General features: G+C 43.2%; 1 protein-coding gene across 10 annotated transcripts; it reads right to left on the bottom strand.

Annotated features, from left to right (window-relative positions):
* Window positions 1-27,125: 27,125 nt before the first annotated feature.
* On the bottom strand, window positions 27,126-108,337 carry CHFR (checkpoint with forkhead and ring finger domains). Of its 10 annotated transcripts, none has more exons than XM_089653655.1 (18): window positions 108,226-108,337; window positions 104,223-104,355; window positions 88,690-88,815; window positions 80,891-81,000; window positions 74,323-74,382; window positions 66,847-67,014; window positions 60,902-61,087; window positions 57,591-57,741; window positions 55,317-55,471; window positions 49,971-50,133; window positions 46,071-46,231; window positions 44,913-45,032; window positions 44,616-44,699; window positions 42,182-42,252; window positions 40,189-40,276; window positions 30,826-30,933; window positions 29,861-29,933; window positions 27,126-27,531 (listed from the first exon to the last, which is right to left on the bottom strand). In XM_089653655.1, the coding sequence occupies exons 2-18, from the start codon at window positions 104,243-104,245 to the stop codon at window positions 27,489-27,491; spliced, it is 1,890 nt and encodes a 629-aa protein (XP_089509781.1). In that variant the 5' UTR covers window positions 104,246-104,355; window positions 108,226-108,337; the 3' UTR covers window positions 27,126-27,488. The 10 variants fall into 10 exon arrangements, with proteins under 10 accessions (XP_089509781.1, XP_089509776.1, XP_089509779.1 ...); XM_089653650.1 differs by having other exon boundaries at window positions 88,690-88,789; XM_089653653.1 differs by having other exon boundaries at window positions 60,902-61,069; window positions 88,690-88,789.
* Window positions 108,338-144,179: the final 35,842 nt, after the last annotated feature.

Genomic DNA, 144,179 nt, shown 5'->3' with positions numbered 1-144,179 from the left:
GGGCCTCTAACCCTCCTCTTGGTTTGTGTGTACTCAATAAAATGATTAAGTGAATCTTTTTTCAGACGACGCTCTCTTAACATTAACCAACCCCATCACTAGTCTTCTGAAACTACAATCTATTCTATCCCGTTTTTCCATATTGTCAGGTCTCCACATTAACCCTAAAAAAACTACAGCCTTAAATGTCTCACTTTCTCTTCTATGGTGCAACACATTCAGGCGAGCTACCCCTATCGTTGGGTAGTCTCTTCGCTAGATTATCTGGGTGTCAAGCTGACTCCTTCCTATGCCACTCTGTTTGCGACCAATTACTACCCATTACTGAGACACGTCACCTCTCTTTTGCATTGTTGGCAATTTCCTTCCCTATCCTGGATCGGGTGCATCCACGCAGTTAAGATGACCCTGCTGCCTAAATTATTATATTATTTAAGAACCCTACCAATTAGAGTACCCTCCTTCTTTTTACGCATACTTCAAAATAGACTTTTATACTTTATTTGGGCCTATAGACACCCCAGGGTGTCACACCACACCTTGTTCACCAATAGACTCAGTGGAGCTTTCGGAGTTCCTTATATTTCCAAATATTACATGGCAGCACAAATTTCCCAACTCTCTCTCCTTCACGCTTCAACGAACGTCCCCTTTTGGGTACTTCTAGAGCTCCCCAGTCCCTATGGCAGCACTCCTTTGGCTCCCCCATAAGCTTTGCCCCTCCTAACCCTCTAATGATTCACAGCCTGTGCATCTGGGACTCGTTACTCAGGTAATCTCATGTCTCCTTGTTTGCCTCTCCTCCCTCTCCTTAACAATCCCCTCTTTCCTCCAGGCCTAGAACAGCCCACAGCGTTAACGTGGTGGTCTGCCCACAGTTTCTCTCAGGTCTGCAATTTCCTTACCCCCCGATTATTCCCCTCATGGTCCTCTATCCAAGAGACTTACTTATTGCCCCTCCTGCAGTATTTTTTCACTATGTACAGCTTCAACACTGGGTGACCTCCCTGAGACGTAATGCTACCTTTCCGTATCACCCTACAGTCTTTGAATGCATCTGTCAGCACTCCCCTAGGGCTTCGGGGATTATTTCTTCGATCTATTCCTCCTTAAATGTGGTCACTAGCTCCCCCTCCACCTCTTATAAATTCAGTTGGGAGCGAGACTTGGGGTACTCCATTGATCCTGAGGACTGGAGTAGGGCCTGGTCGTCTATAGCCACTCCCTTCCAAACCGCAATCTCAATGTGACGGGTGCATGGTCGGATATACAGTCAGGTCCATAAATATTGGGACATCGACACAATTCTAACATTTTTGGCTCTATACACCACCACAATGGATTTGAAATGAAACGAACAAGATGTGCTTTAACTGCAGACTGTCAGCTTTAATTTTAGGGTGTTTACATCCAAATCAGGTGAACGGTGTAGGATATGTGCCTCCCATAGTTTGCATATGTGCCTCCCACTTGTTAAGGGACCAAAAGTAATGGGGCAATTGGCTTTTCAGCTGTTCCATGGCCAGGTGTGTGTTATTCCCTCATTATCCCAAGTACAATGAGCAGATAAAAGGTCCAGAGTTCATTTCAAGTGTGCTATTTGCATTTGGAATCTGTTGCTGTCAACTCTCAAGATGAGATCCAAAGAGCTGTCACTATCAGTGAAGCAAGCCATCATTAGGCTGAAAAAACAAAACAAACCCATCAGAGAGATAGCAAAAACATTAGGCGTGGCCAAAACAACTGTTTGGAACATTCTTAAAAGAAGGAACGCACCGGTGAGCTCAGCAACACAAAAAGACCCGGAAGACCACGGAAAACAACTGTGGTGGATGACTGAAGAATTCTTTCCCTGGTGAAGAAAACACCCTTCACAAAAGTTGGCCAGATCAAGAACACTCTCCAGGAGGTAGGTGTATGTGTGTCAAAGTCAACAATCAAGAGAAGACTTCACCATAGTGAATACAGAGGGTTCACCACAAGATGTAAACCATTGGTGAGCCTCAAAAACAGGAAGGCCAGATTAGAGTTTGCCAAACGACATCTAAAAAAGCCTTCCCAGTTCTGGAACAACATCCTATGGACAGATGAGACCAAGATCAACTTGTACCAGAGTGATGGGAAGAGAAGAGTATGGAGAAGGAAAGGAACTGCTCATGATCCTAAGCATACCACCTCATCAGTGAAGCATGGTGGTGGTAGTGTCATGGCGTGGGCATGTATGGCTGCCAATGGAACTGGTTCTCTTCTATTTATTGATGATGTGACTGCTGACAAAAGCAGCAGGATGAATTCTGAAGTGTTTCGGGCAATATTATCTGCTCATATTGAGCCAAATGCTTCAGAACTCATTGGACGCCGCTTCACAGTGCAAATGGACAATGACCCAAAGCATACTGCAAAAGCACCCAAAGAGTTTTTTAAGGGAAAGAAGTGGAATGTTATGCAATGGCCAAGTAAATCACCTGACCTGAATCCGATTGAGCATGCATTTCACTTGCTGAACACAAAACTGAAGGAAAAATGCCTCAAGAACAAGCAGGAACTGAAGACAGTTGCAGTAGAGGCCTGGCAGAGCATCACCAGGGATGAAACCCAGCATCTAGTGATGTCTATGCGTTCCAGACTTCAGGCTGTAATTGACTGGAAAGGATTTGCAACCAAGTATTAAAAAGTGAAAGTTTGATTTATGATTATTATTCTGTCCCATTACTTTTGGTCCCTTAACAAGTGGGAGGCACATATGCAAACTGTTGTAATTCCTACACCGTTCACCTGATTTGGATGTAAATACCCTCAAATTAAAGCTCACAGTCTGCAGTTAAAGCACATTTTGTTTGTTTCATTTCAAATCCATTGTGGTGGTGTATAGAGCCAAAAATGTTAGAATTGTGTCAATGTCCCAATATTTATGGACCTGACTATAGATATTACATCTGTGGCAATTGTGCACACAGATATGGATGCGGTCATCCATCTTGCTCAAGATTCCCCATCTTGTATCATTCTCTCTCCCTCCAATCCCCCTCCCTCAGGAATGTGGTCTGTGTGTATGCTGAGTTCATAAGCCATCAGGCACAGCTGGATAGCTTCATGGTTATAAACCCCAATTAGCTTGGGCCCAGTATGTCTGTGAGACTCTTGCTTGGAGATGATCGTAAAGCTATCCTTCACTGGACATGAAAGACATTCCAGAATAGCCGTAAAATATACATCCCATTTAAAAAACACTTTTCATAACTTAAATTAGGGAATACATACAATCGGACAAAGCATATATTCGGATATATTCGGATAGCTCAGTTTAATGTGAGTCGCCTGATATCTTACACCCCTAGATTACGTCTACCTGAGAGCAGAAAGCGATATCTTTTTAACCGTCACAGGTAGCTATGTCATATCTGATATCTAGACGTTCAGCAGATGATTCTGCATATTATCCTACCAGTGGATAGGATGCTCCATGAACCTATGGAAGATTATTGACCATAGTATAAATGTGGGAGGGATTTGGTCACAGCAGAGTTCCCCGCCTAAACACCCTCCCCAAATGAGGCGATTGGTTCTCTGCTTTAAGGAGACACCCTGCAAGTGGACTAGAAAATATTCTGTCAGGCCTGAGAAAGATAAGATGAAGAGATCTCCCTTTTAACATCAGGAACCAACTATGGGAGAAAAGGCACTCTTTTGCTCAGGACCCTTGAAGCTGCTTAAACCAGGATTTCTGCAAGTATTCTACCTTCTTAAACTTCTTTCTTTATCTCTCTGCTGTGCTATTGCTCTCTGTATTTATATATATATATGCTACATCTTTTTCTGTAAATATTTTTATTGCACCATTTTGACCTTTTTAGTAATAAATCCTATTATCTGAAAAGTGTTGAACTGTTTCTAAAGCTCTTTAATGCAAACTAAGAATCCCTGTCTCTGAAGAGCGCTACTGTGTGTTTTAAACTTCTGCATACATCTGCCTGCGGTGACAGTGTGTATGCAGACGCTTATTCAAACATCATAGTGTTACTGCTAAGATTGGCGAGTTTCCTCCTTCTCTGTACAAAAAGGCGGTGGTCGCAGTGTGAAGGGTTAATTGCGTAAATAACCTGACCCAGTAACAATCGATCTCAGGCTGCGGTACATAGATTGTGGTCTATTAGCTGGAAAATCTTTGTGCAGGGTGCAGCTGAGCGTGGCATTATTACGCATGTGACAGCACAGTTTTAGATTGGCTAGTCCTTCGGTCACAAGTTGGTGAGAAGGGCTGTGGGTCTGACACCGCGTCCGCCACATATTGGCTGGCAGCGTATGTGGGATAGTTTGCAGTAGAGCTTGAGTGCATTGTTAGGAATTAGCTCTGCACTGAAGGATTGTAACCTTGGTGGAAACAGTCCTTAGAGACAAGCGGTGCATATTTTTTATATATATATAGAGAGACATATAGCAACAGCTCTTTCCTTTTTCTGCTTTCTATTCTACCTTTGCTTGCAATTATGCCTGGTTTAGTAGAATACAGGAAAATGAGCAAAAGTGATTTAAGTACTGAATGTACCTCACGAGGAATTGACATCGGTGGCAAAACTCGTGAAAATCTGATTTATGATTTACATGAGTATGATAGCTGGGCAGACCAGAACCCGGGGGAACCTGTTACTGAAGGGGTTCCCGCCACCTACGATCCCAGTGGCTCAGATACGGCCTCGCAGGATGGGCATACAGAGACTGACACTGGAGTATCACCGAATGTTACCGGAGTGCTTGCAACCAGCTGTCAGGAATGGACTTGCCAATAGTGGTGGGACTCACCTGCCTTGTAGGCTGAAGTACCAGGGCTGGCCAGCGGGTGCTCTCAACAACCAGAGGTTCGCGTCGGCAATTAGCCATCACCTGGGGCTTATTGCAGGTGGTGTATTTAAGGGATGGCCAGACCTGCAGTCTGGGACTTGGTGTGTGTTTTTCCATGGGCCCCTGTACCTTGTAACCTGCATTCCTGTTCCTGTTCCTGCCTGACTTGTTGCCAACCCTGCCTGATCCTGACCTCTGCTGACTTCTCCTGTTTGATCCCTGGCTTGTGACCCTGACCATTCTCTCCGCCGGCTCCTCCTGTACCTACCTGCCCGATAGTTATCGACCCGGCCTGCCTGACTACGTTGTGCTCTATATGTGTATGTACCTGTGTATCTTTATCAGTTTAGGTTTGGGTTTGTTTCACCTTGTTGTATGTATTTGTGTTAGCTTGGGGTTTGGTGCACTGCGTTTATGTTTGTATTGTTAGTCTTAATAAATTGTCTTGTTTATACCATATCTGGAGCTTGCGTTTCCCTGTGTCAGTACACACATCTCTGGTCACACCCGCATCCCTGACACTAGCAGAGACTCTCCTCAGATGCAGGAAGCCCTGAAACGCATCATGGAGGCAGATCCTCTGGCAAACCTGCAGTTCATGGAACGCCAGGCAGCGGCTGCCAAAGAGGAATGCCAGGCTGAGAGAGAGGCTGTGCAGAGGGAAGCTGATCATCGGCATGAACTGGAGATGGCTAGGCTCCCGCAGCAGCGACAGGCTCAGAACCTCGGGTCCCTAGAGCACAGGGACGCCTCTCCGGCCGTGGGCACAGCAGCCAAGTTTCCAGTGATGGAAAAAGACGTTGACATTGACATGTATTTACTGTCATTTGAAAAAACTTGCCGTCAGTACCATCTGCCCCAAGCACAATGGAATCGGTACCTGACACCAGGGCTACGAGGCAAGGCCCTGGATGTGTTTGTCGAATTGCCAGATGAGCAGGACAACAATTACGAAGCTCTAACAGAAGCCATGGGCTGAAAATACCAGCTGACCCCGGAAGTGTACTGGAAGCGCTTTAGGTCCTTGCAAAAGGGACCTGGGGACTCTTACATGGATGTGGTAAGTCGCTTACGCACGACATTCCAGCAGTGGACCAGAGGACTGAAAGCTGACTCCTACGAGTCCCTGGAGGATCTCATGATACGAGATCAGCTACTGCATCTCTGCCCGGCAGACGTCAGACAGTTTGTATTGGAGAGAGAACCAGCATCTGCCAAAGCTGCAGCAGATCTGGCAGACACCTATGTCCACACGTGGGTGTCTGACCATTGCAAGGCTCCTCCGAATGGCTGGAAAGGAGGGAAATCACCCATAGCAACCCCTCCTACGCCGTGAGTCAAGCTTCCCCTCACCCAACACCTGCAGTACTTGGGGCCAAGCCATTCCTGCCTGACAACCGCAGGTGTTACACCTGTCGGAAACCCAGACATCTCAGGACGCAGTGTCCTGAGCAGGAGCAGATGACATCACCTGGCCAGCAACTCTTCTTCAGTGCTGTTTGTCCGCAGGAAGACTCGGGTAACCCCCGCCAACTTGCAGCTAGTCACTGTGGGCAACCGGTCTGTAACTGGTTTCCGTGATAGCGGGGCAGAAGTCACCTTGATCCGACCAGAGGTGATTGAGCAAAGGAACATCATCCCAGGAAAGTTCTTTACCCTCACTGGAGTTGGGGGAACCTGTTCACACATACCCTGTGCAAAGGTATTCATCGATTGGGGTGCGGGAAGAGTGATGAGGGAGGTGGGGGTCTCAGATGAAATTCCCACACCTGTTCTGTTGGGTGCTGATCTAGGCACTCTTGTTTCCTATTATGCCCCTGCCAAGAACACCCTGGAGGCCCCCCTGGAACTCTCTGGACATGCCAAGGTACTGTGTGCAGATGATGGCGTAGTGTCTAGGCAACCTGTGGATGGATAGAGGGAGGGGGCTGGGAATAGAGTGGGGTTACAGGATTCTCCATTACCTGGAGAAGGAAAAGAAATCCCCTTGCATGGGGGGGGGGGGGGGTAATGAACTCCTGTGTCATTGATGTTACAAACGTAACTGTTGATAATGATGATGATGATGATGATACTGATAATTTTGATGATAATGATGATGACAATGATGATACTGATAATGATGATACTAATGATGATGATGATGATCATGATGATAATGATGCACGGAAGGGAGGATTGCCCAGGCTGACCAGACCTCTGATGAGGGATTTTTATACAATGCTCATACCCTATTTATTTCTGGTGAGTGCGCATTTCTATCATTTCCCAAGGAGCACCACCAGTACCTACTAGTTTCTACAGTCACAATTCATAGACTTCATGGACGTTGTTTTGAATTTATTGATTTTTTTATATGATTTTTATATGATTTTAGCGCTGCACTAATTTATATTATTAATCCTTTCACATTGTATGTCATAAAATTGATCATATTCATTTCTTCTACTGTATCTGTTCTCTTCTATATTTCCCTTTGAAGGGAAATATAGAAGTAATTTGTAACTAGAAGACCTCCCCCATATACTCTTCCCCTCCCTCCCCCCTTTCTCCTTCCCCGTTTCCTCCCCCACAATCTCCCATGTCCTCCTATTTCCTCTTCCTTAAAAACCCATTGGCCTAATTCTTGCCCTAGAATCATTTATGACTTATTATCACTTTTGATTCCTCTTCCAGGGTAAGGCTCTAAACACACACACCCATACAGACTCCTGTCTCTCCTCAATTAGGTTTGAATTTGGTACCATGTTTGGTCTTCCAACAACCCTCCATAATTTAATAGAATTTTCTTTCTCTCTTCGTCAAAATTCTTCTCTATTCCTACCTAGCCCTCTTACTGTATCAACCAGTCTTCTTGTCCAGTATACCTTGAGATCTCACAGTAATCTATGCTCAAGGAAGAAAACCCTCCACACAATGAGGGAGATGAGGGGGTTGCTGGAGAAGAGAAGGAAAGAAAAAAAGGGGGGATGGCGGGTGAAAGTTCCCTCTTTACTGGTAAAAAGGCAAAATCTGGATAGCAGTAACAGCTCCATTTAGTCTACCTAGGCTATACATTTTGGAGAAATCAGAGGTGCGTTTGAAATAGCTGATGGGGGAAATTAAAAAGGTTTACATTCCTACGTTGTAAAAAAAAACTGCTTGGGAAATGTAAGTCCCTCTTCAGCTTCAGTTTTGGAGGGCCGAATGCAGATCTTAACTCTATATATTGGAATTTGTTCAAAAAATTTTCGTTAACAGAATAAAAATAAAGGAAACCATTCCTTTTACTGTGGAGACCAATTGTCAGTTGAACGTGGACAGGAATCAGAAAATCACCATGGAAATAAAAATTTTGCATTTCCGTGTACAAACGTCAACAAGGTGTTTGAAATTGGTAAACTTTTCAAATAAAGACGTGACTAATGATACATACATTGTACGTCAATATAGATGTTCTGCAGCATGTCTTAGATTGTGTATAGGAAGCCTGTATCTGCGTATTACAACAAGGTAATAATGATAAACCAATTCCCTACTTATGAGATAGGAGGGAAAAAAGGAAGTGAAGAGGAGAAAGCAACGTGTAGAAGAAAGTGCAGAGAAAGAGAGGGTGACTTCAAGGTCTCAATGATCCCTTTATAGATATTGTACCCAAGGGTTCCATGTTTTGTCAACTTTACTTTGGGTATTATTAAAAACGTGTGAAACTTTATCATTAATTATGATCCAGTTTCATTTTTGTTAAACATAATCAAAGACCACTACCAACTGGTTTTAGCTTAGTTGTGATTCTGGCTGCCAGAATTATGTATGACTCCAATCTTCTTGAGTGTTTAGGAAGTTTAATACCCTCTAAGCCTAGTTTTTGGAAAAAGGGCAACTTCTGGAGCTCTAGGTATGTTCACCTGTTACCAAGTAGATTAGATTAAAAAGTCTAATCCAAGATCAAGTCATTTTAGGGTATTGCCACCAAACATGAAACATACTGATTCTGACAATGTGGCCAAGCAACATTCAACCAGGGTTGTTTTAATATATTTTAGATAAATGATTAGCTTGATCCTGCCATTCAGGTAAATCCAATTATATATAGTTGTGTTCAAAATAATAGCAGTGTGTTGAAAAAAGTGAATAAAGCTCAAAATCCTTCTAATAGCTTTTATTTCCATACACACAAATGCATTGGGAACACTACTCATTCTATTTCAAATCAAATCATGAAGAAAAATATATCAAATTTGTGTTGTTCCTCTAAAAAAATTGAAGAAAAGTGAATATTAGACTGTTCAAAAAAATAGCAGTGTTTGTATTCTTCTTTACAAACTCAAACATTCACTATATAAACTGAAAAATGTTTGAAGATTTTGCTTTCCTTTGAATCACTTAATTAATATTTAGTTGTATAACCACTGTTTCTGAGAACTGCTGTACATCTGTGTTACATGGAGTCAACCAAATTCTGGCACCTGTGAACAGGTATTCCAGCCCAGGATGATTGGACTACATTCCACAGTTCTTCTCTATTTGTTGGTTTTGCCTCAGAAACTGCATTTTTGATGTCACCCCACAAGTTTTCTATTGGATTAAGGTCACTCCATAACGTCAATCTTGTTGGTCTGGAACCAAGATGTTGCACATTTACTGGTGTGTTTGGGGTTGTTGTCTTGTTGGAACACCCATTTCAAGGGCATTTCCTCTTCAGCATAAGGCAGCATGACCTCTTCAAGTATTCTGATGTATTCAAACTGATCCATGATCCCTGGTATGCGATAAATAGGCCCAACACCGTAGTATGAGAAACATCACCATATCATGATGCTTGCGCAACCATGCTTCACTGTCTTCACAGTGTACTGTGGCTTGAATTCAGTGTTTGAGGGTCGTCTGACAAACTGTCTCTGGCCACTAGACCCAATAAGAACAATCTTACTTTCATCAGTCCACAAAATGTTGCGCCATTTCTCTTTAGGCCAGTCAATGTGCTCTTTGGCAAATTGTAACCTCTTCAGCACATGTCTTTTTTTCAACAGTGGGACTTTGCGGGGGCTTCTTGCAGATAGCTTGGCTTCACATAGGTGTCTTCTAATTGTAACAGTACTCACAGATAACTTTAGACCTTCTTTGATCTTCCTGGAGCTTATTGTTGGCTGAGTCCTTGCCATTTTGGCTATTCTTCTATCCATTCGAATGGTAGTTTTTTGCTTTCTTCCACGTCTTTCAGGTTTTGGTTGCCATTTTAAAGCATTTGTGATCATTTTAGCTGAGCAGCCTATCATTTTCTGCACTTCTTTATATGTTTTCCCCTCTCCAATCAACCTTTTAATCAAGGTACGCTGTTCTTCTGAACAATGTCTGGAACGACCCATTTTCCTCAGAATTTCAGAGAGAAATGCACTGTAACCAGCATTTACAACATTTGCTGCCTTCCTTCCTTAAATAAGGGCAATAATTGCCACCTGTTTTTCAAAGAATGAATGACCTCACTAATAGAACTCCACAGTGCTATTATTTTGAACATGCCCCTTTCAATTAGTGATTAAATTACACAGAATCAGCAGCATGCATGTCATGACTTTTGGGTCTGTTGGATTTCTATTACTCTACTACACCTGCTAGTAAATTATTTGCCATGTAGAAATATCATTTCTACCAAAAACAGTGATTGATCAGGTTAGTGATGTCTGACTGCTATTATTTTGGACACAACTGTATTTAGATCACATTCCCATTGTTCCATATAAGAGTTGTATCCATTGAAAGATTATAAAATATAGAAATAGGTGAAATCTCTGGTTTTACAAGAAAGCTCAAATAATGTGAACAACAATGGGCAAGTGGTTTGTTTCAGCTTAGTTTTTAGATGAGATATGATTTGGTGGTATCAAAACACTTCAAAAGATGCAATTGTAGGTTGTTTTTATAGTAGTCTAGAGTTTGGATGTCATTTCCAGCTCTTGTTTTCCCATCTAAATAGGTGTGGGTGTAGCCCTGGAGAAAATTCAGGATTGTTTAAATAAGGGAGCAAGACAAACATGGAGGAGTGAGTGGAGTTGTTTCTTAGCTCTCTTACTATCCCAAACAACTAATTGTGTAAGATATAGTGGGACACATAATAGGAGGGTGCAGTTTACTAGGGATCAACATCATGGCTGCAACAGCACCTATCAAGCAAGAGAATGCCCTAACCCCTGCCCTGTAATTTAGGTGTATATCCACTTACCGACCATGCACTGTAGCTTTACTGCTACAGTGTGGGTCGGCTGTGCAAAATCACAAGTATAAGTGATTTTGCTTTTCCGGGTAGGGGGGAGCGTGCTTGCCTACCCACTCTGTCATTGGCTCCCTAACATGCCGATTGTTGGAGCTAGTGACAGGAGAGAGATCTGTGTTGTTAAACAACACAGATCTCCCTGCAAAGCAGGGAGGCAAAAACTGTAATATCCCCTAGTAAAACAGCCCACACATTACATATAGTTAGGCACACAGTTAACCTTTTGATAGCCCCGGATGTTAACCCCCTACTGCCCAGTGTCATTACGACGGTGTCAGTGTATTTTATTAGCACTAATCACTGTATTGGGGTCCCTGGTCATGTCAGTGTCAGTTCGGTGGGCATTGTGACACTGGCTAACTATCATAGACCTGTTATAAGTTGCTGATCGCCACCATTACTAGTGAATAAAAAAGGAAAAATCCTGTATATGTACCATCATTTGTAGACGCTTGTCAGGGATCCCCTCGATCCCCGCCGCGATGGTCCCGGCGCAGGCGCAGTATGCCGCCCTGTGCAGGGACTCGAGAACTGGGTCCGGGCCGGCCGCGGCGTTCGAGTTCGCGCATGCGCAGTAGAAGCCGCGGCCGCCTGATGGGCACCAATGGCAGCGCAGGGCGGGATATTTAAACGGCCCTGAGCTGTCATTCAGTGCCTTCTGGTCTTACCTGTATCCTGTATCCGTGAACCTGTGTATTGTAAGTTGCTGACCCGGATTGTACCTGACCTTGCTGTATTTCTCCTGCCCAGACCCTTGCTTTGCCTGACCTCTCTCCTGAATGCCCCCTATTGGATTTGACCTGCTGTTGCTGACCTGGCGTGTGACCCGACTATTCTATGCCCGCTGCCTTGTACCTTGCCGTCCTCTCTGTTACTGACCTGGCCCGTCTGACCTTGCTCATCCATCCATCCCGTGCAGTGGGGTCTGCTGACCTCCTCATATCAGACTCTTCCCCGTGGGAGCCCTTGGCGCATACCACTACCACTGACGGACGCACCCAGTAGCCACGACCTGGTCTCAGGGGGCTCCAAGTCCATCCCCACCATCAGGGGCCCTGGTGAACAAGCACCCTGGGACTTAGACTCCGTGCGCTGGGGTCGCCTACTCAGTGGAGTGCTAGTGGTACCGCCAGGCGGTCCCTTACAGTACCAGAAGGCCATGACTGAGTCTAGAGGAGGGCCCTCGCCGCTTGAGGAGATCTGCAGGCACCTGTCTAACTTGACGCAGGCCGTATCGGCCCTGCAGGACAGATGTAAGCAAATTGAGAATCACTTCCAGACCTGCACTATATCCGTTTCTGCCCCACAGGCCGCGGTCCCTGCACCCCCGGCCGTAGCAGCCCCTGTACCGGTTTCTGGGGCATCGGCCCCACTCCCGGCGGCCGAACCCCGAGTACCCCTACCGGAACGGTTTCACGGGGACCGCACACGCTTCAGGTCATTCCGTGAGTCCTGTCTCCTCTATTTTGAGTTGCAACCACGAACCCGTGAAGGTGGGGTTCGTCATCTCCCTCCTGCAGGGTGAACCCCAAGACTGGGCCCACCGACTGCGGGGAAAAAATGACCCTCACCTTAGCTCGGTTGATTTTTTTTTTGACGCAATGGCCATCCTATACGATGACCCACAGCGGGCAGCTTCTGCTGAAGCTACTTTGTACACGCTCCGGCAAGGCCGCCGAGCGGCGGAGGAGTACGCGTCTGAATTTAGGCGCTGGATGGGGGACACACGTTGGAACGAGTTTGCTCTCCTGCATCAGTTCCGTATAGGCCTATCAGAAGGCCTGAAAGATGAGCTCGCCCGGGTGGAGGTGCCTGAGACTTTAGAGGACTTAATTGCACTGACTATTAAGATTGACCGTAGACTGCGGGAACGCAGGTTTGAGAGGTCCGGCCAGGGTCATGGAAATCCCTGGGGGCCATTTCAAGGGCCCAGTCAAGCACCTAGGCCAAACAGCCAGAACCGGCCACCTGGAGATATCCCTGAACCTATGCAACTCGGCCTGGCGCGGCCTAAACTATCTCCAGAGGAACATCAGCGCAGACGATCCCAGAACCTGTGCCTCTACTGTGGCGAAGCTGGTCATATGGTACGATCCTGCCCGCAGAAACTGAGTAAGTGCACCTCTTCTTCCTTGTCCATTGGCAATGTTAGTCCATCCCAATACTTAGTGGTGCCCCTTTCCTTTCAGCTTCCGGAAAGGACCGTGGAAGTGTCGGCCATAGTTGATTCGGGGGCATGCAGCTGCTTCCTGGACATTAAGTTTGCTCACCAGCAGGGTATTCCTCTCCAATTGAAACAGAAGGGGTTCAATATTTATTTGGCTGACGGTTCCCGGATAAAATCAGGAGTGGTGAACCAGGAAACCCCCTCCATCGCCACTGTCATTGCCGGCCAGCACCAGGAACTGCTCCGCCTGGATGCTATAGCTTCACCCCTCTTCCCAGTCATTTTGGGGCTCCCATGGTTACGGGCCCATAACCCCCAAATTGACTGGGAGACCGGAGTAATTTCGTTCCCTTCTCCATACTGTCGGGTATACTGCCGCACTTCGGGCCCGGGGGTCCCCCAAATCCTCCTGTGCTCTGAGGGGGAAGCTGAGTTAAAACAGGTAATCCCGGCAGCCTACCATGAGTTTCTAGATGTGTTCAGCAAGCGGGGAGCTGATACTCTACCCCCCCACCGCCCTTATGACTGTCCCGTTGACCTGTTACCCGGTTCAGAAATTCCTTTTGGGCGAATCTTCCCCCTTTCAGAGCTCGAATTGGGAGCCCTGAAGGAATATATCGAGGACAGCCTCCAGAAGGGGTTCATCCGCCCCTCCACTTCACCGGCGGGGGCGGGAATTTTCTTTGTTGAAAAAAAGGACAAAACCTTGAGGCCGTGTATCGATTACAGGGAGTTGAACAGGGTCACAATAAAGAACCGTTACCCACTGCCGTTAGTACCAGAATTGTTCCAAAGTTTAAAAACAGCAGTGGTTTTTACAAAGCTGGATTTGAGGGGAGCATACAACTTGGTTCGCATAAGGGAGGGGGACGAGTGGAAGACGGCCTTCCGCAACCGCTTCGGCCATTTTGAATATTTGGTCATGCCGTTCGGGTTGTGTAATGCTCCGGCCACGTTTCAACACTTTGTGAATGACATTTTTAGGGACTTCCTGGATGTCTTTGTTATCGTCTATCTAGACGACATTTTGATTTTCTCCCCTTCCTTGGGGGAACACAGAATACATGTAGCGAGGGTATTGGGGCGATTGCGGCAGCATGGGTTGTACGCCAAGGCAGAGAAATGTTGTTTTGAACAATCCAGCATTACTTTCTTGGGCCTGATCATCTCCACCGCGGGGGTCGCGATGGATCCCCAGAAAGTCGCTGCAATACTGGATTGGCCTGAACCCATGGACAGGAAAGGCGTCCAACGGTTTATTGGTTTTGCAAATTTTTACCGAAAGTTCATCAAGAACTTCTCGGGTCTGGTCTCCCCCATTACTCAGCTAACCAAGCTAGGAACCCGGTTCAGATGGACACCTGAAGCTCAGAAAGCTTTTGAAGCCTTGAAGAAGTTGTTCACCTCGGCACCCATTTTGGGTCACCCAGACGCCGCCCTGCCCTACATCCTGGAAGTGGATGCATCGGAGAATGCGGTAGGTTCCATTCTCTCCCAGCGGAAGGGCACCAAGGAATTGCTTCATCCTGTAGCTTTCTTCTCACGGAAGCTTACCCCAGCAGAGAAGAATTATGATATCGGTGATCGAGAGCTATTGGCGATCAAAACGGCATTAGAGGAATGGAGGTACCTGCTGGAAGGTGCTGTGCACCCCATCTTAATTTTTACTGATCACAAAAACCTAGAATATCTGAGAACCGCCAAGCGTTTACGCCCGCGACAGGCAAGATGGGCACTATTCTTTTCTAGATTCAACTTCCACATTACATACCGGCCTGGATCAAAGAACACTAAGCCAGATGCGTTATCACGTATGTACGAGGACGCCAAGGAGACCCCAGTACCCGACACCATCTTGTCCTCGGGAAACTTCTTGGCCCTTCAGTCGGACCTTCGTTCCAAGATAATGGAGGCATCCACAACCGTCTCTACCTCAGCCGGAGGGCTCCTCCAGAACAAGGGGGGACTCCTATGGAGGGAAGATCGGATTGTGGTGCCGGAGGAAGCCCGAACCCTGGTCTTGGGCCATTGCCATGACCACCCGATGGCGGGACACTTTGGCCCGGAAAAGACCCTGGAACTTCTCCGACGCTCCTTCTGGTGGCCGGACATGGCTAAAGATTGTAAGGGCTATGTAAGGTCCTGTATCACCTGCCAAAGGAATAAGCCTTCCAGAAACAAAGTTTGGGGTCTGCTGCGACCCTTACCGATTCCTGAACGGCCTTGGCAAAAGATATCGTTAGACTTTATAGTCGAGCTTCCGCCATCCCTAGACCACACAGCAATCCTGGTGGTCGTAGACCGCTTGTCCAAGATGGCCCACTTCATCCCGTTGAAGAAAACCCCCTCGGCAGCCGAGACTGCGCGAGTTTTCATTCGTGAGGTAGTAAGGCTGCATGGGGTCCCCGAAGACATTGTCTCAGACCGAGGGGTCCAGTTCACGTCGAGATTTTGGAGGGCACTGTGCAAAGCCCTGGACATCAAATTGTCCCTTTCCTCTGCATTCCACCCTCAAACTAACGGTCAAACCGAAAGGACCAATCAGACCCTGGAGCAATACTTGAGATGCTACACTTCATTTACTCAAGATGACTGGATGCCACTTCTCCCCCTAGCGGAATTCGCATACAACAATGCCCGTCACTCAGCGACGGGCCAGTCCCCGTTCTTTGCCAACTATGGGTTTCACCCTGTCTTCCTCCCGGATTTGGTCCCGGATTGCCCAGTACCAGCATCGCAAGACGTAGTAACGTTTTTCTCCACGAACAATAAGAAGCTTCAAGAGGCCATCAGTCGGGCCCAGGAAGACTACAGGAAGGCAATCAACAGGAAACGGAGGGGAGATCTTGTGTTGCGGCCTGGGGAGAAGGTTTGGCTAGCGACGTCCAATTTAAAGATGCTTTGTCCGTCGAAGAAATTGGGACCCAAGTTTATAGTCCCCTTCTGCATTAAACGGATGGTCAACGAAGCGGCCTACGAACTCGTTCTTCATGACACACTCAAAATCCACCCAGTCTTCCATGTGTCTCTGCTGAAGCCAATAATCCCAGATGCCTTCCCTGACCGGGAATCTAGACCCCCGGAAGCCATAACGGTCGAGGGTGAGGAGGAATTTGAGGTGGAGTCAATCCTGAAGTGCCGAAGGAGGGGGGGCCAGGCCCAATTCCTAATCAAATGGAAGGGCTATGGCCCTGAGGACAATTCCTGGGAACCAGCCCGGAATGTCCATGCACCTAGACTTGTCCGGAGGTTTTTTCGCGATCACCCGTGGTGGAGAGATCGGGTGGGCATCCGGAGGTTGCCCGTAGGGGGGGGGCAATGTCAGGGATCCCCTCGATCCCCGCCGCGATGGTCCCGGCGCAGGCGCAGTATGCCGCCCTGTGCAGGGACTCGAGCACTGGGTCCGGGCCGGCCGTGGCATTCGAGTTCGCGCATGCGCAGTAGAAGCCTCGGCCGCCCGCTGCGCACCAATGGCAGCGCAGGGCGGGATATTTAAACGACCCTGAGCTGTCATTCAGTGCCTTCTGGTCTTACCTGTATCCTGTATCCGTGAACCTGTGTATTGTAAGTTGCTGACCCGGATTGTACCTGACCTTGCTGTATTTCTCCTGCCCAGACCCTTGCTTTGCCTGACCCCTCTCCTGAATGCCCCCTATTGGATTTGACCTGCTGTTGCTGACCTGGCGTGTGACCCGACTATTCTATGCCCGCTGCCTTGTACCTTGCCGTCCTCTCTGTTACCGACCCGGCCCGTCTGACCTTGCTCATCCATCCATCCATCCCGTGCAGTGGGGTCTGCTGACCTCCTCATATCAGACTCTTCCCCGTGGGAGCCCTTGGCGCATACCACTACCACTGACGGACGCACCCAGTAGCCACGACCTGGTCTCAGGGGGCTCCAAGTCCATCCCCACCATCAGGGGCCCTGGTGAACAAGCACCCTGGGACTTAGACTCCGTGCGCTGGGGACGCCTACTCAGTGGAGTGCTAGTGGTACCGCCAGGCGGTCCCTTACAACGCTATACTTTTTACACAAGCTAATTAATAAACACATATTGGGATTTTTTTGTTTACCAAAGACATGGAGCAGAATACATTTTGGCTTACATTTATGAAGATATTTTTTTTTATGGGATAGGTTTTATGGCAAAAAAAACACTTTTTTTTCCATAATTGTCAGGTTTTTTTCGTTTAAAACGCAAAAAATAAAAAACCCAGTGGTGATCAAATACCACCAAAAGAAGGCTCTATTTGTGTGGGAAAAAAAATTATACAAATGTAATTTGTATACAGTGTTGCATGACTGCTCAATTGTCAGTTAAAGTAACGCAGCACCATATAGCAAAAATTGGCCTGGTCATGCATGGGGGTAAATCTTATGGAGGGCAAGTGTATATAGTGTTATGCAGGCCATAGATGGGTCAAAAATCGGCCGATTTTTCGACCGAAAATAAAATTGTCCAATTTTCGGATCGTTAGTGGGCTAATTGTTCGGCTGTTTTTCGGTATTTTGGCAGATTTTTTTTATCGGTAAAGTTGAAAAAAAATCAGCCGATTTTGCCGATCGGTCGATTTTCGCGGCAATGATGGGCAAATCGGCCGATCTTTTTACCGATAAAAAAATCTGCGCATGAGCAGTGACCTGCAAGAGGAATACAAAAAGAAGAAGACGATGAAGAAGAAGAACAAGAAGAGAAGAGGAAGAAGAAGAGGAAGAAGAGGAGGATGAAGAAGAGGATGAAGAAGAAGAGGATGAAGTAGAAGAGGATGAAGTAGAAGAAGAAGAAGAAGAAGAGGATGAAGAAGAGGAGGATGAAGAAGAAGAAGAGGATGAAGTAGAAGAAGAGGATGAAGAAGAAGAAGAGGATGAAGTAGAAGAAGAGGATGAAGAAGAAGAAGAAGAAGAAGAAGAAGAAGAGGATGATGAAGAAGAAGAGGATGAAGAAGAGGAGGAGGAAGAAGAAGAATAGGAAGAAGAAGAGGATGAAGAAGAGGAAGAAGAAGAGGATGAAGAAGAGGATGAAGAAGAGGATGAAGAAGAAGAGGAAGAGAATGAAGAAGAAGAGGAAGAGGAAGAAGAAGAGGATGAAGAAAAAGAGGATGAAGTAGAAGAAGAGGAAGAAGAAGAGGATGAAGAAGAGGATGAAAAAGAGGAAGAAGAGGATGAAGAAGAAGAGGATGAAGAAGAGGAGGAAGAAGAGGATGAAGAAGAAGAGGAAGAAGAGGATGAAGAAGAAGAGGATGAAGAAGAGGAATTCCAGTCCGGTAAAAAGTGTCCCTGCAGAGAGCTCCGCTATTTCTTTGACAGTTCCTTGACATTTATAGCGGCTGCAACAATGTATCTATTTGTTTCCGAATAAAACATCTGTATCCTAAATGGATACAAATAAATACATTGTTGCAACCGCCATAAATGTCAACGAACTGTCAAAGAAATAGCGGAGCTCTCTGCAGGGACACTTTTTGCCGGCTGTAGACGGGATGAAAATCGGACGATTTTTTTTACCGTTGCTGGTAATGTCGGCCGCTTGAACGACCGATTTTTTGTTTTTTTAAAGAAAAATTGGCCGATTTTCGACCCATCTATGGCCTGCATTAGTGTGTCAATTCTTGTTTCCCCTATGTTCATGCACAAATGTGAGCTCACGCGTAGGTCCCACGCATATACGTAACCGGTGATAGCACCACACATGTGAGATCAGTGAGAGCAATAATTTTAGTGCCAGGCCTCCTGTTTAACTCTACACTGGAAAACTTTTCAAAGCTTTTAAAGCAACACCTATGGAGATTTTAAGGTACCATAGTTTGTCACCATTCCATGGGTGTGCACGATTTTAAAGCGTGACATGTTAGGTATCTATTTACTCAGCCTAACATCATCTTTTATATTTTCCCAAAAACTGGGTATTATATTGTGTTTATGTCCACAAAAGTTCATTAAAGGATATTTTTTTCCTGAATATTTACTGTGCAAATATTGTGTAACCTCAAAATTGCAACAACCACCATTTTATTCTCCAGGGACTTTAATATCAGAAAATATATCAAATTTGGAGGTTTTAAGTAATTTTCTAGCGAAGCAATGCTGATTTTTACATGTATGAGAGAAATATCAGAAGTGGCCAAGATGGCAATGGTCAAATTTACAAAGGCCGCTCATTTTTATGACAAAGCAAGGCTATTGCTAGTAAAAGATCACCAAAACGGGGGGCGCTCGTAAACATTGAACAAAGATGGCTGCTTACTAATCCTGCTCCTCCACCACCGGGCACATCGGTAATAATAAGAGCCATCAAGAGAGCCGTACCCCTTCTCCCTCTGGTGCTCTTACCTCCCTTACATCCTGCTGCTGTTCATGGGGCGATGGACTGTCAACATCCTCCAGCACCAGATAGGCAGACCCATCCAGAGCTAAGGCCTTCCTGCCAGCAGAAGAACCTGAAACCCCAGCCTCCAGTATTAAGCCTTCCTCACCCCTCCTCTCCGGCGATCTGGACGCATCTGACAATGAGAGCAAGCTGGAGGCACCACCTGAACACCCACTGCTGGCTCTATGGGATGCCGACCTGCTGGCAAAATGAGCTCTCTGTGGCCACATCTTAATTGGCACCTCACCTGATTAAGGAAACCAGGGAGCTCGGCAACTGCACCAACGTCCTGGAGGGCAAGATGGATGCTGCTGCTGCAGTGATCGAGAATCATCAGAAGGACCTTACTGACCTGAAGAAGGAACTTGAAGCCGCCCTACTAAAGCTGGAGGACTTGGAGAACAGATCCCGCCGGGGTAACCTACCTGTACGTATGCAAGGTTTTCCTGAGTTCATCAAGGTTTTCACTGCCTTTGCTCTCTTTCAGAAATTAGTGCCAGCCATTCCAATTGAGCATCTGGAATTTGACTGCATCCATTGAGCCCTAGGGCCGAAGAAGCTAGAAGACGCCCCTAGGACATCATCATAAAGTTCACCTTCTTTTACACAAAGGAGACACTTCCAGAAGTGGTGTCAAATGAAGCTCAACAGGTCGCTCCTTTTGAATTACTGCATTAAATATTAATTGGGCTTTCCGTTTAAGTTCACAATAGCCTACTCCGGGTTGTAGACACTATGGCTCCAACCCTGGTAGGTGAAGTCAACCTTGGATGAAAGTTGTAAGTTGTAAGCACTCCCTCCCCTGCAGCCCCTTGCAATCAGGATCCCCACGCTTTGACCCAGACTGAATTGAGCGGAGTGGATAAGCTCTGTTTTTTCCTGTTGTACGGCTTGACCAGCTGGTCGAAAGCCTCCTGACCTCACCAGTATCATGGTCTTAAATGCCCGTTGCTGGATGCTACGTCCTTTTATTTGTTTACTTCTCTTTTTTGACTAGAACTTTGATTCCAGTGGGTGATGCCTCCCGCCTGGAAGTCATTCTTTGCAAGGCTGTTGGATTACCATTGTTTGAGGACTTGAACTGTCCATTACCTTCTAGAGTTGGACTGTCCTTTCTTTGTGCCCTCAGCGATCCCCCCCTCCCTGTGGCAGCTTCAAGCTCTCCACTTGGCAGGAACTTGCCCCTTCAGCTTGTGCAGGCCCCCTATTCCCCCATCCCTGTGTCTTGCCGCCTCATTATATCCACATTCTACTAACTGATCGATGCCTTCTTATGTACATTGATTTCTTTATATGTTGTTAATCTAAAGTAGAGGGTCCATGTCTTAAGGTTTTCTATATGTTAAATGTTTGGCATTTAAGATGCCCCCCCTCCCATCGCCTTGCTGGCTGTTCTGCTGTTTTCTTGGTCGGGCAGCTCTGTAAGTCAGGGTGGCTCTTTTCCCTATTTCTGCCAGGGTTAGAACAACCCCTTTTCTTGTTGGACCTCTCATGGCTTGATGGGGGTGCATCATTCCTTTTTTTATGGTCAGCAGAGCTACTTCGCTATATTCACACATACATTTTATAGTAGGAAAAGTAAAGTGTGGAGAGGGGGATAGACAAACAAGAGGATTTAGGAAAAATAAAAAGAGGTAGCAAAGTGGGAGATGATGCAGGGGGGGATTTGGTTTGCTGACCTGATGTCCATATTAACTATTTTTTCCCTCCAGGAATCATAAGCAGTATCGCGATTTCTCACCTCTGCTTATGAGTGAGAGGCTAGCACAGTTTGGTTTTTGTAATAGAAATAGGGGGTCCAAATTTTCCAATACTTTTCTTCTTGCTCCTTGGGCATCATAGTCAAGTTTTCCATCTCATGAAGTGCATCATCTTAACCATGCCATCTTTTCCGTTGTGGGAGGCCCTCCAGGAGACGCATGTGTTTCCTGGGCAAGAGCATTTCCTTTACCTGCAATTGCAGCCCTGGATCTTTTCTCCCATCGTATCTCCACTCACCCCTTTCGTAAGACATCTTTTGAGCTTATCTGTCTACATTCCTCAGGGTCCCCTGGTTTTATTTCTTCACTTTGCACCTCACTTAATAGTAGATCATCCCTGTCGACCCTTTCCTATGTGACTCAATGGGAGAGAGATCTAGTATTGAGGGGGAGGACTGGAGCAAGGCCTGGACAATAATAGCGAAATACTAATTTAGAACCAGCACCCTTGAGGTCACCTATCAGGATCTCCTGCAGTGGTACTGGGTCCCAGCTAGACTTGCCCATGCTTATCCGGGCAGCAGTGATCGATGCTTTAGGGGTGTTGTCAGCATGGGGATGTCCTATTTACATGGTGGTCATGCCCATGTCTAATTGGTTTCTGCTCCATGGTCTTTGGCCTACTGCAGACATTATTCCACGTGACAGTTCGTAAGGATGCCCAGCTGTTTCTTTTATATTGCCCTATACTGGGCCTTTTCACACCTGAGCATAAACTGGCCTTCTACCTTTTTATTTCTGCTAAGTGAACTATTGCCCATGCCTGGAATACCCAGTCTGTTACTTTCCGGGGGGTAAAAACCCAAATGACCGCTTTGATGGTTAATGAGCAGATGTCCAGCATACTGAACGATTCGCATGCTAAAATCTTGAAATCTGTGGACCCTGGATAGATTACTCCTTCCCGTCCTTACCTCCGTCTAGTTATGGTCGACTATAATCCTCACCTGTACAGCTCCCATGCCCGTGGCACTTGCTCTTCCTGGAGCTTCTCTCTCCCTCTGTTTCCTTATTTCCTCACTTTTTATGTTCTGATATGAAGTTTATTAATAAGGACTGCTGTCCTCTAGGGGATGACGTGGTGTAGTTTGTGATATTTAATTCTTTACTTGGCACTGGTAATTACTCATTGTTTTGATACTCAGTTACGTACATACTCTATCTTACTAGCCTATTTGATGCCACTCCTGCGTGGGCAAAACTTGGCTTGTTATTACCTCTCAAAATGTCAATAAAAACTTTGAAACAGAAAAACTCCCAGATTGCATGTTATCAATTTCCAGTACTTTTACTGTGACCAAGTATTTGGTATACTTTATTGAACACTGCAGTAGGAATGCATGGAAAGTAATTTTTATCTGTCCAAATTACTGTTAGCGTGATTTACCCTCCTCTGTTGACATTTTACCAGACACAACGTTAGGATAGCGATCAGAGGCCCAAGTAGAAGTAAAATCTCTTTCTCGCTTTATCCTAAACTGAGAAAAATTGCTCATGGATGGACATACCCCTTAAAGCTGCAATCAGCCTTCTCTCTCATGCCCTCAGTATTAAATTTATTTAATACTTTGTACAAAATCACCACTAAGTATAGCCCATACTCTCTCAACCAGGGTGTTGCAGTATCCTGGTTGAGAAAGGCTGACTGGCTTCTCTGCCTCCAGGAGACAGAGAAGGGCTGGAATGCAAAACAGAAGCTGGTTTAGGGCAGTGGCGTGAAAGAGAAGGCTGCTTCTGTAGTCCTGCCAACCTGCCCCACCTCCCTGTACTATGCAGGACTCTGTAAAGAAGCATTTTACCCAGGAGTGTGGATACTGACTGTGAATTGTGACATGTGAACGTGTCAGCCAGGTACAGCAAAATGCAGTTTTTCGAAAGGCTGTGTATATATATATATATATATATATATATATATATATACATATATATATACATATACACATACATATACATATACACACACATACATACATACACACATACATACATATACACACACACACTGTATTTATGTATGTCTGTACATTACTGTAAGGCCTCATTCTTACAGGTGTACATAAGCATATACCCACGCAAGGGCCATGTTTTGCCCGCAGAGGTGTCCTGCAGACAGTGTGGGTTCAGGGACCTGTACCCACAATGATGTCAAATTGGGAGTAGCAGCTGTGTCCCATTTAACATGAATGAGGCTGCCTCCATAGAGATGCATGAACACCTGTGTATCCCCTTGTAAGCAATCATGGCTCTCGGACAGATGATCATCTACAGTAAGTATGCTTGTGCGAATGAGGTTTACACTATACTTGAGGCCTTATTCCTGACCCCTATGCTCTGTATGATCAGAACTGCTTTTCTGAGATGCCTTAAGACTGAAAATACTTTCAAAGGGTGCTGTGGCTGAAAAAAGGTTGAGAAACACTGGTATAGACGAACACCCGAAAAATATACAGCAGGTAAAATAAGTATTGAATACGTTACCATTTTTCTAGGTAAATATGTTTCTAAAGGTACTATTGACATGAAAATTTCACAACATATTGCTAACAAGCTATGCAATCCTTACATACAAAGAAACCAAAACAAATACAATCAGAAATTAGGTTATGTGTAATAAAAATGGAATGACACAGGGAAAAAGTATTGAACACGCTAACTGAAATGTATTTAATACTTTGTACAAAATCCTTTGTTGGTTATGACAGCTCCAAGATGTCTCTGGTATGGAGAAACTAATTGCATGCATTGCTCAGGTGTGATTTTGGCCCATTCTTCCACACAGTCTTCAAAAATTAAAGGTTCTGTGGGCCTCTTTCATGAACTCTGGTCTTAAGTTCTTTCCATAAATTTTCTATTGGATTCAAGTCAGATGATTGCCTGGGCAACTCTAGCAGCTTTATTTTCTTTCTTTCTTTGAAACCAATTGAGTTTCCTTGGCTTTGTGTTTGGGATCATTGTCTTGCTGAAATGTCCACCCCCATTTTGCCTTCATTATCCTGGTAGATGGCCGCAGATTTTTATCAAGAATGTCTTGGTACATTTTTCCATTCATTCTTCCTTCAATGACATAAAGTTTGCCAGTACCATATGCTTAAAAAACAGCCCCACGCCATTATATTCCCACCTCCAAACTTCACTGTTGGTATGCTGTTTTTGGGGTGATGTGCAGTGCCATTTGACCTCCAAACATGGTGTGCACTATGGCATCCAAAGAGTTAAATTTTGGTCCTATCTGACCAGACTATATTCACCCAGTTTTTCACAGGCTTGTCTAAATGTTGTGCAGCAAACTTTAAATAAGCTTCAACATGATTTTTCTCCAGCAATGGAGTCTTGCGTGCTGAGCATGCATACAGGCCATGGCGGTTGAGTGCATTACTTATTGTTTTCTTTGAAACAATTGTACCAGCTAATTCTAGGTCTTTGTGAAGCTCTCCACAAATGATCCTTGGCTCTTGGACAACTCTTCTGGTTTTTTTTTTTTTTTTCCACTCTTCTGTCAGAGATCTTGTGAGGAACACCTGGTCAAAGCCAGTTTATGGTAAAATGATGTTCTTCCCCTTCCAGATTATGGCCCCAACAGTGCTTACTGGAACATCCAGAAGTTTAGAAATACTACTGTATCCAATGCCATCAGTATGTTTTGCAACAATGAGGTTGCGAAGGTCCTGAGAAAACGTTCTGATTTTTCCCACCAAGGAGATGTTTCTTATGAGACACCTTTTTATAGGTCAACAGGTGAGACTCAACCAGCTGATATTAATTTGCACTGACAAGGGGCAGAATCGCTTTCTAATCAATGATAGATTTCAGTTGGTGTCTTGGCTTTCCAAGCCTTTTTGCACATCCCTCCCTTCATGTGTTCAATACTTTCTCAGTGTCATTCCATTTTATTACACAACTTAATTTCTGAACATATTTGTTCTGGTTTCTTTGCATGGATTGCATGGGTTGTTTGTTACCGTCCTGTGGTGAAAATTTCAGGTAAATAGCACCTTTAGAAATATATTTGGTGATGTGTTCAATACTTATTTTACCCTCTGTATTTGTAGCAAGCAATAAGAAATATACCCACTGCCTTGAGGAAATCTTCAGTCCGTCTTGGACTTCTGTCACACGAGTCCTCTACTGTAGAGGGATAAAAGAAAATCTGATTTGTACTCTGCATTCCAGAGCCTCAAGTATAAGGTTAAATGGTGTTTATTTCTGTAGTAGTTGAACAGCTTGTTTTTGGATATTATTCTTTAATATGAATCAAAAGGAAGTCAGTGGGGGGGGGTTGTATTCTGAGGTTCAACTGGTCCCTTAAAGCACCCTCAGTTTCTTTGGCCATTTATATAACCATGAAGATTGATAAATCAGCTAAGACATGATCACCCCTATCAGATAGTGGTCTTTACCATTAGGAATCCTCAATTATGACAAACAGTTGGCATCATAGATGGATGGAAGAAATACTTTGGCTTTATCCAAACCTTTCCAGATACAGGAATTACTCATCACACTAATCAAATTCTTTAGAAATTGTGGAGGCTGTGCCTTAGTGGAATTTAGCAATTAGCCTGTTAAGTGCTGTCCTTGTTGAATTTACTCTTGCAACCACTTTAGTAATGTAGATCATCTATGATAATTTTGTATTAATATGCCTGCAATTCACAGATTATTGCTCCTACTTGAATCTCTGAAATGAGACTACGCCAACGCCACAAAGTGCTATCTGACACATCCCGTTCATAGCTCCTACATACTGCTAGTTGCCAGTTTAATATCAATCCACTATGCAGCTGTGCTTGTAATTGTATAGAAAATTACTCTTTTTTTTTTTTATGTGGGGATTCTTTTATTTTGGTCTGCTACAATTAGCAGATGTATAGCACTCAGGTTGAGTGATTTACTATAGGCTCCCCTGCTAAGCTAGTCCTGCATGGTGCACACCAGTGAATCAATTGGCAATGAAAATGAACCACTGCACTTCAGGATGCAGCAATTTTTCTTGTTTATTTAAACAGCAGCAGGAGCCACATCTGGCAGGTTTTGCTCTTCAGGGCAAACATGTCAGAGGTAACCCCTGTAACAATTTAAATAAAAAAAGTTCCTACAACCTGCATAGTGTAGAGATTCATTTTCATTGCTGATTGTAGAGTAAGGGTACATGGCCGATTTTAATCTCTGGCTACTGAGAGATTAAATCACCACTTGTTGACAGTCATCTTATTAGCAGTACATGGAATTCGGTGAGCTGCAAATGAGATGACTGCCAACAAGTGGTTAAATCTTTCTAGAACAAGAGATTAAAATCATCCGTTTAACCCTAGCCTTACACTTACTTAGCAAGTTTGTTCATAGTTTTAATACAAATGGAACTATGTATTAAAAGCATTTCTGAAATTAGAAATTTCAGACAGTAAATTCTAAAGAAAGGGGTAAGAATGAAAATATATAAAAGCAAGTCACACCACACACACAGCTGTCCATGAAGTAGTAGACCTTCAGAGTCTTGCAGACGCATTCCACAAGCAATAAAAATATTCAGCTATGCAGGTCACATACACAGAAACCTCAGTACAGGCTGGGATTTTTCTTCTCACTCTAGCCCTTATCATTAAAAGAGAAATGGACTGATTTAATCATTATCATGTAATAGTTGTCTATTACTTGAAAAGACCACAAAGCAGGCAGTACTGAAACGGAGTAATGTAGCAAAAAAAGTATTATAAGTAAACAAACAAAAAGTCAAAGCATCATGTACAACAGTATATTGTTTACCAACAATAGCAATGCACAACAAAAAGCTGTTAAACCATTATGTATATGCATTTAACTGGAAGAAAGGCATCTTGCATTGCATAAAGATAGCAGTTTCACTGCCTCCAAACCATCATAACTCAACATTTATTAAGGTGACTTCACTCTTGTGCTACAAGCATTTATCAGGAAACAATAAAAGTGTAAGCAGCCCAGCAATGTAACACTTAAAGCTGCAAATTACACCATGAGGTCACAAACTGCAGGCCAGGTGAGGCTCCCGTTGCTCTGAAAAGGGGTACATAAGGTCAAGGTAACTTCATTCTCCCTGATAGCAAATTTATGTCCAAGTTAGCTCTTCAGTTCTTGAATCTTGTTTGTTCACAAATGTGGTTGAATTTCCTTAAAAACAAACGAAAAATTTACTGCATAGTTTACATTAAATATTTGGTTAGAAAAAAAAAAAAAGTAAAATTTTATATAAACGTCTTTGCTTTAAGCAAGATGACTGTCAACAAGTGGTGATTTAATCTCACCTTCTCTCCAGTGATGCGCTATCCTGCAGTTCCCTGCTGATCACAGACATCTTCAGCCTGGCGGCTTCTGGATATCGATTCCCAGCTATTTTAATTGGCCAGACCAAGATGACGTGTGTGCACAGCTCAGTGTACAGTGTGGACAGGTAAGTAAGCAACTTTAACCGCCTCACGCCTGCCATATAAGGAAATGATGGGCGGGTGACGGCTCTTTCGTTCTGGGAGGACGTCATATGACGTCCTCCAACTCTAATTGAACATGCGCGCCCCCGGGGGGCGTGCGGAGATCGGTGGTGCGTTGTGTCCCTGGGACACAGCAGATCATCAATCACAGTAAAGAGCTGATGACACTTGCTCTGTCATGTGATCAGCTGTGTACAATCACAGCTGATAGCATGTAAAGAAGGAAATGCTGGTTAATCGGCAGTCCTCTCCTCACACTGACAGCTCATGAGGAGAGGAGAGCAGGTAAGCGGCATTCCCCAGAGGGGTCATCTACACTGATCATCATGGCATTGATGATCAGTGTAGCCCCATCAGTGCCACCTGTCAGTGCCCATCAATGCCACATATCAGTGCTGCCTTTCAGTGCCATATGAGTGCTACCTTTCAGGGCCACCTAATAGTGCCTCCTCATCAGTGCCCATCACTGCAGCCTCTATGGCACAAAACAGTGAAGGAGAAAAATTACTTCTTTACAAAATTTTATAACAGAAACTAAGAAAAAACTTTTTTTTGTATCCTTTATAGAATACATTCTGTACTGTAGATTCATTGAAAATCTTGTGGCATACATACATAAACTGACAAAATAGTTTCAAACTACTGCATGTTTGATCAGCAGCTGCAACAAAAGCCATATCTTTGGTTTTAGGGTATTGTGGTTTAGTGCCATTACTGGTTGTTTTGATCATTTATTAAAGCTGAACTGCAGGCACAACAACTTTCATTAGCCACAAAGCATTTAAATCACTTTGTGTGCACCAAATTTCTTTGCAAATCCAGGTACCTGTCAATGTCTCACTGGGGAAATTCCCAATCATTTCCTTTTTCAGGTCTATATGTGCCTGTTTCTATTTCAGCATGAAATAGAAATTAGTGCAGGTCTGCCCCTAATTAACAGAGAGAATACAGCAGTTTTCTATATAGAAAATTGCCACAGACTCCTGCCAGGTGTGGCCTGTCATAAGGGATGTGAGCTGTCAGCAGACAGCTCACGTCCCTTTTTCTGCCCCTGCAGTGATCACACAACATGAAAAGAACCTGCAGAGTTAACAACCCTACTTCTCTCTTCCACTTAGAGCTTAGCGGAGGATAGGGCCAGGCAGAGAGATCACAGCAAGGAGCTCCAGCTGTCCATTCTCTGTGCTGTATCTGTCACATTTCTATGGTGCTTACAAAACTCTTTGTTAATTCATCCTCAATTGTTCTGGTGCCAAATGTTTTGTCTACCTTCACTTTTTGTCTTGGTAGCAATGGTCACCAGACAAGGAAGCTGAATCACCCAGTGGGGACACAAGCAGCAACAATAATCTGATAGGGGTTCTTAACTGTTCCCCACTCTATAAAAAACATATATAATTTTACACACGCACGCGCACACACACACACTAAAAACTAGTCACACCCAAAAGTGCATTTTATTGCAGGAGAAATATTGCAGGAGAAATATTGCATGCCTCTTCTGCAATGAAATAACTTCTGCTGACAATCTTTTTTAGTGCCGCTTTAAATGTCACAATTCTAAACCCCTGTACTCAAAATCAGCTGAACTTGGTAAGCTCAAAAAAGGCAGGTGAAAAGTAAATAACTTGTCACCAGTATTGCCTGTAGTTTCCCTGCAGCTGATCCTTCCTCATTACAGACTTACCATGGCTTGTTCTGCAATGTGTCTTAATATTGATGTGGCCATCCTGGTAGGGGCATGACTTTGCTTTCTCATATTAGAGCCTCCAACAATGAGATTCACAGTAATTACATCATCAAATTACCCTTATAATTCTGCCTGCTTTCAGTTTTCTTTTTTGCCTTTAGCTGTGCTTTAATTGAACAAGCTGGGCTAGAAGCCGATTGGTTACTATGCACAGCTGCTCTAGATTCTGTCTGTTAGAAAATAACTCCCTTACAATGCCCTTTCTCCCTATGACCATACCTAACAGAGCAAATAACCAAGTACAGCATACAGAAATACTCACATGGCATGGTGAGCTTTCACCTGAGTTCTGCAGTTTCGGCCCCAGTAGCAATTTGGTCGTGATGTCACTGCCACTGGAAATAGCACAAAAACGTTATTAAATAATATTCGTAGAAAACAAAAATCAATTACTCAGATAAACACACAGTGTGAATATCACCACTGAAAAATCATTATAAGCTTCTCTATGCATTTAAATATGTAATCTAAATGCATATAACGTAGGTTTGAAGAAGTCACACAATATTACCCAAACTCAATATGATTACAACAGAAACAGGTGGGTAAATAATATGCAGTTTTCAGATATCATTAGAAAGAATAATATGCTTCTTGCCAGTTTTAAATATTACTACATAGCAAAGCTAGAGTTTTTATATTTTTCATTATAACAATGAATGCAGTTCAACCTTAGCTATGAGGTTCAAACTTTTCAACAGATTAGTATAATATATTACATTGTACTGGCTAGTGTGTCACTAGCTAAAAGGAAAACAACATTTTTCAATAAAATTCCCTAAACTGAAGCAACGTATAGTCTCCTTTTTCAGAGAATATAGGGTGCTAATTCCAATGTCCTTCTGAAAATGTTAGTTGGCTGACCTGGGGCAAGTATTTAAATCAGAGTTTACCGCAGATCCAAAACAGTTTTTGCAAGAGTCTTCTCACGGACGTTGTCCGGACTAACTTGAAGATACCTCTTCCCCAGTCCTAATCTGCATACTTATTTTGGGTTAATGACTCAAAGTTGCAGAAGTTAGATAACTGGCATTTGCAACAACAGATGTCAGCAATGGCAATCTCTACAGGAATCCTGTACTGACAAACCTACATTTATTGAGATATATCTAAGGAGGCTTCTATCACTGATCTTGAAGGTGTATGCAGATCCAGTTCCTGTATTTCCATAGCTAGAATATTTCGATATATCAGTTGTTTTACATATTATCAATGTGGAACAGCTACCTGGAAGCTCAGCAGGTGGTATGTTTTGCCTGTACTGGTAGGTTAGATCTCTAAAGTTACGTAGACCACAGAAGTAGCAGAGAACAGTAGATCCATTAATCCGGTAATCTGTGGGTCACAAGCATTTGAAAAGAAAAGCAAACATATCAGTTGGTAAAAGAGTCAGTTTACTATAAGTGAAACTAAGCATAAAGGACAAAAGGTATGTAAGACTATGATTACCATCATGATCCTGACCATACATTAGCCAAATTTTTATTCAGCAGAATTAAAATGTTAGCATCACTTCAAAAAGCACTTTCAGAATACAAGTGAGAAAACTTTGAATTCTGGAAAAATTTTGTTCAAATATAAATTTTTAACATTCGCTACTGGGTGGGTCATTGTAGTGATCCTTGCAATGTATAAAGAATGTCACAAAAAACAAAAAACCGATACAAATAATTAGAATAAAAATGATTGCTGAAAAAAGCCATCTCAGAAGATGTTCATATTAGAATGGAATGACTGTTTGGAGAACAGGCCAAGAATAATAGGTCTCTAATGATTCTGTACAAAACGATGCATCTCAGGATGCAGGTTGTGGAGCCGTAATTCTCATCCTTACTTCACTAGCAAGCAGGAGGTACAGTTGAAGGTCTCTGAAAGGGATATAATGTGCATAAATGGAGCAGGTATTTTCTCCACAGTCCTTAGACTGCAAAAAATTGGATTTTTTCTACATACTTACCTGTAAAATCTATTTCTTGGAGTACATCATGAGACACAGAGCAGGCTATTCATGACTATGTAGGTTATATGCCACCTATAGGTGAAAGGATAAGTTCACCTTTGGAAACATGTTTCACCCATTGTTAGGGTGGAAGTGATTTTTAGGATGCAAGCGAAAACTAGAAACCACTCTAGGCAAGAAGATGGATGAGGACACAACATCACCTTATCACGATACAAGAACGGATCCTAACATGAAAGTACCGCCAGCTCTGACACTCTTACTGCCGAAGTGATAGTAATCAAAGAAGCCACCTATCGAGTCAAAGGATTAAGTTTCTTGAATTTGTTCAAAAGGTGGCTTCTGCAAGGACAGCCAAGACCAAGTTCCAAGTACACAAGGGCGCCCTGACAGACGGACGATCGCCCACGTTACACCCTGCACGAGGTATGAATCAAGGCGTGAGAAACAATAGTCTATGAGAATTAAAGGATAGAGACAAAATTTGACCCTTAATGGTACTTAAGGTCAATTTCATTTCCCTTCTGGATTGGAAAAAGGACAAAAACCTTTCAATCACACATCTGTGGGTGCCATTTCCTGGCTTCACACCAGGAAAATAAGATTTCCAAGTCCTGTAATGGAAGCTCCCTGAAGCCGGCTTCCTAGCGCTCAACAGTGAGGAGAAAACAGGACCCAAGACCCCACCGATCTTTGCAGACCTGGGCTTCTATAGCAAATCCTTCAATCCTAGCCATCGTAAAGCGGGATACATTACTAGACACAAGACAATAGGTCTGGGGGAACCGGAAGTGTCCATGGAGCATCAGCCTGCCAGATACACTATGTTGGTGTACCAAGCCTTCCTGGGCTAGGCCGGGCTACCACTAAAATCAGTGTTACCTCCTCCCGGATCCTGCGGAAAAGACATGGCAATAGTTGAATCAGGGGCAGGCATAGATTATGGGGAACTGGTCCCTAAGGTGTTACCAGTGCATCTACCCCTATTGCAAGTGGGACTCTGTCTGGACAGAACCGATATATCTTGTTGTAGAACCTGGAAGTCAGTAGACCCACATCCAGAGTTCCCCAACACTGGCATATTGCAAAGAATGTCTCAGGATGCAGGGACTACTTTCCCGGTATCAGACCTCTAGGAAAAAGAAAAACCTCTGCCAATTTTTACCTGGAATATGTACTGCCGACAGAGTAGGCACACACTGTTCTGACCCAGACAGAATGTGGTTCATCTCTTCCTGAACCGTACCACCGAGTCCTGGTGCCACCGTGGTGGTTGATATACGCCACTGCCTTGGCATTGTCGGACCAAACCCTGACCACAACCTTTGCAACTGGTTCATCCAAACCAGAGCAAGGTGTACTGCCAGATGCTCCAAGATATTGATGGTCAGTATGCTCTCCTGTGGAGACCAAGTCCCCTAAACTGTAGCTACCTCCAAACCAGCCCCCCAATCAGAGAGACTAGCATAGATGGTTATTATCTTTAATATCACTAGAAGGAAAATTACCCCTTCTCCAGATTCCAAACAAACAACCACCAATTCAGACTCTGCAATACCCTGGGGACAAAGCCCTCTGGCAATCCAATGCTTGGACCTTCATGGTACAGACAGAATGATCCTCTAGAATGGAACTGCACTTAGGAAACTAATACCTCTCTGCATGAGGAAATGGTAACTACGTTGAATAGCTTTGCTTGCTATATTTCACGTTAAACTCAGAACCGACTGCTCCCTGAGCAAAGGAACATTGAGGTATTCTGAGATTGACACCCCCTGTGTTCTCAGCAAGCCTAGCACCAAATCTAGGAACTTTGTACACATTCAGGGAAAGGGCAGTGCCCCAAAGCAAAAATGGTGATTCTTTACTGCAAATCGCGAAACCCTTGATGAGCCTGAAAAAATTGCCACATGAAGAAGTGTCATTGAGGACAATGGACACCTGAAATCTCTTACAGAGGCCACCCCTGATCGGACTGATCCCATCCAAAACAAAAAGGACGTTTAGACATAGGTCTAGTGCCTTGAGATCTAAGATAGATTTCAAGTCCCCGTTTGGTTTTGGGCCTGCGAACCTGTCAAGTGTCTCGCATCTCCTCAGACTGCCCTAGCATCTTCTGCCCAAGATACTGCTCAAAACACAGCAGTCTCACACTCTGGAGGGGAAAGGCTTACAACACCTTGTATTCCCAGGCAGTCTCCCCTCCAAGTACTAACCAAGGCTGACCCTGCTTAGATTCCGCGTTCATATGAGATCAGGCGTGTTCAGGCTGATGCAGCTGCAGTCCATCGCAGGTCCGCCACCAGGAATAGCTGCAATGCCCGATACCTGCTTCTTTTTTTTTTCCACCAACACAAACTGTGCGATTCACCACCCAGAAGTAATAAACTCACCAGAGGTAGATGCTGGAGTGTTTAAAACCAGCATGCGTGGTGACGTGGTGTGCATGGCACATCACCACACATGCGAGCTTGTGGCTAGAGGGTCAGAGTGAGCTGGATTTGATTTTTAGCCTGCATACCTTTTGTCGGGAAAGACACATTTAAATGTGAGTGTACTATTTTATTCAGTTAAATTAATATTGTAAAAGATTTTATGCTATGAGCTCTCTTCTCTCCTCCACTTAGAAAACTTATGGGTGAAGGAGTTATAACACATCATATGAAGATTGCAAAAATATACAGTGAATCTTGCCAGTCTGCAGACTATTATTCCCAGAGGGGAATGCGCTGTATACTGATTTTAAACACACCAGCATCTACCTCTGGTGAATTTGTTTAGTACTTCTGGGTGGTGAATCTTAAAGTTGATGTAAGAAAAATGAAGCATTTAATAAAATTAAGTTTTGATGGTTTATTCGAAACAAGAATCACAATATTAGAACTGATTATATATATCTTTTGGATATATATATTTGGATATATATATATATATATATATCTTTTGGAGATATATATATACACACACACACACACACACACACACACACACACACACACATACACATACACATACACATATACACATTGCTCAAAAAAATTAAAAGGAACACTTTTTAATCATAGTATAGCATCAAGTAAAATAAACTCCTGGGATATTGATCTGGTCAGTTAAGTAGCAGACAGGATCGTTAATCAGTTTCAGCTGCTTTGGTGTTAATGAAATAAATAACAGGTGCACTAGATGGGAAATAATGAGATGACCCCCAAACAGGAAAGGTTTTACAGGTGGAGGCCACTGACATTTTTTCCCTACTCATCTTTTCAGACAGTTTTTCACTACTTTTCCATTTGGGTAGGGTCAGTGTCACTACTGATAGCATGAGGCAATACCTGGACCCTACAGGGGTTGCACAGGCAGTCCAACTCCTCCAGGATGGCACATCAATACGTGCCATTGCCAGGATTGCTGTGTCTCCCAGCACAGTCACAAGAGCATGGAGGAGATTCCAGGACACAAGCAGTTACTCTACGAGAGCTGGACTGGTCCGTAGAAGGTCCTTAAATCCATCAGCATGACCGGTAGCTGCTTCTTCGTGCAAGGAGGAACAGGATGAGCACTGCTAGAGCCCGACAAAATGACCGCCAACTGGTGTGAATGTCTCTGACCAAACAGTCAGAAACGGACTTTACGAGGGTGGCCTGAGAGCCTGACGTCCTCTAGTGGGCCCTGTGTTCACTGCCCAGCACCATAGAGCTTGATTGGCATTTGCCATTGAAAACCAGAATTGTCAGGTCTGCCACTGGAGCCCTGTGCTTTTCACATATGAGTGCAGGTTCACCCTGAGCACATGTGACAGACATGAAAGTGTCTGGAGAAGCAGCAGAGAACGCTATGCTGCCTGTAACATCATTCAGCATGACAGTTTTAGTAGTAGGTCAGTGATGATCTTGGGAGGCATATCCATGGAGGAATGCACAGACCTCTACAAACTATACAGAGGCACCCTGACTGCCATTAGGTATCGGGATGAAATCCTTGGACCCATTGTCAGATTCTACGCTGGTGCAGTGGGTTCTGGGTTCCTCCTGGTGCATGACAATGCCCAGCCTTATGTAGAGAGAGTATGCAGGCAGTTCCTGGAAGATGAAGGAATTGATACCATTGAATGGCTCGCCTGACCTAAATCCAATAGAACACCTTTGGAATATCATGTTTCGGTCCATTGGTTGCACCTCAGACTGTCTAGGAGCTCAGTGATGTCCTGGTCTAGATCTTGGAGGAAATACCCCAGGACACCATCCTTCAACTCATTAGGGGCATGCCCGACGTTGTCAGGCATGCATACAAGTACGTTGGGGCCATACAAACTTGAGTACCATTTTGAGTTGCTGCAATGATTTTTTCACTTTGATGGCATTGATGTCGGATGAGAAGGCCTGGCTCGCAGTCACCGCTGTAATTCATTCCAAAGGTGTTCTATCGGGTTGAGGTCAGGACTCTGTGCAGGCCAATCAAGTTCCTCCACCCCAAACCCACTCATCCATATCTTTAATGTCCAAAATATCTTGGTATGCTGACGCTTTAAGAATTCCCTTCACTGGAACTAAGGGGCCAAGCCCAATCTCCAAGTAACAACCTCACCCCATAATCTCCCCTCCACCAAACTTTACACTTGGCACAATGCAGTCAGGCAGATACCATTCTCCTGGCAACTGCCAAACCCAGATACGTTCATCAGAATGCCAGATAGAAAAGCGTGATTCGTCACTCCAGAGAACACGTCTCCACTGCTCTAGAGTCCAGTGGCAGTGTGCTATACATCACTGCATCCAAGGCTTTGCATTGCTCTCTACACACGGTCGTTGTGCTAATCTGAAGGCCACACAAAGTTTGGAGGTCTTTACCTATTGACTCTGCAGACAGTTGGCGACTTCTGTGCACTTCAGCATTCGCTAACCCCACTCTGTCATTTTATGTGGCCTACCACTGCGTGGCTGAATTGCTGTTGTTCCCAGTTGCTTCCACTTTGTTTGAATACCACTAACAGTTGGCCGTGTAATAATTAGTAACAAGGAAATTTCATGGCTGGCCTTATTGCACAGGTGGCAACCTATCACGGTACCACATTTGAATTCACTGAACTCCTGAGGGCGACCCATTCTTTCATAAATGTTTGTAGAAGCAGTCTGCATGCCTAGTTGCTTGATTTTATACACCTGTGGCCATGGAGGCGATTGGAACACCTGAATCCATTGATTTGGAGGGGTGTTCCAATACTTTTGGCAATATAGTGTATGTATATTGATTTGTAAAAAAAGGAATGCAGTGCTAACCTCTTAAAAACATCATTTTGAGTTGGTTAGATTTACAATGGGTCAGCAGCAGCATTTCTGAATGGGATATAATTTGTATGCACATTGTTCATGTGAAATGTTTTTATCGAGTAACACTTTTCAGGTTCATGGTAATTAGGTATTCACTGTGGTAGAGTTTATTTAAAGTTTGTTTTCAAAATTAACTGCACTTGGCTCCATACTAGTTTCACAGGACTAGTCAAGCACATATGCACCAAACTCAGCCTGAATGCAGCCTCTATGCGGCTTCAATGCAGCCTAATGTAAACTCCAGCACATCAAATGCAAACTACTCTGGAGACACAACTCCTTTAAATGCACAGATACCCATGTAAGGGTGTATCAGAAACAGTTGAACAAGCCCCCAGGGATTATGCAGGCTATAGCAGTGTATAATCATGTCCTGTCTAGTCATGCAGCTCCCCCACAGGTAATGCACACCATCATCCAGTCATAGACTGCTCTGTGTCCCTGCTATGTCTCTGGAGCTTCACTGATCCTTCAGCCCGTATGCGACTTCAAGCATAAGCCAAAATGCCTGCAACTCTAATTCCTGCCTCCAATGCACAAGAGTAGGTTATAGAGAGTGGCCTAGTGGCTGGAGGAGAAAACTGCAGCCCAGTATTTCTTCAGGAGACACACAGAGTATGGCCCTGCCAGACCAAACAGCATACTGCCCCAGTGGCCACCGGGAGAATGACCAGACAGATTTTCAGAAAAAGAAAAAAACACTGCAAATGTTGACCATTCCCGCCACAGGACTATGAATCATAATAGGAGTCCATCCTTCACTCATCACAGCGGGCTCTGTCATAAAAGACCTTCAAGGACTCCATCCCCCTTACATCTGGAGTCCACCCCCTTGGACCTGTATAGCACCCTGCTGGAAAGCACCTTGGTCAGAACAAACACTGCACAAGGTTTTATTATGCAGGATCCAGTGCCATAAGTCTGCAGTACAGGCAAACCTTGAGGATTCTTCTCTCCTGTTTAAAGAGGCTTGGGTACCATCAATTTTGGCTAACAGATTTTAAAATGGATCCATCTGAAATCCTTGACTCTCAGCAGAACCATTGAAGACCCCCAAGTATGCTCCAAGAGCACATTGCAGTACATCAGTGACCATCCATCTTACAGACACTGACAAAAAAAACTGAAGTATTTCCTGTGTAGGAGGGGTTATATAGGGGAGGACTTCCTGTTTGATTGATCTGCCAGTGTCCATTCACCTATAGGTGGCATAAAACCCACATAGTCATGAATAGCCTGCTCTGTGTCCCGCGATATACGAGAAAGAAAAAAATCTTATAGTGGCTTTAGCCACTAACTAGGAAAATGGTTTTGGCTGGAGAGGGGGCTTTAAACTAATACGGTGCAAGTGTAAAATTATTTCTCCATTAACTACATATAATTTATAGAGTGAATCCTTTTGAGTAATGTTCTTACATTATCCACTAATCCTACGGACAACTTCTGTGTGTACGTTTTTTTTGTTTTTTTTTTACAGTTGTGATACACCCTGCTTGAAGAAGAGGCCAAGTGTCCACAATGAAACATGATGGAAACTGTTTTTGCCCACAATAAAGCCTATTCTTGATGGCACCTACCTGATATGTTTGTCTTTAGACAAACTCTTAATACATGCTCCATTTGAAAGCCTCCAAAACTTCACTTCCATTAACCCAGCAGCACCAGACCTCTTCTAAGGACCATGGCTCTTTTACCTCCACAGGCAACCAGGCCTGCATGGAGACCAATATATTCTCCATATATGCCATCTTAGGCTGAAGTCACTCAAATAAGCTCTAGCAACATCTATAGAAGACTACTTTACTAAAACAAGACTTTACTACTCCTAAGTTTCTCTCTTCTGCTAGAACTAATGAACCATTTAAATACATCATCATAGCATATTACTACTGAGCAAGTCACTGACCTGAAACTGTCAGTGATCAGTATTAATACATTAATAATTACTATATTAATATCAGGCCTCGAAATTTCCACTCACCTGCTTGCATTTGGCGAGTGGAAATAACTTGGGGGCAAGGGCCAGATTGATCACACTGCCGATGGATATGGAGAGGGGTGCCGGCGCCTGGGGCGAACTAAGCTTTCAAGCATTTACACACTGCCCGAGGGCCCAGGGTCCTTGGGGGGGGGTCCTATGACAGGCTCCAAAAAGGATGGGGAGGGCCGCAGGGTGGATTGTGCAAGTGTGCTCTGAGTCAGCTCCGGTGAGAGGAGAGACTGACAGAGCCCAAGGAGGACGACACTTCACAGACTGGTGAGAACTCCGCATATAACAGTGGGAGGAAGGGGGAGAACTGTCTGTGACCAGAGTGTTAAGAAACGGAGTGTGACAGGCTGAGAGAGCCAGAGGGGAGACGTGTGTGTGTGTGTGTGTCTCTATGTGTGTTCGTCTGTATCTCTGTATGTGTGCGTCTGTTTCTGTGTGTATATGTGCTCTGTATTCATTTTATGTAGTAGGGGGGCCCTGTGTGTGTTCCGGGGGGGGTGCACTGTACCATAATGGAGAACATGTATTCTAAGAGAGGGGGGTTGTGTGCTCATTATAACCTCAAATTATGGGGGTACGGAATTGTGAGTAGCTGAAATACTGATAACTCTCCCTTTCCCCCCCCTCTCTTTTTCTCTCACCTCCTTCTCTCTCTCACCCCTATCTTTTTTCTTTTTTTTTCACCCCCCCCCATGGCAGGGGGGTGGGGGGGGGGGTAAGTGTTAAGAGGGGGGTAGAGGACATGGGTGTGGAAGGGCGGGTATATCTTTATTTTTGTAACTTTATTCTGCATAAAACATTTAACAGTGTCATTTAAGGAGAGAATTTATAAGGGCGTGTTTAGGGGCGTGGCAGGGTAGGGGGTTGGGCAACTAGTGGCGAGTAACTCCTAAGGCCTGGCTAGTAGCTCAGGACTTGAAATTTTAAGCCCTGTTACTATATTAGAACAAGGATGAAGATGACAGCTGCAGAGACTTCATCTTCCAAAAATTTTCACTTGCGATAGATACCCTGTCCTGGTAGGTATCTTTTTACAAAATTAGGTTCATAGTTCATACAGATGTAAATCGATAGTGTTAAAACGGTCTATTTGACTCTGACAAAACATACGCAAGTCAATAATAAAAATAATAAGCAAAATCATAAATTGGCAACCCCATGCTTACACCTATATTGAAAGATGATATTTCTAGTTACATGATGTGCATGGCATGGAGCAGCTGGAAATGGATATTAAAGCAATAGCCCCATCTTGTGGATATGTGTTGCAGTTACACAGAGTAAACAGTTCTATTCGCATTCAGTAGACTTACCAGGAAGCATGAATACTCCTCTCTGAACTGCAGTAAGACTTTCATGTAACAAGTCTTTCCACGTTAAACCCCTGGATGCCAGGTAATTCTGTAAAAGAACACATGAAGCTAAAAATGAAATTATGTTTTGAACCATTATACTTTCATAATGCCACCAGTATACATGTAAATATCAAAACCTTACACAGATAATAGGCATAACAAATACAATAAGGGGCTTTAAAACGACAGGTGAAAGATGTATATATGTCCAAAATCATCCACACCTGTACAGCAATGATATGGTGTTCAGTGAGCTTTTTATATTATACAGGTCATGGTCTTTCAATGGTTTTAGTTGAGTGCCATCTACATGATCTGAAATAGATTTCCCTTTTTAGGAGAGAGCATATCACTCACTTCAGTCAAATATAAAATACTGGTCAGGCTTTTACAGCGGTCTGTGCTCCCATTAGGGAGATTTACCCTCTTTGTCACGTTCACAGTATCACAAAGAGTGAAATAAAATCCAAATTTTGGGTTGTCCTCAGAACTGTAACCTTCTAATGAGGACACTAGCAGTGGCGACCCTGGTGACAACCAGGAATTACCTCAGTTTTGAGACTATGGGACAGGAAGTGAAGGGAAATTTCCCCAATGGGACACAGAAGGAAAAAAAAACCTGAAGGGAGTTAAATCCCCCCCCCCCCCCCCACACGGTCTTTAGTTCTACTTTAAAGCTGCTTAGGTTATACAGCTTGCACTGTATAATCAGAATGGCTGTCACACTGTCGTTCTCTTCCTGTAATATGTTTAACTGCCTCCTGCCCACCATATTAGGTAATGACGGGCGCAAGGTTGTTCTCTCGTTCTGGGAGGATGTCATATGACGTCCTCCCACTCTAACTGCGCATGCGCGGCTCCGGGAGCGCAGCGATCGGTGGTGCGTTGTGTCCCTCGGACACAGTGGATCACCGATCAACAGAAAGAGCCGAAGATGTTGGCTCGGTCATGTGATCAGCTGTGTTGAATCACAGCTGATCACATGTAAATAAGGAAATGCCGGTTATCGTCATTTCTCTCCTCACGAGCTGTCACGCTGACAGCTTGAGAGGAGAGGAGAGCCGGTAATCGTCATTCCTCGCAGGGAACATCTACACTGATCATCAGGGCACTGATGATCAGTGTGCCCTGAAGATCAGAGTAGCCCCAGCAGTGCCACCTGCCAGTGCCCATCAGTGCCACATCAATGCCACATATCAGTGCAAAAAATAAACAACCCAGGAGGTGAATAAATACCACCAAAAGAAAGCTCTGTCTCAAAAAAATGATAAAATTGTTCATATGAGTACAGTGTTGCATGACCCTGCAATTGTCATTCAAAGTGCGACAGCACTGAAAGCTGAAAACAGGCCTGGGAAGGAAGGGGGTATAAGTGCCCTGTAGGCAAGTGGTTAATCAACGCCCCATCCAGGTCCAAATGTTACATTTGCAGTACCATACAATGCAACAGAGCTCTGTTATGCAGGGTATGTTGGAAAGATAAAATATTGTAGTTGCAGTATTTCAAAACCTACTTCGTTAAAGGTTATTGAATTTTAAGGAATGCATTACTGGACTAGAGAGTGGTTATTATACAGTATATGCTTCAAGTTATGTTTAAACAACATCAGTGTCACAATCATTTTTGGCAATACAACAACTTAATACAATTAACGGATAAAACCTTTTGAAATAAAGAAATCTGCAATAATTGATGAGATGCAGATTATTAGTAAACCTGCTTGACATTGCATGACCCCATAAGCAACACTTGGCAGCTGTCAGCTTAATGTAGTTTTAATTGAGAATCAACTGGATTTTGAGTAAAGTAAACCCTAAAGCAGGCAAAGTAAAGGCAACATTCTCATGTAAGTAAATGTTGGCATGTAAAATTAAGAAATCAGATCTAAACATATAAAACAGCTGAAAGGGGGAATGGGAAAGACAAATCAGCAATTTGTTGTAAACTTACTTTTAGAATGTCAGACTCATAATTGTTGTTGTTTAAAACAGAGTCTAAACATTTTTCTCCAAGATTTAACTCTGTGGAAAAACAGCAAAACAATTAGTTTACTTCAGATACCTGAGTGAAATGTGCAAATTTAACTTCATCTAAATCATCTCACAGACAACCAGTCATTAATAAGCATCTAATAATCATAAAGAAGAATTCCCAGTATGGATATTTTTTATATAGTTACATTGGTCCAGCTTAAACCTATTTAGCTTTGCATATACTATACCCATGGGATCCCTCTAGAACAGGGGTAGGCAACCTGTGGCTCTCTAGCTGTTGTGGAACTACATTTCCCATGAGACATTATAAAACTGACAGTTACAGCTATGACTTGCACAGGCATGATGGAACTTGTAGTCGTGCAACAGCTGGAGAGCCGCAGGTTGCCTACCCCCTGCTCTAGAAGATAGAAACTTAATGTAGTTGCCACCCTTTTTCTAGTAATTTGTGCTAGCTTCCAGGTTCTGCTACACTGTGAACACAGGAGGTCACTAACTCAGCATGGGCACCCATTCAGAGAATGCTTTGCATTTTTCTCAATGAATGTGAAGCATTCTCTAACTGAATGAAGTGGAGAGCATGACATCACCACCCCAGCTCGAAAATTGATATCTATAGCTCATGGTACATTACCATTAGTAAGTTGTAAATATAATAATATACAAAAGTTGAATGTGGCATACCTAGCTTGAAAGCCAGAGTGGGTCATTATTTTACAACTTTGCTAATAATAATGAAATAAATAGCAAGGAAAAGAAACACAGAAAGTGAATATTGTAGTATCCCTTTTAAATGCTCCTTTAAATCAGTGGTGAATGGAGTACCCTCTACATCGATGGTCAGCGAAGGAATGCCACCATACAGTAATGTCGATGGAGTACACTTTTACACTGGCAGCCAGAGGAAAAGAGCCCCTTTACATTGATGGTCAGTATAAATCAATCAGTGGAAGAGTTTCCCTTTACAGTGGTGGTCAGAAGGTGAGGTGCCCCCCTACATTGGTGGTTAGCAGGGGAGGTGCTCCCTTACAATGGTGGTCAGTGGTAGGTATGCTTTGTTACAATCATCAATGCTCAAAAGAACTCCTAGCATTTCCTAGGGGAATCTTGGTTGAGAAAGTCTGCTTTAAAAACCCTAATGTTGTGAATCAATACAGGTTTCTTAGATGAATTAATTCTCTAATTTGAAGTGCTTGCTTGTGATTGGATGCTAAACCTTTTTGCAATTTTGATCAGATGATCTTAACCATCTTTCAATTCTATGGGCCCTGCGCTTAAAAAATATATAGTTTAATGGACCTTTCACAAATGTTCAAGTTTGTAATGTGTATGTGAAGTGTCCGGCAGTAAAAGGGTTGAAATATCTGTGCACCCAGGAGCTGTTGAATTTAGCAACAAATCCATACATTACCCCCTCCCCATTTTTTCTGCTTTCAGCACATCAACTTCAGGGACATGTTCAGTTGTTGCCTAATATATGTCACCAACTTTCAGATGTCATTGTAATGAGATAATCAATGTTGTTGACTTTACCTCAGCGGTCATAATGTTATGGCTGATCTGTGTATGTATTCTATGTTTTACAATGCAATTATGCATGTATAAGAAATAACAAAGGGGTACAAGGGTAGCCTGTGAGTTAGGTTTGAGAAAGGGGGGTGTTCCCCTGAAACACATCACCTACCAAGTATACGGAAGTGGGCAGAGTTTCAATGGAACATAGAAACATGAACTGAAGTTTCCAGGATGCTAGAACAGCCAGAGGAGACTGTTGCAGTACCAGAGAAGCCATGCCACATAGCAGAGAGTTTTCCAGGACAAGAAGTGGAAGGAATTGATTCCCGTAAAATAAGAACCTGATAGTTGTGTTTACCCTTCTCCACAAAACAATACAAACTGGAACTTTACACCAAAAGTTAAATACACAATATAAATACAGTATGTGTGTATGCTTTATTTAGCAAAGAAATTTTAATTTTTACCGGCTTGTGATATACTGCACACATCTCTGCTAATCAGAAAATCACTTAGATACATTCATTGTAGTACAGTTTTACAATTTCTAGGGTCAGAAGCGGTTATGTGAATTTAATCATTCCATTGAGCAGAGTGGAGGCAGAAAGGTGACATAGGAAGTCACAATACTGAACCAGAAAGCTCAATTGCTTTACCAGGAAAATAAGTATGCCATCTGCCTTGCCTTGTAGTGTGGCAAACTTAAGTAGCTCATAAGGCTGGCAAACAATTACAAATCCAATTACAGGTAAAGCAGTAAACCTATATGTTTTTCATCTGTACATTTAACCATTTGTCTGGAGTTCCCATTTAGTTAAAATTACCGACAATACATTATAGATTAAAAAAAAAAACCACAGACAAAAGCTGCTTACCACAAAATGGAGCCAGACAACCAAAGCAGCCAATTCGGGTGCATCCCCAGTACATGTGACAGAAAGACTGCAAACACACAGTGCCTGTGAAAGCAAAACAGTGAGATGGAAAGTAGCAAGATAGTTGAAATCAGATTGCAAGTAAAAGGGCATAAAGAATAATGCAGTAAACAGTGTGTTTTGGTGAAAGAGCAATCCAAGGTACATTATGGCAACAATGGCACCCAACATAAAGCAGCTGATATAGGACACTCCTTCCCAAATAAAACACATTAATATTTAAAAGTTACAGCTTACATTGCTGAGGTGGCACATGAGGGTTCTGTTCCCGCTCACTCCTGCGATCTGGCATTGGCTGGAAACAGCATGTACAGATCACATGACTTCCTTGGGAAGAGCATACATATTCCTGTGTCACTAAAGAAAAAAAAAAAGTGATAGTCAATGATTCCAGAACAGCTTTTACAAACTTAAAAACAATTGTGACATGGTTAAATATATATGGTGATATATAGGCCTTCCCTGCAATAAAAAAAAATGTAATTTTAGTATGATCCTCTAAACATCTAAAGATATTCAGTCCCTGCAGCTTTTTTCCTCAGAACACTGAGAATGCACCAGGTGATTATAATGAACTAGTCCGTCCCATTCAGAATCAGTATCCAAAGAACACTGAAAAACAGTAACATCTCTTTAGAGCAGAAAAGGCAGGTATCTACAACAAGGTTTGTGAAACGCCTTGCAATGTACATAGATCAACCAGAGGAGATTGTGTTTTTTCTCAGCAAAAACATAGATCACGGAAGGGTTAAAACCTATCTCAGTTATTTTATTGTCTTCCATGTCCCTATCGAGGAGATTTCCCATTACTTCCTGACAGGGCAGTATAGAAGAGGAAACCTCTCCAATGGAGCAATAAAGAAAAAAAAACAATTTTATTAGAGTGGGAAGGATTAGAACCTATATTGGAATCACAGAGTCTGGAACTATGAGAATTTTTTTTTTTTTAAATAAAAAGAATCGTGTGGTTTCTGGCAGCTGCTACATCACTACGGTGTCCAGTAGTGATGTAGCTACTGACTGGAGGAAGCACAGCACACAGTGGGGGATAGGCATCGTAGGACAGCATGTCAAAAAAGAAAAACACACACAAAGACAATTTTCTGCCCACTGGACAGGTAGGTATTCAATTTCTTTTACAGACTGCTTCAGGCCTCATAGCGATCATGCATTTTACTTTTTATTTGTCATCGTAAAATTTAAAATAATTTACTGATAATACCACCAAAAAAAAAAATAAAAAAAATAGTTAATCCACCCCCCCCTCCAAAAAAACAATAAAAAGACATATGTATTGCAAATCTCAAGCTGCCAAATTAATAGGTTCTTAGCTAAAACATAAATGTTTATCCATCTCTAAAAGAGCAATGAGAAGTCAACTGGTAGGACACTAACCTGCAGGAAAAGTAGCAGAGGTAGATGGAGCATCCCCTGCAGACCGTGGAGCATCCCCTGCAGACCGTGATGCATCAGTCTCAAGAGGTGGAGGATAAGGTGGGGGCTGCACATTGTGTTTACCATATCCTGGACATTGGCGGCAGACAGTGTAGGGTTGGCTGTAGAGTAAAAAGTAAGCAAAGGCAAATAACTTGAAGTTTTTGAGCTCAGCTTCCATGCTCTTCTCCCTTTGTTGCTTTTCAACGGTTGTGTGGTAATACTCTCTGACACATTCAATACACGTTATTCCTTTCTATTCAGGAGGTTCGATTAAAGAAATGAATGCTCTGCCTAAATTGCTAAGGATAATACTAATTTTTAAACAGACCATTTGCTGGAAAAAAAAAAAAAAAAAAAACTGTAACAGTATGGTATTAGGTAAGCAGTTGTGTGTAATAATTTGACACATCACAATTATAGTAACCATTCAAGATCACTACAGAGACGCTCACTACAGTTTCAGTGGATAAACCCTTCATCAGTTTTGGGAAATCCAGCAATTCTTTCTTAAATATATTAGTAAACACTAGGTTGCGAAACAATATATGTACAAATGTCAACGTGCAACCCACACAGAAAAAAAACAAAAGCCAGCTAGCACATGCTGTTACCCACCCACAGCAGCAAGAAATAAAATATAAAAAATTTGCAGCACTAAAATCATGTTAAAAGTACAAAAATGGGATGAAACTAATATTCCATCTCTCAGTCCTATGAATCTATAAAATACACACACACTGCACCTAATAGAATAAATCAATTAATCAGTGCAAGTAAACTAATAAAAGGTGAAAATGAGAAAAAGTCATATATCTATATACAATTCATATAATAAATTCACGCATACCCAAAGTGTATGTGAATGCACTCATCTTACTATTGACTTCCAAACCATAAGAAGTCTAAATAGGCACAGGTAAGTAAAATGATGGTAACGATCGCTAACAGCTTCAGCAGAACATTCCAGTTAAAGCTTCACTTACTAAAAGGGACAGATCCTTATTCATAGCTCCCTCTGAACAATACAAACACATAAAGTGCTCTCCAATTTCACCAAATTTATTAAAAGAACAATCTAAATTCACAAAAACAAAAAATACCCAGAGTATCAAGTGTTACACTTGTGATGAGATCAGAAACAACAGAACTGCCACCAGCAATATCAATGACCTCACAGCAGTACTTACAAACTTAATAACAAGGCGATGACAGGCTCCGCCCTTATGAGTCACATCCCTGAGAGGGAAATTCTTCATAGGGTGCACTGGATGATTTTATGATGTAAGTGTAATAGGATTTTTTCTTCTTTTAATAAATTGGTTAAAATAGAGAGCACTATATTTGTTTTTTTTGTTCTGAGGGATCTATAAATAAGGATCTGTCCCTTTGGAGGTTAATGTTAAAATGGAATGTACTGCTGAAGCTGGAGGTGATCAATACCATCAGTCTACTTACCTGTGCCTGTTTAGTCCTCCTATAGTTTTGCAGGTCAATAGTAAGGTGAGCGGATTCACAAACTTTGGGTGTGGAAGTGAAATCAACATTTCATCAGAAGTGTTGTTGCACATAAGGAATGATTACGCATAAAACCTTTTTCACTTTATGAAGACACGTTAACTTTTTTTTCCACTTTTGCTGTGTTTTCATGAATTTATTGTATGAATTTGTCTAGATATATGAATTGTTCTCATTTTTGCCTTTATTCGTTTGTTTACACCGATTAATTGATTTATTATACTAGGTGTAATTTGTGTGTGTATATATACACTCACCAGCCACTTTATTAAAGCGGAGCTCCACCCAAAAGGGGAAGTTCCGCTATAATGCTTTGTCCCCCGCTCCCCATTAAGGATTGGCACCTTTGGGGAGTGAGTGGGAGCGGGTACCCGAATTTGACAGGTACCCGCTCTTACTTCCGCTGCGATCACCTAGGCGATTGGAAGCGGACGTTTTCCTCCCCTCATCCCTCCCCGTAGTCTTCTGGGACACGTGACAGGTCCCAGAAGACTATGGGGCCATTCACAAAGCGCAGCACTTCTTGCGCATGCGTAGTGGGCACCCGGCTCTGAAGTCAAAAGCTGTCACAGCCGGGTGCCCACACTAAAGATGACGGCACCAGGAAGAGAAGACGACCGGTGAAACCAGCGGTGGTGAGGATACCGCTGGACCGAGGGACAGGTAAGTGGCTGTATTTTAAAAGTCAGCAGCTACATTTTTGTAGCTGACTTTTATTTATTTATTTTTTTCCGCTGAAACTCTGCTTTAAGTACACCTGTTCAATTGCTTGGTAGCACAAATTGCTAATCGGCCAATCACATGGCAGCAGCTAAATGTATTTAGGCATATAGACGTGGTGAAGACTACTTGCTGAATTTACTACTTGCTGAATTTCAAACCGAGCATCAGAGTGGGGAAGGAAGGGGATTTAAGGGACTTTGAACATGGCATGGTTAATTGTGCCAGACGGGCTGGTCTGGGTATTTCAAAAACTGCTGATCTACTGGGACTTTCACACACAACCATCTCTAGGGCTTACAGAGGATGGTCCAAAAAAAAGAGAAAATATCCAGTGAGCGGCAGCTGTGTGGACATAAAATGCCTTGTTGATGTTAGAGGAGAATGGGCAGACTGGTTCGAGATGAAAGAAAGGCATTAGTAACACAAATAACCACTCGTTACAACCAGGATATGCAGAATATCATCTTGAACGCTCAAAATGTCGAACCTTGAAGCAGATGGACTACAGCAGCAGAAGACCACACCAGGTGCCACACCTGTCAGCTAAGAACAGGAAACGGAGGTTACAATTCGCACAAGCTCACCAAAATTGGACAACAGAAGATTAAAAAAACGTTGCCTGGTCTTATGAGTCTTGATGTCTCTAGAGATGGTTGTGCATGAAAATCCCAGTAGATCAGACGTTTTTGAAATACTCAGACCAGCCCGTCTGGCACCAACATATATGGCAAAAGTCAAAGTCTCTTAAATCCCCTTTCTTCCCCATTCAGATGCTCGGTTTGAACTTCAAGTAGTCTTCACCACGTCTGAATAAGTAAATGCATTGAGTTGCTGCCATGTGATTGGCTGATTAGCAATTTGTGTCACCAAGCACTTGAGCAGGTGTACCTAATAAAGTGGCCGATGAGAGTGTGAGTGTGAGTGTGAGTGTGAGTGTGTGTGTGTGTGTGTGTGTGTGTGTGTGTGTGTGTGTGTGTGTGTAAATATAATTATACAGGATTTTTAAAGCGCCAACAGTTTGCTCAGCGCTTTACATTATAAGTGTCATTTCCTTCAGTGTTGTCACATGAAAAGATAGAATAAAATATTTACAAGAATGTGAGGGGTGGACTCACTTCTGTGAAATAGTGTGTGTGCGTGCGTATTCATTGGGCTGAGAGATGGTAATTTAGTTTTCATCGCATATTTGCGATTTTAACATTTGAGCGCATTTTTTTACATTTTAAATAAGTCGTACTTTAAATTTATGGCTTATTTAATAAAATTCTTTGTTATAGTCAAATATATGAAAAACAGGAAGAGCCGGCAAGTCCAAAATCCTTACAAAAGCTTTTATTGGCGATACAGGAGTGACACTCCTGTATCACCAATAAAAGCTTTCTTAAGGATTTCGGAGTTGCAAGCTCTTCCTGTTTTTCGTATATTGTATCCAGTGCTCGGAGGACACTCTGGAGCCTGAGCACCCGCCTTGGATTCCACTATTAAATCAAAGTGTGTTTCCTGTTTGAGTGCTGCTTCTCTACTGCTTCATTTGTTATAGTCAAATATGTAGTCACTATAAGCAACAACATAAAATAAAATGCAGCAGGTCTAATTTCAGGGATATCGTCTGTCGCAAACCTGATGTCTGAGGATTCACTATCGACATCTGATAGCTCAAGTAGGTCTTCTGAACTTCCCTCTTCATCAGAGAATGATCGTCGTACTTTAGGCTGTAGCATGTCTTGAGTGATCTTATTGCGAGCATCCATGCTGCGCCTGTCTTCCTCACTGCGGCATTTTTCTGTATTTTGCAGAAATAAATAAATAAAAAATTACAACAGTGCCAAGCCCCATTCAAGATGCGTAATGAATTTGTTCCATTTATAGTCAACGGCACTGTCCTCATCTGTTCTATTTCTTTATGCAGTTCTATCCAGTACTATGGGCTAATGCAGGGGTCCTCAAACTTTTTAAACAGGGGGCCAGTTCACTGTCCCTCAGACCGTTGGAGGGCCGGACTATAGTTTAAAAAAAAAAAAAACTATGAACAAATGCGGACACAGTGCAGGAGGTGACCAGAGACTGCGGACATACAACAGCGGCGGGAATACTGGGCCAGCCGCTCCATAAGATGCACAGACATTTCCCCCCAAGTGTGTCTTATGGAGCGAAATAGTGTCCCATCATTGGTGTCAGTGGGAGGAATAGTGCCCCATCATTGGTGTCAGTGGGAAGAAATGTGCCCCATCATTGGTGTCAGTGGGAGGAATAGTGCCCCATCATTGGTGTCAGTGGGAGGAATAGTGCCCCATCATTGGTGTCAGTGGGGGGAGGAATAGTGCCCCATCATTGGTGTCAGTGGGGGGAGGAATAGTGCCCCATCATTGGTGTCAGTGGGGGGAGGAATAGTGCCCCATCATTGGTGTCAGTGGGGGGAGGAATAGTGCCCCATCATTGGTGTCAGTGGGGGGAGGAATAGTGCCCCATCATTGGTGTCAGTGGGGGGAGGAATAGTGCCCCATCATTGGTGTCAGTGGGGGGAGGAATAGTGCCCCATCATTGGTGTCAGTGGGGGGAGGAATAGTGCCCCATCATTGGTGTCAGTGGGGGGAGGAATAGTGCCCCATCATTGGTGTCAGTGGGGGGAGGAATAGTGCCCCATCATTGGTGTCAGTGGGGGGAGGAATAGTGCTCCATCGTTGGTGTCAGTGTGAGGGGGGGAGGAATAGTGCTCCATCGTTGGTGTCAGTGTGAGGGGGGGAGGAATAGTGCTCCATCGTTGGTGTCAGTGTGAGGGGGGGGGGGGAATAGTGCTCCATCGTTGGTGTCAGTGTGAGGGGGGGGGGAATAGTGCTCCGTCATTGGTGTCAGTGGGGGAAGGGGATAGTGTCCCAACATTGGTGTCAGTGGGAGAAATAGTGTCCCATCATTGGTATCAGTGGGAAGAATAGTGCCCCATCATTGGTGTCATTGGGCGGAATAGTACGTCATTGGTGTCAGTGGGGGAGAATAGTGCCCCGTCATTGGTGTCAGTGGGGGGGATAGTGTCCCAACATTGGTGTCAGTGGGGGGGATAGTACCCCATCATTGGTGTCAGTGGGAGGAATAGTACATTATTGGTGTCAGTAGGTGGGAATAGTACCCCCTCACCGGTGTCAGTGGGGGGGGGGGGGGGGAATAGTGTCCCAACATTGGTGTCAGTGGGAGGAATAGTACCCCATCATTGGTGTCAGTGGGGGAAGGAATAGTGTTCCATCGTTGGTGTCAGTGGGGGGGAGGAATAGTGCCCATCGTTGGTGTCAGTGGGGGGGAGGAATAGTGCCCCATCACTGGTGTCAGTGGGGGGAGGAATAGTGCCCCATCATTGGTGTCAGTGGGAGGAATAATGCCCCATCATTAGTATCAGTGACACAAATGATGGGGCACTATTCCTCCCACTGACACCAATGACACTTAACTTGCTGACCCCTGCTCCAGCATGGTGCTGCTGCAGCCATCATACCTGGTTGCAGCAGCACCATCAGCACGGCACACTTACCTGTCAGCTGTCCTTCTTCACTCCGGCCTCTCCCTCACTCGATGTTCGCGGGGCCGCTCGGCTACGCCTCCTCGCAGGTGATTGGCCGCCTGTGTGCCTTTCCTGAGCTACAGTTCTGGCGCCCAATCACCGGTGAGGAGGCGAAGCCGAGTGGCAGGAGTGAGGGAGTGGCCGGAGTGAATGAAGGAGCAGCGCTTCCTGGACTGGATCGTCGTGGGACTGGGACCAGAGCCAGGTAAGGTACAGCAGCCCCCTGCCCACCCCTCTACTTAGTGTCCCTTCCTCGCGGAAAATACGCCCCTGCCGGCGGGCCGGATAAATGGCCTCGGCAGGCCGCATGTGGCCCGCGGGCCGTAGTTTGAGGACCCCTGGGGTGCAAACTCACATACATTTACACCTTTGCATGCATGCTGCAGCACATATGGTAATGTATGTGCACAGGTGTGATTGCACCCTTATGGTTCCCCTTTTACTATATGCCATGGCAATCAAAGGGTTAAAACAAGCTTACAGCAACCATTTAAAAAAACAAAATTGTTAATTTTGTAGATCCCTCCTACACAATGTGAGACACAGTATTTCATTGAAAGACACAGTCAAATGATCTTCTACTAATAGCTATAGCTGTCACCTCTAGATGGATGGACACTAGGCAAAGAGGTATATCCCCTGCAAGTGACCATTTCCCTACATGTACAAGCAGTAAGCAAAAATGGCAGTAATGAAAGAGAACCTTCCCGTCCCCCCTAATGAACTACAGGTTAAAACGAATTTCCAGTGAGTACAATGAATCGTATTTGTTGGGGTACATAGCTAGTTATGTTTCTGCTAATGGGACATTCAAAAGCAGTCTCAAAAAAGAGGAAAGAGCAAAAAACCTAAGGCAGCCTCAAGGATAACTCAAGGATCACGAAGACTGTTTGGAGCACCCTGCATCAACAGCTGGCATCTGTCAATGTCTTAAGAGTCATATGGGAAAACAGAAACTGACCATGAACTGAAGGCCAGGACGTTGCCCTGAATACCTGAGAAATAGATGCCTTGTGCTAAAAAGCCCAAGATGAGTAACATTTTTTGCTTAAGTGCCATCCCTTTAAGGAAAAGTCTGTGTCAATCTGAAGAATCTTGAACTAGCGGAGCTGGGAAGAGACATCCTACTTCCTCAGGACACCAAGACAAACTTAGCGTGAATAGTATATGCAGGCATATAGATGGGGTGAGCCCTTTGCTTTGCTAGTTTCCAAGCTCCTATGGGCAGTAGCTATACCCATGAGCATAAGATAGACTGTGCCCCCAATAGATGCTAGCATAATAATAGTTTTTTGGTTTTAAAGTACTCAAAAGCGGAAGCTCTGCTCATTTGCCTCCTCCCCCCCCTTCTACTGCAAATTTGCACCTTTTGGGGGGAGCGGGTACCTGGTTTTGACAGGTACCCGCTCCCACTTCACGGCAAAGTGACCCGGAAGTTCGGCCCCCTCCTTGCTCCCACAGTCTCCTGGGAACTTTCACAGGTCCCAGGAGACTGCCGAACCAAAACAGGAGGCATGGTGTGACTTGCACATACGCAGTGGGCACCAGGCTGGGAAGTTGCAAGCTGTCACAACCTGGTGCCCACAGTAGAGATGCCGGCACTGTAGAGGGTCTGCGCGGGTGAGTACTTCGCTGGACCCCAGGACAGGTAAGTGTGTGTTTATTAAAAGTCAGCAGCTACCATTTTTGTAGCTACTGACTTTTAGTAAACACAAAAACAGCTGGAAACATAAGTCAGAAAATTAAGTCCTGCTAGATCACTTCAGGCTGGCCCTTTTTGCAGATATAGCTATGTAAAGAAATAAAAATAGGTGCTTATACGGTTTAAAATCCAGTAAAACACTGTCTCACCCTGCTCTGCACATGCTCAGTTGCTCTACATTTTTAGGCACTGTGCTGAATTTGTACAGACTGATCTGCTGAAGATTAAAGCGGAACTAAACTCATCGGTTTAACCACTTCAATACCGAGCACTTTTACCCCCTTCCTGCCCAGGCCAAATTTCAGGTTTCAGCACTCTCACACTTTGAATGACAATTGCGCGGTCATACAACATTGTACCCAAACTAAAATTTTATCATTTTCTTCCCACAACTAGAGCTTTCTTTTGGTGGTATTTAATCACCACTGGGGTTTTATTTTTTGCTAAATTAACAAAAAAGTCCGAAAATTTAGAAAAAAAACAAAACATGTTTCTTTGTTTCTGTTAAAAAAGTTTGCAAATAAATAATTGTTCTTCATAAATTTAGGCCAAGATGTATTTTGCTACATTTCTTTGGTGACAATAACCCAAATCAGCGTTTATTATTTAGTCTGTAGGAAAGTTATAAAGTTCACAAACTGTGGGATATATCTAAAAATTGATCAATCCTTAAGTACTGATAGCCGATCTAATTTTTTGAACTTGTAATTTTTTTTCTTCTTTTTTTAAAGATTTGTTTTCATATTACCATATTACACTATGACCAAAGTAACATAATGTTATCATAGTAACATTGTACTACTTTGGGGAAGTGATCAGTATTTTTTTTTTTTTTAACATAATTTGATTGCGTACAGCAAAGAATTTCTTTGCTATAAGCAAGCATTTAACTGAATTAAATCGATTAATTCAGCTTTTTTTGTTGTGATTAGCTCTGATTGGCCACAGCTAATAACATGACACAGCTGGGCTGTGACTGACCCAGCCTGTGCATGTGATCACTGTGACCATTCACAGCTAGACACACTTGTATACAATGGATGGCATGAAAGGAAGCCATCCATTGTATACAACTGTCATGTGACCTGCTGTGATTGATCACAGCAGGTCACATGGTAGTGGCAACGGGGCCGGTACACAGATCAGTCATCAGCCGTATCCAAGGTACGCAGCCGGTGACAGATCTCGTCACAGTGCGGCCCTGCGGGCATGCGCAAGGTTTATCCAGGAAGGAAGTCACATGACGCCCTCCCGGAGGGACAAGAGGTTCGCCAGGCCGTCATTTGACTATAGGCCGGGCGGGAAGTGGTTAACAGTTTCAAAAACACGTTAGATTTCCCAGCAATAATTGAACTTTTTCTTGTGTTCTCAACCAAACTGTCAAATCATGAAATGACTGGTGTTATAACTGATATGTGCAGCACCAGGGCAGTTGAAGATCAAACAGATGGCAGCTTCTTTGGTTAAAAAGAATTCAGTAACTGCTGATCAGGGCTCTAGACAAAATGGCAGCCTCCAGCATGAAGAAACAGGGACACTGCTGGAGGCAATTTACAGCACACACTAATTTTGGTGGCACAATTATTAATGTGGAATGTATGTTCCTTGCTAAAGAACATTATTTTTTAATCAAGGTATGAGTAAAGTTGGCTTTAATATGGGTTTTAACATGTGTAAAAAAAAAAATGGAAACCTTTGAGTTTGTAAAACTCACCTGGATGCTGTAGTAGGTAGGCTTCCACTAGATTGTTAAGTATGTGGTTTTTACAGATACGTTCCACAGGACATCGGCAGGTAGGGCATAGGGAAGAGCGCTCCATCCATCCAGAATAGCAAGCAGCACAGAATGTGTGCATACAAGGCTGCAAACTGACAGAACAAAAAACAATGCAGACACAAGTAAGGTCCATATAGGTTTTTCCTTATAGAGTGACAAACAGGCATTTTAAAGGCAAGCTGGTGTGTTTAGTTTTTTTTTTTCAAAAGAAACATACTGGGGTTAATTAAAACTGGAGCTCTCAGAATCTGATGCAGCTCTGTATGGTAACCAATCAGCTTCTAACTTCAGCTTCTTCAATTAAGCTTTGGTAACAAAACCTAGAAGCCGACTGGTTTCTATGCAGATCAGAGCTGCACCAGATTTTACACTCTCCAGTTTTAGTAAATCAATCCCACTTTATCACATTTCTTATGATAAATGCAGCTGGAAAGCTAAATTTCTTCTGTGCTTTGCTAGACTGCGATACAGAATATGGGAAGGGCTGAGCAGGGCATTTTATTGTTCCTCTAAGCTCCTGCAGATAGAGCAATGTGCAATCAATCTGAAGGCTGGGTACAGACCTAGGCATAGCTATTCACTGAAATGACTATGATTGGTGCTAACACCTAAGCAACCACAATAGTATCAAGAGTGACTAAAGCTGCAATGATTTCACTGCTGAAGGAAAAGTGCCATCACCCTATCAAAAAAGTTCTACTACTGGAAGGATCAACAAGTATTTAGAAAATGATGCAAGATATTTAGAAAAATAGGGCTCAATTCAGATTTTTTTTATACCGTTGGTTCCTCCCTTAATTTTTTTTTGTTTTTAAATGTCTAGACTGCCTTTGTTTACATTCTGTCAGCAGGGAATCACACTAGCTGTTAGGTTGCCAGCTCCTTAAAAGTAGTTGTAAAGCCTTACATTATACCCAGTGAAGTGACCAGCCTCAGGTGATACAGAGACCCTCCTACATAAGCTTTAACGGTTTATCTACAGCCATATTTCCCTTACTCCCATTCAAATTGCAGAATTTATACAGGATCTCTCAGCTCTGAAAAGCAGGGGGCACATAGCTGAAGTTACATCAGTGAGGAGAGCTCTGAAAGATGATTGGAGAGAAGGAACATACCCCCCTTCACACAGCATGCAGGAACAGAGCTCAGGCTGGGGGTCCCTCCCCTGTCACCATTTTTTTCTTGGTTTTAGGAAAACTTGTCAGAAGTGTCTCTTGCTTTTACCAGAGGAACAAGGCAGCGGACAGAAATGACACTTAGAGCTCTGGAATTAGACAAGTAGACACTATAGAGGGATATGCTTTGTTCATATTTCATGTCTGAGGTTTACATCCACTTTACCACTAACTATTCATTTCATAAATTCTTTAAATAGCACGTGGCTAGACCATGATTTAACAAATTTATTTTTTTTTGCGTGAATTGACTTTTAGATCACTTTATGGAGGTATTTACCGTGCATTTTCAATATTGCATGCAATATTTGAATCAAATAAGTCACACGATCCAAATTTTGCATGCGATATTGCTTTGTGAATTGAGCCCATAAACAGCCTGACCTTACTGTTCTGACTCAAGTCGTGGGGCATGGCTGCCCTGAAACATATACATAGACATAATTTTTATTTAAGAGTTGGCCCCCCTCTACAGCCGACATCCTGGGACTAATTTTAGTGCCTTTTTTCAGGAATTCATCCAGTCCTCTTCAGCGTTTCACTCTCTTCCTGTTGCCAATACCTAGTGGGTTTTCCCTTGAAAAAGGTTTCTCTCCTGGTTTTATGTACTGATCAAGTTACTACTTTGTTTGAGCAATTTTAGCATTTTTGTTTATTAAAAGAGGTTTTACCCAAACTACTTTATTCCACTCTGTTCTAATTTTCCCTTAATGTTCAGTTATCTAGCCTTTGCTTATCTCTGCAAGCTCTGTGTATATCCAGTCTTGTCTAGGTATCAGTGAATCATGATATATTTGAAGATTTTTTTTCTGTTTGGTCAACTAAATAAGATGCATCAATGAAATAGGAAACACTCACTCAACTCCACAGCTTTCAACCTTGGAAATTGCTTCCTGTATCTTGTTGATTGAAAATACCTGTCCCTCTCTCCCTCTGTGCAGCAATTAGCAAAAAGCCAAAAGGCACAGTACGGACTTAAAATGGTTTTTGTCTATTAAAATACACACTATACATACATTTCCTTATCTGGAGTTACCTGACGCAGTCATGAAGCAGCTCTTGGCAAATTATGCAGGTCAGTGTCTCTTCCATCTTGTCTGGTTTCACGCTAGATGGTTTAGCATCCTCTGATGTGCCCTTTATATTACTGGATAGTGGAGGGGCATGACTACTTGTACATTCCACTTCTTAAATAGATCAAAAAATATATAATTATTCAATGTCCACAAAGTGCTTTTTTAATGTTATATTTCGAGAATGTCAGACAAATGTGTGTAACACAAAGTGCAAATTTCAGTTTTGAAGAGGGAAAAAAAGATAGTTTTGTTCAGGCAATTTTGTAAACCTTATGGCTGATTTTATCCTGCTTCTTGTGTGTAAATACTGCATTTGCTTGCTCACATCTTTCACAATGAGTATTACCTGGGAGCATCTCCCTTTATTATAATTATATGGTCAGTCTCAGATGTGAACTTAAAACTGCACCACTGCCATTTCCATAGACATGAAGATGGAACTCCCAGCACAGTGAATCTAAAGACATTGCACTTCTGACAACTCACTGGCCATAACTGGACATTAAGCTATGTAAAGATTTCTAGAAACGGCAGTAAAAGGATTATAGAAAGCATAGCGAAGAAGATTTTGGAAAGCAAATGGAACACTAACTTTAAACATTAAAGTGACACCAAAGGCTCAGTTTTTTCTTTGTAAACAACAAACATGTTATACCTACCTGGTTTTGGTTTTGCAATGGTTTTACACAGGGCAGCCCCAATCCACCCCGCCGGAGCTCCTGGCCTCCCCCCTGCTAAGTGCTGCCCCTAGAGCAAGCTACTTGCTCTGGGGGCATTTGTGCATGCTCGCTCCTTAAGACACAAAGAGCACGGCTCCGCCCCATCCCTCCTCACTGGCTATGATTAGCAGCAGTGGGAGCTAATGACTTCCACTGCTGTGTCTCAGCCAATGAGGAGGGAGGAACCCTGAGAGCTGCTGCTCTCATGCACAACGCTGGATCGGGCTCAGGTATGCATTAGGAGGGGCTGAGGGGAGAGCTGCACACTTAAGGTTTTTCACCTTCATGCATTCAATGCATGAAGGGAAAAAACCTTCAACCTTTAGAACCACTTTAACAGAACTGAATTTCTCATTTCAGAGCAAATATGTCAAGAAGTAGTTCAATCATTTAGCAGCACATCTTCAGCACAAATATATCCAAAATTGATGTCAGTTTGAGCAGGATATATTAAAAAAAAACAAAAAACACAGTTGAATAAAAAAAAAATCAACACTGCATGCTAGCAATCATAAGCATCCTAAAAGTATCATAAGATGTTCTGAGTAAACGTTTTTGAGCACTCATTTTGCAGCAACTGCCATTACATAGTAGCAACTGACCCTTGGTCCCTATGAGAAGTGCTGGCAGCAGACTGCACACCCCTGCGGATAACTCTTTCCTACCATAATGGCTGGATTTTTGAAAATGTGGATACTGGGGTAGCTCAGGGGCTAGTTAACGGAGGATAATTTATGAAAGGATTAGAGGCTTTTTACTCACTGAATGTATATTGGTAAATAACATTAGCTGTGTTGTTCCTTGAATCATACAATAGTGTGCTAACAAAAATGGTATTTTTTTTACTTCCCTTGCAAATACCCGAGTATTCAATGTGTGTACAGATTTACCTTATTTAATAGCAAAGATCACCTTTGTGTATAAAATGCATGTGTTTTTGCAAGTAATAAACATGCGCATTTATACATTTTTTTCTTGGGAGCCTGCAGAACATTGTACCTGTGATCGGTGGATCACAGGTGCAATGTCAGGCTCCTGCAGACACTTCATGCACTGGCAGACAGTTGCTGAGTTGCAGGAAGTGTCAATGGACAATGAGGGCACTCATCTGCACATTCTTAGTCCAAAAAAAACTACAGAGTCCATCTGCCTCAATGGAAGATGGGACTTGTAGTTTATGGATTCAGAGATCACTGAGAATGAGTGACAAGGCTGTTCGAGTGGAGCAATCTGAATAGTCTATGCCCCTTTAGTAAATCAATTCAAGTGTGCCTATACTAGCAGGAGACAGCAGTAGATCATGCTGCAAAAAGACTAAATATAAAGACAAAACTCCCGAGGCAAAGCGATTTGCTTTCTTCATGGTACTAAAAACAAAAGTCATTTATGGGATAGATCATCTGGATGAACAGCTTCTACTCTTCCACAGCTTACAAAAGACCAACTTACCCAACTATTCAGAGCCAGTTTGCATGCACTGTTATAGATACCAAGTAAATAGGTAGTTTCATAATGCACATTTTTTCTCTGCATCTTTAACCACTTGCCCTCCAGAGGATTTACCCCCCTTCCAGACCAGGCCATTTTTTGTAATGCAGCACTACGTTACTTTAACTGACAATTGCACGGTCATGCAATGTTGTACATAAATTAAATGTATGTCTTTTTTGTCCCACAAATAGAGCTTTCTTTCAGTGGTATTTGATCACCTGTCCGGTTTTTATTTTTTGCACTATAAACAAAAAAAGACTGACAATTTTGAAAAAAAAAGACAATATTTTCAACATTTTGCTATTAAACATGTCCAATAAAAAAAATTTAAAAATAAATTTAAGCCAAAATATAGTCTGCGACATGTCTTTGCTACAACAAATCCCAATACATGTAAATTGATTGGTTTACGTGATTAAAGTTATAGCGTCTACAAATAGCAGTATAGATATTGGAATTTTTTTTTTCCTTTTACTAGTAATGGCGGTGATTGGCGACTTATTGCGGGACTGTGGCGGGCATTCTGACACTGGGGGGGAATTGGCTAACTGACACTGATATCCCCAGTGACACCATTACAGTTATCAATAATAAAAAGCACTGACACTGTACTAATGGCACTGGGCAGGAAGGGGTTAACATCTGGGGCAATCAAAGGGTTAACTGTGTACTGTGTGTGTTTTACATACTGTGTTGTGTGTGTTTTACTGTGTACACAAGTTGCCTTGTATTGCTCTGCTGTGCAGAGCAATACAAAGCAGCCTGTTTGTGCTGACAGAGGAGAAATCTGTATTGTTTACATACAGACCTCTCCCGTCAACTCCCCCGACAATCATCGAATCCTGGCCAAGAATTGGCAGTGATTGACATGCCAAGGAGCCAATAGTGGTACTGGTAGGGAGCGTGTGCGTGCCCCCTACCTGGAAATACAAAATCACACACATATATACACACACACCCTGCCGCCCTGTAGCAGTACTTCTGCTATAGGGCAGTCGGGAAGCAATTAATATTTTCCATATATGGTTTCTGATGGAAACAGCAATACAATGAACACTAACCAGATTTCAGCTTCTTTTTAGGAGGAGGCTGACAATCTTGCTCTGTATCACTTGTGAGAGAAGTGACCTTGGCTGTGTCCATGCTCGGTCCATCAAGTCCTGTACCGGGATGCTTCTCAGGCTGATTCTTCACTGCAGTCACAGCAGAGACATTGACAGAGACATGAACTATAGAGGTATAGCCATCTGTTACCATATGCAAATATACCATATAATTAATAGAAGAGACACTATTCTATAAACACATAAATGCATAGGCTAACAGAGAATAATTGCAAGGTAAAAAACTGTCCATCATGCACATATAAATGTACCAGATCTTTCATGGAAAAGTCAGAAAGCAAATTTCCAGAAACAAACTGATTCACTAATTTCAAAAGTTGGCCAGTGCACATTTATAGGGAACAGATTGCTGGTTCAGAGATCAGTGAATTTATCTGTCTGGATCTCAACCGATGAGTTGTGATCACTTTCTGCAAACTCTATCTTTACCCATGGCCAAAGTAGCAATTTTTATGCAATTACAGACATGCTAAATGGCACTGTACAATTTCAAAATGTTTTCTTCTTTTCATAAATTCTTTGTCTCCTGTAAGGTTACAGTACAAACAGTGCAGCTCAACTGTAAATGTATGTATCTGACATATAGAGGACTGCATATACAGTTACAGGATGTACAGTTGTGACAACAGTTCACATAAGAAACTGTAACAAAGGGTATTTCAATGTTGTATAGAAGCACCTGTTAAAGGTATTGTGTGTTTTAGAGCATAAACAAGAGGGAAAGTGACTGTAGCTGGAGTTGATAAATGAATGTCCTAGGGAAAACTTCCTGGGTTAGGGTCAAAGTGTTATTGGGGTACAACAGGACAGTGAAAGGGGGGAGTGGGTCATATGGACCCCTCCCGGCAGACTGTCCTTGAGTAACAAAAGAAGACAGAGAAAAAGGGAAAGAAAAAAAATTGTATCTGTGTTTGATCTAAATTACTGTACAGCATTAACCTGCACAAGCATTAGACTGGGAAATCCAGGAATTGTGGCATATGTAGTTTCAACACGGGAAAGGTCAGTTCTCTCAAAACAGAGGTCATGCATAAACCTGTGCAGTGCCATGTTGAATATCACGTTTTCCACAACCAGAAAACTGCTGACACATGAATGTAAAGATTTACTCTACTATAGGTTGTGTGTACAGGGCACCAATTTAAACCATGGCACTACACAGTCAATGCACATCTTATATTAGGTGAAAAACACAAGATGCAGGTTTGAATGTTTACAATGCCTTTAAAATATAAAATATACATGTATATGACCAGGCAATAAATATATGGAAATATATCAGCTTTTTTTTTTTATACCTACAGAGACCTGCTCAACACCCAAATAGGCAAAGGAGTTACCGTTATAAACCCAATAATAGGGCTGCAACTAACTATTATTTTCATAATCGATTAGTTGGCAGATTATGGTTTCAATTAATTGCATAAAAACCTCAAAGTTTAATTTATTCAATATGTAAAGTTTAAAAAAAAAAAAAAAAAAAAACAATTTATTCTTAAATATCCCTATGCAGTGGTAAATACAATTAACCAGCTATATGGGTAAGGAACCAAATATCTAATCCACGCTTAGAATAACAGACAGAAGAGATACCTATTAGAGAGTGAATCTGGTACATATATCATCAGACTCAGAGATCAAAATTTTTATATAAAGAAAAAAAAAAATTCAAAAGACCTAAAACACTGTTTTGCAAATTTTCAGACAGGACTGTAATATAATATTATGCATGACAGAGTCCCTTGTCATAGGCGGGTAGCTTGATACAAGCCACCTGTACCTGCTGTCACTTACGCTGACCATACACGAACAAATGTTTCCTTCGAAAAGCTTTGTTTTAAGAACGTCCATTCGATTTTTGAATTGTTAATGGGGTCAATTCGACATTCATTTTCGACCACAGTAATGGGAAAATTCGAAAGAGCAACAACTTTTCTCAATCTAATAAATTTTCGGACAGTGTATCTGGGTTTTTGTTCAGAAATGACATTCATTTTAAAGTTGAATGTTAAAAGCAAGAGAAATTTTGGCATGCCATTTGTCCTTTCAACGAATGTACAAGGAATTTTTATACAAATATTCTTGTCCGAAAATCAATACGTGTATGGCCAACATAAGACATTTAGTAGTAGCAGCATGCTTTTTTTTTTTTAGCACCTCTCATGATGGGGTCAAAAAAACAAAAAATCCAAATTAGCCCTTTTACAGTTAAAAAAAAAAACAAAAAAAAAAACCCCAAAACTAACATAATAGGTTAATTTATACTGTGAAACTAATACTATATAATAAATATATATATACATATATATATATACATATATATATACATACATATATATACATACATATATATACATACATATATATACATACATACATACATACATATATATATATATATATATATATATATATATATATATATATACATACATATATACATATATATATATATATATATATATATATACATACACACACATACATATACATACACACACACACATATACACACACACATACATATACTCCAGTCTATCAGCTTCCAGCTTCTCTGAGTTCAGATGCTGATCTTCCCTGCACAGAGCCCTTAAAGTGATTGTAAACCTTGGATTTTTTTAACTACAAACTTGTCATACTTACCTGCTCTGCTCTTCTGGGATTCCCCACTGGCTATTCTGGCTCCTCCTGCCTTCAGAGTGCCCCTATAGCAAGCCACAAAGTATAGTATAGAGTGCCCCTATAGCAAGATAATACAACTTCTCCCTTTAGAATCACTCACTTCCTTCTCCTGCCCAGAACTACATGTCCCATGAGGCATTGCTCCTGCCACATTCACATGTTCTCAGGCACTTACTGATATTTAGGACGGAGTACTGAGCTGTATGTGCGCTACACTCTGTATACTGACATGTATGGATGATGTACTGAGCTGTATGTGTGTATTTTCTAATATGTACACAAATAATGCATTCTGTATGCAGACCAAATAACCAACTGCTCGATCATGAAAAAATTATTGACAACTATTTTCATAATCAATTATAATCGATTATGTCGATTAGGTGTTTCAGCTCTAATAAGACAAATTTTGGCATCCCCAGCATTCGTCAATTTTGCAATCCTCTGTTTCTGCAGTATAGCCAGTGTCAGGACAAGGTCATCCAGTGCCCAAGGAGTCTAGCTTGAAATGAGATATCTCAGGAAAGTAGCGCGGCACAGTGAAGAGTGGGTGTGCTTAAAATTATGATGGCTGGGAGGGGGCAAACTGGCACCCCCTGGGTGCCTCGACTGCTGCATCCTTTAGCTGCAGAGAGAGCGCCTGGGAATGTATACATGCTGCAGCTGTGATGTTTTGCTTCAAACCTGTTGTCAAACATAGCCCATTCAAGTAAATGGTGCTGCTCTTCATCTTCGCCACAACTTTCTGCAATGCACATGTTGCGGCATGCTAGTGCAAGGTTAAAAAGGTGATAAAGCAGGTGGGTGAGGAGGCAATACAATGCCACCTTACAGCCAGTCAAATGCTCCCTAAAGAGCAATCTGAATGCTGATCACTCTTCAGAGAAAAAACACATGAACAAGCCCTATATATTTTTTTTAATATAGTTTTTGAAATGCAATTATTATTATTTTACATTTTTAACAGACCTGTAGGGGCTTTGTTGAAATATCAGGGCTGTAAACAGACCCCTGATGTCTCACTTTTGAGACAGAGACACCATGTTTTTTGGTGCATGTGAAAAGGCATGGGTTAGCAGATGCAGGGGGGGTGCCATTAACAGTTAATAGCACTGCTGCACATCTACTAATGGACAGTGCGTTTCCATGGTACCACCAGGAAAGTGACACTTAATTGCACATTTCTGACATGCAAAGGTGTGAACCTAGGTTTATAGTGGGCTCACACTGGTGAGCTTCAGTTTGGTCGCACTGTAATTGTACGAGCAGTTTCAGGAGTGCTTCCATTGAATTCTATTACACAGTGCGCTTTGTGAAAGCGCATCAAAGATACAGCATGTAGGACTTTGATGCGCTTTCATGAAAACACACTGTGCAATAGAATTCATTGGAGTGCTCCTAAAACTGCAGGTGTACCGCACATATAATCACACTGTGGCCACACCGCAGTGCATGGTTATTATTAGTGATGAAAAAGGGTGAAGAGGTGAAGTTCTGGGTAGTAATGAGTATATTTTAATGAAGTGCAGAGTGAAGGCATACAGAGAAAGTGCTAGGGCTGCATTATTCCGAGATTGTAAGCTCTAACGAGCAGGGCCCTCTATTTCCTCTTGTACCAAATTGTATTGTAACTGTAATGTCTACCTTCATTTTGTAAAGTGCTGCGCAAAGTGTTGGTGCTATATAAATCCTGTATAATAATAATAATTATTATGGGGACAGGATAGTTAGACTGGGATGGAAAGGGTGTCAGCCAGACGGCTGTGTGGAATGCCCAGAGCTGAGACAACAGTCTGCAGGATGTGTTCAGTGCAGATTTATGGACTGGGCAGCAGATAAAAGAAGAGTTAATGTGAACAGGAGAGAGGAGCAGAAGAATCGGTGCTGACTTCTATTGTGCAGGGAAGGTAAAGAGATCTGTAGACAACTGAAAGTGTCCATCAAGGCAGACTGTGAACCGACTTGGAAGAACAAGCTGAGGGCGAGAGTGGCGCACAGAAGGAGAGGAGTGACGTATGGCTGCAGCAGAGGTAAGGCAGAGTTGAAGTGGTCAGAACAGTAGAGTAGGGGAATTGTATTGTGCAGTAATATGAGGGAGAATGACAGTTTTTCCTGTCAGGCAGGACCAGCAGCAGAAGCTCCCAGTGCGCCCCTTCGACACAGATTATGACAGCGCCCAGTGCAGGTGCCCCTTCCGCCCCTGCCTTGTCCCAGCCCTCAGTATAGCTGTTTCTTTCACAGGCACAGCACCATCTAGAAGTATGCAGGGTACAAGCACAGCACATTTACAACATTGGATAGAAGGCCATGTTTCAGTTTTTTGGGTTTTTTTGTTGCTCTGGTCAGATCCGCCCCGCTATGACAAGCAGAGGAGTAGCTGAATTTTTGAACTCTGTCTTAAGATACTTTAGGATCCATGGAAATCCCAAATTTTCTAAAACATTTTTTCTCTAAAATTCCACCTGTATAGTTCGGTGTTTATTTTGAAGGCCAGTTCAGATGCAAATACTGCTTCCTGCAATTGCTATTTATATCCGTAAGGGTCAACATTCACAATACAGGGGTCTTATGTGCAGCTTCTGGACTTGCCATGGACAACGGACTCAAGATTTGGACTGTTTCAGTCTTCTTAAATATCCTTCAGTGAATGTAATGTGACAGAAGGCTGTCAGACTGCAGACATGCACAGGAGATCGTCACAAAACTGTAGGCAAGCTGTGGGAGTTTTTGGAGACATGCTTCAGAAGACAGTTATAGACTGCTGACACATTTCAGAAGGCAGTCACAGGCATGCACAAAATTTCTAGAGATCACTGCTATCACCATCCCTTTACAAATCAAAATTTCCATGTTTTTGTTCACTCCTTAAAGCTCCCATAAAAATAGCTTAGGCCATATTTCTCTCACCAAGATCTGATGATCTGAGCAAATAAATAAATAAAAAATAATGAAAAGTCAGTCTAAAATAATTTCCTTTGCTGGTCTGAGTAAGCACCTTGGAAAAGAAAAACAGACCACTATCTACAGGCACCCTGAGGGGTCACGCAGTAAGTGCCCAAGGGCCAAATTAAGTCTCCAGCCTGCAGACTGGGTAGCAGGGTTTTAGATCATCCTTGGTACTGAAATGTCATAGCAGTAAAAATACAAAAATACAAAAACACCAGTTACAGTATATTTGTTTCAGACTGCATTGCTCTCACCATCAATGGATGACTGAAGTTTCAAGGAAGAATCTGGCTCTTTAGCAGAGGTAGTACGTGTGTTAAAGAGGCTGAATGTGGAAGTGGAAGGCTGAGGTTCCTCACAGGTAAAGGAAGAATCTTGAAGTGGGGACAAAACCTGTGTCTCCTCTGCAATCCCTGAGGTATCTGTAGATGGATAGGAGTGCAGAAAACCAACACATTAATTTAAAATGTATGGCCTATACTTTAAAACATAGGTCAACTAGCAAATGCAAGAGCTAAGGGCTGCTGCAACAACTGGTCAGTGTATGACCACTATTATTGTTACCTGCTCCTTGTTAGACAAGAAATAATGCAGACATAATAAAACAGGATTTTTGAACTTACTGTAAAATCTATTGCATGCAGTCCTTTGATAGACAGAGGAATTAGGATAAAGCCAGGATATACAACTGCTGGTTTGGCCACTGCAAACAGAAATATCATATGCTGGCCTCCAGTATAGCTCCCTCCTATTCCCAAAATGCCTCAGTTTTGCAGAAAAGTACTACTAAGGCCACAAACAAAAAAACCCAGAGGGGCAGACCTGTATCCTTCAATTTATGCTGATTAAAAAGGCTTGGGATAACCCTTAGGAAGAAAAGGTCCCAAAGGGAAATAAGTACCAAACACAGGTCCAGGCAAGAAAAACAGATGGTCTACATTTTTAGGGCCTAATGACATCCTTAACCCTTAGGGTCAAGGGGGGAAACCCAGCAAGTAAAAGGAGGCTGTCTAGCCAGACAAGCAACCTCGTTAAGCAAGGTACACCAGAGAAAGTACACTAATAGTAGAATCCAATAGCTCAATGAGAGCATGAAATGAGGCTGACCATAAATCAACGGACAGGGGGAATCAGGTGCACAGAAGATATTGCTGAAAGGATAGGCAGGAATGAAGATTTAGAGTCAGCCTCTGACAGGTGAGATGGGACCCACCTAAAAACGCTGAAGGCAGAAGCTTAACACCATTTCTGACATCCCTAGGTGACACTGGGGCCTGCAGAAGAATTGACCATAGCAATTAATCTATGGAGTGCCTGATCCCCCTGGGTCAAACAAACCTTGGAGTCTTGGAGAAAGGGACAGAAATCCTAGCCAAAGAACTAAGAGCACGTAACTAAAGATGGCCATAGACTGGTACAGATTGCTCCATCCACACAATTGAGATGGATGAGAGGCATCCCCACCCACTGAGACATTGTATTTGGACAGTGGGCTCTGCTGATGTCAGAATACATATTTGGTCACCAGCTGCAGCCACTGATCGACAAAAGCAAATCAAACAATCGGCTTCTGTCCAGTGGGGATGGCCACACAGATTGAAATTAACGTGGTCTCTACTAAACCAGCCAAATTCAGTCTATCGCCAGCTTTAGAGCAGGTCAAGGGAAAGTATCTGGGGGACATTTCCAAGAAGACTGCTGATATCCGCCAAAGAGGGAAGACTAGTTCCCTGATAAAGAGGTCTCAAAGAGCAATCTGCGCATCCTCTGTCCCCAGCAGAGAGTACCTGCAGCATGAGGCTAGGGTGATCTGCCTGCTGACAATCCAGGGAGACACAGGGCTCTTAATATTACTCTCGCCCGCTGTGCAGGATCTGTAGCACACCCAAATACACAAACCTCTCCTCGCATTGCTGACACTACCAGTTCAGGAGAGCTAGTTTTCAAGGCAATGTAAACCAACCAACTCTAGAACTTAGCGAGGCCTGATTCAGTCAGATCTTACAAGAAGTAATTTTGGGAAGGTGCAAACTACAAGGATCCATAAAGCTGACTGTCTTAATAGAAGGTTGCCTGAGCATTCCACAATGGGGATGCCAGGAGAAGGTACTAGACAGAATAGAGTAGGAAATGCTATAAGAATCAGCACTGAGGATCCAGGTCCTTGACTATATAAGGAACAGTTAGAGGTGGTCTCAGTTGAGCATGTGGGTAAAGGGGCCCTTCTTGAAGAAGAGACCCTGGAGAGGTACCATGTACCATGAGGGCCCATTCCATATCCCAGGGACATGGGCATATAGACATGGATAAGGCACAGCTCCAGAAGTTACCATAAGGAGTGGGACAAAAGGTGTAAAAAGAACTTAGACTGGGGAAAGTGCAAGATCCTGTGCAGTATCACGGGAAGATAAGGATCAAAAGAGGTGGGCATCAGGAGCAAAGGATTAGCCTGTGGGCTAAAAGGAGGACTCACTGCGCCTAAATGCTGGAGAGGGAAACTACCCAAGTACCCCACCAGGATGCACAATCAGCCACCTACTTGTAGAACTGGGGGAGTACCTTTATGCAGAAGACATTTCTGAGGGATTACTGACCTGTGCCAAACTCTCCCTGGACGTCCTACATTAGGGCAAAAACTGTTTTTGGCCTCTCTGGTGAAATACCTGATCATGGTGTTTAATGCAATGCAAGGCCAACCGGGTCAGATGTTCTTTGGATATGCCAACAGTATCCCAGCAGCAGAACCAGAGTGCCCAAACGCATCTGTATGGACATCAGCCCCATGCAGAATATTTTATTTTTTCATACAGGTATTTATAAAGTTATGACAATTTACACATTGTACATTTATATCAGTCTCTGCTCTCAGGTTGAACACATGCATGTAGCCACATTCTAAAAGGTTACATTCATATAGACCCACACTAGAGCCCATTTGGACAGGAACCAAAGAACCCATCAGCATGTATTCGGAGTGTGAAAGGAAACTGGAGTACCCAGAGGAAACCTATTCAAGCATGGAAGAACATGCAGACTTGTAATGTCCCTAGTTGGGATTTGACCCTAGTGCTGCAAGGCAGAAATGCTAACCACTAAGCCACTGTGCTGCCCCAGATATAAGGTTCTGCACATCTGCTCCATCCGCTAACAGAACTGAGGGTGCACCCCAGCTGAGGCAAAATCACTTTGGAGCATACTAACCCAGTCTGAAAAGGTCTGACATATTAGGGTCACTACAAACACAGACTTAGATTTGAGAAGCTAAATGTCACTAAAATCTTTACAAGGTAAGCAAACCTTACACCCAACTAGTGGTAATTGAAGGTAAGGTGGTACACTAGTTGAACCACAGTGGGAAGAGTCCACTAGTTGACAAATTCCCTCCTAGAAGGGAACATTCCATACACTCAGATGAAATCTATGACCTCTTAGGGTGTTTCCAAGTTCACATAGAGGAATACCTTGAATAAAAGGTGTAGGAGCATTAAAAGACTCAAAGTTGGAGACAATGGGCTGATTCTTTAAAAGCACAGGTCACACATGCAAATGAACTCACTCTATCAATAGAGTTCCAAATGACCCCCAGTAATTCTGAGGTAACAGCAGTAGATTGCAGTGCCTCAAAAACAGTCTATTCAGAAATAGACTGCCAGGACTCGGAGTCAGAAATGGCCACAGGAACCATTAGTGCGTTTAGAGATAGACTCTGCAGGGTGTGGTGCTGGAGCATTTCTCAAGCCTCTGTGGTCACTATGTAAAGGTGAGAAAAGTTGAGTGCATGTAGTATAAAAAGTCCTGAGTAAATGATGATATCCCTGAAAACAAGAAGGGACTCAGCCCTGCACAATGGAGCCAAGGAAGACTGAATAAGAAGACCCTTTGACTATAGGGGTACCAGGTTCCAGATTACAAGTGCCGCTTCTCTCAATAACAAGTAGAACCACTAGGAAAGTTGGGGCTGGGGTCACCCACAGCAGCAGGACTATCCACTCTGTGTTTATGTACAGACATTTTGTGCCCACGTAGCAGTAATGCAACTAGGCATGATGTGTGATAAAGGCCACAGGTACTCACAAACCCAGGAAGCTGGTGTTGGTGAGGGTCAGGTGGGCAGAGGAGACTGTAGACAAGCAATCGGAGAAGGGCCAAGATCAGAGTTACACAAGGTGCTTGAGTGCAAAGTGCGCTTGACACTTTGGGGGATAAAGTTGATGCTCCGTCCCTAAGCATTAACAACAACTGGGGTGATGGTAATCTTAAAAGGCACTCAACAGTGCCAACAGTGAGGTAGTAGCTCCCTGTGTTTCAGCCTGATCGGCTCTACTCACAGAGTCAGTCTTTAGAATCACGCCGTGGACTCTGCCAAGGCTCTGGACCTGGAAAGTAGTTTGTTGCTAAAATTTACCAGTATAGATCAAGAAAGCACCACAATATAGAACCCAGTGTTTGAAGGTCAGAAATCCAGTCCAGCGGGGTCCTGGTACAGCCTACAAAGCTAGTGCACAAATTGGTTAGATATTTGTAAGCAGAGCAAAGGGAAAGGTGTCTATTCTCCTAGAACACTAGCAAAAAATTGAGGTATGCTGGGTAGAGGATGGGTTATACTGGGGGATGGCTTAAAAGTATTCTGTTTGCCAGCGTCCAATCATCTTGTAGGTGACAGTACAACCCAACTGTATCTGAATTTGTGTGTCCCTGAATAAATCAAAAAGAAAAGCATTTTACCAGTCAGACATTAGCTAACACAATGGACATTTAATCTCCATGTTGTTCAGGCCCACATCTGTTGTAATATAGAAGGATACTGCGGCTTCTCTACACCCCAGGATTTGTGGGGAAAAACAGCTATAATAAGAGACATTTCACTGATAGGAAAACTGGTATTGCAGCACAGCAAAGCACAGAACATAGAATTGTAGCATTGATATATCAAAAAGCTGAACTATCCATATCCAGTGTATCCTCTGGAAGATTTACCCCGCTTCCTGACCAGGCAATTTTTTGTGATATGGCGCTGCATTACTTTAACTGACAATTGCGTGGTAATGCAATGCTGTACATTAAATTTAAGGTCTTTTTTTCCCCCACAAATAGAGCTTTCAGCATTTGATCACCTCTGTGTTTATTTTTTGCGCTATAAACAAAAAACGACGGACAATCTGGAAAAAAAAAAATATATATTTTTGACTTTTTGCTATAAAACATATCCAATTAAAAAATAAAACAAATAATGTATTCCGCTATATGTCTTTGCTAAAAAAAAACAATAAGTGCATATCAATTGCTTTACATGAAGGTTATAGTGTCTACAAATGGCAGTATATATGCTGGAATTTTACTTTTATACTAGTAATGGCAGCGATCAGCGACTTATAGCGGGACTGCGGCAGGCATTCTGACACTAGGTGGGAACTGACTAACTGACATGACCAGTGACACGAATACAGTGATTAGTGCTAATGAAAAGCACAGACACTGTACTAATGACACTGGGCAGAAAGGGGTTAACATCTGGGGCGATCAGAGGGTTAACTGTGCGTTAGGGAGAGATTAGACCAGCAATGGGCAAACTACGGCCCGCGGGCCGTATACGGCCCGGCGGACCTTTTAATCCGGCCCGCGGAGCTAGGCTCCCGCAAGGCCAGTGGTCGGCAAGCCGCGGCTCTTTACAATAGATGCGGCTCTCCTGTGTGCCGGGCGCCCGCTCCCCTCCCTCCTCTCGGGCGGGCGGGCGGGCGACCTCCTCTCCTCCTCTCCCCTCCCCTCCTCTCGGATGGCCGCCCCCCCTCTAGGATGGCCGCCCCCTCCCTCCTCTCGGGCGTCAGGACTCTGCAGCTGTCAGGATGTAGGCGGGGCAGCCAGGATGTAGGCGGGGCAGCGTGACAAACTCTTCTCTCACAGTCCTCCCTGAAGACCAGAACGGCGCGGGAATACGAGAGGAACGCGCGGAGGAGCAAAGGTAAGTGAATTGACACAGGGGGGACTTACTATATGGGGGACTTACTATATGGGGAATGAATTACTATATGGGGGACTTACTATATGGGGAATGAATTACTATATGGAGGACTTACTATATGGGGAATGAATTACTATATGGGGGACTTACTATATGGGGGATGAATTACTATATGGGGGTCTTACTATATGGGGAATGAATTACTATATGGGGGACTTACTATATGGGGAATGAATTACTATATGGAGGACTTACTATATGGGGAATGAATTACTATATGGGGGACTTACTATATGGGGAATGAATTACTATATGGGGGACTTACTATATGGGGAATGAATTACTATATGGGGGACTTACTATATGGGGAATGAATTACTATATGGGGGACTTACTTTATGGGGAATGAATTACTATATGGGGGACTTACTTTATGGGGAATGAATTACTATATGGGGGACTTACTTTATGGGGAATGAATTACTATATGGGGGACTTACTATATGGGGAATGAATTACTATATGGGGGACTTACTATATGGGGGATGAATTACTATATGGGGGATGAATTAATATGGGGGATGAATTACTATGTGGGGGATGAATTACTATGTGGGGGATGAATTACTATGGGGGATGAATTACTATATGGGGGATGAATTACTATATGGGGGATGAATTACTATGTGGGGGATGAATTACTATGGGGGATGAATTACTATATGGGGGATGAATTACTATATGGGGGATGAATTGCTATATGGGGGACGAATTGCTATATGGGGGACGAATTGCTATATGGGGGATGAATTACTATATGGGGGATGAATTACTATGGGGGATGAATTACTATATGGGGGATTAATTACTATGCTTACTATGGGGGAATATTACTATACTTACTATGGATGACACATACACATCATTCATCTACTCTTGGTCCGGCCCCCGGGTCCAATATATGAACCCATTGCGGCCCTCAAGTCAAAAAGTTTGCCCACCCCTGGATTAGACTGTATTGTGTGCTGCTGTGCAGAGATAGAAAGCAGCAGGTCCATGCTGACAGGAGAGAGACCTGTGTTTACAAACAGATTTCTCCTCTCTCAGCTTCGCCGACCCAGTGATTGACACACCCAGGAGCCAATAGCAGCGCAGTTAGGGAGGCGCACACCCCCTACCTTGAAGTGCTAAATCAAGTATATTTACATGATTTTGCACAGTGCAGCCGCCCTGTAGCAGTACATCTGCTATGGGGCGGTGGGCAAACGTTTATTAAGAAACAGGAAAATTACAAAAAGAAAAACGGAACACTGTAATATGGGAAAATATTTCATTAAAAAACATTGCTAAATGCAGTATATCAAAACTTTAATATATAAACAAGCATACATGAAGCACCTATTGAGAAACACTAAACACATTAATTACAGACAGTAATTAAGTTTACAGATAACTACTAGGCGCTGTGGTGTATGCTTCAAGTTTGTGTGCATGGAAAGCACAGATTGTGCATTCAGCTTATACACTAGCTATTTAATTCATTGCAGCATAGCATCATTTTACTGGCTGTACTCCATCCGGCCAAAAATTGAACAAACGCAAGTATAAGGTCTTATTTTTGCTTATGGTGGAGCTGTCGGAAGTAGAGGCTGCAGCTTTATAGAAAAACCTCTACAAACTGTTGAATCCATATTTATCTGAAAGATGTCTGAATGTTAGAGAATATGCTGCAACTTTGTAGCAATAGCCATCTGCAGTCCAGCTGACATACCTGCTGGTTCTTGCATATTGTCTTCTGCTGAATTCAAAGACTTATACAGATATGCAACATCTGGAAACAAATAAACTAAAGATTAACAACTGCATCATTTTACTCTGAAAACAAATATTGTATTTCATGGTAATAAGCTGGATCTTTTGTGACACAAAATATTGAGGCCTCTTGCACACAGGCAATTAAAAAATAAATAAATAACCACATTTGTAGACTTGTAGCTTTTTTTTATTTTTTATTACTGATCATAACACAGGTGCATTATAGTGTATGCAACAATGCACACAGCTACGTAAAGATCCATCATGAATATACAAGCTTATTGACATAAATTGCAACACTAGCAGTTAGAAGATGATGAACTTTATGCATGTATACTCGTATGCCAATTCACACAAGCTCTTTATGGAGCATAACTTGTGTTATTAACTCAGGATTTTTCTGCCAGTAATGATTCTGCATAGCACCATCAGCTAACTATGTCTGTGTGTAAAAGCCCCTTATCCGTATGATTACCAAGTACTCCTATTCATATGATTACCGGGTGCTTCTTTGCCACCCCTCTGAAAAGCAATCCATGGTGGATCACTTTTCAGAGGCATTTGACAAGCAGTGAGGAGATTATGGGGTTGATTTACTAAAGGTAAATAGGCTGTGCACTGCAAGTGCACTTGCTTTAAATCAGAGGAAAAACTCGGATTTAAATGAGGCAAAGCTCTGCTGTTTCTTTCATCCAATCATGTCCAAGCAAAAACGCTGTTGTTTTTATTTCCCTTGCATGTTCCCCTCAGATCTACAGCAACTTCACTTGCAGTGCACGGCCTATTTACCTTTAGTAAATCAACCCCTATATGTTCTCCACACCTGTTTTAACGTGGTATTAAACCCAAAATGCAATATATTGCAGCTTTCCAATCATTACACGTAATGGTTGTATTGATTTTCTTTTTTATACTTTTCCCCCTGTTTTCACCTGGTGATGTGCCCAGTACCACACCTCCTGTATTAGAATGCCCACAATCTGGATGAAGGAGCACTGTCAATCTGGGGGGTTTAAAGCAGTGTTAGATGTAATAGCAGATTTAGATACACTAACAAATTGAAGCTGAACTCCAGCTAACACTTTACTAACACTAACAGTTGCTACAAACCAATTTTTCCTCTGGGATAAAAGCTACATAAAGGAATAAAAGCTGATTACTTTAAGTACCCCTGTCAGTAGTACATGGTTTGTCTCAACCCTTTGACCGAAACATTTGGAGGATAGCATTTTCATATGCAACACAACAAACTTACTGGTCAGATAACCAGGTGAAAATAAAGGAAAGAAAGCCTGAAAAAGAAAAACTAATGCAGCTATCACATCAAAGAATTTGTAAGCTGCAATAAAATAAATAAAATATGAAAAAATCCAATATAAACAATAAGCCAGCCAGCACACACTGTTGATCACACCAACAGCAGAAAATAATAATATATAACAGTATTTGTAGCTGCTGACTTTTAATTTGTGTTTAGGGTGAAGATCCACTTTAAAGCTTGGTACCAGGAGCAGTGTGGCATATTGTGTATCTGACCAAAAGTTAAAACCTTATGCACAGCAGATGCTAAGGATGCAGGGAGCTCCACAAGCAAAAACATTTGATGTAAAGATTAAAGCTGAACACCAGGCAAAAAAGCTTTAAAAATATTCCTCAATAGCTATGAGGTATGTACAGTTAACTAGTTAAAGTAGAAGAGCTGTGGGTGGGACCCAGCTGGTCCTCCCACTACAGGCTGCCTGAAGAATAGAGTGGGGAGCAGAGACATAACCAGTCACCCTGCACAAGGAGAGAACGTTGTAGTGACCGTTCTGTATTATGGCCTCATCAAGGCCCTCTCCTCCAATCCTTGCTGACTCTTCTCCACCTTCAACTCTCTACTCTCGCCACCCCCACCTCCACCCAGCACCTCACTCACCGCCCTTGAGATTGCCAATCACGTCAAAAACAAGATTGACACAATTCGCAAGGACATCGCCGCAACTCACACGCCCTCTCAACCCGTCCCCTCTCACACAGCTACCCCCTCACCCCCCCCTCTCCCTCAACATAACCCGCAGGGACTTCGTCGCTTCTCAAACTCCCTCCAACCCCGTTCCCCCTCACTCAGCTACCCCCTCATCACCCCTCTCCCACGGCCCCACCACTGCTCTGACCTCCACTTCCACCCCACCCTACATTCCTCATACTGAAGCCCCCCCAACACTCCGCACCTTTGACCTTACTACAATCAAAGAAGTCTCCAAGATCCTCTCTGATGCCCGCCTCACCACCTGCCCCCTCGACCCTATCCCCTCACAACTCCTACGACCTCCCTCCCCCTCCATCCTACGCTCCCTCACCCACATCTTTAATCTCTCCCTCTCCTCCGGCACTTTCCCCTCCCCTCTGAAACATGCACACATCACCCCCATACTTAAAAAGCCCTCCCTGGACCCCAATGACCCGAACAACCTCAGACCCATCTCCCTGCTCCCATTTACATCCAAACTCCTCGAGCGCCTCGTCTACACCCGCCTAAGCTCTCACCTCAATGCCAACAACCTCCTCGATCCCCTACACTCCGGCTTCCGTCCCCTACACTCCACCGAAACTGCCCTACTTAAACTCTCCAACGACCTGCTAACCGCCAAAGCTAATGGCCACTATTCAGTGCTCCTACTCCTTGACCTCTCTGCGGCCTTCGACACAGTCGACCACCCCCTCCTCCTCAAAAAACTACACTCCCTCGGCCTCAGAGATTCTGCTCTCTCTTGGCTCTCATCCTACCTGTCACAACGCTCTTTCAGCGTTACCTATAATGCTACCACCTCCCCCTCACTCCCCCTCTCTGTTGGGGTCCTTCAAGGCTCTGTCCTCGGGCCCCTTCTCTTCTCCATCTACACCTCCTCCCTTGGCCAACTCATACACTCTCACGGCTTCAACTACCACCTACAGCCAGGTCCATAAATATTGGGACATCGACACAATTCTAACATTTTTGGCTGTATACACCACCACAATGAATTTGAAATTAAATGAACAAGATGTGCTTGAACTGCAGACTGTCAGCTTTAATTTGAGGGTATTTACATCCAAATCAGGTGAACGGTGTAGGAATTACAACAGTTTGCATATGTGCCTCCCACTTGTTAAAGGACCAAAAGTAATGGGACAATTGACTTCTCAGCTGTTCCATGGCCAGGTGTGTGTTATTTCCTCATTATCCCAATTACAATGAGCAGATAAAAGGTCCAGAGTTCATTTCAAGTGTGCTATTTGCATTTGGAAGCTGTTGCTGTCAACTCTCAAGATGAGATCCAAAGAGCTGTCACTATCAGTGAAGCAAGCCATCATTAGACTGAAAAACCAAAACAAACCCATCAGAGAGATAGCAAAAACATTAGGCGTGGCCAAAACAACTGCTTGGAACATTCTTAAAAAGAAGGAACGCACCAGTGAGCTCAGCAACACCAAAAGACCCGGAAGATCACGGAAAACAACTGTCGTGGATGACCGAAGAATTCTTTTCCTGGTGAAGAAAACACCCTTCACAACAGTTGGCCAGATCAAGAACACTCTCCAGGAGGTAAGTGTATGTGTGTCAAAGTCAACAATCCAGAGAAGACTTCACCAGAGTGAATACAGTGGGTTCACCACAAGATGTAAACCATTGGTGAGCCTCAAAAACAGGAAGGCCAGATTAGAGTTTGCCAAACGACATCTAAAAAAGCCTTCACAGTCCTGGAACAACATCCTATGGACAGATGAGACCAAGATCAACTTGTACCAGAGTGATGGGAAGAGAAGAGTATGGAGAAGGAAAGGAACTGCTCATGATCCTAAGCATACCACCTCATCAGTGAAGCATGGTGGTGGTAGTGTCATGGCGTGGGCATGTATGGCTGCCAATGGAACTGGTTCTCTTGTATTTATTGATGATGTGACTGCTGACAAAAGCAGCAGGATGAATTCTGAAGTGTTTCGGGCAATATTATCTGCTCATATGCAGCCAAATGCTTCAGAACTCATTGGACGCCTCTTCACAGTGCAGATGGACACGGACCCAAAGCATACTGCAAAAGCAACCAAAGAGTTTTGTAAGGGAAAGAAATGGAATGTTATGCAATGGCCAAGTCAATCACCTGACCTGAATCCGATTGAGCATGCATTTCACTTGCTGAAGACAAAACTGAAGGGAAAATGTCCCAAGAACAAGCAGGAACTGAAGACAGTTGCAGTAGAGGCCTGGCAGAGCATCACCAGGGATGAAACCCAGCGTCTGGTGATATCTATGCGTTCCAGACTTCAGGCTGTAATTGACTGCAAAGGATTTGCAACCAAGTATTAAAAAGTGAAAGTTTGATTTATGATTATTATTCTGTCCCATTACTTTTGGTCCCTTAACAAGCGGGATGCACATATGCAAACTGTTGTAATTCCTACACCGTTCACCTGATTTGGTTGTAAATACCCTCAAATTAAAGCTGACAGTCTGCAGTTAAAGCACATCTTGTTCATTTAATTTCAAATTCATTGTGGTGGTGTATACAGCCAAAAATGTTAGAATTGTGTCGATGTCCCAATATTTATGGACCTGACTGTATATGCCGACGACACACAAATCTATCCCTCAACCCCCCACCTCAGTCTCCTCCCGAATCACACACCTACTGAGCGACATATCAGACTGGATGTTGCTCCACTTCCTTAAACTGAACCTCTCCAAAACCAAGTTTCTTGTCTCCCCCCTAGCCCAGACCCCACCCCCCATTGACTTCTCCATCACATCCAACAACGCCAATATCAAACCTGCCCCGCAGGCCAGAGTACTTGGTGTCATTCTGGACTCCAACCTATCCTTCCAGCCCCAAGTCCAATCTTTAACAAGCTCATGCAGATTCCACCTCCGCAACATTGCCAAAATACGCACGTTCCTAGCCCCAGAAACCACTAAACAGCTCATCCACTCCCTCATCATATCACGACTCGACTACTGCACACTCCGCTCCTCACAAGACCTCCTTCTCTCTAGTTCCCTGGTCTCCTCCTCCCATGCCCGCCTCCAGGACTTCTCCAGGGTGTCACCCATCCTCTGGAACTCCCTGCCCCAACCCATCAGATTATCACCTATTCTCCTCTCCTTCACCCTGAAAACCCACCTCTTCAGGGAAGCCTACCCCACCCCCTGCTAACTTGCCAACCTCGTCTACTCTTCCTACCACCCCATCCCCCACAGCTATCTCCTCCTGTGCCACCATCCCCTCCCTCCTAGATTGTAAGCTCCAAAGAGCAGGGCCCTCGATCCCCTCATGTTTTGCATTGTATTGTTGTTGTTCTGTCACATGTTCTGTCCCCCTTTGTAATGTACAGCGCTGAGCGAACTATTGGCGCTTTATAAATACTGTATAATAATAATTATGGGAAATGCCTACACAGAGAAAAAAAGTGCAGAAGTTGTTTCATGCTGGATTACTGCACAGATTTAAAAAAATACATAAAAGACACCAAGATCCCAGTGAGAACATACTGTACATGCCTCTTGCATTTAGATTTATATAGCCCATAGATCAGCATTACAGGCAGTATTATTAGTTTGGCTACATTTTAGCCCATGTATTTAGGATACCTACCATACATTTTTTAATTGTACTTGCTTTCAAATTTTATTTAAAAAGAAAACAAAAAAAAGGACGTATGAACGTACAGCAGCAGAAAAGGAGTAATTATACATTTTTTGTATTGCCACTATAGAATTCTATGGTGTATACAGTTACAAAACCCTTTTTAAAGGCCAAGTTCACCTTTAACAAATAAAAATAATAAATGCACATATTTTTGCAGGTAAGGATGTGCATTTATGTTTTTCTACAGGAGCCATATTACACTTGCATTCAGTGGATCGCAGGTACAATGTCAGGCTTACTGCAGCTTTCTTGCTCGTCCCTCTGTATGGGCTTTCTATTTGCAAGCTGGAGGAATGCCAATGCACTACAAGGGCACTTAGTTCCCTCTAAGTGCATTGAGAACTGCAAGCCGTCTGCCACAGTGGCAGATGGGACTTGTGGTTTATTCATTCACAGATCTTTGTGAATGAATAACGCAGTTATGTGGGGCAGTAACATGTAACACGTTTAACTTGAGTACCGGTTTCTCTTTTTTTGTACGTTATTCCTTTATGCTGGTTATGTGACGTGTTATGCTTGCATTGTAGAATATACCAGTGATACAAATTTCCCCGATGACGATTTGCACCAAGAAACGTGTCAGGGTTCTATATGGATTATGCTTATGCATCTTATTGTGGTTTTGTGTATATGATTATGGACCAAGTTTTCACCATGTTTTCATATGCACAATGTTTCTTGCATTTTGAAACCAATTATAATAAATATTCTGGTTTTACTTTTATCAGGATTTTTTAGTTCCTTAAAAATCCCATTTTGCCATCTCCTTTCTTAACACATTCAGAAGGTGAATTTATCATTTAACTATCATAATAATAGTGTTTTTATTTTTTAATCTGAAAAAAACTTGGAACTTACTTTGTTCTGGCTCATTTTTCTTATAAACAACATAGATAACATCACCATTCTTTAAGGGATATGTTTGTTTCTTTACCACCTTCTGCTGGTTAATCACAGTGCCATTTGTGCTGCAAAAAAAGAGCAACATTTAAACTGCAATTACTGCAAAAACACAACAGTATTTGTAGTGCATTAACATAGCATACAGATCAACAACTCTCCATGTTGTTAATCAGGAAGGAAAATAAGATTACATTTAAATACTGAATCAACTGTTTATGGCATTAAGTTTGCCTTGGATGGATGGCAAGTCATCACATGAAACTAAACTAGCAAGGTCATAACCATTTGTTAAGGAAGCACTGTCATCACGCAAAATGATCTTAGACAGTTACCTGCAAAATAAGTTGTATTATACTTGCCCCTCCAGGGGAGTGTTTCACCTACCTTCACTCAGCTGAAACACTACTGCCTCTGTCAAAACTTTCATCATTTGATGCTTCCATGAGTGTGAGATGTTGGTTTTCCTCATGTCACTGCTGTTTTCTATACTGACGTAGGGGCAGGAAGATGAGCACCTAGCTGTGTGGGAAACAGGTATCCAATACTTCAAAGTGATGAATGCTAAATATCCTGACAGGGGCTATAGGACTTCAGAGGAGCAAATAAACAGATGCTGCCAAAGAGGTCATCTGATACTTCCTTTGCAGGGAATACTTTTTGGTTTAAGACACTGTTGCTTTAAGGTGGTTAATTCCAGTCCTCTGAGAGACAGAATTAAAAAAAAAAAAAAAAAAAAATTCAGGAAATCACATTGTATGATTTTTAAAGAATGTATTTGTCTTGCACTGCGGAACATAAGTATTTGAACACCTGAGAAAATCAGTGTTAATATTTGGTACAGAAGCCTTTGTTTGCAATTACAGAGGTCAAACGTTTCCTGTAGTTCTTGACCAGGTTTGCACACACTGCAACAGGGATTTTGGCCCACTCCTCCACACAGATCTCCTCTAGATCTGTCAGGCTTCGGGGCTGTCGCTGAGCAATACGGAGTTTCAGCTCTCTCCAAATATGTTCTATTGGATTTAGGTCTGGAGACTGGCTAGGCCACTCCAGAACCTTGATATGCTTCTTACGGAGCCACTCCTTGGTTAACCTGGCTGTTTGCTTCGAGTCGTTGTCATGTTGGAAGACCCAGCCACGACCCATCTTCAATGCTCTGACTGAGGGAAGGAGGTTGTTGCTCAAAATCTCACAATAAATGGCCCCATTCATCCTCTCCTTAATACAGTGCAGTCGTCCTGTCCCCTTCGCAGAAAAGCACCCCCAAAGCATGTTACCACCCCCATGCTTCACAGTAGGGATGGTGTTCTTGGGATGCAACTCATCCTTCTTTTTCCTCCAAACACGAGTGAAGTTTAGACCAAAAAGTTCTACTTAGGTCTCATCTGACCACATGACTTTCTCCCATGCCTCCTCTGGATCATCCAGATGGTCATTGGCAAACTTCATACGGGCCTGGACATGTGATGATTTGAGCAGGGGAACCTTCCGTGCAATGCATGATTTGAAACCATGACGGCGTGGTGTTCTACCAACAGTGACCTTTGAAACTGTGGTCCCAGCTCTCTTCATGTCATTGACCAGCTCCTCCCTTGTAGTTCTGGGCTGATTCCTCACCTTTCTTATCATCAGTGATACCCCACGAGGTGAGATCTTGCATGGAGCCCCAGTCTGAGGGAGACTGACAGTCGTCTTTAGACTCTTCCATTTTCTAGCAATTGCTTCAACAGTTGATCTATTTTCACCAAGCTGCTTGGCAATTGCCCCGTAGCCCTTTCCAGCCTTGTGGAGGTCCACAATTTTGTCTCTGGTGTCCTTTGACAGCTCTTTGATCTTGCCCATGGTAGTAGTTGGCGTCTGACTGACTGTGGGGTGGACAGGTGTCTTTAAAGAGCTCAGAGAGGTGCTACTAAGTTAGATTAATGAGTGGAGTAGAGGTGGACTTTTTAAAAGGCACAGTAACAGGTCTCTGAGAGCCAGAATTCTTGCTGTTTCTTAGGTGTTCATATACTTATGTTCAGCAGTGCAAGACAAATAAATTCTTTAAAAAATCATACAATGTGATTTACTGAATTTGTTTTTTTCAAATTCTGTCTCCCAGAGTGGGAATGCACCTACAATGTGAATTTCAGACCCCTCCATGATTTCTAAGTGGGAGAACTTGCAAAATCTCAGGGAGTTCAAACACTTCTGTTCCTCAAAAAAGGGTAAATGTATATAATTTCACACGCATGTATGTGTACACATTATAAACCCCTTCCTATTCCTTTTTAAAATATTAATACTTTATAAAACAATATGCAATTTGTACATACAGTTGTGTTCAAAATAATAGCAGTGTGTTGAAAAAAGTGAATAAAACTCAAAATCCTTCTAATAGCTTTTATTTCCATACACACAAATGCATTGGGAACACTACACATTCTATTGCAAATCAAAACATGAAGAAAAATATATCAAATTTGTGTTGTTCCTCTAAAAAAAATTGAAGAAAAGTGAATATTAGACTGTTCAAAAAAATAGTGTTTGTATTCTTCTTTACAAACTCAAACATTCACTATACAGTTGTGACCAAAATTATTCAACCCCCAATGCTGTAAAGGGGTTTAGGGACTATAGTGTACATTTGGAATTGTATTCAGAATCAAATCCTACAAGGACGTTGTAACTACCCAAATGCAACTAAAATGACATCAATTGTTTATGTAATACAGTAGTAAATGGTTCTTATGTGGTTTCTTCATTGCCACAATTATTCAACCCCTTAAAGACTACCACTCTGAAGAACAGAGGTTCATACAGGTGCTTTCCATCAGGTATTGAAAACACCTGTGGATGTCACCGAGCAGCAATCAAGCATAATAAGCACCAATTAGGCAGCTTTAAAATGACTGTGATACTCAGCTCCTTCTAGACATTTACTGGTGTGGTTACAAACATGGTGAAGGCAAGAGAATGGTCCAGGAAGACAAGAGAAGAGGTGATTTCTCTTCACAGGAAGGGCAATGGCTATAAGAAGATTGCAAAGATGTTAAACATACCAAGAGACACCTTAGGAAGCATCATTCGCAAATTCAAGGCAAAGGGCACTGTTGAAACGCTACCTGGTCGTGGCAGAAAGAAGATGCTGACTTCGACTGCTGTGCGCTACCTGAAGCGTAGAGTGGAGAGAAGTCCCCGTGTGACTGCTGAGGAACTGAGAAAAGATTTGTCAGATGTGGGTACAGAAGTTTCAGCCCAGACAATAAGACGCACACTGCGTAATGAAGGCCTCCGTGCCAGAACTCCCAGGCGTACCCCCTTGCTGTCTCCAAAGAATAAGAAGAGTCGACTGCAGTATGCCAAAAGCCATGTGGACAAACCACAAAAGTTGTGGGATAGTGTTCTGTGGACTGATGAAACAAAATTAGAACTGTTTGGGCCCATGGATCAACGCTATGTTTGGAGGAGGAAGAACAAGGCCTATGATGAAAAGAACACCTTGCCTACTGTGAAGCATGGTGGAGGGTCAATCATGCTTTGGGGCTGTTTTGCTTCTGCAGGTACAGGGAAGCTTCAGCGTGTGCAAGGTACCATGAATTCTCTTCAGTACCAGGAGATATTGGATGGAAACGTGATGCAGTCCGTCACACACCTGAGGCTTGGGAGACGTTGGACCTTTCAACAGGACAATGATCCCAAGCATACCTCCAAGTCCACTAGAGCATGGTTGCAGAGGAAAGGCTGGAACATTTTGGAGTGGCCATCGCAGTCACCAGACTTAAATCCGATTGAGAACCTCTGGTGGGACTTAAAGAAAGCAGTTGCAGTGCGCAAGCCTAAGAATGTGACTGAACTGGAGGCCTTTGCCCATGAAGAATGGGCGAAGATACCCGTAGATCGCTGCAAGACACTTGTGTCAAGCTATGCTTCACGTTTAAAAGCTGTTATAACTGTAAAAGGATGCTGTACTAAGTACTAAGATTGAATGTCACTTGGGGGTTGAATAAAACTGATAATGCTGTGAGCACAGAAAAGACATTTGTGGTTATTTCATTATAACTGTTATGTTATATTTGTCTGACCTACAAGTGCCTCTTTAATGTAAATGTAAGCAAGATGACTGAATGATCAAAAGCAATGTCAAACTGGCCAAAACACTCAATTTCAGTGGGGGTTGAATAATTTTGGTCACAACTGTATAAACTGAAAAATGTTTGAAGATTTTGCTTTCCTTTGAATCACTTAATTTTTAGTTGTATAAGCACTGTTTCTGAGAACTGCTGTACATCTGTGTTGCATGGAGTCAACCAACTTCTGGCACCTGTGAACAAGTATTCCAGCCCAGGATGATTGGACTACATTCCACAGTTCTTCTCTATTTCTTGGTTTTGCCTCAGAAACTGCATTTTTGATGTCACCCCACAAGTTTTCTATTGGATTAAGATCCGGGGATTGGGCTGGCCACTCCTAACGTCAATCTTGTTGGTCTGGAACCAAGATGTTGCACATTTACTGGTGTGTTTGGGGTCGTTGTCTTGTTGGAACACCCATTTCAAGGGCATTTCCTCTTCAGCATAAGGCAGCATGACCTCTTCAAGTATTCTGATGTATTCAAACTGATCCATGATCCCTGGTATGCGATAAATAGGTCCAACACCATAGTATGAGAAACATCCCCATATCATGATGCTTGCGCAACCATGCTTCACTGTCTTCAGTGTACTGTGGCTTGAATTCAGTGTTTGGGGGTCGTCTGACAAACTGTCTCCGGCCACTAGACTCAAAAAGAACAATCTTACTTTCATCAGTCCACAAAATGTTGCGCCATTTCTCTTTAGGCCAGTCAATGTGCTCTTTGGCAAATTGTAACCTCTTCAGCACACGTCTTTTTTTCAACAGTGGGACTTTGCGGGGGCTTCTTGCAGATAGCTTGGCTTCACATAGGCGTCTTCTAATTGTAACAGTACTCACAGGTAACTTTAGACCTTCTTTGATCTTCCTGGAGCTGATTGTTGGCTGAGTCCTTGCCATTTTGGCTATTCTTCTATCCATTCGAAAGGTAGTTTTTCGCTTTCTTCCACGTCTTTCAGGTTTTGGTTGCCATTTTAAAGCATTTGCGATCATTTTAGCTGAGCAGCCTATCATTTTCTGCACCTCTTTATATGTTTTCCCCTCTTCAATCAACTTTTTAATCAAGGTACGCTGTTCTTCTGAACAATGTCTGGAACAACCCATTTTCCTCAGAATTTCAGAGAGAAATGCACTGTAACCAGCATGTAAAACATTTGCTGCCTTTCTTCCTTAAATAAGGGCAATAATTGCCACCTGTTTTTCAAAGAATGAATGACCTAATAGAACTCCACACTGTTATTATTTTGAACATGCCCCTTTCAATTAGTGATTCAATTACACAGAATCAGCAGCATGTATGTCATGACTGTTGGGTCTGTTGAATTTCTATTACTCTACTACACCTGCTAGTAAATTATTTGCCATGTAGAAATATAATTTCTACCAAAAACAGTGATTGATCAGGTTAGTGATGTCTTACTGCTATTATTTTGAACACAACTGTATGTGATAATATATCAGATCCTCATGAACCTCTTTAAAATAGTTATAATGTGCACGCATGTACACATACATGTGTGCAAAAATATATACATTTACCCTTTTTGCACAAAATCTACTGACATGCCTTTTATGGATATCCTGTTTTTTATATACATTCATTTTTATTACATATTATAGTCTTAGTTTCTAGTTTATGGTAATCTACTGTGTTACTTATTACTATATTATATATACACTATATTGCCAAAAGTATTGGGACGCCTGCCTTACACGTTCATGAACTTTAAGGGAATCCTTTAAGGGAGCCTTAGTCCGTAGGGTTCAATATTGAGTTTGCCCACCCTTTGCAGCTATAACAGCTTCAACTCTTCTGGGAAGGCTGTCCACAAGGTTTAGGAGTGTGACTATGGGAATGTTTGACCATTCTTTCAAAGGAGCATTTGTGAGGTCCGGTACTGATGTCGTACAAGAAGGCCTGGCTTGCAGTCTCTGTTTTAATTCATCCCAAAGGTGTTTTATCAGGTTGAGGTCACGACTCTGTGCAGGCAAGTCAAGTTCCTCCACCCCAAACTCACTCATCCATGTCTTTATGAACCTTGCTTTGTGCACTGGAGAGCAGTCATTTTGGAACAGGCAGGGGCCATCCCCAAAACGCTGGGGAGCATGAAATTGTCCAAAATGTCTTGGTATGCTGACACCTTAAGAGTTTCCTTCACTGGAACTAAGGGGCCAAGCCCAACCCCTGAAAAACAACCCCACACCATAAATCCCCCTACACCAAACTTTACCTTGGCACAATGCAGTCAGGTAAGTACCGTTCTCCAGGCAACCGCCAAACTCAGACACATCCATCAGATTGCCAGACAAGAAGGCAAGCTTGATTCGACCCCTGAGAAAACACGTCTCCACTGCTCTAAAGTCCAGTGGTGGCGTGCTTTATACCACTGCATCCAATGATTTGCATTGCACTTCGTGACGTAAGGCTTGGATGCAGCTGCTCAGCCCTGGAAACCCATTCCATGAAGCGCTCAACGCATTGTTGTGCTAATCTGAAGGCCACACAAAGTTTGAAGGTCTTTAGCTATTGACTCTGCAGAAAGTTGGTGACTTCTGCACACTGTGCGCTTCAGCATGAGCTGACCCTGCTCTGTCATGTTACGTGGCCTACCACTTTTTGGCTGAGTTGTTCCCAGTTAATTCCACTTTTTTTTATAATACCACTAACAGTTAACTGTGGAATATTTAGTAGCAAGAAAATGTCACAGACGGGCTTATTGCAATAGAGGTGGTACACTGAGGAAACGTTCACCGCTCATCTGAGCAGGTATGTCTGTGAACTCGCCAGCTGCTGGTGAACACATTGCATTCATAATAGTGGATAATAGGTCAATGCTGATGGGGCTGTGTGAATTCAGCTGATAAATTATACTGACCCATTAGCGTTGACTCCACTATTGTGATTGCAGTGTGTTTACTGGCAGCTGGCTGTAACAGAGATGCTTGCTGTATTAGAACCCTGTCAGGGTGTTGTGTGTATTAATTCCACTTTTTCCTGCAGTCAGTCACCGGTCCTGTGGGGTGGGATTGCCACACAGTCAGTAATTCATTGCTCCTTTTTAATATTATATTTTTCAAAGTGAGAATTGGAGAGAGGGGTTGGTTGCTTCAGTGCTGGCTGTAACTACCCCATTGGAACACCCATAAATTTGGCTTCAGTCTGGGGCAGAACTACAGCCAGTATAAACCCAACTGAAAATAGAAATAGAACTGGACAGAACATGCCACCTGCTGCAAACCCAGCTGCATGGGGCCACTGGGAGTGTCTGTCCCTCAGCAGCCCCCTTGTTAGGGGGCTATGTGTTTATCAATGCTGTCTTCACCAGCAAGAAACAGAGGCAGCATCCTGTTCTCCAAGATTAGAATAAGGGGAACAAATAAGGGGCATTCACTGTTGAGTTTACTTACACTTAAAAAAGCAGGCAAAACCCATAAAGTGGTCACTAAATGCATGGTGTAGTAGACAAAACAAGTGTTATGTCTATGTGAGTGATGTAACCCAACAGATATCTACTAGAAAAAAGAAAATTAAAACCAATATGATTGGAAACTGAGTCATATACAGTACACTTCATTATGAAATATACCCAGTTTGGGTTTGGTTCCGTTGGCTAAGCCATGAAACAATAATGCCAAGTTACCTAGTGTCCTCTAGTGAAACAAGACCAGACTGTTCATCCACTATGATTTTACAGTGTTCTCCAGACACCAACTTGTTTCCAGGGAATGACAGATCGCAGCCTGTAGGAACACATAACAGATCAGACCTACAACATGATACAGAGCAGTGTTAGGAATACAGAATGTGACTTCAAAATGACTTTCCCCTTAACAAATCAACCATTCATTCAGTTAACAAGGGGCAGCATACATGCCTAACGTGCAATAACGCAATCTCAACCTTACAATGTGAACTAAATGTGTTAATACCAGTATCTACTGAAGAAGCCCGTATGTGGGTACAACACATCTAGGGAGGAGGAGCCCACCTTTGTTACCATTACTTGCTGCTATCTTGCTGGTGAGCATTGGAATTTTGGATATATGTTGTTTTTATATGAATATTATGTAAGTGTTCTTATAATAATGAGGAAAATAAAGTCTCAAACAGAGAGCACTATGTTTTGGCCTTTTTATTACATGGTCACATATCCATCAATCTCTGAGCATTAGCAGTGGAGGAGTGGGATATCACCAGGATAAGAAACAGATTTTGGGACCAGAAGGGCTGCTGTATTGTGAATGGGATGAGCTCTTAATGATATATTGGAGGTGAGCAGGTTTTTCACCTGGTGTGGTGGAGGTACACAGTCACGTGTGGATGTGCATGCATTGCGAAGATTTAATTAGATGTTTAGATTTTGGACTTTGGTTACATTAATATTTATTTTTATACAAATAGTGTTATGTTTATTGCGCTGCACTTTTAATTGTATTATTTTTTTTCTTGCAGTTTTGAATCACATCATTCACCAAGTACAGAAATGTCAACTTTCTACTAGGCTTTTTTTAATCCTCCAAGCACAAGACCGGTCCCTGCAGCTCCTGCCCCCCACACGCTAAGGCATACCTCCCAACTTTTTTTTCTCAAACAGGGAAAAGGGCCTGAATTTATAAAATATTTTTCACCTGTTATTGTGGATGCATTTAACCGCCTCCCGCCTGTGATATATCGGCCTCCTGGATCCATACCCCGCTTCCTGGATGACTTTTCCTCCTGGCTACCCTTCTTCCTCTCCTCTGAGCTACCCACCATCATCCTTGGGGATTTCAACATCCCTGTCAACCTCGACAACCCGGACACATACCATCTCCTCCACTTAACCTCCTCCTTTGCACTTGCACAGTGCATACAATCCACCACTCACTCCAACGGTAATATTCTTGATCTTGTCTTCTCCAACCGCTGCGCTCCCCACAACCTCACTAACACCCCCTTCCCTCTCTCTGACCACAACCTGATTACCTTCTCTATCTCCTCGTCCTCCAACGCCTACCCCTCCAAATGTCACACTACTACCAGCCGTAACCTCCGCAACCTTAACCCTGCCCCCCTCCACTCTGCAGCTGATCAACTCCATGACCGCATCCTCCACCTGTCCTGCCCCGACTTGGCCATGACTGCCTACAACAACGCGCTGTCAACAGCCCCTGACTCACTAGCGCCTTTAACCACACACATCAGACCCCGACCGCTCCAGCCCTGGCAGACTGATCACACCAAAACCCTCAAACGACACAGTCGTGTCCTGGAGCGACTATGGCGCAAAACAAAATACCAACAAGCCTTCACCCGCTACAAATCTGCCTTCCACACCTACACCTCCTCCCTCCATGCAGCCAAACAAGCCTACTTCCTGACCCTCATCAAGACCCTCTCCTCCAATCCTCGCCGACTCTTCTCCACCTTCAACTCTCTACTCTCGCCACCCCCACCTCCACCCAGCACCTCACTCACCGCCCTTGAGATTGCCAATCACTTCAAAAACAAGATTGACACAATTCGCAAGGACATTGCCCCAACTCACACGCCCTCTCAACCCGTCCCCTCTCACACAGCTACCCCCTCATCCCTCCTCCCCCTCGATATAACCCGCAGGGACTTCGTCGCTGCTCAAACTCCCTCCAACCCCGTTCCCCCTCCCTCAGCTACCCCCTCATCCCCCCTCTCCCACGGCCCCACCACTGCTTTGACCTCCACTTCCACCCCACCCTACATTCCTCATACTGAAGCTCCCCCAACACTCCACACCTTTGACCTTACCTCCATCGAGGAAGTCTCCAAGATCCTCTCTGATGCCCGCCTCACCACCTGCCCCCTCGACCCTATCCCCTCACAACTCCTACGACCTCCCTCCCCCTCCATCCTACGCTCCCTCACCCACAACTTCAATCTCTCCTCCGGCACTTTCCCCTCCCCTCTGAAACATGCACACATCACCCCCATACTTAAAAAGCCCTCCCTGGACCCCAATGACCCGAACAACCTCAGACCCATCTCCCTGCTCCCCTTTACATCTCAACTCCTCGAGCGCCTCGTCTACACCCGCCTATGCTCTCACCTCAACGACAACAACCTCCTCGATCCCCTACAGTCTGGCTTCCGTCCCCTACACTCCACCGAAACCGCCTTACTCAAACTCTCCAACTAACCGCCAAAGCTAATGGCCACTATTCAGTGCTCCTACTCCTTGACCTCTCTGCGGCCTTCGACACAGTCAACCACCCCCTCCTCCTTAAAAACTACACTCCCTCGGCCTCAGAGATTCTGCTCTCTCCTGGCTCTCATCCTACCTGTCACAACGCTCTTTCAGCATTACCTATAATGCTACCACCTCCCCCTCACTCCCCCTCTCTGTTGGGGTCCCTCAAGGCTCTGTCCTTGGGCCCCTTCTCTTCTCCATCTACACCTCCTCCTTTGGCCAACTCATACACTCTCACGGCTTCAACTACCACCTCTATGCCGACGACACACAAATCTATCTCTCAACCCCCCACCTCACCCCCTCAGTCTCTGCCCGAATCACACACCTACTGAGCGACATATCAGATTGGATGTCGCTCCACTTCCTTAAACTGAACCTCTCCAAAACCGAGTTTCTTGTCTTCCCCCCAGCCCGGACCCCACCCCCCATTGACTTCTCCATCACATCCAACAACGCCAATATCAAACCCGCCCTGCAGGCCAGAGTACTTGGTGTCATTCTGGACTCCAACCTATCCTTCCAGCCCCAAGTCCAATCTTTAACAAACTCGTGCAGACTCCACCTCCGCAACATCGCCAAAATACGCGCGTTCCTAACCCCAGAAACCACTAAACAGCTCATCCACTCCCTCATCGTATCACGACTCGACTACTGCAACTCCCTCCTCACTGGCCTGCCTCGCCGCTGGCTATCCCCGCTTCAGTCGATCCTGAATACGGCCACCAGACTCATTCACCTTTCCAACCGCTCCGTTTCCGCCACCCCCCTCTGCCAATCCCTCCACTGGCTTCCGATTGCGCAACGGATCAAATTCAAAATCCTAACATTGACGTACAAAGCCATCCACCATACTGCCCCGAACTACATCACTGACCTAATATCCAAGTACCGCCCAGCACGCACACTCCGCTCCTCACAAGACCTCCTTCTCTCTAGTTCCCTGATCTCCTCCTCCCATGCCCGCCTCCAGGACTTCTCCAGGGTGTCACCCATCCTCTGGAACTCCCTGCCCCAACCCATCAGATTATCACCTACTCTCCTCTCCTTCACCCTGAAAACCCACCTCTTCAGGGAAGCCTACCCCACCCCCTGCTAACTTGACCGACCTCCTCCACTCTTCCTACCACTCCATCCCCACAGCTATCTCCTCCTGTACCACTATCCCCTCCCCCCTAGATTGTAACCTCCAAAGAGCAGGGCCCTCAATCCCCTTATGTTTTGCATTGTATTGGTATTGTTCTGTCACATGTTCTGTCCTCCTTTGTAATGTACAGCGCTGAGCGAACTATTGGCGCTTTATAAATACTGTATAATAATAATAATATGATGGACGCAAGGCGGTTCTCTCGTTCTGGGAGGATGTCACATGACGTCCTCCCATTCTAACCGCGCATGCGCGGCTTCCAGAGCGCGCAGCACGGTGATCAGTGGTGCGCTGTGTCCCTCGGAAAGAGCCGAAGATATAGGCTCGGTCATGTGATCAGCTGTGTCCAATCCAGGGGCGGACTGACCATTTGGAAACTCGGACACTGCCCGAGGGCCCGGGGTCAGTAGGGGGCCCCATGAGATACCCCTGGTACCTTTTTCATAGGCTTTTTTGAGTTTGGGCAAGGACACGGGGGCCCCATGATCCCCTATTGCCCAGGGGCCCCATGAGTTGTCAGTCCACCCCTGGTCCAATTACAGCTGATCACATGTAAACAGGGAAATGCCGGTTATGGCATTTCTCTCCCCACAAGCTGTCACGCTGACAGCTCGTGAGGAGAGGAGAGCCGGTAAATTGGCATTCCTCGGAGGGGACATGTACACAGATCATCAGAGCACTGATGGTCAGTGTGCCCTGATGAAATTTGTAGCCCCAGCAGCGCCACCTTCAGTGTCAGCTCTCAGTGTTCATCCATGCCACCTGCCAGTGCCCATCAGTGCCACATCAATGCCACATATCAGTGCCCATCTGTGCTGCCTTTCAGTGTCACCCATCAGTCCCAGTCAGTGCCACCTATCAGTGTTGCCAATCAGTGCCGCCCAACAGTGCCAGTCAGTGCCGCCCAACAGTGCCAGTCAGTGCCGCCCAACAGTGCCATATATGAGTGCTGCCTTTCAGTGCCCATCAGTGATGCCTGTGAATGCCCATCAGTGCCACCTACCAGTGCCTCCTCATCAGTGCCCATCAGTGCCACCTATCAGTGCAGCCTCATTAGCGCACATCAGTGAAGGAGAAAAATCACTTATTTACAAAATTTTATAACAAAAACTAAGAAAAAACATTTTGGTTTTTTTTCTAAATTTTCAGTGGTTTTTGGTTTAAGAAAAAAATAAAAAACCCAGAGATGATTAAATACCACCACAAAGCTCTGTCACAAAAAAATTATAAAAATTTCATATGGGTACAGTGTTGCATGACCACGCAACTGTCATTCAAAGTGCAACAGCACTGAAAGCTGGAAATTGGCCTGGGCAGGAAGCGGGTATAAGTGCCCTGTAAGCTAGTGGTTAAACATGTTGCAAGGCAGTCCTTTTAAAACTTTTTTGGAGCATGTATGACGTTTACCAAGAATATCTAAAGTAATCACGGAAGCAATTCCTGAGTGGAGAGACAGCAGGAGATAGCCCTTGGGAAACCTGTTTTCTATAGCGAGTTTCACCTATATGAAAGTATGGGTCTTATTGGAAGGTGAGTGGCCATTTCATATGGGTGAAGGAGCGCAGTGTTCAGTTTGCATCAGAGTGGTGGAGTTTTTTGGAAAGTAAGGACTGTTATACCATTTCTTTGAGCAAGCTGACCATTCGAATTTGGAGTGGACACTATTTATCACTATTTGTTTATTATTGGTACTCGTACAGCAGTGGGTGCATATATCCTCTTATGCACGCATGTTATTTTATGGGATTATATTGTATGGTCATGTATGTATTTATTTATTTGTTTATGTGATAGCACTGAGGTTGTGGTATTAACACATTTAGTAACAGTTTAGTTCACATTGTAAGGTTGAGATTAGGCTGCACCACTATTATCCTATCCTATATATACACTATCATATACATTACAAAAGGTTTTCACAATTTATTTTTTGTGGCAGCGCACGAGTAATTCATATTTTATATACATGTCTAACAGCAACAGTTATTGTTCTAAACTTGCGGCAGACATTCCTTTAAACATGACAATGACAAGAGCCATTAAAATTATTTAACTAAGTTACCCAGAGACATTAGACGACAGTTGTTTCCAGTCATATCGTATATATCTATAGGTGCTGTTTATGACTGCTGCACAATAACATTCAAAAGGGGGGAGGAAAAAAAAATAAAAAACAGTACAAGCAAGTTAGAAATTATTTGAAACTTTTTCACTAAGTTGTCATCTTTACAAGCTATTTCTCATACACAGTATAGGCATGCTGACAATTACATCCCAAAATACATTCTGCTACTCTCCCCAAGTATGGGGCTACCACATGCATGAGACTTTTTCACAACCTAGACACATAGAGGGGTCCAACATCCAAGGTACGCCTTTGGACTTTCAAGGAGCATAAATTACAAATCTAATTTCCTGACAACCTATCATATTTCTTGAGTCCATGAAGGACCAGGACAGTAGAAACACCCACAAAATGGCCACATTTCGCAAATCAAACACCTCAAGGTATTTTTGAAGAGGCATGGTGAGTATTTGAAAGACTCCATTTTTAGCCACAAGTTTTTGTAAAATGCAGAATAAAAAAAAAAAAAAAAAAGTTTGACAAGATAATTTAAAAGTTGCAGCGAGTAAATAGATATCCAACTTGTCAAACCTTAAAATTTGCATGCACTCATGAAATGGCGCTGAACTTCAGTACCCTGTATTTACTATAAGTGACGCTTTTAAAGCCCCTTCTAGGTCATCACTAGAATTGGCTTGGTGTGCGTGGCGATATGTAACATGTGTATCGCAATCGACATTCATGCGTAGGCACCCCAGCGTGTGCTTTTACATTTGTACTTGCGTATATGTTGGGGGGGGGGGGAATGTTATGTGCTTGGGTGTAACTTTAATTTTTTACAATTAAAAAAATTGATTTTTTTGATTGATTTTTTTGGTGACAGGTTCTCTTTATTAAGCCATCCAAGGTCTAAAAGACCCTGGATGTCTCCCCTCCCTCTGCTCCCCTGAATGTGATGCAGTGCACATCGCACTGCATTACATTCTTTCCCGGCCTCAATTGCCAGGACTCTCTCAACGGGGAGCCGGAAGTGACATCATAACATCACTTCTGGGTCAGGACAAGAAGGGGAGGGGAGCGGATGTGTCCGCTCTCCTCCCTCCATTCTAGCCACCGGCACTGTGTGGAAGCATTCAGGCGAATGCTTCCACCTGACAGGTGAGCCCTGCTGATTGCCTGCAGGGTTGAAGGTAAAAAAGAACTACCTGCCCGGCGCTTGGAACTATATGTCCAGGGCATCGGGCAATAGGAATTCAACATCCATGTATAAGTACCTGTAATAATAAGAATCGGCACCCTTTCCACTATTGAACTGAACATGTATAGTTAATGGTTAACTACTGGCTGGCAAGTTTTGGATATTTGGAAGACACAAAAACATTAACAACTTTAAATTTACGTTTCTTTGATAAGAATTTTCAAACTGCTGTAAATCCACCACTGCAGTAATTCGTATGGAATTATTTTCCAATGCTGCCACGAAGAAATATAAACTTCTGAAGTGGGTGCTCTAAAGGCCAGTTTCTTTGATTTTGGAAAGTTTTACACAGGTAAATTCCTGTAAAAAAAAAATCTTCAATATTGTCCAACCTTTCAGTTATAGCATCTATACAAGAAAAAGCTTACACTCTTTCTGTATTATCTTCTGTTAGTACAGAAGTGACAAAAAAACAAAATCACACAGTTTAGGAAAATTAATGTCTACCCCAGAAAGTCTTAAAGTGACAGTAAACAAAACAATATCCCTAATAAAAATAATTCACAGATCTACTACTTAATGACCCTGTAATTTATTTTTGTTCAATTTATGGAATTTGTTCTTACTGCATTTTTATGCCTCCTTGTAACATACTCTGTGAGCTCCCATACCTCTCCTTTCCTCCCCTATATTATATCTGTTTGGTTGTAAGGAACAATGCATGCTAGTTGAGGTCATGTGCACTGCTCTAGGCACACTACAAATCCCATAGTCCATAGCGCCTAGTCGAACTCGGGAGCAAGCAAGAGAGGTATAGAGAAGGAATGTAGCCACCCTTTAAAATGAAATCAGATCACATCAGGAAATAAAAAGGAATTTGGATTCAGAGGAAGCTGAGAGCAATAAAATAACTTTTTTTTAGTTAAGAATACATACTTGAATATATATATACACACACACACACACACACACACACACACACACACACACACATACATACATACATACCATATACACACTTTCTTTTTTTTTTTTTAATTTTAGAGTTTAGAGTACATATGAAGGCCCACTATGGTGAAAAATTTTGTATTTTGGTAACTGTATGGGTTTAATACCCATAAGCTTGTATTTAGAATATAGGGTTTGTTTTGTTTTTTTATTTCACAGGACTTGATTTATATTTGTATTTGCTTTTACATGCAGACCACGCTCCAGCAAACGTGACAGCTATACTAACCAGGGTGCTTGCTTATACATTTAATTATGGGATTTAAAAACTTTTCTAAATAAAGATTAAAATAAAGACACACACAATAACAAACTGCTGCTGTAACTGTTTAAAATAGATTAGCTGGAGATGGGCTGTTATTTGTTGGTGGCTTACTTTTTAGCAGGTACATATGTAAAAAAGATCTACTTAGCAGCAACAGGGAGATTTTAGGAACACTATATACCCAGAACTTATCATGAAGGAACTAGTATTTCATGTTCTGATTTGTCAAACACTTACAAGAGTAAGGCCCCATGCACACTAACATTTTTAAAGTACCTTGAAGCTGTTATTAGCATTTTTTTCCTGCTCCTAGAAACTAAATAGAGTTTCACTATGTGTCCATGCACACTACTTTAGGCTATTAGCATTTTTTTAGCTACACCGTCTAGGAGCAGAAAAAAAAACCCAAAACTTTTTGTAGAGTTTTTTTGGAGCATTTTTCCAGCAGAAAAAAGCTAAACGCTTTTAAATGCTATTAAAACAATAGTAAAATGCTAATTGAAAAAATGCTATTACCAGCGGTTTTGAGCTTAAAAAAACGCTAATGTGCATGGAGCCTATTCATGAGTAAACAAGGCTTCATTTACTAGAAATAAAGAAAACATATGATTGTTAAATAATAACTGAACTCTGCCACTATTCACTTTTTGAGTTCATGTCCACTTTAAAGTGTATGTCTGGGCAAAGATAAAAAGTCATAGTCGGCACATCTCTGCAATTTCCTCATGTTCTGCCTCTCTGAGCACATGATCTCCTCTTGTGAGCTGACAATGCTTCCTCTGCTGCACTTAAATCCCAAGCATGGTTGCCAATTCTGCCTCTGTTGAACTTTGTCTCGCATTTCCATAACATAAAGAAGTGTTCTGTAGTCCAGCAATAGAAGAAAACTCAGGCAGGGCTGAAAATACTGATTAGGATTTCAGTCCATCATAGGCAGAGTTAACAGCCTGAGGCTCCTGGTTGGCTGAGCTGCACTGAGGTTGGTTCAGCATAGCTCAATCACGCAAGTACTTCAAAAGGGGGACAAGGGACCGTGTTCAGGCATTGGGAGGAGCTCAGCAAGACGAGGGGAAAGAAAAGGCCCAAGTTAGGGATGCACCAATACCCGCAAATTGCACTGCAAAGAAAAACATGCTATTTCAACATGAATGCGATTCCTGTCCAAATCGCATGCAGTTTCCCCACTGCTCCTGTGTGAACCCAGGCTTGTCATAGCCTGAGTTCACACAGGAGCAGTGCAGCAGAGAGTGGGAGAGAAGGGTGTATCAGGATGTATACCTGATGCAGATGCTCTGTATACTCAGCTGAAGGGGAGGAGAGAAAGCGGTGGGGATTTGAAATCCCCACCGCTTTCTCTCCTCTCCTTGCAAGGATGACTGTTTGGGCTAGAGGGCTTTTGATTGGTTAGCACAGTCACATGGACAGTGCTGACCAATCAGAAGCTATCTAGCCCGTACTATCATCCCTTCAAGGAGAGGAGAGAAAGCTATTTCACAGGTCTGGGGAATATATCCCAGCTGCTTTTTCTCCTCTCCTTGCAGGGGTGACAGTACATGCTAGATGATTTCTGATTGGTCAGCACCGTCCATGTGATGGTGCTGACCAATAAAAAGCCCTCTAGCCCGAACTGTCATCCCTGCAAATAGAGAAGAGAAAGCAGCCCAAATAAAAAAACAGGGGGTGGCAATCTGTTTTTCGAAGAAGGTCTCTTTTACTCCTGACACTATACTTAAGGATAAGAATGGCAGATATATCATGGCGGTGGGGAGCATTAATGAACACCAGGTCTCCTTTATCTCTTACTATACCCCGAATTCAGGACAAAGAGTTCTTTAGCAAAATGCTGGTGGTCCTGCTCCCCAAAGCGAAAGGTCAAGTGGTTCTGGACGATGATGGTAACATACCACTAGATCAGCTTTTGGACCAATCTGGCCCTAATAAAACAGTCCTCAAAAGTATCCCAAAGAATAGCTGTAAACTAACTCGCCTTTTACACCTCTATGATTTAATAAACGCTTGGCAGGAGAACAATCCCTCTACTAGAGGCTATACCTTCTTCTCCCATGTGCATAGCACATATTCAAGTTCACCCATATTTTCACACGTTCATCCTTATTATCTTATGTGACCTCGGTAAAGATACTTACAGTCCCCTGGTCAGATCATTCTTTAACCAGTTGCCGCCCGGCCCATAGCCAGATGGCGGCCGGGCGAACAGCTTGTCCCTACGGGTGGACGCCATATGGCGTCCTTTCCGGCATGCGCAGTGCATACATCTTGACCTAAATTTATGAAGAACAAATATTTATTTGCAAACACTTGTTTTTTTTTCAAAATGTTCAGTCTCTTTTTTTGTTAATTTAGCAAAAACTAAAAACCCCAGTGTTGATTAAATACCACCAAAAGAAAGCTCTAGTTGTGTGAAGAAAATGATAAAATTTTAGTTTGGGTACAGTGTTTTTTGACTGCGCAATTGTCATTCAAAGTGTGAGAGCGCTGAAACCTGAAAAATGGCCTGGGCAAGAAGGGGGTAAAAGTGCTGGTATGGAAGCGGTTAATAAGACTATCTTTGTCAGAGCTATGGTCTTTGCCTCAACCTTCTCCATGGAGGTTGAATGGATCCTTGCTATATAATCTAATTGTGTTTAAAGAAGTTAAGACTGAGTTGCAATTGTTCTTCCGAGAAAATATACCACACAAAACCTCTCCTATTAATAATTGGGCCACCCATAAGGTTACTATTCAAGGTAAACTTATCCAGGTGGCGGCCGGGCTTAAGTAGGACTGAGAAAGCACAAATAAACAACAGGAAGTAGAATTACAAAAATTGATGCCAGAACAACATAACCCCCAGGAACATATTAGACATAAAATTGATCAAGCTAGGATGACACTGAACTTAAGCCTCACAACTCAGGCGGAGAAACAGATCTGCTGGTCGAGACAAATATTGTACAATGGGAGACAAGCCCACTACTCTACTAGCAAGGAAATTGGTACCACGGGTGTATACACCTGCTTTACCTAAACGGAGATTACAAAATGGGCACGTGTCCCACAATACAGAACTGATCCTGTGGGAATTCTAGAATTCTTATACTGCACTATATGCCAACCAGCACAGTTCCCAAAAGGACAGGATGAATCTGTTTTTCCAAGATATTTCCCAACCTAAATTCAAACAAGTCCACTCAGAGCTTATAAATAAGGAATTCTCAGAAGAGGAAATTAAATTAGCTATGATGAACTTACATCCCTCTAAAGCACCTGTTCCCAATGGCTTTTCCGGTCATCATTACCGGAAGTAACAAGATATCCTGACACCTTACCTGTGTTCCTTCTTTAATGAAGTCCAGCGGGGTTCTTATTTCCAACTCAAGAGAATGCGGCTTATATACACTCCACTTATAGACCCATCTCCCTGAAAAGTACAGATTTAAATATATTGTCCAAGTACTTGCAACTAGACTGAATTCTTTTTTGGCCAAATATATCCACCCTGACCAATCAGGATTTGTTCCCAGTCGCCAAGCATCTGACCTAACACAACGGATCATTGATATTATATCGGCAATGAACTCCAATTGGGATGGGCGGGGCACCAGATTGGGTATGTTGTTGTCCTTAGACATTCACAAGGCATTCAACTCCCTGTCTTGGGATCATCTTTTCTATACCCTCAACTGATACGGCTTTGGTGTGCATTCTCTGTCCACGCTGCAGATCTTATATAATTCTCCTGATGGTAAAGGGGTATGTATCGCACCCCCTTGCTATTCAAAAAGAGAGACTCCCCAGGGCTGTTCTATGTCCCCGTTACTACTTGTACTGGCTCTAGAACCCCTAGCTATCAAAATTCGCAATTGTGGTGATATTAAGGGGATAAAATGGGAGAGAGCATAAATGATCTTTTTGCCTACTGTTATTGCTCGTCGCCTATTACCACTCTCCCCAATTTGTATGCCATCCTCCAGCCCTTTTCACATTTCTGGTCTAAAAATAAACCATGAGAAGTCAAAGGCTTTGAAAGTATCCTTGCAGGAACACACGGTAGAGATCTTGAAAACCTCATATGGATTTCATTGGCAGCCTGACACCCTACCATACTTAAGAATCAATTTAACACCCTCCTTGCACTCCCCATGGCAACTTCACCCCCCATTGTGGTTTGGCAGACTACACTCACTGAAAATGAACGTACTTCCAATGCTTTTTATACTTCTTTTGTACTTTGGTCTGATTTGCTTGCTTTTCAAAGGAAATTGTTATTGTTTGTCTGGTGGACAAGAGGCCTAGGATGAACAAGCTTACACTATATACTCCAAAATGGAGAGCAGGACTGGGGGTTCCAGACCTCCTTAAATATTTTTATGCTGCGGAGTTGGCACAGCTAATTAAAATCCATTGCAGTAGACCCCACCCGCTATGGATTAAATTGGAATCCTGTTCCTCTATACCAATTTCTCACCTCCTATGTTTGCCGGAAAAGGAACGGCCCCCGATTATGTGTCCTTTCCCTTTCCTTTGCGCTAAGTATCTGGGACAGACTTTTCAAACTTTACAACTTCAAATCTCCACATCATCCCTTAGCCCTGATACTTTGCAATAAGGAGTTCACCCTGGGCCTCACCCCCAGTGTATGTGAATGGTGGACCAACAAAGGTCTCATACATATAGCCGATCTTTGTGATCATAGGGGAATCATGTCGAAGCAAGCTTTGATAGAGAAATACAATATGCCTGAATCTGAATTGTATAGGTGTGCCCAGATTACATACTTCTTGCACTCTTTGGTTCGCAGATCCGACATTGTAACAATGTCCTCTATGGAAAACTTATGATTGGAAAAATCAGAGGTCATATTGCAGAAATGTTTGCTATTTTAACTAGTGCCTCAGATTAACTAGGTTATATGCAGAAATAGGAAACAGACTTTCAGGTAACTTTTGAGTTGGATTAATGGCACTTAATGGCTCAGTTAGCTGCCCAGTCCCTATTGAACACCTCAATTATTGAAGCTAATTATAAAGTACCATTAAGGTGGTACATGGTACTGGCTAAATTGGCCACCTATTTTCTGGGTGTGTCTTATTTATGTTTCAGGGGCTGTAGACAGGAAGGTACAGCCTACCACATATTGTGGAAATGTCCTAAAGTGAGGCGCTTTAGGATTAGAGTTTACAATTTCATCTTTACCCTAACACAGGTCAACCTGACCAAATCTCCGAAGCATGCCTTGGTGGGCTACAAGGTAAAGGGGATGGTATACATCCTCACAAGCCCACTCTCTTCTTAGCATGGGATCGATGCAGGGAGGTTCCCCACAACACAGTGGGCAAACCGCATGCGATTTGGACAGGAATCGCTTTCCTGTTCAAATCGCATGCTGTTCTTTGCGGTGCAATTTGCATTTTGTATTGACACAAATTGCACTGCAAAGTATCGGTTTCCAGTATCGGCAGCATTTTCTTGAGTATCGGTGCATCCCTAGCTCAAGTGATATAAGGAAGCATTTATTCACTTTTCCCACCAAAGTTCTAAAATATTGTCAAACTAAGCCTGTGGACAAGCAAACTTCTTGCTCTGTATTCCTAACATATTCTAACAAAGATGTCTCCAGAACGCAGTTCACTAGAGGGTGAGGCGTGGATACACAGGATTTAATCAAAAACCAGACATGGTGGTGGATACACATTAATTTCTTCACTACAAAATTTTGCTGTTTAAGATTATGTTAATTGGACACTTTGATTGTTTTGCCGATTTATTTATTATGACACATTTCTTTATATGTTGATTGTATGAATATTTGTTGTGGCACTGCACATTTTAAGGTTTGTGTACCACCCTGTACATTTGCTAGCTGCCTTCCCTATAGGAGTACTTTTATATATTTGAACTCTCTTGAATTGTCAGGTTCAGAGATGAGAAGCTCACAGATGCAGTTGGGATGCTTAAGTATACTATTCCACTCCTGTCCCATAGAGCTGTAGATGTCCCATCGAAAATAACACACAGAAGCTGTTGTCAGCTCTTTCTTGTTTCCTATCACAGTTCTCTAGCAATATCTAGATAACCGGTATGAATACTTTGTGTAAAAATATACTTCACATACTTTCACTTTCTTTATCCCTTCTTTTCCCATTGGCTGAAGCTCAACTAATAAAACCAAACATAGTTCCAACCATTTGAGAAAGAAGGGACAGAGTAATTGTATCCTGACAGACTTTTAAAAATTTAGTTTTTAAAGCTGCTCCTGGAGTGAGTGCTAAAGAATTGCGAAAGGGAGCAAAAAACAAAATCCCACAGCAGACTATGTACAGATACTGTTAAATAGGCTAGCAAAATCATGGTATGGCTAAGTTTAGATTAGAAAGATAGCCAAAGCTAATTTGGCTATACTTCTAATGGTCACAGGAGTGCATTTCGTTCTGCACTCCTGTGACCCGGTTTCAGCTGACAGTGGGCTGAAGCCCGCTATCGGCTAACATCACAGAGCCGGTCCAGGCTTTGAAAAGATCTCGGCCGAATGGTCAGAATCCATCCAGAAGCCTGGACCAGCTCCCACCCCATCCACAGCCCAGCGTTCCAGTGAGCGCTGGAGGGGCATAGCAGACAGCTGGTGACTGAGTCATAGCTATCTGCTCAAAACAGAGGGGAGAACTAGGCAATCCTGGCGTTTGATTGTTCAGTTCTCACTACAGAGCTGACAGAGGATCGATGCTATATCCACCTAGGCAAGTATAAGGGGTCTTTTTCCCCATAGCTCACACTTCTCTTTTAAATAAAAATGCTTTGAGAAGCTCAAAAATTGGTCTGTCAATTATTTGAAGAAAAAAAAAAAAAAAAAAAGGCCATCTCAAATGGTAACAACATAATCCCCATGCCAGTTCAGAAAACCAGCAATCCTTTGTATAAAAAAAACAAAACAAAACAAAAAGCAAACAACAAAACACTGGGCGTGAGGATAACACTCAAAACACATGTGTAGGAATTCAAGGAACCAAGAGTAAGGCCTCCTCTGCATGTCACAGCAGCTGTCAAGCACAGATACAGCGCTGCAAGCACGGAAAGGGAGCAGACAACAATTTATTCTGGTTATCTAGTTTGAGAGATCAGCTAGTTTGCATATTAGCAGCTACCCCAGAAAAAAAAAAAAAAAAGAAAACATTTTTATTCGGAAACAACCAGAGATCTGAACGGAGAGCTATTGAAGAATATACAAAGTTTTTTTGTTTTTTTTGTACACCATTCATCGAGCCTCATGTTGTATAGGTTGCAGAATTACCTTTCTTTCTTCCAATTGTCCATTCCTTCTTGCACAGGAAAAGCTCGGAAGCAGCTTCTGTCTCAGCTCCAAGCAATCGGCTCAGCTTCCCCCAGGGCTTCTTCTCCCCTAAGCCTTCCATCTCAATTCACATCTGAAACAATCAGGAAAAAGCCACAATGAGTTGGGGGCAGGGAGAAGCAAACTTATGCATCAGAGAGACCAGAGAGGTCCCCTCCCCACCAACCAGACACAACAGTAGCAACGGCTCAGACTAGAGTACATGCTATTATTCCATCGAGCTGACATCCAAGGTACTAGAGACAGGCATAATAGCATTAACCCTTGCATTGCAAGCAACAGTGCCGCAAGCCTAACACAACAAAAGAATAATATTGCTATATCTTTTGTGGATGTATCCCTGGCTGCTCACCAAGCGCGGCGATGCAGGTTTTCAGCATGATGCAGAATGTACAACACAGCCCCTGCTGTGCATTCGTGAAAGTTTCCTTTACCATTTTATTATATTACAAATAATTGGTATCAAGGCATCTTCCATTTTGTTTATTATAATCACTGGGAAAATTAGAACTGACTAGAATTAAGTACAGCGTAGTAAGAAGGCACTGAACAGAAAATGCCTGTGACACAAAGGAAAGAATTAGGGGGTTATTTTTCCATGTTTTCTGCCACCAGCGACTACTACTAATATGATGGGATGTATTAGACAGCAGACATGCAAACACATTATTGTCTGTTGCGTTATTCTCTGAGCTTTTTGCTATTCCAGTCTGAGAGTGGGGGTTGGTGGCAGCTGCCTGTGAATGTGGGAGTATGATTGGGCGATGAGGTGCCATGGAATTTGAGTCCATGGTGGGGAGGTGCAGGATTTAGCAAGGCAATGTTCTTATGTATGTGGGAAAATTTCGTAATGAACAGTTTGGTTCCTGCTTAAAATAATGGCGCCTTTCCAGAGCAGAAACACGTAACCTCTGCACCTTGAATCACAGCGCACAATAGAAGAATCGCTTTCATATACACACACTACTAGGCAGTGAAATGCTGGTTGTTTAGGATGGGGGTGCAAATCAGGAACTGCGGGGGGAAAAAAATCAATACAAACACTGGAAAAGAACCAAAATGAAAACAAAATGATAAATGCATAAATACACATCTGGCTTTTAAAAATATTATCTGTACTGATCAAGGCAATGAAAAAATCGGAAACCTACAAGGAATGCTTCTGACTTTTCAGAAAGGCACATGATCCTTTTAGATAGAACTGGTCATTGCAAAGCATCATATCATAAAGCTCACCACACACAGTAACATTTCTACGGACAACACTATTGAACCAGGGCCTGTTTGAATGGAAAAGGAATGATTACAGATTCATTTATATGATTGCATAGTTTTAGGTCAATCTAACAATGGGCATAGAAAACTGAATAATTGGCCAAAAGAATTGATCGAGTGTCATGGACAAGCGATCATCAACAGATGGTTACGATTTCAATCGACCCAAGTCGATCTGATGTGGCAGAAAAATAATGGTTTGAATGGGGTTGATCAGTAGAATTTTTTTATACCCCTACAATGTGGACAGACCATAAATGCCATAAAATAATTTTTTAGGCCACAACTGTGACTTAGGTCAAGTGAAATTATATGTGCCATTTTTGTCTTGCTCACTCAATGCCCTGATGACTACCAGAAAGTTGATTGTACAATCAGATTGTAATGTGCATGGGGACCTTAATGTGGAACTAAATCCTCCTAATCTTTACAGCCAAGGAAGCTGCCATTTTGGCCTCTGTTTGATCTGCAGTTACCAAAGTGCTGCACATGTGATCAGCTATGATGCCAGCCATTTGATCGCTTGACAGTTCAGCTGAGATAAACAACACTTTTTGAAAGGAGTTAAACTGATAAGAGCTGATTAATTTTTACTTGAAAATAAAAGGTTTACACATACCTGCACTTTGCAATGTTGTTGCACAGAGCGGTCTCGTAACGTCTCTTGTACAGTCTGCTGGCGCTGTCCGCTTCACCTCTTCTCTGAATCTCCCCATAGCAAGCTGGGTGCCGAGGAGGCACTCATGCAGGTGCACTCCTGACCGGTACTGCGCGTGTCTATAGACACACGCAGCCCAGGTCAGGAGTGCGTGTGTCTATAGACACACACAGGATGCATTAGGGTGAATTCACACTATGAGTGGTGACTGGCATTTTACCGCAGTGTAACGCAAGGATACCTAGAAATAAGTGTCCCATTTACACTGCAACACAGCCCAGAGCTGCACTACAGCAAGCTTCAATAAAAAGCAGACATGCTGCATTTTATTGCAGAGTGCCATACAGGATCGCACTGTTGTACAGTGACATGAAGTGAACTTTTGTACACTTCAAATAAAGTTGAGTGAGGGAAATAAAGTGAGCCATGTAATGCCGTGAATTGCAAACCACACTGCCCCCTACCGCAGCCAGCTGGAGACCAATGTGGTTTACCTCTCTGGCAGCTGTCCATTGTAAACAAATAGAGCTTTAGCCCTGGTTCATACCGATGCAACTTTAGGTGCGGAATGTGATTTACAAATTGCACCTTCAATCATATCTGATGTATTTCTATGGCACTGTCCTAATCAGTACGATACGATAAGAAGTAGCGTGATTTCAAAAATAGTTCCTGCACTACTTTTTTCCGATTTCATTGCTACTTGCATTGACCGCTGTTAAATGAAGTTGCAAGCCACAGTGAAATCAGAGGTACAAATTGCACCGATCTGCAGCTTTGAAACTGCACTACTTCAAGTGAAGTAACATGATTTCAAAGTTGCATTCAGTGTGAACCAGGGGTAAGGTAAAAAAACGCTTCGTTTTTTGAACCACTGCAGCCCAGGTTCACATATGTGCGGCTGTGTGGGCCGCAATTTGCACAGGCATGAGAGCCCATTCATTTGAATGGACTCTTGTGCCTCGGGACACGCACTACTTTGGAGATCACAGTCCACATAGGAGCAAAGGTTCCCAGTACGGTTGCGATTTCCACTGCAAGCGGTGTGCCATTAGAACCAATGGCACCTGCCTGCGGGTCATGCATTTCTCTGTGCGGGTGGTGCGGCTTCAGGCATTTGTGCAGTTCTCACAATGGCACCACCCGCACAGGTGTGAACCAGGGGTTAAAGTGTGTGTTCGCTTTTACAGAAAAAAAAAAAAAAAAAAAGAAGAAGAGGTGAATTAACACCAAACACCCTCCAACCACCACAGTCCCTGCTGTACCTGCTCCAGCAGTCCGGGGATGTGGAATCTCCACTCGTCTCCGTAAGTCCATCCAGGATTGACCAGATGGATTCCGATTAGTCAGCACCATCAACGTCAACAGCTCAGCATCCCTGAAGGTAAGTACAGCAGGGGGGACAAGGGTATGGGCTGGGTGCCTGGTGTTAGATCTTCTGTAAAGATGGACTAACCCTTTAAATGGACGGGTTTAGTTCTACTTTAAATGGCCATGCTTTTTATCATTGATGATTTAGAAATAGTTCTAAGGAAAGCAGAAAGGATAGAAGAAAAGCATGGCAAACCAAGACTGCAAGCAACAAGATGAGGGGATGATGAAGACTGATGGACAGCCCAGACACTGCACACATACAGGAAGAAAGTTTATAGACAAGAAGACACTGAACTTTCTAGCAGCTTACAAGCACTGAGTGGAGCTACTGGTAGTGTAGAGAGGTAGGAGCCAGCACAAAGGGGGCGCCACTCTTCCAGAGCTGTGCCTAGGGCAGCCAGGTAAGAGATCCCACACCTCTGGGGGGCACTGGGCCAGGAAGTACTCAGCATAGGGCTCGCCTAGTCCCTGGCACAAGGAGGAGGAGGTGCTCATGAACACTAGTGTGCCTCCTGCCCTGGGCCTGTCCTCTCCTGCCTTCTCCACCACACTGACACTTCACCACAGCTACAGAGCGGCCAGCGTCCTGCCGTGCGGCTGTCCCGGTCACAGCCCCAGTCCCCGGGAGACCATTACCAGCTCTACTGTCTTCTCCGCCGTCTCATCCGCGGCCGCCTCCCTGTCACAACACAAGCCAGGCAGCGTCAGCTGATCACGGGGCGGGGCTTGCCCGGAACGTGGCGTCTCCTATGAAACCCCCTCCTTTCCCCGTGTAGTGGGCGGGGATTTGATCCAGCAGGTCGTCCTACTTCTACCTGAAGGGAAATACTGTGAGGTGACGGGAGCTGTGTGCGGGGAGTAATGTTGGTGGATAGATTCTCTGGCTGACATGTCCGTGTTGGAGAGTCATAGAGCCAGGAGCTGTTAGGACTTTGCTTGCTGCATGCTGAGCGTGTACAGGGACTTCACAAGGACTGAAGAAACACGAACTCGTATTATAAAGCTGTATGAAAACCACAAATGCTGTGTGTTGCCGCTTGCCGTGGTGGCTGCATCACTTTTCTTTTGCCTTTTCCCTTGTTTTCACCTGCTGACCTGGCCAGTAAGGCTACATTCACACTGAGGAGTTTTTGAAGCGTTTTTGTGTTTAACTAAAAGCCTACAGGGCACTTATACCCCATTCCTGCCCAGGCCAATTTCCAGCTTTCAGCGCTCTCACACTATGAATGACAATTGCGCGGTCATGCAACACTGTACCCATATGACATTTTTAGCATTTTTTTGTGATAGAGTTTTATTTCTGTGGTATTTAATCAACTTTTTTTATTTTTTCTTAAACCAAAAACCACTGAAAATTTAGAAAAAAAAAGTTGTTTCTTAGTTTTTATAAAATGTTGTAAATTATTATTATACAGTATTTATAAAGCGCCAATGGTTCGCTCAGCACTGTACATTACAATGGGAGACAGTACATGAGGGGATCAAGGGCCCTGCTCTTTCGAGTTTACAATCTAGGAGGGAGGGGATAGTGGCACAGGAGGAGAAAGCTGTGGGGGATGGAGTGGTAGGAGGAGTGGAGGAGGTCGGCAAGTTAGCAGGGGGTGGGGTAGGCTTCCCTGAAGAGGTGGGTTTTCAGGGTGCGCCTAAAGGAGAGGAGAGTAGGTGATAATCTGATGGGTTGGGGCAGGGAGTTCCAGAGGATGGGTGACACCCTGGAGAAGTCCTGGAGGCGGGCATGGGAGGAGGAGACCAGGGAACTAGAGAGAAGGAGGTCTTGTGAGGAGCGGAGTGTGCGTGCTGGGCGGTACTTGGATATTAGGTCAGTGATGTAGTTCGGGGCAGTATGGTGGACAGCTTTGTAGGTCAGTGTCAGGATTTTGAATTTGATCCGTTGCGCAGTCGGAAGCCAGTGGAGGGATTGGCAGAGGGGGGTGGCGGAGATGGAGCGGTTGGAAAGGTGAATGAGTCTGGCAGCCGTATTCAGGATCGACTGAAGCGGGGATAGCCAGCGGCGAGGCAGGCCGGTGAGGAGGGAGTTGCAGTAGTCGAGTCGTGATATGATGAGGGAGTGGATGAGCTGTTTAGTGGTTTCTGGGGTTAGGAACGTGCGGATTTTGGCGATGTTGCGGAGGTGGAGTCTGCACGAGTTTGTTAAAGATTGGACTTGGGGCTGGAAGGATAGGTTGGAGTCCAGAATGACACCAAGTACTCGGGCCTGCAGGGCGGGTTTGATGGTGGCGTTGTTGGATGTGACGGAGAAGTCAATGGGGGGTGGTGTCCGGGCTGGGGGGAAGACAAGAAACTTGGTTTTGGAGAGGTTCAGTTTAAGGAAGTGGAGCGACATCCAGTCTGATATGTCGCTCCGTAGGTGTGTGATTCGGGCGGAGACTGGGGGGGTGAGGTGGGGGGTTGAGAGATAGATTTGTGTGTCGTCGGCATAGAGGTGGTAGTTGAAGCCGTGAGAGTGTATGAGTTGGCCAAGGGAGGAGGTGTAGATGGAGAAGAGAAGGGGCCCGAGGACAGAGCCTTGAGGGACCCCAACAGTGAGGGGGAGGTGGTAGCATTATAGGTAACGTAAATAAGTGATTTTTCTCCTTCACTGATGTGCGGTAATGAGGCTGCAGTGATGGGCTGCACTGATGGACACTGATAGGTGGCACTGATGGGCACTGAAAGGCAGCACTGATACGTGGCACTGACTGGCAGTGATAGGTGACACTGATTGGCATTGATAGGTGGCACTGATGGGTGACACTGAAAGGCAGCTCAGATGGGCACTGATATGTGGCATTGATGTGCACTGATATGTGGCACTGACACGAGGCACTGATGGACACTGACAGGTGGCACGGCTGGGGCCACACTGATCATTAGTGCCCTGATGATCAGTGTACATGTCCCCTCTGCAGAAAGCCAATTACCAGCTCTCCTCTCTGTCAGCGTGACAGCTCGAGAGGAGAGAAATGCCGATAACCGGTATTTCCCTGTTTACATGTGATCAGCTGTGATTGGATACAGCTGATCACATGACCGAGCCAACATCTTCGGCTCTTTCCGTGACCAGTGATCCGCTGTGTCCGATTGCCGCGCTGCGTGCTCCCTGAGCCGCGCATGCGCAGTGAGAATGGGAGGACGTCATATGACGTCCTCCCAGAACGAGAGAACCACCTTGCGCCCGTCATATTACTATATGTTGGGCAGGAGGTGGGTAAATAAAGTGTTCCTGTGTATAAGAATGTATATCTATGTATGTTTTCACACTGAGGAGTTGCGCTTGTGGTGCGGTATAAAAACTGCTTGCAGCATCGTTGGGGCATGTTTGGGGAGTTAAAAAAAAATGCCCCAGAAACACCTCTTCCTATTGAAATCAATGAAAAATGCCTGGAAAGTGCTTCAAAAATACCTCTGAGAAGCCTTTTTTTTAATTTTTAATGCAAGTGTACAATCCATATGCACACTTTCCTGCGTTAAAAATGTCTGTGTGTATAAGTGGGTGCTGCAGCGACTGTCGGCTGAAACCAAACAAAATCAGCAATGGACATTGTCACCAGCACACCGAGGATCACCAATATGGGTCCAAAAGGTTTTAATGAACGATCACATAGTTACAGCAAGGCAACGTTTTGGAGTCTCGCAGGACCCCTTCATCAGGCATGTCACAGGTCCTGCGAGACTCCCGACACGTTGCCTTGCTATAACTATGTGATCATTCATTAAAACCTTTTGGACCTATATTGGTGATCCTCGGTGTGCTGGTGACATTTTCCCTTTTTCAAGTGTTTAAGACACGTGTCCTTTAAAAATGCTCAGTGCTGCAAAAGTGCAGTAAAAACACCTCCTGTATTAGGCTACTTTCACACTGGTCTGCCGCAAAATGCATAGGTGTTTTTGGTGTGCTTTCTGAGCGTTTTTAAAGGATACACAACTTAAAAACTGCACCAAAAAAGCTTCTCAGTGGCATTTTTGAAGAGCTTTTCAGGCATTTTTCATGCATTGATTTCAATGGAATGAGGCGTCTTTTTAACTCCCCAAACATGCCCCAAAGATGCTGCAAGCAGGAGTTTTTACATCGCACCACAAGTGCAACGCCTCAGTGTGAAAACATACAGTATCTCCCAGAAGTGAGTACACCCCTCACATTTTTGTAAATATTTGATTCTATCTTTTCATGTGACAACACTGGAGAAATGACACTTTGCTACAATGTGACGTAGTGAGTGTACAGCTTGTATAACAGTGTAAATTTGCTTTCCCCTCAAAATAACTCAACACACAGCCGTTAATGTTTTAACCGCTGGCAACAAAAGTGAGCACACCCCTAAGTGATAATGTGCAAATTGGGCCCAATTAGTCCTCATGTGACTCGCTAGTGTTAGAAGGTCTCAGGTGTGAATGAGGAGCAGGTCAGTTAAATTTGGTATTATCACTCTCTCATACTGGTCACTGGAAGTTCAACATGGCACCTCACGGCAAAGAACTCTGAGGATCTGAAAAAAAGAATGGTTGCTCTACATAAAGATGGCCTAGGCTATAATAAGATTGCCAAGACCCTAAAACTGAGCTGCAGCACGGTGGCCAAGACCATACAGTGGTTTAACAGGACAGGTTCCACTCAGAACAGGCCTCGCCATAGTCGTCCAAAGCAGTTGAGTGCACGTGCTCAGCGTCATATTCAGAGGTTGTCTTTGGGAAATAGACGTTTGAGTGCTGCCAGCATTGCTGAAGAGTTGAAGGGGTGGGGGGTCAGCCTGTCAGTGCTCAGACCATACGCCACACACTGCATCAAATTGGTCTGCATGGCTGTCGTCCCAGAAGGAAGCCTCTTCTAAAGATGATGCGCAAGAAAGCCCGCAGTTTCCTGAAGACAAGCAGACTAATGCAGGTCATAGACGCGCCGTTTAACAGCCGAATTGTCGGCCAATAAAAGAAAAATCGGTCGGTGCCATTGCCGATGCTGCCACCAATGCTCACGAAAGAATGGGACAAGAAACCAGTTTGACAGAGACAGGGGAGCACACCATACAATGTGACAGCAATACAAATACATTCTGTTTTTATCTGGATACATTTGTTGCAACCACAAGACTTTTTCATATAAAATATATCAGCAGACTCCTATCGGCCGCAAATTTTCCAACATGACCGATAAAAAAAAATGTGCAGAAAACCCAAAAAACAGCTGACCAATTAACCCACCAACAGTGCGAAAATCGGACGATTTTTTTTTTTTTTTTCTTTGGCCGATTTTCAACCCATCTATGGCCGGCATTAAGACATGGATTACTGGAACCATGTCCTGTGGTCTGATGAGACCAAGATAATCTTATTTGATTCAGATGGTGTCAAGCGTGTGTGGCGGCAACCAGGTGAGGAGTACAAAGACAAATGTTACTTGCCTACAGTCAAGCATGGTGGTGGGAGTGTCATGTTCTGGGGCTGAATGAGTGCTGCCGGCACTGGGGAGCTACAGTTCATTGAGGGAACCATGAATGCCAACATGTACAGTGACACACTGAAGCAGAGCATGATCCCCTCCCTTCGGAGACTGGGCCGCAGGGCAGTATTCGAACATAACGACCCCAAACACACCTCCAAGACGACCACTGCCTTGCTAAAGTAGCTGAGGGTAAAGGTGATAGACTGGCCAAGCATGTCTCCAGACCTAAATCCTATTGAGCATCTGTGGGGCATCCTCAAACGGAAGGTGGAGGAGCGCAAGGTTTCTAACATCCACCAGCTCTGTGATGTAGTCATGGAGGAGTGAAAGAGGACTCCAGTGGGAACCTGTGAAGTTCTGGTGAACTCCATGCCCAAGAGGGTTAAGGCAGTGCTGGAAAATAATGGTGGCCACACAAAATATTGACACTTTTGGCCCAATTTGGACATTGTCACTTAGGGGTGTACTCACTTTTGTTGCCAGCAGTTTAGACATTAATGGCTGTGTGTTGAGTTATTTTGAGAGGACAGCAAATTTTACACTGTTATACAAGCTGTACACTCAGTACATCACATTGTAGCAAAGTGTCATTTCTAAACTGCTGTATGGTCTTGGCCATCGTGCTGCAGCTCAGTTTCAGGGTCTTGGCAATCTTATTATAGCCTAGGCCATCTTTATGTAGAGCAACAATTCTTTTTTTCAGATCCTCAGAGAGTTCTTTGCCATGAGGTGCCATGTTGAACTACCTGTGACCAGTATGAGAGAGTGAGAGTGATAACACCAAATTTAACGGACCTGCTCCCCATTCACACCTGAGACCTTGTAACACTAACGAGTCACATGACACCGGGGAGGGAAAATGGCTAATTGGGCCCAATTTGGACATTATCACTTAGGGGTGTACTCACTTTTGTTGCCAGCAGTTTAGACATTAATAGCTGTGTGTTGAGTTATTTTGAGGGGACAGCAAATTTACACTGTTATACAAGCTGTACACTCAGTACATCACATTGTAGCAAAGTGTCATTTCTTCAGTGTTGTTGCGTGAAAAGATAGAATCATATATTTACAAAAATGTGAGGGATGTACTCACTTCTGTGAGATACTGTACATAGATATACATTCACATACATAGGGAAGCAGTTTTCTTGAGCTCTTCAGGTGCTTTTTTTAACACAAAAATGCTTCAAAAACTCCTCAGTGTGAAAGTAGCCTCAGGCTAGTTTCACACTGATCTGCCACTAAAACGCATAGGCGTTTTTACCGTGCTTCTGCTGCGCTTTCTGGGTGTTTTTAAAGGACACATATGACTTAAAACTGCACCAAAAACGCTTCTGAGAGGTGTTTTAAAGCGCTTTTCAGGCATTTTACATTGATTTAAATAGAAACCTTTTTGGGGCTTTTTTTTTTTTTTTAACTCCCCAAACATGCCCCAAAGATGCTGCACATCGCCTCAGTGTGAAAACATACATAGATATATATTCAGTCTGCTTTTATCATGGGCAGCTGGGCAACACAGTGGCTAAATGGTTAGCACTTCTGCCTGGCAGTACTAGGGTTGTTGGTTTGAATCCCAACTACGACACCACCTGCCTGGAGTTTGCATGCTCTCCCTGTGCCTGCGTGGGTTTCCTCCCACTCTCCAAAGACATGCTGGTAGGTGAATTGGATCCTGTCTAAATTGTCCCTAGTATGTGTATGTATGAATGTGAGTTAGGGACCTTAGATTGTTCGCCCCTTGAGTGTTAGGGACTGATGTGAATGTACAATATATATATGTAAAGCGCTGCGCAAATTGATGGTGCCATATAAGTACCTGAAATAAAATAATAAAAAATAAAAATATCTATTCACATACACAGGAAATCCTTTTTCTTGAGCTTTTCAGGCGCTTTTTTTTAACACAAAAACGCTTCAAAAACTCCTTAGTGTGAAAGTCGTTTTAGAATGCCCCTACTGTGAATAAAGCAGCACTAGGGGCACAGCAGACAGTGGCATTGTCAGTCTGGGGCAGTGGTCTCCAAACTGCGGCCCAGGGCCTGATGTGGCTTACCTTTATCTAGCCCTTGAGCCATTATTCCTGCCACTGACGCCAACAGTGGGGCATAATTCCTTCGACTGACCCCAGCTATTTCTCCCCCTAATAATTGAGTACTGTCCGTGATACTTTTTTTATTTGCACTAACATACAATTTTCAGGACAAGCTTTCAGGGTATGTCCCCTTCTTCAAGGTCCAGGCAGTACTACTTCACAAAGTTTTAGCAGAATGTTAAAAGAAACAATCTCTGAGGGGGGAAGAAAAGAAAACAAAAAAAACAACAAACACAAACAAATATACACAGCAATGGTTATAAAACTAAGATTAGACTAGAGATAAGACAGAGCAAAAGCAAAGACTGGGGGTTGGAACAACAGTCAGAGTGGGTTGTAAAACTGTTGGATAATGAGTGAGGAATCCCATGTCCAAATTAAGGCCATTATCTTTTGTATCAAATAGAAATATTCTTAGTTCAAAAGTCTTCCTTTCCTGGATCATTTAAAAATTTCCTTTAAGAACTAAGATATTGAGGTCTTCCATAGTGTGGTCTGGTTGTGGGAAATGGTGCCCCACAGGTGTGAAGTAATCTTTATGTTCCTTCATGGTATGTCTGTGCAAACTCATCCTTGTTTGCAACTTCTGTCCTGTTTCGCCAACATAAGATCCTTTGTTACATTTTCTGCACTGGATAAGGTACATTTCTGGAGGTGCATCTGTATAATCCACTGATACTGAAGATCCCTTTGGAGTGTGTGACACTTTGTTGGATTGATTTGGTTGCACAGCTTGCAGCGTTTTTTATTGCAGGGTTTGCTTCCATTATTTGTGACATCATAATCAGAAGGAAGTTTCATTGATTAGTTTATGTCTGAGGTTGGGGGGTTTTCTGAAGGCCAGTATTGGGGGTTGCTGGAATATTTCTTTCAGAGTTCCATCCTCTGTTATGATGGGTTGTAAATCTTTATTATTTTTCTTATTCCTTCTAGTGCTGGGTTGTATGTGGTTACCAGAGGTACACGGTTGTTTGGTTCTGTTTTTTCTCTTTGTATTGGAGTATTATTATTATACAGTATTTATAAAGCGCCAATAGTTCGCTCAGTGCTGTACATTACAAAGGGGGACAGAACATGTGACAGAACAATACCAATACAATGCAAAACATGAGGGGATTGAGGGAGTAGATTTTCTCTTTGGGTTTTCAAGGCTGTGTTTATGGTGGTGTTGATAGTTTGGTGGTATCTGATGGCCTGACAGTGTATGATGGCCCATTTAATGTGTTGGGGGTGAAAGCTGGAACTGAGGAGGTAGTTGTATCTGTCAGTGGGTTTCCTGTATATTGAGGTGTGAAGCTTGTCATCCCTGATGTATATTCCCCTAATAACAGAGATTGGGCATTGTTTACTCCTATTGGGCACAGTCCAGCCCACCCTAAAGTCTGAAGGACAGTAAACTGGAAAGTTTGGAGACTGGTCTGGGGGGATGGGAGTGTTTGGATGTACTAGCAGATTTAAAAATACTAACAAATTGAAGTCAAATTCTAGCTCACACTTTCTAATACGTTAGCTTTTTTTACTTTTGGGATAAAGGTTTTATATGAACACATTGTAAGTACCCCAGTCAGTGGTAAATTATCTCAACTCCCTATCTGCTGCAGGACATATTATTCTGTTGAAAAACAACAGACTTAATGTCAGGATCGCCAGGCATAAAAGAAGGAAAACCTGAAAAAGGAAACTAATGCAGAAATCTCATCTAAGAATCGGTAAGCTATACTCAGTGTTTGCTTTTGGGTTTAATACTGCTATAAGGCTGAACTCCAACTACAATTTTATTGCATAGTTGCATTGGTCCAGCTTGGACCAAGGTAAGTATACATATTCCATACCCGTGGGACCTTTGTGGGACTTCTGTGAAAACAGAGAATCACTGTAGTTGGTGCTACTACAGCAATCAACATGGTCTTCTGGGTCCTGTGCCAAGCAGCTGCCCCTCTGCATAGCAGACACAGGGGGTTGCTCCTTCATCCCTGTATTAGCTGTGATAAGGAATGAGCTCACTTGTCTTCGGATCTTAGTTCAAACAGCACAGTTGTGTATAGGGCAGCACTATGCGTGTCGCACAAAAAAAACAAAATCATCTGGATCTTCTGTCCCAAGGACGGTCTAATATTCTGCTATCCATTTTCTGGCTTTAACAAATTCGGTCATTCCTATGCTCTTAAAGGCAAGTAAATCAACTTCTAGCTTTGTATACCATGGCAGTTGTAAACATCACTTCACTTGGTGCGAGTCAAGGTGATTCCATCCCAGGAAGTATTCAGTGCACAAATCTTGTCTTTTCTCTGGCCTGGATATTTGTTTGGCCTTGAGTAACATCAAGAGTCAAATCTTAGCCTTAGAGGTTCTTTTTCAGAGGCTGCTTATCTTTCACTCCTTAGTGAAGGCCTTCAAACAGTCTAGTACTGTAAGGCTACATTCGCACTGGCTATTAGAGCTAAAGAAGCAGCACAGTGGCTAAATGGTTAGCACTTCTGCCTGGCAGTACTAGGGTCGTTGGTTCGAATACCAGCCACGGCACCTCCTGCCTGGAGTTTGCATGTTCTCCCTGTGCATGCGTGGGTTTCCTCCGGGTACTCCGGTTTCCTCCTACACTCCAAAGACATGCTGGTAGGTGAATTAGCTCCTGTCTGAAATTGGCCCTAGTATGCGTATGTATGAATGTGAGTTAGGGACCTTAGATTGTACGCCCCTTGAGGGTTAGGGACTGATGTGAATGTACAATATATATGTAAAGCACTGCATAAACTGACGGCACTATATAAGTACCTGAAATAAATAAGTAGTGGCAGGAATCTCTGAATCCTTCCTTTACTATTCACACCAGCTCTAATCACCAATGTGAATGTAGCCTTGGTCCTTCCAGCCCTTTAAGGGCCAATTCACCCCAGTGCATTTTAGTGCAGCTGTAAAAAAACACAGATCAATGGAAGGGCATCTGAAAAACAATTTTCAATGTGTCATATTCACACCATAACATTACGTTATGTTGCGCTGCGCTAAAATGCAAAATGTATGTCAACAGATGTCAAAATGTATGTCAAAGGATGTCAGCGCACGCTAAAACGTGACTAAAATGGATGAAAATGCACATGCATTTTAGTGCAAGTCAGTGTGTATTGGCCCTGAGTCTCTTCTGCAAGGTGGGTTTCTGAGTTGGTGGTCTTGATCTCCAAGGAACCCTTTCTTGTGTTGCACAAGCTCAAGGCTGTTTTGAAACAGAGGGTATCTCTCCTTCCCAAGGTAGTTTCTTCCTTTCACCTTACCCAAAACATAAGGACTAAGGTCAGATGATTTACTTCCTGGAATCTTAGCTGGGAAGGCCCCTCCTCCTCTCCTGAAGACTCCTGGGATGTATGACATCATTTGCCTAGGCATGGAAACCAGGAAGTCACTGAAAATTTTTTTAAAAAGTTAAAAAAACAAGTAAATATAATATACTTTAATATCTATTTACTAATGCTAGCAGCATAAGGATTAAAAATAGTCAATGTTGATTAAGAGCGTGAATTTTTTTGCTTTAAGCACATGGAAGCTGTAAGTGATAGCCATCTTGTCATGTCTCAGCCATTTTTTTTTTCATTATCCCAGTGATCTAACCCTCTCCCAAATCCTGCAAACTATGGAATTCATAGCTTTAACTTGCAACAGACTTCAAAAGAGCCTGTTATCCCCACTTAGGGACAGCAGACACCAGCACCTAGGCCTTTGTCAGAGCTGTAAACTGCTAATTGAGGCCTGGCAGGATATCTGTTTCTACGGACCATAAAAAACTCTACAGATTAATACTTCCTCTGACCTATCGTAAAACAATGGCAGAATCTGTCAGTACTGTCACACATGATGTCTATGGCAATTAAAGCACTAGAAACACATATGGTGTCATAAGATGTCTACCCAGAAAGCAGCCAGGTGTGGACAACCTCTCTGAGACAATTCAAATGTAAGTGCAGTGCTAAAGCATAAGTGACAAATGCAATCATAGAGTGCTTATGTGAATAGCAGTGTTCATACAATAAAAACGTCTCAGATCATATAAAATCATAGAATCATAAAAAAACCTGATCATATACAGTGAATATAAATAGTCTGTGGCGCTACAGGTCACAGAAGTGCAAAGTGATACGTGTGTGCTTTTTTTTAGCAATATTAGTGATTATACATAGTCTGTGGCACTACAGGTCACAGCAATGCCTGTAATCATGGCACTACAAGGTGCAGCAATACCAGCTGGGATGCTCGAGAGTGTTCATGATCCAACATAGGAATCCACCACCTTACATGGATGTGCACTCACCAGAACACTACTTGTATAATAGCGTTAATGCTGATCCTTATGGGGGTCTCAGGAAGCCATAAATAGGGACTGGACTTCTCCAGGGTTAGGGCTATGCAAAATCAGCAAAGGATCCTCCTAGGGGGAGAAGTTCACCACAGGAGCCGAAGGTATGACAATATAGTGTAGTATTTATTGTAAATAGTTCAAAATAATCCACGTGGATACAGCAAAGAGTTAAATGCATAAAAGCATACCAAGATGGCCGCCGATCCAAACTCCGGCAACGGCAGTGTGATGTCAGCACGTAAGGCTCACCCAATGCGTTTGGTGCGCATGCACATTTTCAGGGGCACGCATACTAGCCAATGTCATGGACAGACTCTGTTTAAATAGCCTGCAGGGCACTATGTGAAAAAAGATCTGGTCATTATATTAGTTCCATTGTTTAGAAGTGTTGGAACTAAAAAGTTGATTTCATCACGGCTGGCAGTGTGGGTAAGGCTAATATTCAAAGTATTGTTATTTAAAGTGCTAAGAAAATTGTCTAGGGATTCCTTATCTCCCTGCCAGAGAAAGAGGATATCATCAATAGACCTCCAGTAAACCATCAACTCAGGCCAGTCTCTAGTGTATATAAGGTCTTCCTCCCACTGGGCCATAAAAAATTAGCCAAACTGGGGGCAAATTTAGCCCCCATGGCTACTCCTCTGGTTTGTAGATAAAACTGTTTATTAAACCAGAAATAGTTATGTGACATAACTAAATCCAATAACTTAAGTATAAATGATTTATGAGGGTCGCTAAGCTCTTCCGTATCCCGGAGGTAGTATCCGACAGCTTCCAAACCATCATCATGTTTGATGTTGCTGTATAGAGAAGCCACGTCTGCTGTGACCAAAAATATGTTGGGATTAATAGCTATGTCTTGCATATCCTGTAAAACCTGTTTGGTATCCTTTAGGAAGGAAGGAGAGGTGCAGACTATGGGTTGTAGAAATGTATTCCCCTGCCCGGGAAAACAGAGAAACAATACCACTAATGATTGGACGACCTGGGGGATGCACCGGGTGCTTGTGAATTTTTAGTAGCCAGTAGAAAACAGCTATCTTAGGAGCAGAGGGACATAAGAACTCTTTCTTTCATAGTAATGACCCCCTCCTTGTAGCCTATTTTAATTAAACTCCTCAGTAATTTCTTATATGTCAGAGTGGGATCCATAGGTAGGGTCTGATACGTACAATCATTGTTCAGTAGTTTATGTGCTTCTGTCATGTAGTCCGATTTATCCAGGACCACTACACCACCACCTTTGTCAGCTGGTCGAATGGCCAAATCTTTATTGGACAAGGGGCTAGTGATACTTTTAGAGATAGCATGTGATTGATGTACCTGTTTAATTTGGATCAATAAAACCCGTGAGAATCTTCTCCCTTTTGTAGAGAATAACGAGTATAAAATTGAGTCTGATAAATTACAACAGATACTCACTAATACAGAGAATGAACAAAAGACTAAAAAGAGAAATAAGTATTTACAGAATATTAAGGTTTATAAGGAGGACACAGTCTTCAAGTTGCAGATACCTACTGACATGAATGTGGAAGCTATCAAAACACAATGTTAGATTTGACACTAGAGGACCCCCTCCATCACTCAAACCCTTTTTTAGAAAATCCTCTAGTGCTGATTCGAGGGGATACTATCCCCAGGCACACCATTACAGAACAGATATCCTTGATAGAGCCTCCTCCATGGAAGATGAGGAATGTCCTATCCCCACTTCTAATAGGTTTCAGGCACTTCAGGACCTACAGGATGATGAGATAGGCACAAGGGAAATGAGATCTGTACCTTATTCAGATAATAACTACTGGAATGGGAGACGAGGGCATTTTACCCCAAAGGGAGGTACCCCCAAAAGGAGACCAATGGTCAACATTGGTTATGCATCTCCACATCACAATAGAAAGGGTTCTAATAGAACTCTCACAAGATGACTATAGAGCACCCCCTAAACAGGTTTTTGGAAAAAGGATATGCTAGTCATGTTCTAGAGGACACCATCTCTCAAATAGCCAGGTTGGACAGGGCTTCCCTCTTCAATAAAAAGAACTAAATCGGAATCCCGTATAATCTGTCCTTTCGTGACCAATTTCTCGATACAACATCACCAGGTCAAAAACATTGTGTCCAAATATTGGAGCATCTTAAAGAGTGACCCCATACTGAAAGATTTCCTCCCATCCAAACCAGAGGTTATCTTCAGAAGAGCTCCGTCCTTGAGAGATAAAATCGCACCAAATGCAGTCAATCCCCCACAGGAAATTTCTTTGTTTAAAGACCTGAAGGGCATTTTTCCATGCAACTGATGCATGACATGCCAACTAGATGGAAGGAGGCGATATAAAATCACCTCCTTTACCTCTAACGTTACTGGTAGGACCTATAACATCAATTCCTTCATCTCATGCAAAAGTCGGTACGTTGTATGCCTTTTGGAATGTTCCTGCAGTAAGCAATACATTGGAAGGACCACTAGACGCATGAGGGACAGAATGAGAGAACAAGTGTACAACATTAAAAAAGGTTTCAAGGAACACTCATTGTCTAGACACTTTAGAGAGTGTCACCACAGATATCCACAGGGCATTAAATTCACAGGGATTGACATTTTAAGCCCCCACTGGAGGGGGTGCAATAAGAAAAGAGCAGTATCCCAACTTGAAACCAATTATACTTCCTGATGCCCATGGACCTCAATGTAGAAATTGATCTGAATTGTTTTATTGATAATAGCTGAATTTGTTAGGTAGATATATGTCTCTGCATTAAATCGCCTGCTTTTTAATTTGATCGATTTTTTTTTTTTACTCATTCTATTCACTTTACCAGTTTACCCATTCCATTTATTTCCTGTTTCCCTTGTTACCTTTTTTTATAGTGTGGGATCCACTCGTGCATATTTTCAATCCCCGTTTAATTTATTTTGTGACATTGACATTCATTTTCACATTTTTTCTTTATCCGGGTCGGATTTATGACCTTTTTTATACTTTCTTATCATCATCTCCCTTTTTTTTCTTTTTGAAGTATATTTTGGTAACACGTTTATGTCTAACGTGCTTCTTTGCAGAGAGTGATTCTGTCGTTTTTTATAATGATCGTTTGTTCACAGCAGTTTTCCCCCTGTTTACATTGCTCCTTAGCAGTACAGAAGTCTGGTCCTGTCAAGTTTGCACTACGGGATCATGGCCCTGCTATTCTGTGAGTACTTCCTGTCTCCAACAAAATGGCGCCGACCAATTCACATGGTGCCCTGCAGGCTATTTAAACAGTCTTTCCATGACGTTGACTAGTATGCGTGCCCCTGAAGATGTGCATGCGCACAAAACACGTTGGGTGAGCCTTACGTGCTGATGTCACGCCGTCGTGGCCGGAGTTTGGAGCGGCGGCCATCTTGGTATGCTTTTATGCATTTAACTCTTTGCTGTATCCACGTAGATTATTTTTAACTATTTACAATAGTTAAATAGTCACAATAGGTGATGCTCCTACAGTGTCACCTATAACTCTGGCTCCTCCACTCCCTCTTTCTGTAGGGGTCCCTCAAGGTTCTGTCCTTGGACCCCTACTCTTCTCTATCTACACCTTCTCCCTTGGTCACTTGATAAACTCCCATGGCTTTAAGTACGATCTCTATGCTGATGCCACACACATCTTTCTACTCCCCTCCTTGCCCCTTCAATCTCCTCTCGCATTACTAACCTACTAAGCGACATATCGGCATGGATGTCACTCCACTTCCTAAAACTCAATCTTTCCAAAACTGAGCTCTTAGTATTCCCTCCAGCCCGTGCCTCCTCCCCTGACTTCTCCATCAAGATCAATTATACAACCATCAGTTCCTCCCCTCATGCCAGGGTACTAGGTGTTATCCTAGACTCCCATCTGTCCTTTCAGCCCCAAATCCAGTCGCTGTACAAATCTTGTAGACTTCACCTCCGCAACATCTCCAAGATACGCCCGTTCCTAACCTCGGAAACTACTAAGCAACTTATTCACTCCCTTGTTATCTCTCACCTTGACTATTGTAACTCATTGGCCTACCTCATCGCAGGCTATCCCTTCTTCAGTCTTCATGAATGTTTCTGCCACACTCATCCACCTTACTAACCGTTCTGTATCTGCCACCCCTCTCTGCCAATCCCTCTACTGGCTTCCCATTGCCCAACGGATAAAGTTCAAAACATTAACAATAACATATAAAGCCATTTATAACTCTGCCCCAAATTACATCACCAATCTTGTCTCCACATATCACCCAAACCATACACTCTGCTCCTCGCACGACCTCCTGCTCTCTAGCTCCCTTGTCTCCTCCTCCCACGCTAGTCTCCAGGACTTCTCCAGAGTTTCCCCCATCCTCTGGAACTCTCTACCCCAATTTATCAGACTATCGCCTACTCTGCTCACTTTTATGCGATCTCTGAAAACCTATCTCTTCAGGGAAGCCTATCCTGCCCTCAGCTAATAATGGAATCTTCTACTCCTCCTACCAGTCCATCCCCCACAGTTACTACCTTTTGTACCACTAGCCCCTCCCTCCTAGATTGTTAGCTCCAAGGAGCAGGGCCCTCCAATCCCTCTTGTATTGAACTGTATTGTTGCTGTATTGTCTCCCATTATATTGTAAAGCAGTGAGCAAACTGTTGGCGCTATATAAATCCTGTATAATAATAAATACTACACTATATTGCCATACCTTCTGCTCCTGTGGTGAGCTTCTCCCCCTAGGAGGATCCTTTGCTGGTTTTGCATAGCCCTGACCCTGGAGAAGTCTGATCCCTATTTATGGCTTCCTGAGACCCCCATAAGTATCAGCATTAACGCTATTATACAAGTAGCATTCTGGTGAGTGCACATCCATATAAGGTGGTGGATTCCTATGTTGGATCGTGAGCACTCTCGAGCATCCCAGCTGGTATTGCAGCACCTTGTAGTTCCACGGTCACCGAGCATTGCTGTGACCTGTAGTGCCACAGACTATGTATAATCACTAATATTGCTAAAAAGCACAGACGTATCACTTGGCACTTCTGTGACCTGTAGTGCCACAGACTTATATTCACTATTTATGTTCAGGTTTTTAGATTTTTTTTTTTTTCTTTATGACTATGATTTTATATGATCTGAGACGTTTTTATTGTATGAACACTTCTATTCACATAAGCACTTTATGATTGCATTTTTCACTTATGCTTTAGCGCTGCACTTACATTTGAATTGATTACTGTGTTATATCTTTGAGTAATTGGTCAGATGGTCTCTATCAACACCCCCTTTTGATGTCAGATAAAAAAAAAAAAAGATTGCAAGCAGATTTGTGAGCTTTCTTTTTAACATCAACCAAGGAACACCTAACCAGACTTGAGAGAGCCACGTCACCATTTTTGCTTGGACAATTGGACTCTGCTAAAACTAAGGACTTTGCAAGTATTTATTCTTTTTATTTCTTTGTAACCTCTTGTTTTTTGTAAATATTTTTTTGCACCATTTTCACCGTATTAATGATACCCTATTTTGGGAAGTGTGGAACTGTCCCTAAGGCTTTTAATGCATAAAGGAATCCCTGTCTTGTTAAGAATAACACTGTAATATAACTGTCTGAATATACCTGTCTTTGGTGACCGTGTGTGTACAGACTTTATTTTTCATATTTGTTATTGCTAAGGTTGAGTTCCCACCTTCAGTCATAAGTTGGTGGTGGTAGCTTAAAGGTTTAAATGCTAATTAGCTTAACCCAGTGACAATCACTCCCAGACTGTGGCACCTAGATTGTGGTCCCATGAGCTAGAAAATCTCTCTGAAGGGTGCAACTGAGAGTGCCATTGTTATGCAAGTGACAACCCTGTGTGAGATTTGCCAGTCCTTTTGCAAGAGTTGGTGAGAAGGGCAGGGGTCGGGCAGCTAGTTTGTCAGATACGTAATCAATAAATAATATACCTTTTTTTCTTATTATAAATAAAATATCAAACAGTGAATTTACATACTGTATATCTCATAAACCATAGCTACATATCAATAACTTTCAATGTGCAACAATAAATCCCTCAATATAAAAATTCAGCATGATTTAACTTAAGTTCCAATTAACATGAACCAGTTATCTTCATGCAAAACCTAATTTGTGTGTCCAAAAACATCTTCCAAACTTTCTCCACTGTGAATAATTAAATCCTTGTCAGGTGATATGCTTCCAGCTATCCCAGTTTCCACTTTACTCCATACCACCACATATTTTGAAGGTGTGCCCTCACCTTCTTATATGGACCTCAGACGTTAAAAAGTGATTCCAAGGATTGTAGTTAAAATATGTGATGAAATACCTTGTGTCGTGGTGAAAGGACATACAGTACATATTTGTTTTTACACTGCCACAGAAGCATCTGAATGGTTAGATGCAAATGAAACCCACATATAAATCCTCTGTGAGCTACTATTTTTTTTAGAATTTCAGGATTAAACCTGGTTCTCTGTTTTATTTTCTATGGGGAATTATACATTTCCTTTTTCTTTTGTTTTTTTGGCTCCTTTACAATGTGTAGAATGTGTTTTGTTGCAATTTTTCTATTATTAAAGTTTTGTCGATATGAAGAACGTGTTCCAGCTACATGGAACAGGTTTTTCATTTGTTGTTTAACGGCACAGAGGTGCTTTGATTATGGTTGTGCAGTTTTTTCAGAGTAGATTAGTTGTTGCTGAGATCCAGAGTTGTTGGCCTTCATGCTACCTTCATGTAAGCTTATACATAATGTTCAAATCCAGGACAGATGCTCATTTTAACTATTATCCGTTAGTTCATAGTATGGTTTTAGTTGGCATTGACAAATATACTTATACTCTCTTGCAATGAAAAAGGATGGTCGAGCCCTCTGAAAAGAACTATGGTTATGTCTATAGCATGAAAATATGGTCCTGCAATTACAGGACTTCAGGAGATGCATTTAATAAAATATACACTAAAAGTATATGCTATCCTTGGATTAGACATGCATACCATTCCACACACACCTTTTATTCCAAGGGTGTGAGTGTACTGGTACATAAAACCCTTGATTTTCAGGAATTGGCAATATCTATGGATAATGAAGGTAGATGTGTTTTATATACAATATTGTAGACTGTATGATATTACATGACCTTTACACCTCCAAAATCAAAGTATCTACACATTTGCTAAGGTGGGGTAAAACCCCAGCAGATTCTAGTGCATATAGACTCATATCACTTTTACAATCTGACATAAAATTTCTGGCCTTTCACCTTAATAAAATTATCTGTAGTATACATTGCAATCAGGCTGAATTTATGCCTCAAAAGTTAGGGACTTTAGACTGTATGCCCCTTGAGGGTTAGGGACTGATGTGAATGTATAATATAGAGTGAAGGAAATAAGTATTTGATCCCATGCTGATTTTGAATCTTTGCCCACTCACAAAAAAATGATCAGTCTAAAAATCGAATGGTAGGTGTAATGTAACACAGAGACAGAATATCAACAAAAAATTCAAAAGAAATGCATGTCTAACAAATTATGCACTGATTTGCATGTTCTTGAGAGAAACAAGTATTTGATCCCCTTCACAAAACATGGCTAAGTACTTGGTGGCATATCCCTTGGTGACAATCACAGAGGTTAGACATTTTGCTGTAGTTGACCACCAAGTTTAAACACATCTCAGGAGGGATTTTGGCCCACTCCTCTTGGCAAATCCTCTCCAAGTCATTAAGGTTTGATGGCTGACGTTTGGTAACTTGAACTTTCAGTTCCCTCCACAGATTTTCAATCAGATTAAGGTCTGGAGACTGGATAGGCCACTCCAGGACCTTAATGTGCTTCTTCTTGAGCCACTCCTTTTGTTGCCTTGGGCATGTGTTTTGGGTCACTGCCATGCTGGAACACTCATCCACGACCCATTTTCAATGCCCTGGCTGAGGGAAGAAGGTTCTCACCCAAGATTTGATGGTACAGTGCCCCGTCCATCATCCCTTTGATGCGGTGCAGTTGTCCTGTCCCCTTAGCAGAAATACACCCCCAAAGCAGAATGTTTCCACCACCATGTTTGACAGTTGGGATGGTGTTCTTGGGGTCATAGGCAGCATTCCTCCTCCTCCTCCAAACACGACGAGTTGAGTTGTTGCCAAAAAGCTCGATTTTGGTCTCATCTGACCACAACACTTTCAACCAGTCCGCCTCTGCATCCTTCAGATGTTCAGTGGCAAACTTCAGACGGGCCTGGACATGTGCTTCCTTGAGCAGAGGGACCTTGTGGGCACTGCAGGATTTCAATCCTTGTCGGTGTAGTGTGTTACCAATTGATTTCTTAGTGACTGTGGTCTCAGCTGCTTGGAGATCATTGACAAGATCCTCGTGTAGTTCTGGGATGATTCCTCACTGTTCTCATGATCATTGACACTCCACGAGGTGAGATCTTGCATGGTGCATCAGACCTAGGGAGATTGGCAGTTGTTTTGTGTTTCTTCCATTTGCAAATTATTGCACCAACTGTTGTCACCTTCTCACCAAGCTGCTTGGCAATAGTTTTTTAGCCCAGTCCAGCCTTCCGTAGATCTACAATCTTGTCCCGGACATCCTTGGACAGCTCTTTGGTCTTTGCCATGGAGGAGAGTTTGGAATCTGACTGTTTGACTGCTCCTGTGGACAGGTGTCTTTGTCAGGGATCCCGGGTCCTCGGCGGTGCGCGCATGCGCAGACGGCCGATCTGTCCCGGCCAAAGATCGCGGCGGCGGCCGCACCAATGGGAGAGCAGGGCGCTCTATTTAAAGCTGCCCTGTGCATCTCCAGGTTGCCGCAAGGTCTTGTTCCTGATTTTGTAAGTACGCTTCCTAGTTGCCAAACTCTGCCTGTTCTGACTTATGCTGACCCTCTCCTGCTCTGACCCCGGCTCGTCCCTGACCATCCTCCTGCCTGACCCTCTGTACCGTGCTGCCCGCTACCTGCTGATCCTGGCTTGTGACCCCGACCATTCTCCGCTTACTCCCCCTGTACCACGCTGCCCGCACGATACCGACCCGGCTAGTCTGACCTTGCTCGCTCCTAGCTGTCACCCATCCATCCCGCTCGGATCGGGATCTGGCACCCGTCCATCCCGCTCGGATCGGACCTGTCGTCCCCTTCGCAGCAGGCTCATCCCGGGCACATACCCCCAGCGGGACCCCTCTACCACCGCCGGGGGTGCCCAGGGGCGCGACCTGGTCTCAGTCTTGCACCAAGTCCATCCCCACCATCAGGGGCCCTGGTGAAGAGGCAGACTGGGACTTAGACTCCGCGTCCTGGGAAACCCCGTGCTGTGGACCACTAGAGATCCCGTTGGGCGGAGCCTGACAGTCTTTTATACAGGTCACAAAATGAGATTAGCAGCACTCCCTTTAAGAGACTGCTTCTAATCTTAGCTTGTTACCTGTATGAAAGACGCCTGGTAGCCAGAAATCATGCTGAATGATAGGGCATCAAATACTTATTTCCCTCATGAACATGCAAATCAGTGCATCATTTGTTATACATGCATTTCTTTTGAATTTTTTGTTGCTATTCTGTCTCTCAGTGTTACAATACACCTACCATTCGATTTTTAGACTGATCATTTCTTTGCGAGTGGGCAAACATTCAAAATCGGCAGGGGATCAAACACTTATTTCCTTCAATATATATGTAAAGCGTTGCGTAAATCAACAGCGCTATATAAGTACCTGTAATAAATTAAATATATACATTTCAGGTAATTGACACCATATTTAATTCCTTGTTGTGGTGGGATAAAGTGCGTAGGATCAAGCTGGAACATTTGATGAGGGGGGAGTGGCTCTTCCAAATTCCTGGGTATATTATATGGCAGCTCAGTTACAACACATGGTTGGAGGAATGGTTTTATCTCCAACTATGTCTAACTGCTCTTGCAGTAGTATTACACTTAATAAAATCTAAAACTATAACAGTGGGACTGGAGTCTTTATTTTTGTGTATATCTAACAAAAAGTGTCCTACCTTTTAGACTTATGCATAAAAAATGGGAAAAAGCTAAGCAGCTGCATAATATTACTGGCTTTATTTCATATAGTCTGATATGATTGAATGATACATACCTTGAGCTAGCTAAGTTGCAGTATAGTGGTAAATGACAAGCATATGGTGTTACCTACCTACTGTGCATCATATTTTTGATGCGGTTGAGCTTTTACCTTTTTTCACTCTTCAATCTCAATTTAATCTTCTGGGTAATATGTATTTCTATTATCTGCAAATTAAACACCGTGTTATATCCCAAGGCCCTTCTACACTCTGGAATATGTCTTCTGCACCCATTTTCAGTTTAATGCAGAATATTACTACAACCAACCACAGATGAGCTCTTTGAGTACATCCCAGAGGCTCTCCCAATTATCTATAATATTACGAATACTCTATTCACCATCCAAAAAAATACTATGGGGTTTATTTACTAAAGCTGGAGAGTCCAAAATCAGACTCCTTTCTGCATAGAAACCAATCAGCTTCCAGGTTTCATTGCTAAAGCTTCATTGAACAAGCTGAGGTTAGAAGCTGATTGGTTTCTATGCAGAAGGGAGTCTGATTTTGGACTCTCCAGCTTTAGTAAATAAACCCCTATGTGTCTACTGAGGGAATCGACATGTACCAGATGTCGCCGAGATCACAGAGAACTGATACATATGATCTGCCGATGCCTAAATTGCATAGATGCTGGGAAACTGTTATAAATATTACTAATGGCGCATTTGAAACTAATGTTACATTAAATCCTAAACAATGCCTTTTAGGCATATTAAGTGCTGTAGTTCCACAGATGTCTACCAGACAGGACGTTTCTAGAGCACTATATCAGGCCCGTAAACGTATTCTGAAATATTGGAAAATGGAGACTGTTCTGACTCCAGAGATGTGGTTATGTAATATGGCTATTATGGTAATATGGGGGGGGATGAATATCCCTAGACTGGTACCACTTGATCTAATGCTATGTAGACAAACACCGTGCCTATAATCAGGGGCGGACTGACAACTCATGGGGCCCCTGTGTCCTTGCCCAGACTCAAAAAAGCCTATGAAAAAGGTACCAGGGGCATCTCATGGTGCCCCCTACTGACCCCGGGCCCTCGGGCAGTGCCCGAGTTTCCAAATGGTCAGTCTGCCCCTGCCTATAATTATACTGCTTTGTAGTTTTTGTTTTTTTAGGTAATAACTGGTAAGACAGTCTCTGTTCGAGTATCATATATGTACTGATGTCATGACCATTTGAGTTATATATGGATATTGTACGTGATTATGTACTTTAGAACAGGGGTCTCCAAACTATGGCACTCTAGCTGTTGAAGTACTAAAAGTCCCATCATGCCTCTGCGAGTCTTGCCTGTGGCTGTTAGAGTCTTGCAAGACCTCATTGCAGTTTTTCAACACTTGGAGAGCAATCGTTTGTAGACCCCTGCTCTGGAAAGAAAGAAGTTTGTATACTTGTAAACTTTTAATAATACATTTCATCTGATTTAAAAAAAAAAAAAAAAAAATACCAAGGTCCCAGGGACCCCATACATTGGCAGGGATTTCCTTTTGTTTCTCCTCTCCCTGAAGCTTTAAAAGCTCAACATAGAAAGGACATACGCAGAGTACTAATAGTATAGTATTTCTTTAAAATTTATTGGCAACAAAATTGGTTACACTCACTTAAAAGCAGTACACATCGGTTTCACATCCAAGAAACATTACTTCTTCCTCTCCTGTCACTCTCTGTGTTCTGTATATTGTATATCATATGTTTGGAATGAAACACAACTATGCTTCTGTTAGTTTTTGTGAGCTAGCTCGTATTTTAAGGCAGAAGTGCTACACCAATGATGTTTATTTTAGCCTTTTTTCAGTTGATGATTAAACAGAGGTAAGAGCAGCTTCTCCTAAAGGTAGCAGTAAAAAATAACTTTGGAGCAGCACAGGGATATCATTGCATATATTTTTCAAACTGCAAGAATATATAAAAAAAAAAAAGATTTGTTAGAAGGAGTTTACATGGGATACAAATGGTGAGGGATATGCTATTGATAAAATAATAAAAGTAGTCTAAAATCCAACCTATACAAAAATGACTGAATTTGTATGTTGGTATAGTTTTTGCCCATATATAATCCCCATATGCAGACCATCATTCCAAGTGTGGTCCTTTAAGAGTTGCGAAAGATATGGGTTATCCGTGAGGATAGTATTACAGACATGTACTGTATGTACACTGCTCAAAAAAATTAAAAACACATCAGATCTCAATGGGGAAAAATACCATGCTGGATTATCTATACTGATATGGACTAGGTAATGTGTTAGGAATGTAAGAATGCCCCAACGTTTGATGGAAATAAAAATGATCAACCTGCAGAGGACTGAATTCAAAGACACCCCAAAAATCAAAGTGAAAAAATTATGTAGCAGGCTAGTCCATTTTGATGAAATTGCAGCAAATGCAAAATGGTACTCAGTAGTTTGTATGGCCCCCACGTGCTTGTATGCATGCCTGACAACGTCGGGGCATGCTCCTAATGAGACAACAGATGGTGTCCTGGGGTATTTCCTCCCAGATCTGGACCAGGGCATCACTGAACTCCTGGACAGTCTGAGCCGCAACCTGGTGGCATCGGATGGACCGAAACATAATATCTCAGAGGTGTTCTACAGGTGAAATGCAAAAAATTAGAATATCGTGCAAAAGTTTATTTCAGTAATGCAACTTAAAAGGTGAAACTAATATATGAGACTCATTACTTGCAAAGCAAGATAGTTCAAGCCATGATTTGGCATAATTGTAATGATTTTGGCTTACAGCTCATGAAAACCCCAAATCCACAATCTCAGAAAATTAGAATATTACATGCAATCAATAAAACAAGGATTGTACATAGAACAATATTGGACCTCTGAAAAGTATAAGCATGCATATGTACTCAGCACTTGGTTTGGGCCCCTTTTGCAGCAATTACTGCCTCAATGCTGCGTGGCATGGAAGCTATCAGCCTGTGGCACTGCTGAGGTGTTATGGAAGACCAGGATGCTTTAATAGCGGCCTTCAGCTCTTCTGCATTGTTCAGTTCCGTGTCTCTCATCTTTCTCTTGGCAATGCCCCATAGATTCTCTATGGGGTTCAGGTCAGGCGAGTTTGCTGGCCAATCAAGCACAGTAATTCCACGGACATTGAACCAGGGTTTGGTGCTTTTGGCATTGTGGGTGCCAAGTCCTGCTGGAAAATGAAGTCCACATCCCCATAAAGCTTGTCTGCGGAAGGAAGCATGAAGTGCTCCAAAATCTCCTGGTAGACGGCTGCGCTGACACTGGACTTAATGCAGCACAGTGGACCAACACCAGCAGATGACATGGCTCCCCAAATCAACACAGACTGTGGAAACTTCACACTGGACTTCAAGCATCTTGCAGTGTGTGCCTCTTCATTTTTCCTCCATACTCTGGGTCTTTGGTTTCCAAATGAGATGCAAAAGTTACTCTCATCAGAAAAGAGGACTTTGGACCACTGAGCAACAGACCAGGTCTCTTTTTCTTTAGCCCAGGTAAGACGCTTCTGATGTTTTTTGTTGTTCAGGAGCGGCTTGACAAGAGGAATACAACATTTGAAGCCCATGTCCAGGATCTGTCTGTGTGTGGTGGCTCTTGATGCACTGACTCCAGCCTCAGTCCACTCCTTGTGAAAGTTCCCAACACTTTTGAATGGCCTTTTCCTGACCATCCTCTCCAGGCTGCGGTCATCCCTGCTGCTTGTGCACCTTTTTCTTCCACACTTTTCCCTTTCACATAACTTTCTATTAATGTGCTTTGATACAGCACTTTGGGAACATTCAACTTCTTTTGCAATTACCTTTTGAGGATTTCCCTTCTTATGGAGGGTGTCAATGATAGTTTTCTGCACAACTGTCAGATCAGCAGTCTTTCCCATGATTGTGATTCCTACTGAAGCAGACTGAGAGACCATTTAAAGACTCAGGAACCCTTTGCAGGTGTATGGCTTAATTAGCTGATTAGAGTGGGACACTTTGAGCCTAGAATATTGCACCTTTTCACAATATTCTAATTTTCTGAGATTGTAGATTTGGGGTTTTCATGAGCTGTAAGCCATAATCATGACGATTATGCCAAATCACGGCTTGAACTATCTTGCTTTGCATGTAATGAGTCTATCTCATATATTAATTTCACCTTTTAAGTTGCATTACTGAAATAAATGAACTTTTGCACGATATTCTAATTTTTCAAGTTTCACCTGTATTGCATTTAGGTCAGGTGAGCGTGGGGGCCATTCAATGATATCGATTCCTTCATCCTCCAGGAACTGCCTTCATACCCTCATCACATGAGGCCGGGCATTGTCATGCACCAGGTGGAACCCAGGACCCACTGCACCAGTGTAGGGTTTGACAAGGGGTCCAAGGATTTCATCCTGATACCTGATGGCAGTCAGGGTGTCATTGTCTAGCCTGTAGAGGTCTGTGCGTCCCTCCATAGATATACCTCCCCAGACCATCACTGAGCCACCACCAAAAACGGTTATGCTGAATGATGTTACAGGAAGCATAACATTCTCCCTGGCTTCTCCAGACCCGTTCACGTCTGTCACATGTACTCAGGGGCAACCTGCTTTCATCTGTGAAAAGCACAGGGTGCCAGTGGCAGACCTGCCAATTCTGGTGTTCAATGGCAAATGCCAGTCGAGCTCTATGGACCCACTAGAGGACGTTGGGCCCTCAGGCCATCCTCATTAAGTCTGTTTGTTTCTGATTTTCTGGTCAGAGACATACATTCACACCAGTGGCCTGTTGAAGGTCATTTTGTAGGGCTCTAGCAGTGCTCATCGTGTTCCTCCTTGCACAAAGGAGCTGATACTGGTCCTGCTGATGGGTTAAGGATTTTCCTGGCAGCTCTCCTAGAGTAACTGTCTGTCTCCTGGAATCTCCTCCATGCTCTTGAGACTGTGCTGGGAGACACAGCAAACCTTCTGGCAATGGCATGTATTGATGTGCCATCCTGGAGGAGTTGGACTGCCAGGTATCGCCTCATGCTACCAGTAGTGTCACTGACACTAGCAAAACTTGTGAAAAACAGAAAGGATGAGTAGGGAAAAAAAGGCCGATACCTGTAAAACCATTCCTGTTTTGGGGTCGTCTTGTTGCCCAAAGCAGCTGAAACTGATTAACAATCCCCTCTGCTACTTAACTGGTCAGATCAATATCCCAGGAGTTTAATTGACTTAATGCTATACTTTTTTTGAGCAGTGTATATAGTTCAAAGGAAATAAGAAACTACCGTAATTTTCGCTCCATAAGACGCACCTGACCATAAGACGCACCTAGGTTTTAGAGGCGAAAAACAAGAAAAAAAAAATATTCTGAACCAATGGACTGCAGACACAGTACAGGGGATGACCAGAGACTGCGGACACAGTGCAGGGGATGACCAGAGACTGCGGACACAGTGCAGGGGATGACCAGAGACTGCGGACACAGTGCAGGGGATGACCAGAGACTGCGGACACAGTGCAGGGGATGACCAGAGACTGCGGACACAGTGCAGGGGATGACCAGAGACTGCGGACACAGTGCAGGGGATGACCAGAGACTGCGGACACAGTGCAGGGAATGACCAGAGACTGCAGACAGTGCAGGGAATGACCAGAGACTGCTGACCTTTGGGGAGGGAGGGGGAGCGGGTACCTGAATTTGACAGGTACCCGCTCCCACTTCCGCGAAGTTGTCCTTCTCTCTTCTTCCCGGGCCGGCTTCTGTGACAGCCGGGTGCCCACTGCGCATGCGCGAGAAGCGCTGCGCTTTGTGAATAGCTCGGCGCCTTCTGGGACCTGTCATGTGTCCCAGAAGACACCGGATCATTCACAAAGCGCAGCACATGCGCAGTGGGCACCCGGCTTTCACAGAAGCCAGCGCGGGAAGACTGTGCAGCGCTGGAGCGAGGAACAGGTAAGGCCCTGCAGGAGAGAACAGCTGAGCGGCCGGCCCGGTATTCTGAGATGGTGGCGGCAGAAATACCGGACCGGCCGCTTTATATTCGCTCCAAAAGACGCACTGACATTTTCCCCCCTTTTTTGGGGGGAAAAAAGTGCATCTTATGGAGCGAAAAATATGGCACTCCCTAACAGATGAGAGCCTTGTTCCTCTATTAGGTAGTCCAATGCCCTATGGGTACCCAGGGCATATCAAACATCAGCACAGCACAATGACCAAGTGGTAAGCATTACACCTAGCAGCACAGAATCATCAGTTCAAATCCCAATCACAGCAATACCTGCAACGTGTTTGCATGTTCTCCCTGTGCCTTTCCTCCCACATTCCAAAGGCATACTGGTGATATCTTCACTCCTAAATTGACCCTAGTATATGTGATTATGAGTTAGGGACCTTAAATTGTGAGCTCCTTAAAATCAGGGACTACACATGTATAGTGAAGGATATAAACATTGATGACAGCTGACATTCCAATATGTACACATGCCTAGGGATGGCCATGGACATTGATGACTGCTCAAATTCCCATATGTACACATGTATAGGAATGGCCATGGATATTGATGATGGCTCACATTCCCATATGTACACATGTATTGGGATGGCTATAGACATTGATGACCGCTCACATTCCTATATGTATAGGGATGGCCATGGACACTGATGATGGCTTATATTCATTGAAATGGGCATTTAGCCATGGTGCAAATCTACATTTTCCTGGTGGTGGGTTTGACAGCTTGAGTAGATAGCTGTTGCTGGTGAGCCCATAGAGTGCAATAACAGGCTGTCTGCAGCTGAAGGGATTTGTGACTATTCACATAGCCAGCAATTTCCTGTGGTAATTGTGGCTGAGCGCACCAGATACAGCAGGAATCAGAAGACTCTTACTGCTGGTATTCACACTGTGCCTAAACGCTCATGTAGCCTAATTCAATAGCCCCTGCTCTGAGCTCCAGCACTGAAAAAGCCACTAGGCAATGGAATGCACAGAGGCAGTAACTGAAGCCAGCTACAGGAGCAGACTGTGCACACAGTACCAACTGCCTGCCTGCAGATTCAGCTGGCTCCTCCACACTCACCCGCTTCTCCTCATCCTCCTGGACACCTTAAAACGGTATTACATCCAAAACCAAAAATGTAATATATTGCTGCTTAAACAGAGCACAGGGGTCAAAAGTATGTAACATACAGAGTGCAGGTATCAGCTGTATATAATGCAGGGCTCAGGAGTGGGTAATGTACAGAGTGCAGGGCTCAAAAATAGGTAATGTACATACTTCAGGGTTCCGAAGTGGTCAATGTACAGAGTGCAGGGCTCAGGAGTGGGTGATGTACAGAGTGCAGGGTCAGAAATGGGTAACACATAGTGTAGGGGTCAGGAGTGGGTAACATACAGAGTGCAAGGTGTGACTATCACTGAGTCAGACCCCAGCCCTTCTCACCAAACTTGTGACCAAAGAACTAGCCAATCTAAAACCGCGCTGTCACATGCGTAACAATGCCACGCCCAGCTGTACTCTGCACAACGATTTTCCAGCTAATGGACCACAATCGATGTATCTCCAGCCTGAGCTGACAGCAGAATTAACAACTATACATCAAAATATAATTAAATATACTATATGAACAATAGACCACAATAGTTATACATAATATAACAATTAAATATCAGTGGAAACAAGGGGAGATTGTGGGGACAAATTATAATATAACATACATTGGGGTGTATATAACATGGGGAAAGCCATGGGGGGACTTTTTAGAGGGGGCACAACAGGGGGTAATGGTATAATCAATAGCCAAATTCCAACAGATCTATCTTGCCTTCACATGGTTACAAGAAACCCTCAATTATATTATGGGTGGAGGGAAGAAAGAGGAAAGACAAATCCAAGAGCCGTAGAGAAAGACAAACTATAATAAATCCAAACAAACATGTATGAATATACAATGATTCACAAGGTAGTATGTAACCCTAATTCCAAACTGGCATATATAGGAAGTAGCTGATACCATTCCAAAGACCTACCTCTCCAGGCAATAGATTGGATTAATGATTGTCTAAAAAAATCCCCAAAATATTAAAGGAGAGAGGCTATAGCACATAAAGAAGGAGAAAGGCGGATATATCTCACCCCCAATGACCACTGTCGTACAACTAATCATCCTGTATCAATTAAATATGATAACCACCAACAGGGTGCCTTAATATGTCATATCTCAGAGTACATGTCTCTCCATGCTCGCGCCTCCATATCGCCAGCCGTCTCCCAAGATCTGCTCTGTCAAAAAGGGTCCTTATATGGTGTCTATAATAAGGCAAAAAGGCCCCAGTTGTGTTCACCATCCCCCATGATCCAATGCATCAGGATCAGCACGACCATCCACGCGGGTGATGTCACTTCTGGCATAATGACACACATGACATCATGACGTAAATGGCGTCACGAACAGCATATTAGAAATAACCGGAACACCATAATGGCTAAAGATATAAGGGCACCAACAGCCGGAGGTGACCCTAGCAGCCACAAACCACCAAATCAGCCAGCAAAAAATAAAACTCCATCAAGCTCCACACACGAAGCGACCGTCAAAAAAATAAAAAACAAATGCTAATACCGGAGTCAAACAGACATACATGGCACACCCAATATTACCCTCAAAACAAATGGGTGCAAAAAAAAAAAAAGAACTACCCATTTTGACTCTCCAGTGTTTCCAAATAACACAATTACATGAATCAATCAATTAAATTACAATAAATTATATAACAATAAATTCAACACACCCAGATATATCCATTTATAATCCCCAAAGAATACGGATAATAATCAACTCCCAAATAATACACTGCTCAAAAAAATTAAAGGAATGCTTTGAAAACACATCAGATCTCAGTGGGGAAAAATATTATGCTGGATATCTATACTGATATGGACTGGGTAATGTTTTAGGAACGTAAGGATGCCCCTTCGTTTGATTTTTGAGGTGTCTTTGAATTCAGTCCTCTGTAGGTTGATAATTTTCATTTCCATCAAAGTGAAAAAATTATGCAGCAGGCTAGTCCATTTTGGTTAAATTTCATTTCAGCAACTCATAATGGTAGTTTGTATGGCCTCCATGTGCTTGTATGCATACTTGACAACATCAGGGCATGCTCCTAATGAGATGATAGATGGTGTCATGGGGTATTTCTTCCCAGCTCTGGACCAGGGCATCACTGAGCTCCTGGACAGTCTGAGGTGCAACCTGGCGGCGTCAGATGGACCCGAACATGATATCCCAGAGGTGTTGTATTGGATTTAGGTCAGGTGAGTGTGGGGGCCATTCAACGGTATCAATTCCTTCATCCTCCAGGAACTGCCTGTATACTCTCCCCACATGAGGCCAGGCATTGTTGTGCACCAGGAGGAACCCAGGACCCACTGAACCAGCATAGGGTCTGACAATGGGTCCAAGGATTTCATCCTGATACCTAATGGCAGTCAGGGTGCTATTGTCTAGCCTTTAGAAGTCTGTGCATCCCTCCATGGATATGCCTCCCCAGACCATCACTGACCTACCACCAAATCGATCATGCTGAATGATGTTACAGGCAGCATAACATTTTCCATGTCTTCTCCAGACCCTTTGATGTCTGCCACATGCAGGGGCGGACTGCCCATTCGGGAACTCGGGCACTGTCCGAGGGCCAGGGGTCAGTAGGGGGCCACATGAGATGTCCCTGGTACCTTTCATAGGCTTTTTTGGATGTGGTTTGAGTGTTGGCAAGGACACAGGGGCCCCATGATCCCCTATTGCCTGGGGCCCCATGAGCTGTCAGTCTGCCGCTGGTCACATGTGCTCAGGGTAAACCTGCTCTCATCTGTGAAAAGTACAGGGTGCCAGTGGCGGACCTGCCAATTCTGGTGTTCAATGGCAAATGCCAATCGAGTTCTATGGTTCCAGGCAGTGAGCACAGGGCCCACTAGAGGACATTGGGCCCTCAGGCTACCTTCATGAAGTCTTTTTCTGATTGTTTGGTCAGAGACATTCACACCAGTGGCCTTCTGGAGGTTATTTCGTAGAGCTCTGGCAGTGCTCATCCTGTTCCTCCTTGTACAAAGGAGCAAATACCGGTCCTGCTGATGGGTTAAGGACCTTCTATGGCCCTGTCCAGCTCTCCTAGAGTTCTCCTGGAATCTCCTCCATGCTCTTGAGACTGTGCTGGGAGACACAGCAAACCTTCTGGCAATAGCTACTGGGCTTACTAGATCTCCCCCTTTGATACCATTAACATGGTCTCAAATACGCTCCCAAAATTTTAATTTAGTGTTCCCTACATAGAAGCAATTACAGGGGCATTTCAACATGTAGACAATTGCGATGGTTTAACATGTAACAGAATGTCTCATATGGAGGGTTTTAAAAGTAGGTAGTATACATTCTGGTTCTCTATCAATTATTTTAAAAAAAGTACAATTTCCGCAAGGAAAATTACCACGGGGAAAACCAGAACAGGGGTCAGTATCCCTGTCAGATGAAAAATGACTTGATACAATCGTGTCCCAAATGGACGTATCCCCATGTGATAATAATGTGATCCCCATGTTATATACACCCCAATGTGTGCCATATTATAATTTTTTCCCTCAATCTCTCCATTGTTTCTACTGATATTCAATTTCTATATCATGTATAATTATTGTGGTATATTGTTCATATAGTAAATTTAATTATATTTTGATTTGTATAGCTGTTCTTCTGTTGGCAAGGATCCTGATGAAGCAGTGGTAGCGAAACGTGTTGATCTTGTGCGCCTTCTTTTTTCCATTCATCAGAATAGATATATCTTCACATGTTGTATACAAACCAGCAATTAATGTGTTCAATGATATATAGCATGCTGCTTTATGGATGATCTTTTGAACGTTTGTGCATTGTTGTTTGTATTAAACATTTTGTATATTTTTATCTATTAATTTGTGGTTATACTGTGAATCTCTGTACATCTAAAGTTCCTTTAAATCATACTAATTCCACTCTACCTGGTATGAGAGAGGGACTAAATTGTTTTGTATGGATTATTTAATGCCTTTGGGGTGCAGTTCTTGTAATCTGCAGTGCCGTATTCCCCAACAAGTACAGTCCCAGCCTGCCCTGACTGATTGATATAGAAGAGGCCAGAACTTGAATTTAATTATTGGGAACTGTGATGCGGAAGAATACTCTTTCTGCAACCCAAAAGCATTAAAAAGTCCCTTTTCTGCCCCTGCTCCCCTCCCCCTTATCTTAACAAAGGGGGCTCAGGGAAGTATTTTTTTAAGTTGCTGCAGGGCTGTGTTGTGTGACAGAACTTTGTAAATCTTGCGACTAAATGAATAGAAATACAAATCTTTTGGCAGGTAAAACAGCTCCCAGATATGTTTGTATTTGATCTGTGTTTTTAGACATTTGCCTGGAGTTCTCCCCTTGGCTCCATTCACACTGCTGCGATTCTGGCTGTGATTCCAAATCATGCCACAATGTACATTTGGGTGCCATTAATCTTATGGCAGATAGCACACTCCGAGCACATTGACCAAACTGTCAAAGCAAGCTCCCAGTCACCACCAATTATTAGAAATCAGTCCTGTGACTTGCTGGTCCCTCCTGCCCCCCCCCCCCCACCCCACCTCCGGGGTACAGACTCTAAAGGTTAATGGACTGGAAGGGGTTAAGCATAACTAATAAATAGTAATTAAAGGAACGGTATGAATATCTATAAAACTTTGATAACAACATAGGAAATATATCCCTACTACATTGGTCACTTGTTTTCTCTCCCTGCCAATGCAAACATGTCAGCTCTTGTCAGGCTGGTGTGTGACCCCCCCCCCCATAGTGGGTGACTTGTTTCCTGTCTGATCTCAGGGCTGGTAAATGACACACTTTCTGGACAAAACTGCCAGTTAACAAAGCCTCTGCTTAGCTGGTCTGATGATTCACAAACCCCTGCCACAATGCAGAGCCAGGCAGGTGACCCCACTACTTCCTGTCGCAAATTCAAGTGTGACCCACCCACTCATTTAGCTATGAAAGTGTATCATCACATCACTGAAAATACTTGTCGCTGGCTTCCTGAGTCACTTAATTGTAGTGGCTTGGCATAATTTCCAGGCAGCCAGCATTTTTATATGAAGGCCAACAATAGTCATCCTTGCCTCCCTGTCATGTCAGCTTTATTGTCCTGGCACTGGAGGTTTGAACTCCAGTTGTATAAACTTCTGTTGTATAAAGAAAAATATATACAATGTAGATGAAGGTGCTAAATTCAATGTAAGCGGTATTTACTGCTGACATAGCTCACACGGTAGGCCTGCCCAAGTGAGAGAGAGAGAATGAGTGTGAAATTCACATTGAGATTCCTCCAGCGTGTGACGTTCACATGGACACTCCACCAAAATGTGACGTTCACAAGAAGACTCCGCCAGAATGTGACATTCACATGGAGACTTTGACAGAATGTGATATTGACATGGAGACTCCACCAGAATGTGACGTTCGCATGTATAATAATAATAATCTTCTATTGCTCCTATCAGTTCAACCCCCACAGTTGTTACCTTTTGTACCACCAGCCCCTCCCTCTTAGATTGTAAGCTCCAAGGAGCAGGGCCCCCCTAACCCTTTTGTATTGAACTGTATTGTTGCTGAATAGTCTCCCTTTATAGTGTAAAGCGCTGAGCAAACTGTTGGCGCTATATAAATCCTGTATAATAATAATAGAGACTCCACCAAAATGTAACGTTCACATGTATAATAATAATGGAATCTTCTACTCCTCCTATCATTTCATCCCCCACAGTTATTAGCTTTTGTACTACCAGCCCTCCCTCTTAGATTGTAAGCTCCAAGGAGCAGGGCCCTCCTAACCCTCTTGTATTGATCTGTATTGTTGCTGTATTGTCTCCCTTTATATTGTAAAGCGCTGAGTAAACTGTTGGTGCTATATAAATCCTGTATAATAATAATAATAGAGACTCCACCAAAATGTGACCTTCACAAGAAGACTCCGCCAGAATGTAACATTCACATGGAGACTCCTCCAGCATTGACGTTCACATGGAAACTGCACCAGAATGTAACATTCACATGGAGACTCCACCAGATTGTGACGTTTACACTGCGACTCTACCAGAAGCTGACATTCACATTATGACCCAACCAGAATGTGACTTTCACATGGAGACCCTGCCAGAATGTGACATTCATATTGTGCCTCCACCAGAATGTGATGTTCACATTTCAACTCCACAGAATGTGACAATCACATTATGACCCAACCAGAATGTGAAGTTCACATTGAGACTCCACCAGAATGTGATGTTCACAATGAGACTCTACCAGAATGTAGCATTCACATTGAGACCCTGCCAGAATGTGACATTCATATTGTGCCTCCACCAGAATGTGAAGTTCATTTTACGACTTCACCAGAATGTGATGTTCACATTCTGACTCCACCAGAATGTGATGTTCACATTGAGACACCACAAGAATGTGATGTTCGTGTTAAGGCACTATCAACATGCCAGGGGAACATCTCCAGTGAAGATGGGGGCAAGGATACAAGAAAGGATTAGCAGATACTGGTGGTAAGGAGTTTCAATTATTAGAGGTACAGAGAGGGCAATCTGTCACAAAGACAGTGATCACCAAACAGTATGCTGTTTACCAGGCGCTGAGGTACAGGACATTGCAGATTGGATGGATAGATTGTTTAATGGGGCTGGGGATGTCCCAGCTGTCATGGTACATATTGGTACCAATTACAAAGTTAGAGGAAGATGAAGTGCCCTACAAAATTATTTCAGCTCTGTGTTGGGCTGGCTATGAGGGGAGATTGGAGGCCAGTACTTTTTTTCAGGTGTGTGTCATCACTCTATTGAAGGATTCTCATCAGCACCTGTCTCCAAGAGAGCAATGCCACCAGCTCTCTTCACCAACAGGGGTGCCACAGTGCCTTTTTTGCAGGGGTGCGTTGGGCCGGTTATAAGAGGAGGTTGGAGGCCAGTACTTTTTTTCAGGTGTGTGTTGGACTGGCTATGAGGGGAGGTTGGAGGCCAGTTATTTTTTTTTCATAGAGAGTCCTCTATGTCATCGATGTATTGCAGGATTCTCATCCGGTTATAAGAGGAGGTTGGAGGCCAGTACTTTTTTTCAGGTGTGCATTGGGCCAGCTATCAGGGGAGGTTGGAGGTCGGTAGTCTGTTTTGCAGGAGTGCGTTGAATTAGCTGTAAGTCGAGGTTAGAGGCCGGTAGTCTTTTCTGCAGTAGTGTATTGGACCGGCTATGAGGAGAGGTTGGAGGACGGCTATTTTTTTTCTCAGGTTTTTGTTGGGTCGGCTATGAGGGGAGATTGGAGGCCAGTACTTTTTTCAGGTGTGTTTCATTGCTCTATTGAAGGATTCTCATCAGCACCTGTCTCCAAGAGAGCAATGCTACCAGCTCTCTTCACCAACAGGGGTGCCACAGTGTCTTTTTTGCTGGTGTGCATTGAGCTGGCTATAAGAGGAGGTTGAAGGCTGGTACTTTTTTTTTTTTTCAGGTGTGTGTTAGACTGGTTATCAAGGGAGCTTGGAAGCGAGTAGTCTTTTTTTTGCAGGCATGCATTAGACTAGCTATGAGTGGAGGTTGGAGGCTGGTACTCTTTT

Source organism: Staurois parvus, unplaced genomic scaffold (assembly GCF_062004578.1).
Source record: "Staurois parvus isolate SC_StPar_1 unplaced genomic scaffold, SC_StPar_1.0 ptg000719l, whole genome shotgun sequence".
Lineage (NCBI taxonomy): Eukaryota > Metazoa > Chordata > Amphibia > Anura > Ranidae > Staurois > Staurois parvus.
This window is presented reverse-complemented; position numbering and strand designations above follow the sequence as displayed.

What these genes read in the sequence shown, in the direction of transcription:
- CHFR (XM_089653650.1), bottom strand. Translation starts at nt 104,343, where the DNA reads ATGGAAGGCTTAGGGGAGAAGAAGCCCTGGGGGAAGCTGAGCCGATTG. An exon ending in ACTTCAGTCATCCATTGATG is followed by an intron (nt 61,088 to 66,846) that starts GTGAGAGCAATG and finishes ATATGGTAACAG; the next exon opens with ATGGCTATACCTCTATAGTT. An exon ending in ATGAGTCTGACATTCTAAAA is followed by an intron (nt 40,277 to 42,181) that starts GTAAGTTTACAA and finishes GTTCTTTTACAG; the next exon opens with AATTACCTGGCATCCAGGGG.